The sequence below is a fragment of the Notechis scutatus genome, chromosome 1 (genome assembly GCF_049901735.1).
Source record: "Notechis scutatus isolate UNSWTSFEM ecotype Mainland chromosome 1, rNotScu1.2, whole genome shotgun sequence".
Classification (NCBI taxonomy): Eukaryota; Metazoa; Chordata; class Lepidosauria; order Squamata; family Elapidae; genus Notechis; species Notechis scutatus.
In genome coordinates, this window is record NC_142009.1 from 322,472,050 (window position 1) to 322,614,677 (window position 142,628).

The 142,628-nt window shown below is 41.2% G+C and overlaps 6 protein-coding genes, 1 long non-coding RNA gene and 1 other non-coding gene across 16 annotated transcripts; 4 read left to right on the forward strand and 4 right to left on the reverse strand.

The window, feature by feature from the left end:
* The first annotated feature begins 1,563 nt into the window (after positions 1 to 1,563).
* LOC113414159 (cytochrome P450 2H1-like) lies at positions 1,564 to 19,970 on the forward strand. 2 transcript variants are annotated; one of them, XM_087952490.1, is made up of 10 exons: positions 1,564 to 1,608; positions 3,037 to 3,256; positions 6,399 to 6,561; positions 12,749 to 12,895; positions 13,277 to 13,437; positions 13,683 to 13,859; positions 16,326 to 16,467; positions 17,615 to 17,802; positions 19,150 to 19,291; positions 19,569 to 19,970. In XM_087952490.1, exons 2-10 carry the CDS (start codon positions 3,065 to 3,067, stop codon positions 19,748 to 19,750), a joined length of 1,494 nt encoding a protein of 497 aa, XP_087808616.1. In that variant the 5' UTR covers positions 1,564 to 1,608; positions 3,037 to 3,064; the 3' UTR covers positions 19,751 to 19,970. The 2 variants fall into 2 exon arrangements, with proteins under 2 accessions (XP_087808616.1, XP_026526690.1); XM_026670905.2 differs by lacking the exon at positions 1,564 to 1,608 and having other exon boundaries at positions 1,823 to 3,256.
* Positions 19,971 to 23,093: 3,123 nt separating this feature from the next.
* DNAL4 (dynein axonemal light chain 4) lies at positions 23,094 to 29,209 on the forward strand. Of its 3 annotated transcripts, none has more exons than XM_026670907.2 (4): positions 23,094 to 23,190; positions 25,427 to 25,604; positions 26,603 to 26,686; positions 28,289 to 29,209. In XM_026670907.2, exons 2-4 carry the CDS (start codon positions 25,533 to 25,535, stop codon positions 28,451 to 28,453), a joined length of 321 nt encoding a protein of 106 aa, XP_026526692.1. In that variant the 5' UTR covers positions 23,094 to 23,190; positions 25,427 to 25,532; the 3' UTR covers positions 28,454 to 29,209. The 3 variants fall into 3 exon arrangements, with proteins under 3 accessions (XP_026526692.1, XP_026526691.1, XP_026526693.1); XM_026670906.2 differs by having other exon boundaries at positions 23,126 to 23,574; XM_026670908.2 differs by having other exon boundaries at positions 23,158 to 23,541.
* Positions 29,210 to 29,931: 722 nt separating this feature from the next.
* On the reverse strand, positions 29,932 to 34,390 carry LOC113414162 (uncharacterized). The gene is made up of 3 exons (XR_003371142.2): positions 34,124 to 34,390; positions 33,340 to 33,478; positions 29,932 to 31,162 (listed from the first exon to the last, which is right to left on the reverse strand). It is a non-coding gene; the product is annotated as an uncharacterized LOC113414162 (long non-coding RNA).
* LOC113414234 (small nucleolar RNA SNORA26) lies at positions 32,582 to 32,700 on the reverse strand. The gene has a single exon (XR_003371149.1). It is a non-coding gene; the product is annotated as a small nucleolar RNA SNORA26 (small nucleolar RNA).
* Positions 34,391 to 46,138: 11,748 nt separating the features above from the next.
* Positions 46,139 to 57,357, reverse strand: AP1M1 (adaptor related protein complex 1 subunit mu 1). The gene is made up of 12 exons (XM_026670909.2): positions 57,022 to 57,357; positions 55,459 to 55,615; positions 54,233 to 54,300; positions 53,923 to 54,053; positions 53,607 to 53,754; positions 52,318 to 52,444; positions 50,875 to 51,017; positions 50,406 to 50,477; positions 49,687 to 49,845; positions 49,216 to 49,341; positions 48,974 to 49,049; positions 46,139 to 48,242 (listed from the first exon to the last, which is right to left on the reverse strand). Exons 1-12 carry the CDS (start codon positions 57,061 to 57,063, stop codon positions 48,220 to 48,222), a joined length of 1,272 nt encoding a protein of 423 aa, XP_026526694.1. The 5' UTR covers positions 57,064 to 57,357; the 3' UTR covers positions 46,139 to 48,219.
* A 121-nt stretch (positions 57,358 to 57,478) lies between these two features.
* RAB8A (RAB8A, member RAS oncogene family) lies at positions 57,479 to 71,733 on the forward strand. The gene is made up of 8 exons (XM_026670911.2): positions 57,479 to 57,693; positions 58,762 to 58,822; positions 60,169 to 60,229; positions 60,950 to 61,027; positions 61,880 to 61,969; positions 63,156 to 63,221; positions 69,347 to 69,397; positions 71,128 to 71,733. Exons 1-8 carry the CDS (start codon positions 57,570 to 57,572, stop codon positions 71,218 to 71,220), a joined length of 624 nt encoding a protein of 207 aa, XP_026526696.1. The 5' UTR covers positions 57,479 to 57,569; the 3' UTR covers positions 71,221 to 71,733.
* Positions 71,734 to 73,801: 2,068 nt separating this feature from the next.
* Positions 73,802 to 78,226, forward strand: FAM32A (family with sequence similarity 32 member A). Its single transcript, XM_026670914.2, has 4 exons — positions 73,802 to 73,923; positions 74,824 to 74,968; positions 75,079 to 75,132; positions 77,259 to 78,226. The coding sequence occupies exons 1-4, from the start codon at positions 73,847 to 73,849 to the stop codon at positions 77,325 to 77,327; spliced, it is 345 nt and encodes a 114-aa protein (XP_026526699.1). The 5' UTR covers positions 73,802 to 73,846; the 3' UTR covers positions 77,328 to 78,226.
* A 2,380-nt stretch (positions 78,227 to 80,606) lies between these two features.
* TPM4 (tropomyosin 4) lies at positions 80,607 to 108,801 on the reverse strand. 6 transcript variants are annotated; one of them, XM_087952493.1, is made up of 9 exons: positions 108,043 to 108,801; positions 103,120 to 103,245; positions 94,979 to 95,112; positions 90,462 to 90,579; positions 89,582 to 89,652; positions 87,412 to 87,487; positions 84,589 to 84,651; positions 84,416 to 84,485; positions 80,607 to 81,854 (listed from the first exon to the last, which is right to left on the reverse strand). In XM_087952493.1, exons 1-9 carry the CDS (start codon positions 108,154 to 108,156, stop codon positions 81,772 to 81,774), a joined length of 855 nt encoding a protein of 284 aa, XP_087808619.1. In that variant the 5' UTR covers positions 108,157 to 108,801; the 3' UTR covers positions 80,607 to 81,771. The 6 variants fall into 6 exon arrangements, with proteins under 6 accessions (XP_087808619.1, XP_087808621.1, XP_087808622.1 ...); XM_087952495.1 differs by lacking the exons at positions 103,120 to 103,245; positions 108,043 to 108,801 and adding exons at positions 95,768 to 95,988; positions 96,406 to 96,522; XM_087952496.1 differs by lacking the exons at positions 103,120 to 103,245; positions 108,043 to 108,801 and adding exons at positions 95,656 to 95,988; positions 96,406 to 96,498.
* Positions 108,802 to 142,628: the final 33,827 nt, after the last annotated feature.

Consider the following 142,628-nt stretch of genomic DNA (forward strand, 5'->3'; position numbering starts at 1 on the left):
ATTCAAATGAATTATTATGTTCCACTCAATCCCTCCTGGATTAGTTTTGTGGACAAATGTTTATCCTTGGCAATTTTCTGTCAGGATAGTATGAAGGTTCTGACAGAAACAGCCGGTTTAGCAGCAACTCAGTGTTTGCAGTGGATTTATATATCCAAAAATATGTAATATTTTGCATAGAAATACTTCAATGTGGATGCAAGGGGGAAACTTTCAGTTTTCTATTATGAAGGTCTTGAAGCCAACGTGCCTATTAATCTAATCTGAGTTTTAATTTGCACAAGTGTAAAACCAGTTTTTCAGAGTGAGCTACATTTTTGCAGTAAAAGTTCATGCTACCTGAAGCTTAAAGCTCAAACCACAGGAGTCTGAGGCAGAGTAATTTCCAGAGCAACGGTGAAGGAAAGGTGAAATTCTTTACCAGAAAAAAAGTATGTCCCAGCAGACTTGAACAAATGAGAATGATTTTTTTTCTGTTTTTTCTCTTGTTCTTTTCCATTGGTACACCAACTTTACAGTTGATGCCTATTTCTAAGAAGTGGGGTAGATGCAGGGGTGGGATTCTACCAGTTCGCACCTATTCGCTAGAACCGGTTGTTAACATTCTAAGCAGTTTGGAGAACCGGTTGTTAGAAGAAATTACTGGCCTAATCCTGTAAGGAAGGCAGGAAGGAAACATTCTGGTGTGGCTTACAGAAACTGCCTCTCCGTTAACCCTTATTACATTCTTGGCAGGACTAGACTTCCTGTCTCAGGAACTTCTCTGGATTTTTCCCCCCCTCCTTTGCTGGTACTTTGCTAGTGTGGAGTCACCATTTAAAATTACAATGGCACTGAAAAAAGTGACATGACCATTTTTCACACTTATGACTGTTGCAGCATCTCCACCGTCATGAGAGGCCAGGGGAGGAGATGTGTGCCTCGATGTGAGTGATATTGAGTTGGCCACACCCATCCAGTCACATGACCACCAAGCCATGTCCACTCAGTCATATGACCACCAAGCCACGCCCACAGAACCGGTTGTTTAAAAATTTGAATCCCACCCTTGGGTAGATGTAGTCTTTGTTTAGTGGCTGCCTCATTTAGAAACCATTTGCAGTTATGAGAGTGGTGAAAAAAGTAACTTTATGACTAATTCTTGCATTTACAACCTTGGCAGGTTTGTAAAGCAAAGGAAAGCTGAAATGAGATTGTAAGGAATAGTTCCTGACTGACAGCCTGTCATTTGGTAACCATTCACAGTCAAGATAGCCACAGAACAGTTGCTTTGCAGCTTGTAAAGTACTCACAGGCATTATAAAGCAACTGTGGATCTCCTTCCATACACATGACTGCATTTTGGGCACTTGGCAACCTGTTCGTATTTACAATGGATTGCCAAGTGCCCTCTGAACATTTGCAAACTTCTCTGCCAGCTTCAGGAGAAGCTGGCAGGAAATGCTGCAAACCGAACAAAAATATTTGGGGTTTGTTTTCCCAACATGCCGAGAGATTTTCCCCTCTGCACCATGTAGGTAGGGGAAATCCTGTGCACTGGACAAACAGACCTCACATCTGGCAAGAATGTTAGCTAAGCCAAAGAGGAGAAGGACACTAGCAAAAGAGGTGGGTTCTAATGGGTCTAAGGCCTCGCATTCTGAAACATGGAAGTTCAGAGCCTTTCAGAATGCTGACTTTGCTAGCGTTTTTCTCTCCAGAGGAGAAAATGTTAGCAAGGACCATTGTTACCATGTAATTTGGAAAAAGAGGCTTCCAAACCATTACGAGAATGGAGCCAGTGTATAGGATGGAGCAAGATGATGCAAAGGTAAATGAACTTAGGCATGCTGGGGCAGGAAAAGATCAGTGGGCCTGGCCACCCACCGCCTCCCAATGGACAACAGGTTTTGGTATGCAAGTGGGCAACAGGCCTCTTACGGTCTCCCCCATTCCCCCGAGGCATCCCTGCACCGTTGCTTAACAACTGCAACAGAGCAAGCTCAGATTGTGATCGTTAAAGGAGGCTGTCACGTGGGAGTATCACTTAACCACAATGACAGCCAAAATTCCAAACTCAATCGTGGTCATACATCAAGGACTGCCTCTAGTCCTACGTTCACTGCTAGAGACCGCTTCAGTGAATAACTGAGTTGCCAGTCCCAGATGTGATCACTAAATGAGGATCGCGTGTATAATGATATACTAGATCCAAATAAACAGGAAAAATGTAATTCTTTGAAGAACCCTCCAAGCTGGTATTTCCATGCTCTCAATATATCCCTTTTACTTCATGTTGCAAATTGACTTGGCTTGTCCGTTGTTGTTTTTTTAATGACAGTCCTTGGAGGTTCTGCTCACACTTTTTAAAAAGGGTATTTCTCCAGTGCACCCCAATTCTCTTCACTTCTGTTTCTTGAAGAAGGTGTTGCTCATTTTGTAGCACTTGGACTCCAGACTATGAAATCACAATAACCATTAGATCATATATGATCCATTTAGAAGATAGTTCTCCCAACTTTCGAACAAGAAAAAAAAAGACCTCAAACCAAGTTCTTTGAATCTAGAGAAACACAATAGCTGCAGGAAATAACAGATCTTGGAAGTGTGTGAAAGCAAAATAAATGAGCAATGGGGTAGAACAGGGATGCATAAAGGCGAACCTATAAACCACTCATTTTAATGGAAGCAAGGTTTTGGGGGTTGTTATGCTTCCAGAAAGTCCAGTTGCCTTTTGGGGGGGAGAAATAGCACCTTTGGGACAACCATGACCTGGATGACTGAGAATCTCCATAGACATTTGTGCTTCCATATGTTCAGTGCCCTCATTTTTAAGAATACAGCAAATGTAACTTTTGTAGGAACTGCATGTATTTGCCTGAAGCTGTAGGATCAAACTGTACATAGTCAAAGCTTTCCTGACAAAAACAGGAAACTTCCAGATGACTCATGAGCTGGTAAAAGATTTAAGATGCATGTGCAACAGGATCTGTTTTACTTGAGTGTGTTTGGCTAACTTCATTCCGCTGGATTTCTACATCTTGGGTGATGAAGCAGATTTCAGTCAATTCTAAGACTTCAACTCATGCGTTGCGCGATGGAGCCTTTCGGACTTACAAGTATTCTCCTGCTCTTTGGGACCTGCCTTCTTTTCATGGCAATCCAGAGAAAGACTTCTGAAAGGAGGAGGAGGATGCCTCCTGGCCCTTTCCCTCTCCCGTTAATAGGAAACTTTCTGCAACTGGATACCAGGAATTTCCCCAGATCCATGGAGAAGGTAAACAAACACAATGGAAATCTGGCTGGCTGGCTGGCTGGCTGGCTGGCTTGCTGGCTTGCTTGCTTGCTTGCTTGCTTGCTTGCTTGCTTGTAAATCAAAATTTACAACCGCATACATTATGTTAATATTGGTTTTCTAATCTTACAATTGTGATATTGTATATATAATAAACCTATTCATTTCTCCTTCTTAACATATCTTCTAATAAGAATATAGTGATAGTATTAAGCCTATAATACTAGCCCTTCCAATTCAAGAAAGAATGCATTATAACTACAGCAAGGAACTAGAAGGTGTAAGGTTATCATGGCAGGTTCATAACCAATTCTGCCTCCTATTAAATGGAAGAAAATCCTGCTCAACTAAGATCAGGCAGCAATGCACCAAGAAGCTCAGACTGGGTATATTTTCTTTCCTGACTAATTTGGGAGTGTCATTTCAGAGAGAACCTGTGCTGTTGTTGTGGTCTCACGCAGTTGAGTGAAACCCAGAGAAGTAGGGCAAGGGGGGAGGGGGGAAATGAGAAGGAAGTCAATATAGAAGAAGGGGTGAGAGGAAAACGCCTCTGGAAGAAATTCCCAGGTATCGTTCTGACAGAGGCAATCTTCACTGTTCAGTCTCATGCGCACATAACAGTTGGAAAGGGGTGAGGCAAAGAACATTAGACGATAGTCTGACTTTGGAGCTTGCCTTTGGAAGCTGTCGGAGCTTCCTCGCAGGAGGCTTTCAAGAAGAGACTGGACTGCCGTTTGTCAGAAATGGTGTAGGGTCTCCTGCTTGGGCAGGGGGTTGGACTAGATGACCTACAAGGTCCCTTCCAACTCTTAATCTGGATGAAGCCCTGTCTGTTGCCTACATGTAGCACATAACAGACTGATCTCTAGCAATGTGGCTGGAGGAGAAAAGTTGCCCTTTTAGAAAGCTCCTGGAGTGACTTAAATGATTGCAGCAAATTAATAGTCCCTTCATACAATTTTGAAATCTAAAAAGACATGAGAAACAAGGAGAGAAACAAGTTGACTCGGGTACAGGTATAATTCTGCCTGTAACACAGGTGTGGAGAAAGTTTTTCAGTCAAGAGCTGCAAGACATAACATATTTGGGATCACTGGGTGGGTGATGGAAAAAAGCAGGGTTAGGAGACCAGAACCAAAACTACTGTATATAGGATTGTTCTGTTCCACCTGCATCCACAGATGAAACTTTGAGTAATATAGTTCAAATACTTTATGTAAACAAAACCGGAGTCAGAAGATTAATTGCTCTGTTAGCACAGTCCTTTGGCAATCCTCCTAGAATCTGTCCGGCAATTCTGTAAAGCTCACAACGCAGTAAATCAGACGCAAGTCTTTCCAAGGCAAGATTCACTTTGTTTTCCAGCAAATATTTCAAAGTCATGCGCTTCTTTATATCCTCTAAGAAAGGGCGTGTTAGTCTCATTAATTAATCCTTTGCTGGACGTCTCTTTTCTAATTGAGATTGACGTCTCAATCTTCTCCTAGTTCTGGCATCCAGCCAGCATCTGGCAGTTTCATCACAGCTGGAATCCTCTGATACACTTTCCTGATTAACAGTTAACACCTGAGGTGCAATCGGGGAGGGAGTTCCAGAAGAGGAGGACGCCTCTGAAACTTCTAATAAATCAGGTTCATCTCTCAGATTCAAGTCCTCCTCTTCCCCCAGACTCCTCTCAAGGTCGCTCAGCAATGCAGGCTCGAATCTCAATGCCAGATCTTCTTCCTCACTCGAGCCCACATCTGCTGACTGATCAGGTTCAAGTCTCGGAGTCACAACATAGGATACTATTTTATCTTTTGGATACAGTTATTTTCCTGATACCCTCTTCCTCTTGCTGATATCCTTCCTAAATTTCTGGGCTGATGGGAGTTTTTATCAGTCGGCCTAAATTAATCTCTTGTAGACCAAATTTGAAAGTTAGGACCAAAGGTTGGCCATCCTTGTTCTAATTGCCAGCTCTGACTATGTCAGGTTGAGGCCCGAATGAAATTACGACATATTCCCCAAGCAACAGTCCTGCTGTCTTTCCTCAGAGATAATGCTCGTGAAGGAGGAACATCTCCAGTTGAGTAGAAATTAGGGCAATGGCAGTTCAAAGTGCATCATAGTCCTACCAACTACTCCATAGGAGACAAATCATGGTAAGATTTATGATTCTGATCCTTTGGACCTCAAACACAGAGCATATCCTACCCCTATAAAGTAAAAAAAGTATTTTAAAAGATCAATAAATTCTTGTGACTGACCATAACTGTCAGTCACAAGTACTCCACTCCTCCAATCACTATAGAATTCCCTATGCTTCCAGGCTTGAAATTTTGAGCCTGGACAATCTGGAACTGCACCACCTGCGGTCCGATCTAAGCACAGTTCACAAAATTGTCTGCTATAACATCTTGCCTATCAACGTCTTCCTCAGCTTCAATCACAATAATACACGGGAAAACCTATACAAAGTCAAAGTAAACCGCTCCAAACTCAATTGCAGAACAACTTCAGCAACAGAGTGGTCAATGTCTGGAATGCCCTACCCAACTCCATTGTTACAGCCTCAAACACTCATAGCTTCAACCTCAAACTGACTACCATGGACTTCACCCCATTCTTAAGAAGTCCTTAAAGGGGGCATGCATAAGTGCACCAGTGTGCCTACCGTCCCTGTCCTACTGTCCCCATTTATCTGTATTTACTTCCTTTGTTCTTGTTTATGTTCATACCTGTACTTGTTACCTTGTACATGTTTGACAAACAAACAAATAATAATAAATAAATAAATAATAACTCTGATGGGAACTTGATCTTTTGAATCACACAGTACTTAGAACTTTAAAAATCCTACAAAATAAAGAGCAGGATGTGCTCTCTGTTGGTAGCCAAAAAAAGAGGTTGCCATATATCAGTCTACAGTCTACTAAAAATGATAAGTCTTGCTTGATCAATGTGACTGAAGAATTTATTAGCAGCCTTGTTTGAATAGCTCTCAAACAGGAGAAAGCTACTTGAGAAAATTCAAGAAAAGCTTTATGTGCATAATAGCCCCCAGTTCTTCAGAACACCCTTGGTCTTAACTATTGCTAAATGAAACTAAATCACAGCATAGCTTATGGTTTCTCCTCTACAGCTGAGTCAGAAATATGGACCGGTATTCACTATCTACTTGGGCTCTACACCAGCTGTGGTGCTTTATGGACATGACGTTGCGATGGAGGCCTTGGTTACACAAGGAGATGAGTTTACTGACAGAGGAGCATCTCCCATCCTTATGAAAACCACCAATGGAACAGGTTTGTTTGAAGGGGTTAATCGCAAAAGAGGCCAAGTCTACATAGGCATGACCAACTCTCCAGACAGAACAAAAGTAGATTTCGGAAAACAACTATTCTTGCCTCAGTGACTGATTTTTCAGCCACAACATTACACCCAACCTCAACAACGTGGGTAGGGAATCACTGTGCCCTCAGCTATTGTTGAACTTTGAATCCTAACTATTGGCTATGCTTTCTGGAATCACTAAGATTTATGATTTAGCAATTACCAAAATACTACGGGTCTCCCATCACTTAAAAAGAGATTGGACAAACATTTGTCTGAAATGGCATATAGGGATCCCTCAGTGGTGGAATTCATTTTTTTTTTACTACCGGTTCTGTGGGCGTGGCTTGCTGGGCATGGCAGGGGAAGGATACTGTAAAATCTCCAGTCAGAGGTGGTATTTGCCGGTTCTCTGAACTACTCAAAATTTCTACTACTGGTTCTCCAGAACTGGTCAGATCCTGCTGAATACCACCTCTGGGTTTCCTGCCTGAGCAGGGGGTTGGAGTAGAAGACCTCCAAGATCTGTTTTTCTGTTACTTCTTTAGAAATCACTCTCACTAGGAATCTCATAAACCCAGCTTTGTCCACTGGACTTCTCCAAGTCCTCCATGAATATAGACTAGACTAGACTAGACTAGACTAGACTAGACTAGACTAGAATAGAACAGAACAGAACAGAACAGAATAGAATAGAATAGAATAGAATAGAATAGAATAGAATAGAATAGAATAGAATAGAATAGAATAGAATAGAATTCTTTATTGGCCAAATATGATTGGACACACAAGGAATTTGTGGGGGAACTGATTGATCTTTAGAGTCATAGCATACTTCCTTTCTGAGATGGCTTAAATAGAAGTGTTCTAGATTTTTTTTCCACAACTCCTTGAAGCAGGTTGGGCTGAAAGAGAATGAAAGTGTCCACAGACACTTACTGAATTGGTCTAATAGGAACATGAACCTAAGTTTAATGTTTTAACATTACACTATTTATCTGTCCTAAAATGATAAGAGATGATAAGAGCCAAGGAAAACTAAATTTCAGGTGGAAGCACATATTCCATAAAAATGTGATCTCTTTTTATCAGTTAAAACCATTGTCTAATCCAGCAACTGGTTTGTAGAGAAGCAAATCAAACTTTCCAACCATTTGCCCATTCAAAACCTCCTTTATTGCTTGGTCTCCTGATTCTTTATCTACAAAGTTTATTAGGAGATTTAGGAGCAAAGAAAAGGAGAAAGATATACTAACCATACACATTACCTTAGTGAAAAGCAAGGAACAAAGACATATGGGCTGATCAGCTATTCCAGACTAAATGAGCATGTAAACATTAATTATGAGACAGGATATGGAGTTCAGGTCAAAGAATAGTAAGCCAAAGGGATAGTCATTTAATTTATTTTGTTGAGAGGATCAAACTTTTTTAGAGGGCAAAGGAGGTACTTCCTCTGGGTTCCTTGCATTGAGAAGTTCACTGAAGTCTAATTCTGTATTTGAAATGTTCAGATAGATGTTTTATTAAAAATAAAGGTAAAAAGGTTTCCACTGTCCAGTCATGTCTGACTTTAGGGGAGTGGTATCCACTCTGCTTCCTAGTCAAGGAAGGCAGTATTGTCCAAAGACACTTCGATGGTCATGTGACCGGCATAACTATATGCCAAGGTGCACAGAACATTGTTACCTTCCCACTGAAATGGTACCTATTTATCTATCATGATGGCCCAGTGGTTAGAATGCAGTACTGCAGGCTACTTCTGCTGACTGCCGGCTGCCAACAATTTGGCAGTTCAAATTTCACCAGCTGAAGTTTGACTCAACCTTTCATCCTTCTGAGGTCGGTAAAATGAGGACCCAGATTGTTGACGGTAATATGCTGACTCTGTAAACCACTTAGAATGGGCTGTAAAGCACTGTGAAGCAGTACATAAGTAAGTGCTATTGCTACTCGCATTTGTATGCTTTTGAACTGCTAAGTAGGCAGGAGTTGAGGCAAATAACAGGAGCTCAACCCTGTCGTGCGCCACTCAGGTTTTGAACTGCCTACCTTCAGGTCAACAAGCCCGTCATCTTAACCGCTAGGCCACCACGCCACCTTTATTCAAGACAGCAAAGCTATTCAGTTACAGCAGTGTTTTTCAATCCCAGAATTAAAGTTGCCAAATTGATAAAACCCTGACTTAAAATACCTCAGCAAACATCATTTCAAGTCTTCCACCTGCCCCCATCATTACTTGAATATTGATTTCAATACATAAAAAAGAAATGGAGAAAAGTTACATTAAATGGGACGTAATGAGAAAAATGTGTGGAGGGGGAAATCTTCCAAAGAACCTTCTCCCCCAGGTTTCTCAAGCCCTTAAAAAGACCCTGAAAGAAGTGGTAGGTGTAATTTAGCCTGTGTTGAAAACAGCTGAATGCTTGCTCTTCAATTGTACCTAGTTATTATCAACTACTTATCTGCACTGAATTCCTTTCTAAAGACTTTAAGAAATACACAATGACCTGGAAGGGATTTCAAAACAAAAGGGGATTAAAATATACATGAAAGAGCTGAAAACAAACAACCAGCAACCCTTCTCCAGTGAAAATGAGGCTAAGATGCAAAGAGGATTTTAACTCTGTTAAGCATTTAAACATTTAAACAGGACCTGAAGTTGGAATAGAAAAAATATTTTATGTCAGTTTTTTTAAAAAAATTAGTAAGTAGATGTACAACAGTTCATTTAGTGACTGTTCAAAGTCACAACGGCATTGGAAAAGAAGTGATTTATGACCATTTTTCACCCATCTGACTGTCGCAGTATCCCCATGGCCACACGAACAACATTCAGATGCCTAGCAACTGACTCATGGTTATGACAGTTGCACTGTACCAGGCAGTGGTGGGCTTCAAAAAAAATTACTACCGGTTCTGTGGGCATGGCTTGGTAGGCGTGGCTTGGTGGGCATGGCAGGGGAAGGACACTTCAAAATCTCCATTTCCACCCCACTCCAGGGGAAGGTTACTGCAAAACCCTCCCCACTCCACTAACCTGCTTTCCAGCTCTGTTCTCCTGTGCAGGGCAACAAAAGAAGACCCAGCCGATCAGCTGGGACTCGATGGGAGGCAGAGAATAGATGGGGGCAGGGCCAGTCAGAGGTGGTATTTGCTGGTTCTCTGAACTACTCAAAATTTCCACTACCAGTTCTCCAGGACTGGTCAGAACCTGCTGAATACCACCTCTGGTACCGCGGTTATGTGATCACCTTTTGTGAACTTCTCACAAGCCAAGACAATGGCGAAGCCAGATTCTCTTAACAACCGAATTACTAATTCAACAGCTGTGGCAAGAAAGGTCATAAAATGCAGCAAAACACACTTAATAACTGTCTCAGTTAAAAATGTTAGGCTCAACTGTGGTCATAAATCGAGAACTATCTCTACATCTGAAAGAATTCATCACTTATGCAAGACTTATCAAGGAAAATACTAGATGTTGCTCAGTTGGTCAAGTTTCTGATTAAAGAACTAAGTTAGTGCCTCTAGCATAAAAAAGATTGAAGAAGATAGTACGGATGTTAACATATTCCTGACTGATGTTGGAGATTGTAACAGGCAAAACAACCTCAATATTAGAGGCATGAGTGAAAAAGCTGAGATCACTAACATGATAAATCATGTAGTAACAAAACACAATGACCTCCTCCTCTTTATTTAAATAGGACATATAGTACTGTAGTACTTACACATAGCATTTCACATACTCTTACAGACACACTTTCAAAAGTAAAAATATCAAGACATTATAATTAAGTTTTCAAATGAATCTACCAGAGGCGATTTAAAAGGAAAATGTAAAAATGTACTTTGGTGGCATCAAGCCCCAATAGAAATCTCACATGTATCTTCTCAATATTCAGTGAGATGCTGGCAAGACTGTAAATCAAAGGGAACAGTCTTTCACTTTTACCTGGAATGTGATAAAGTATCAGACTTTCAGAGGAGTGTGTTTAAAGAAAGGTTACAAAAAAAAAAATCAATTCCGCCTGAAGCTAGATATGCTATATATATTTGATGGCCAGAATCAGAAACTGCAGAGTAAAAAAATATTATTATTATTATTATTATTATTATTATTATTATTATTATTATTATTATTATTATTATTATTATTATTATTATTATTATTATTATTTTAGCAACATATTAATCATTGCTGAACGATAGAAGCCAGTCTGGTGTAGTGATTAAGGCATCAGGGTACAAATTGGTAGACTATGAGGTCTAATCCTGCCATAGATCCAAAGATAGTTGGGGGACCTTGGGCCAGTCACACAACCTCAGCCATAGGAAGCAGGCAACGGCAAACCACTTCTGAAATCCTGTCAAGAAAACTACAGGGAATTATCCTGACAGTCACTGAGTCAAAGGTACCAACTCCCACCTCCACCAAATTAGAACTATGTGGATATTTCATTGGATGGATGACTTGAAAAGATATAATGATGAACCAATGGCATGCGTGCCAGAGGTGGCACGCAGAGCCCTCTCTGTGGGCATGTGAACCATCGCCCCAGCTCAGCTCCACCATGCATGCACACGTATGACTCCTGCTGACCAGCTGGTCTTTGGGTGTCTGCCACGCATGTGGGGGGGGCAGGGCACATGTGGGAGGTGCATGCGTGGGGGAACCCTTGCGCATGGATGGGGTGGGGCACAGTCTTGGGAGTGGGGCGCATGTGCAGGGATGCGCATGCATTGCGATGCATGTGGATGTGTGGGGCAGGATGCATGTGTGGGGCATATGCATGGGGGACGTGCACGCATTGCATTTTCGGGATGCGTACATGCATGTGTTGGGCACTCAGTGCCGAAAAGGTTAGCCATCACTGGTCTATAGTTTTACTTGAAAAAGTTCCTGGTAAAATATGGCAAACCACAGCATTGAATCATTGTTTTAGAACAAGGGTGTCCAACCCTGGCAACTTTAAGACTTGTAGATTCTACCAGTTCGCACCTATTCGCTAGAACCGGTTGTTAACATTCTAAGCAGTTTGGAGAACCGGTTGTTAGAAGAAATTACTGGCCTAATCCTGTAAGGAAGGCAGGAAGGAAACATTCTGGTGTTGCTTACAGAAACTGCCTCTCCGTTAACTCTTATTACATTCTTGGCAGGCCTAGACTTCCTGTCTCAGGAATGTCTCTAGAGTTTTTTTCCCCTCCTTTGCTGGTACTTTGCTTGTGTGGAGTGACCATTCAAAGTTACAGTGGCACTGAAAAAAGTGACTTATGACCATTTTTCACACTTACGATTGTTGCAGCATCTCCACAGTCATGAGAGGCCAGGCGAGGAGATGCATGCCTCGATGTGAGTGATATTGAGTTGGCCACACCCATCCAGTCACATGACCACCAAGCCATGCCCACTAAGCCACGCCCACAGAACCGGTTGTTAAAAATTTGAATCCCACCCCTGCAGTATTCCCCAGCCAGCATGGAAGAACTTCCGGGAGTGGCCTTCTGTGGCCTTCTGGGAATTCAAGTTCACCAGTCTTAAAATTGCCAAAGATGGACACACCTGTTTTAGAAGGTGGAATTTTATTCATTATGTATGTAAGAAAGAAGCCTCCTGGAAACATATTTTTATCAAATATTGTGGGGATGCTGAAATGTAATAGCAATGAAATGTAATATGTGAATTTTTGAAGTTCAAATAAACATCTAATTGGGGGGACAGATGAGGTGGTATATGTTTGATTTTTTGTTTGCTTATTTGTTTCTTTGAAAACCAAGCATAGTTCAGAAGAAAGAGCATTGGTTGGTAGTTACTGTATTTGCTAACCTGAAACAGCTTCCAGATTCAATATACAATTTGAAAAGGCTCAAATAGCAAAGGATAGGCAACACTGTCTGGTTGTTGGGTGATTAGAGAGAACACTGTTAGATCAGAGGGTCAGAAAGCTTAATTATTTCCATAGTATAACATTGTACATTGCATTGCCTCATATTTCTCCATCACAAACAATTGGATAAGCAGCACAATATTTTTTTCATTAGCATTATGAAAAATACACTTGTTGTGCAACGTATGTTAAGAAATCCAGAGACGGCCTTTTCACCGTTGTGAGCAATCTCTTCTTCCATTCATTTTCATTTCTTTGCTCTCTTCAGGAATTGGCTTCAGCAATGGAGAAACATGGAAACAAATCCGTCATTTTGCTGAGGCCACACTGGACATGTTGGGCATGGGCCAGAATATTGAGAAGAAAATCCAGAAAGAAGCTGGTTTCTTAGTGGAGAGACTGAAGAGCACAAACGGTGAGAATTCAATTCCTTGCTCAAACTGGTCTTCTCTAGCAAACCTGTTGAAGTAGACTTAAGAAGCAAAAGTTTAAAAAGTAAGGAAAAGGCTAGGAATACTTGGAAGCATTCCGAAAGGTATAATGGATGTATAAGAAAAAAGTACATCTACCCAGCAATGAAAAGTTAAGAGTTTGCTTTTTAGATTAGAGCAGAGATTTCCAACATTGGCAACTTTAAGACTTGTGGATTTCAGCTCCCAGAATTCTCCAGCCAGCCATGGGAATTGAAGTCACCAGGTCTTAAAAGTTGCCGAGGTTGGATATCCCTGGATTAGAGTGTAGTAGTCTAGGATGTTCATCCCTCCACCTTGGAAATATTATATTTGTCCATTGGCAGGAAGGACATTTGATCCCACCAGTTTCCTCAGCCAGACAACAACCAACATCTTATGCTCAATTTCCTTTGGAAAACGCTTTAATTATGAGGACAAAAATTTCCTGAGATTCCTTCACTTGTTGGATGAAAATGCCAGCCTTCAATCTAGCACAATGACAAAGGCAAGTATAGGAGGGGGGATCATGCAATGGAATTTCCATTCCAGATGTCAGGGGCATAACCCTGCAAATATTAGAAATGTGGAGAGAAAAAGAATTGGTATTTCTCCCCCCACTGTAAAAGAATTAATGCTGAAATGGCTGGCTGTGAACGTCTGGGAGTTGAACTCCACACTTTTTAAAGCTGCTGAGTGACAAACACCAGTCTAGCACATCATAATAACTCCCCCCCCCCCTTGTCTTCACAGCTGTACAATATTTTTCCAACAATCTTGGATTATCTGCCCGGATCTCATCAGAAGATATTTAAAAATACAGAGGAGTTAAAACAGTTTGTGTCAAGGCAGGTGGATGTGCACCAGAAGACCCTGCAGCCTGAGCATCCAAGAGATTTTATTGATGCCTTTCTTATCAAAATGGAGCAGGTAATGGGCATCAAAGGATCTCTGAGGCAAATCCTCAGGTCAAGCTTGTTTAATGGCTAAGGTAAACAGCCATGGTAGCAGGACGTCTGAAGGAGACAACACTCCATAAACACAGATCTTCATTCTCGATCTTATATTTTCCAGAGCATAGATGATGGAGGGAGAGCAGAGGTGTCTAACTAGTTTTGGTGTACTGGTATCGAAAATTTTGACTGGTGCGGAGAACCGGCAAATACTACCTCTGGCTGGCCCCACCCACCTGCTCCCACTCTTACCTCTCACCTCTCACCTCTCCTATTTTCTGTTTTTTATTAGCTCAGCTGATTCGCACAGCAGAGTGGATTGCTGCGCCTTAGCTGATCTAAAAAAACAGCACAGCTCACCATTGTTGATAAACAGGGCAGTTTCTAAGCCCTTTTTGTGCAAGCGAAATGCGTGTTTGGTGCGTGCGTGCATTAGGCATGCCTGCACAGCTCACCACGTTGATACAGAAGGCGGTTTTTGAGCCCTGCACATGCATGCGCGAAGCATGTATTTTAATGGATGATGGCAACAGATGACAGCATCTGATCTTTACTTTAAGATAAGTAGGATAAAGTAGGCTAAGTAGGAATGGACCTGAATAGAATTAGATGGGCACTAAGAAAGCTCAAAGCTGTTGATTAGACTAAGGAAAATTAAAAATCCCAGAAAAACCTAGTGACAAATACTGTAATATCTATATTGCAGAAGAGAATCATTCCCTTTGCATTATGTTGAGGCACAATGTAGAGGAGAGCAAAGAGTGGTAGGAAACCCCTTTCTTTTTCATCTTGTTCCTATCACTACTTCTGGATTGAAGAGGAGGAGGGAAGGGCAGTGTGTTTGGGCATGGTAGACAATACTAGTAGTCTTGGGTTGTAGGAATCTATTGGCTTTTTATAGTAAAAAAAGTGTGAGAAAGAAACCTAGAGTTTGGGAAGATAGCATCTCCATATGGGTCAGCTCTTCAGTGCTCAATTCCGGGCTGCACTTACAAACCCTTGCACCCTTTGTGTATCTTTTTATAATCACAAGAAAATCTCACTTACGTCTTTGCATAAATGCATAAATGGAAAAGTTATTGCATGTTATGTAAGGTTTTGAATATTGTTACAAGAAGGATTTGCAGTGGTTACACTGGCTCTATAGAACGGGCAGATTCTCGTTGGTGAGAACACTTGTCTCCTGGCCCTACAGCTCTCCCTCCTCCTTGGTGAAGCTCAGGTGTAAGGATACCTGGCCTTATGTCATCATGTTTGATTGACCCAGTGAAGACAGTAGTTTCAGGGAAGGACTCCACTAGGCTGGGATTTTGTAAACAGCACTTCATTTTAAAAAAAACTAAAGCCATAAACATACATTAAAGCCAATAGTTTGTTCAGTTTGCACTATTACATCATTATATAAATGACACAGCTTGTGTAATTCTTTATGTTTGTCACACCAATTGCACAACAATTAGATGTGGATGGTGTCACTTGCCCCTTTTGTTCCCCTCAACCCCCAACGCCCACAGGCTCAACTTCTGCCAAAGCTGTCCTCTTTCATCATTGCTCAGCTCTTTCCTAACCATTTTGGAGGAAAAGAGTAAAAAAGGAGAATTAAATACCCTTTCTGCATTTTTTTTTACGTGGGGAATAAGTGGAAGACAGGAAGCAATGGGTTAGGGTGGAATTTAATTGCCAGTGAAATAATAGCACTCAAGTGGAAAATGGGTTAAATATCACGTTCCCCACCACTTCTCTTTCCTGACCAATTGAGGAATGTTTGAGGCCAACACAAATGTTTAAAAGATTTGTTTTCAACTTTTTAAAAGTGTCAAGCAGGCCAGGGAAGGATGATGGTAATTTACCTTCAGTCTTCTTTCACCTCTATATCTAAAAGTTACAGGTATTATCTAACGAAAGTAGGTGGAGGAGAGTGTGTCCTTAGCCTCCAAAAGTGTCTCTAGAGATTACTAGACTGTTCTTGAATTACTAAGGATTGGTACTGCACAACTATTCTGCATGTGTTTCTTTAATCCTTTCCCTCATTTCCCGATTTCTTTGTTCTGAGTTTGTTATGTTTGGAACACCATATATCCAGCTGTTGATTAAAACATTCCAATCCTGTGAAGTACAACAACACCCTTGGATAAAGAGATGTAAGATGTGTACATAGGCACATAGAGATGGGACTCATATTGCATTAAGCCAATGTTTGCTTAAGCATAGTTTACTGAATAAATTACAATTCATACAACACATTGCCTTAAATTATGACTTACAAATCTCAATGGGTTCATACAACATTCTAAGCAAAAAAAAAAAAAAAGATATCATATATGTGGATGTGTGAATTCAGATTTTGTGTGATGGAAACCTATAAACTCATAAAGTAAGAGTTATTTTGTTTAAGAACAATACCGATCTAAATATTTGTCCTCTATCCCAACACTGTGTACAGGAGAGACAGAATAGCCATTCTGCCTTTGATCATCCCAGTTTGGTGAGAAGCACCTTAGACCTTTTCACTGGAGGAGCACAATCAACCAGCCTTGTCCTAAAGTATGGACTTCTGGTTCTCATGAAGTACCCCAAAGTACACGGTAAGATAATAATATTGGATTTGCCTATTTAAGCTTTATAGAGAAGTGTACCATCCATGGTGAAAACAAACGTAAACTCAAAAGGCCTACTTTTCTGTGTTTGCACTAAGGGATTTCTTTTGTTTTTGTTTTTTAAAATAAATATCATGTTGCCCTGAAAATACGACCTACCCGGAAAATAAGCCCCAGACTGTTTTATATGTATGCGCCTAATATAAGCTCCAAAATAAGCCCTAGTTAAGACCCCACCCACTCCATCCCACCGCCTGGTTGTATGAGGTGGCGCGAGATGCATGTGTAAAAATCAAACAAGGGCAGGGGTGGGGGGGTGGACCTGCCCCATGCACCCCGCACCCACATACCTTAGGACTGCCACAGCCAGGACTCCCGCACCCCGACACCTGTTGTGCTGCTGCCCGACTTCTTCTGTGGCCGCTCTGCATCCTGCTGTGAGTGGCAGCACCGGCATGATGAGCTACACAGCGTCTGGCCGCAAAAGTTGGGCAGCAGTGTGACAGGTGTTGGGGTATTGGAGGCCTGGCTGCGGTGGTCCTAACATAAGTGGGTAAGACATCCCCCCCAAAAAAAATAAGACCTGGTGCTTATTTTGGAGCCCAAAAGAAAATAAGACCGGGTCTTATTTTCAGGGAAATATGGTATACAAACATTGTATTAAAATGCCAAGTTAAAAAGAAACCAATGGCAAAAAGAAGTTGAAGAAAAACAGAGTAAAAATGTGAAGGTGTAAAACAGAACTATTGTTACTCATTCATTCACCATTCAATTTTGAATAGTTCTGCAGCAAATACAGGTAACATTTTGTCAGAATTTATTTAAACTTTGCAATCAATGATTAGTGATTGAAAACATTATACTTACATTTTATGTAATGGAGACACGGAGATCAAAATTCAGAAATAGCCTGATAAACAGGATTCCATACATACAGTATACTGATAAAAATTGTTTGAAAGCCAAGCAATACCATGGCATTTTATCTGTTAGATAAAGATTCCACTGTGAGATTCCAGTGTACCAGAATATTCTCAGGTGTTCTTAATATGGAGAACTATGCAGATGTCTTTGCTCAACTATGGAGCCAACTCTGCAGGGAAGTTTGTGTTACAATCCACATTTTTCTATCCAGAGAAAATTCTTCAAGAAATTGATTCCGTGATTGGCCCATCCCAAACACCCTGCATGGCAGATCTTGATAAGATGCCCTACACTGATGCTGTAATCCATGAAATTCATCGGTGCCTAGCTCTTGTGCCACTGAATGTGCCACGTGCTGTGATCAAGGATACTTTCTTCAGGCAGTATTTCATTCCCAAGGTGAGTCTAGCTGCTACATATAATCTGCAAGTAGAGATTTGGTACACATCTGCCATGTTCTCATTCTTTCTTAATTAGCAGGCACATTATACTTGTTAATTTGGCATAAAAGACTAAATGGATGAGAAATGCACCCATTTGATTTAAATTGCAGTATCAGTAAATTTAGCTTTTGGCTTGGTTTCACCTTTTTTTAAAAAATTACTTTGGGCATGTCATTTCAAAGCCAGACTCATCGCTCAAAACAAATTCACGAATGAAAGCGAATATGTGTCCCTGGATAATTGTTGCAGGATCCAATCTGGGTCAGTCACTGGGACTAGAGGTTTTATCTTCCAAGCTTTCAGACTAGTGCTGGAGCCCATCTTCAGGGAACTTCTCTCTAGCAGTCTAGCAGAACTGTGTGCTGTTCTGTATGTGGTATTTATAGTGCCTGTTGTATCTTTTTAAGATGTTGATTGGGATGTGCTGATGGCTGGCTTTTAAGTCACTAGCTGTCCTTTGCTCCTGCTGCCCAGTCAAGTACTTGATAGGCTGGTGGTAAATCAGCACTCCTGTTGACTGAAGTGGGGCCTGTTTCCCAGGCTTCAATCACAAATTGTGTCACTCTGCCATAGGGCATTATTTCACAGACTGGTAGATGCACTCCCAAAGGAATTCTGGGAGTTGCAGTCCCATATGTGTGATTTTAGATGAAGGAGGGCTGATTCTCAGTAAGAATTCCATGCGCTTGTAACAGAAATATTTAACACTATTGCTACATGAACTATTCACATCAGTGTAATACCTCACTATGGCTGCATCCAGTCCCAATGCATCACTAGGAATGGCTGGTGGGTTCCCTATGCTTATATCCACATAGTCCTTGCTACAGGATTCAAAATAAGCTTTTGAGGGCTGTAATTTCACAAAGGCTGGTAGTAACTACTTGGAAGAGAGCTGTTTCTATGGGATACCTAAAACACGAATCTCCAGCCTCTCATATTACATACCTGGAATTATCCTACTCATTCTTAGGCATCACAGCAATTCTACCCAGGACAATTTTATTTATCTCAGAATAATAACATTCCATCCTGGTATACACTATGCTGCTAGTTGAGCTGAAACTCCCACAATTCTTTCATGGGTCTGCTTATTAAGAATTCTGCTGGTTATAGTCAGGATTATTCTAGAATACATATCAAAGCATCAGTGATGTATATTATTTGTTTTAGAGGGGTATCAATCCCCAAATCAACTACTCCAGCACAAAGAGGGACGTATGTGCATTTCTGTCAGAATGTTTTTCTCTTTGTTTCTTGGAAAAGAATCTCTCCAACATTGAACTTGTCATTGTCTAACTAGGGAACTACTGTATTTCCGGCTCTGAAGTCCTCTTTGTATGACAGTAGAGAATTCCCTAACCCACAACAATTTGATGTTGGTCACTTCTTGGACAAAAAGGGAGCTCTGAGAAAGAGTGAATTCTTCATCCCTTTTTCGACAGGTATAGATATCCTAATTTTAGAGCTGAAATCAAGGTTAATGCTTATGGTTTTTCTAGATCAATTGTATATTTTATTCACATTTTTGAAAGCAGAAATAGAAAAATAGCTCCAAATGAATGTAGAAAGGATTATCTTAAATGTCAAAAATAGCTATTAAATGCCTGGGGCTTCCCCCTGTATTAAGTTTGTTATATCTGATATCCCCATTGTTGGACATTTTACTCTTTTAAGCAAGCTGCCACAAATCAATTACTCTCTCCTCATTTTTGCTTGCAGGCAAGCGGGGTTGTCTCGGTAAGAAATTAACAGACATCATGATATTTATCCTCCTGACAACTATTTTGCAGCATTTTACTCTGAAGCCATTGGGGGATCCTGGTGACCTTGATACATCACTAACAACTGGATTTCTGACAGTTGCTCCTAAATCCTACCAACTCAGTGTTGCCCCTCGTTAAACAAAATCACTCAACCAACCATATGGCTCCAAATACTGCAACTGTTTTCACGTCAGACCATGAAGTTCCTGATCCAGTATCTGACATAAAGTGCTTGACAGAAAAGCAATTTCTTTGAATGCTCCTGTATTTTTGTCATTTTTTTTAGTTGCCTCTTAAAGTGCACGGTATTCAAAAAAGTGAAGTACAAATGCCTAAATAAATTTTCTAAATATGAAAAGATTTGGAGCAAGTGATGGTTATAATAGATTTCTGAGTAAAGGACAAGACCAGAATTGGATCCAATTATTTAAGTTCTTATGTTCTTACAAAAAGAAGAGGCAGAAAAATCTTTTTCTTACTACATGTTCTTTCTTCTTTCTTTCTTTCTCTTTCCTTTCTTTCTTTCTTTCTTTTCCTTCCTTCCTTCCTTCCTCTATTTATTTCTCTATTTATTTGTTATTTGAATTTATATACCCACCCACTTGATATCTAAGAAAATAGTATAGGAACATAAGCAGGGTGCTTATATTATTTTTTGATACAAATTTTGCTTTGTTCCACAGATCAACATTTTAAATAAAATACTATTATAATCACACATATTCATAACAACGCACATACTCAGCTTTGCTTTTTTTTTTTTTTCCTCTCTTACAACAAATGTTGCAGCGCCTCATTGGTTTTATTTGATCTTGGGGTTGAACTAAGCAAGATTGACCCTAGTTAAGAGCTTAAAAGAGTGCTTATCAGAGAAACAATAATTCAAAAAATGGAAAAATAAAAAACCTAGAAGAAGCAAATGCCAAGTCATTTTATATGGTTGCCCAGAAAAAACATGGATGTGTCCGACTCAGTTCAAGGCAATCTTACTTTTTGGTAGAGAAAGCAACAGAACTTGCAAGGAAGATTCAGATGATTGAGGTAATGGTCAGATCTCAGATATGTCTAAGGCACAGATGACAGTAGGAGTGATGCCTACCCTCATATCAAATAAATCAATATGCCTTCAATTATTCCAAATTTGTTCAATAATTTTATTGCAACTAGTGAAATTGATATGATAATATGCTTCATACTTGTTTAACAGATTAACAGAGTTGGAAGGGTCCTTATAGGTCAATCTAGTCCAACCACCTGCCCAAGCAGGAGACCCTATACTATTTCTGACAGATGGCAGTCCAGTCTCTTCTTGAAAGCCTCCAGCGATGAAGTTCCAACTTCAGAGGGCAAGCTGTTCCACTGATTGATTGTTCTGTCAGAAAATTTCTCCTTATTTCTAGGTTGAATCTCTCCTTGATCAGTTTCCATCCATTATTCCTTCTCTGGCCTTCGGGTGCTTTAGAAAATAGGTTGACCGCTTCCTCTCTGTGATAGCCCCTCAAATATTGGAACACTGCTATCACGCCTCCCCTTGTCCTTGTCTTCACTAGACTAACCATGCCCAGTTCCTGCAACCGTTCCTCATATATTTTAGCCTCTAGCCCCTAATCATGTCTGCTGCCCTTCTCCGCACTATTTTTAGAATCTCAGCATCTTTTTTATAGTGTGACCAAAACTGGATGCAGTATTCTAGGTGTGGTCTTTGTTATCCAAAGACATTTCTGCAGTCATGTGGTCAGCCTGACATCACGGGGCACCGTTACTTCCCACTGAAGTGGTACCTGTTTATCTAGTCAAATTTCATGCTTCCAAACTGTTAGGTTGGCAGGAGCTGGGGTGAGCTCACCCCATCATGTGGTGCTTAGGTTTCGAACCTGACTTTCCACTGACAAGCCTAAAGTCTTAACCACTGAGCCACCACATTGCCCTTTTTGGATCCATCACCAACTCTGGTTCTAAGATTTTGATCTCAATTCATCTTGCTATTTTATGGATTGGATCTCCATTGGACTAAAGCACAGGTGTCGAACAAGCCACGTCATGTTATCATGTGATGTATCACAGTGTTTTTTCTCTTGGCGGAGCTGGGGTGGGTGTAGCCTGTGTGTGATACATCCAGCCCGTGGGCTGCCACTTTGACACCCCTGGACTAAAGCATCACTTAAAATAACAGCTTCTGAGGCTTCAGTCCACTTCACTTCTGTACAATAATATAATTATTTTGATAGACAGTTACAGCTGCCTGCCATATATTTACATCTAATATAATATAATATAATAATATAATATAATAAATATAATATAATAAATATAATATAATATAATATAATATAATATAATATAATATAATATAATATAATATAATATAATATAATATAATAATATAATAAATATAATATAATATAATATAATAAATATAATATAATATAATATAATAATATAATAATATAATATAATATAATAATATAATATAATATAATAATATAAACATAATAAACAGTATCACCAGCTCCTTCTGTCTCAACTTTCTGTAAGGTTTCAAAATTCATATACTTTTCCAAAGGCTTGTATAAATGATTGTTAACTGCTACATTGTCCAAGAAGTGCAAATTTAAAAGTACTGGGAGATTATCCAACATAACTTGCATATTCTACTATTCAAAATCTTCCACTGATCTACACACAAGACCATGTGCATACAGCTAACCAAAAGCTGTTTCAAAGATATTCAAAAAGTTGCTTCTCTACTTACATAATAGTGCTTTCCCCACTTTGTTTGAACTTTTACATTAATATAAAAGCAAAGCAAATATATGCAAGAATTTGGTCACATTTTCTTGAATCTTACAAATGACAAACCAGTGTATTTACGGTATGTTTTCCATTTATATGATCACAACATATTAACCCTTCTTCCTATTCCTTTTTAATTTTAATTCTTTTATTTTGCTTGAAAGTGACCCTTTAAATTTAAATCAATCTATTTAATTTAAAAAGATCCAGATCTCATTGATAACCAGATTGGTGTTACTCCCCTGATGAGATTTTTTTTTTCAATACCAATTCCAATTCCAAGAATAAAGTACATAATCACAGAATCCTCAGGCTGGAACGGACCTTGGAGGTCTTCTAGTTAGAACAAAATAATCTGTAGTTGGGGTTGTGTCTAGAAGGAGAGCACTCAATTAACTCACTTTGGGGAGAACAAAAGTTGTCCAGTGTGCTATCTATGTAATGCCGTAATTATATCTTCGCATGAAACTCTCCTCTAGTTTTCTACAGGATAAATTACGAAACAGAGAGAAACTTCTCTCCCTCTCAAACTTATTCTACTAATCTCCTTAGGCAAATTGTGGACACCTATCACTCCAAGTCCCAATAAAATTGTGGAGGTGATTTAGGTCCCCTCCGCATATAGGCAATACTTGCACCCTATCCGTGCTCTCCACCTTTTACCGCCGCCCAATGGCAAATTGGAAGGCGGGACTTCCGGCGCCGGTTGCTAAGACAAGCACGTTTCTTTCCTTAACAACGGCAAGAAGTCTGGCTTTGGGGGGCTCGGGGTCGAGGTGACGCAGGTGAGACGTACCGCCGAGTGCTCGTTTGGGGCTCCCGGCGTGGACGGAGCCGCTTCTCGCTTCCTCCTTGGACCGGGCGGCGTTCACCGGCCCCACGCCTTTCCTTTGGCGGGTCTGGTCCTCCCGAGAGTGCCGCCCGCCGCTGCTTTTAGCCGGGTCTTAGAGGACTCCTTTCTCCAGAGCGGCTGGGTGGGACTGTCCCACATTCCAGCCCGTGTATGATCCGCGGGCGGAGGCGAGCATCTGAGCGGGGCTCGGGAAGATGAAGCGGCTCGCCTGGGTTCTAAAAGAAGGCAGCCGAATCATTGTTTCAGCCGGCTCTGCGGTTCTTCCTCGCCGCTCCTTTCGGAGGTGCGTGAGAGGAAATTCGGATTTACACTTAAGGTATACAGGCATGCCTTCGGTTAGGTCTGGATCTGAAGAGGTGGTTTACTCTCCCGCCGGCCTTGAATTGTGGGGGAAAGAGGGGGGGGAATGAACCTTTGAGCATGTGCAGAGTGTCTGTTTGCCCCCACGAAATGAGTAGCTGGAGCCTAGCCCTTGCCTAGATAGAAAGCTTTCTGGGTCTGGAAATGTACTTTTTTTTAATGAATAAAATAGCAGGCCTTGTTATTTGATTATGGGTAGGAACTATAAGAAATAAAGAACTATAAGAGATAAGGAACTATTCTCCTTAGCAATGAAGTGGACCGCAGAATCTTATTTATTTTTTTCCTTAATATTTGACAAGTCATTCTATAAATGAAAGGGATCCAAAATCAAGTCACCCAAATGGATCTTTTGATTGTGCCTCAATAGGACATTGGATTGATTCTGATTCCATGTGATAGTCAGATCAAAAGTTACTACTATTTTTGTGTATCATCTGTATATCTAAATACACAGATGAGTCACCACCTCTAACCTCAGGCTATGGGTTTTCAAAAGAACAGAATGGTTGAAAGTTATTAACCCACAGTATAGTTTTTGCTACAATTGCCACTTGGTGAAACCGCGTTTCACTAATTTTGTGGGGAAACCACAGTGGGATAGTTTACTTGGAGGCTATGCAACCTTAATGTCTTAATGTCTCAAGATTATTGAAACAGTTGGCTTACAAAATAATTCAAAAACAACATAGCAAGAAAAGAATGATACAAAGATACAAGACAATATCTTTTATACAAAGATATGGCAACACAGTTTTACAGTTACAATATTTAAAAGATTTTTTAAATGTCCTAGTACCTCGAAAATCACTTTTCCTGTAAGACACAAAAAAATCTTAACATTAACAATTTTTTGATAGTAATGGAAGGTTATTTGCCTAAGATTCCAGCATTTGGATAGCAAGATGGTAATTCCTTCCAGTTTTTGACGTCTCTTAAATTTTGTTTTCCAAGGAGGCAGAGTTACTGTCTGCATTTTTGTATTTTGATTTATTTTACTATTCATCCTTTAGTAGTTGCTTCTTACAATTTGCAATGAAAGATTTTTCATTTGAAATGAAAAAATTTTTTTAAATGTATCATATGCCAAGTGTATGGAGTATCTACCGTGTGTTGCCTATAAACAGCATACCGAATGATGATATGTGATATTTTTAGAAGAAATGCAGCATGTTGATATGCTTCTAGTATCACCCAGTATTGTGCCCAGATGATAGACTAATTCTTACTTATCCACATCTTCCATTATTTTTTATGGAGCTACAGAATAATGTCTTGGTGATTTGGAAATTCATTATTTGAAACCGGCTTACACTGAAAGATACTAATGTTCCCTCTAAGACTAATGTCTCTTACTCTAAAGATAGCTGATTTATAGATTCTCCAGGAAGAGATTTTCTTCTTATACTACACTTTAAATGTTTAAAATATATGATTGCACCAGATTGACCAAGTCATTAGCTGTTAATTCCACTGGGGGGAAAAGAGAGCTAAGCTAGTTCCTTATCTGAAAGAGTAAAAAATGTATACATGACTTGCTGTTTCTGAAACTCTGACTCCCAATATGGAAATTAACAAGTGGCAATAATTTAGTCAAATAGATCATCACAGGCACCATAATTCAAGTTTTTCATTATTGTAACTATTTGAAGCCTGCTTATTTTAACAATATTAGAATAAAAAAACCTGTAGACAAATGTAATTGTCATTTAAATGACCGCTTATTTTTAATTCTCTTAAAAGGGTTTGCCTGTATTATATTCTAAATATTATGCTATATTGTTTTTTTCCTTTATTTTTCTATATAGCCAAAGGTATTTTTCCAAAACTGACCTGAATTCACATTGCTAGCCTATACGGGATTGGTTCCCTTCAAGATATTCTGCCCCCACTTGAAATCACAGTGGACAAACAATGGCAGACACCGGGGAGGGGAAAAAAGAAGAAGCAGATTATAAGAGACTTCACAGCTTTCCACTGATTAGGGTAAGGATGGAGGTGAAGAGAGATGATACATTCCCAATCAGGAAATACTGAAATTTGATGCTGTTTTTATATCTTAAATTTGCCACAAAATCTAACCAGAAGAGTGAGAGGAAGGACAACTACCGTAGTTGCCATAGTGACTGAAGAATTATTAGTTTATCTGTGAAAATCTGATTACTCAAGGTACACAGAGCACCCCTGATCAAAATGTGCATTTCTGACCCTCGTAGCTTAGTAAGCATCATCATCTTTCATGGCTCTTTTGTACGCTATCTAGCCATGTTTTCTATCGTGTATCTATGATGAAGAAATCTTTGCTATGGACCCAAGGAAGCTGATACTGCTTTGTGTTACATAATGCTTGCAAAGTTTTCTAATCAAGGAGAGTCTACTCTCCCCTCCATTTTTGAATGATGAAATGTGGCTCATTCGAAAGCTGGCCTAAGAGGATCATTCCAAGGTCTTAGGTAAGGTCAAAAATCAGGCTTAAGATTTTTGTATGCATGAAGATGGGAAAAAATTGGTGGTAACTACAACAGAGGAATGGCTGGTGAACATGATCAATATGCTTGAAATGGCTATTTGTTTGATTAAAGAGAAGACAGTATTGCATTTATTGGCGACTAGAAAACACTTAAGGATTTTTTGCATTAAAGACAAAAATGAGTGTTGACTCTTGCAGGCACTGGCTTGGCACAAATGGCTGCAGGAGAGAGGCTGTGAGAGTTTCTTCATTAACCATGACAAAGTGGCATGTGTGAAGCTTTCCCCCCTTGTGCGACATGTGTGAGAAAGGAGGGAGACAAGGATCACTGGGGAGAAAGTCTGTAGATTGCTATTCTTTGTGCTTAATTGTCTGTAATGAATAAAGGCAAATTTAGTGGGAGAGAATTGAATCCTTCTATTCATGTCTTAGCATCTGTTTATGATTTAATAGGCATTAACCAATCCTGACTTAATGCTGACCGAGATCCTCTATGTTTATAATTTTTCCCCAGCATTCAGACATGCCAGAAGAAATGCGAGTCGAGGCCATGGAATTATGTGTCACTGCATGTGAAAAATATGCCACCAACAATGAGGTACTGACACTAAAACCTGTATATCTACACCAGATATGCTTGAATTAATTTTTAACCACCTCTTCCTAAAAGGAAAGGTAATAGGAGAAGCAATAAATCTATGTTTTTATAGATTCTGATGCTATTTATATATATAAAAAGCAGTAATCATAGCTGGTATGAATGCCCTCTTTACCTCTGCCTTTGATGCCAAATCCCTTTCTATACTGAAATGATAATAGAGCATTTCCCCCCAACATGATCCTTTTATGTTAAAACTTAGCATTGCATAATATGATTATTGTTAACTCTGGTGATGTTTTTGTAACTGTCTCAGCAGTGTTGCATGAATGTAGCCCCCTCAGTTTGCACATAGTTGTTTCCGTTGGAGGAATTGGATTCAGTTCTTATTTAGGGCAGAAAAATGCCTGCTAAGTTCCATTCAAGCATCCAGGAAACTGTGTTCATCACGCAAGCGCTTTAGATTTTATTTATTTATATTTCCTATTTCTAAACCGACCATCTCCCTCAGAGATAGATAAACTGTGTTCCCAACCTATGTCACTCAGATGACATTGACTCCTACAGGCACTGGTTTAGCGCATATGGCTGCAGGAGAGAAGCTGTGGTGGTTTCTTCAATGATCAGGACAAAGCAGTACATGTGGGGCTTTCCCCGCCGGCACATTTGTGCAAGATGTCATTTAAGCAAGGTCAGGAAGAAAGTAGGAGTTTGTGTTCCTAATATTTCAACTGATGGAGCAAGTAGGATAAAAATATTTTGTTACTGTGTTAACTATTCTGGCAATAAGTACAGGTAGCCCTCGACTTACAGTCACAACTGAAACCAGAATTTCTCTTGCTAAGCAGGACAGTTGAGTCAGTCATGTCCAATTTCACCTTTTTTCTTTTTTGCCAGAGTTGTTAAGCCAATCACTGCAGTTGTTAAGTGAATCATGTGTTTGTTAAGTGGGTCCAGCTTCCCCTATTGACTTTGCTTGTCAGAAGCAGGCTGGGAAGGTAACAAATGATGATCACATGACACTAGGTTGTTGCAATTATCTTAAATGCATGCCAGTTAACAAGCATCTGAATTTTGATATGACCATGGGGGCGTTGCAATAATGAAATGAAGCTGAGGCATTTTTTCAATGCCATTTTAACTTTGAATGAAAGATTGTAAGTCCAGGACACCTGCATGCTAATGTACTCCTATCAACTGTTTTGTGAGTGATCAGGTATCAACACATATTTACCTGCAACTCAGGCTATTCCTTTGTGCAATCCTCAAAAAAAAAATCAAGTCAGATTTAGCTCCTGACTTCCTGAATAAGGACGTGGTTTTCATGGCAAGAGTACAGATGTGGCTTACTACTACCTTTTTAGAATGTTTTTGGATTTTTTTTCATCTAGATTACAGCCCTGTTCTTCCTGGATATCAAAGGCTATGGGCTGCTTAGCTTTGCTGCCCAACATTGCCCAGATGTATGCTACCTGCTGGAACAGTCCATACCTTTTGTTCTAGTAATTTTTTGTGAGATAAAAAGTACATTCCATTTTAGTAACTTGTTACTTTTTTTCCCCCTTTTGGTTTCTGTTCCCTTCCATGTCACTTTTCCTTCAGAGCGCTGCCAAGATGATCAAAGAGACAATGGACAAGAAATTTGGATCTTCCTGGCACGTAGTGATTGGGGAAGGGTTCGGCTTTGAAATCACCCATGAAGTGAAGAATTTGCTCTACATGTTCTTTGGAGGCAGCCTAGCAGTTTGTGTTTGGAAATGCTCCTGACACATTTTTCGCTGTTGAAGCTCATCACAAGCAGGATACTTTCCCCCCTAGACTTTTAATTGGTTTTGTACAATTTAAAGGGCAGCTTTATTTTTAATAACAAATAATATTGGGCTTTTTCTTATTTATATGCAAGTTTATGAGATATATTTAGTGTGTATCTGTAAATCTGTTCGAGCTACCTAATCCAGCTCATAAGTGTTTTGATTCTGATTTTACCAATGTGTCTTCTTGCTTAGAGGTGGGATTGTGCAAGAGCGATTGGGTTTATGAAGCCATACATTGGAGGTAGTGTGAGAATTTTAACCCAAGTTTGCTGCTACTTCTCCTTGCTATCCTTCCCACTTTCTGAGAGCAGACCCAAAAAGGCAGCTTTCGTTCTGCCTGGATGGCAGCTGCATGGTTGAGAAACCTAAGCCAGTGGATGGTTGCTGAAATGATTTTGCCTCACCACCTCACTACACCTAAAGAGCACTGATATAATTTGTGTAGCATATGATGCAGAAATAGAGATATTTTGCCTAGCATGGGGTGCGAATATCATGCCAATATGTTCAGAAACTGGTAATGGAAAGAATGGACCTGACCTGCCAGTTTCTTATACTTCTAAGTACAATTGTACTTCCATTTTGTAGGCTGATGCCATCAGAGGTGTTTGATTAATGGAATGATCCTAATTGTATTTTCTATATCCCTTATTAGAATTTGGAATGGAAAGGGGATTTACTTTTTGCAATAAAAACTTTTTTAAATGCATGACTCCTGAGATTCTAGAATTTTGTGTGCCCAGAAATGATGGGAGACCTGTATGTACCAGCTTTACAATAGGATAGGGGATCCTACTTGCAACATGACTGAATTCAGTGGTATCCTTGTTAATGCTTATGCCACAATATTGTGGGTCACCTCCAGCTTTCTTGAGAGCAATGAGCAGGATCGTATTCCTTAATTTTTAGTTTCCCTCTAGAGTTGATGGGCAATCCCAAAATGTGTCTTACTTAGCATATCCCAAATATGTGATATGCACTCATGAACTTCAAATCTCTGGTTAGCCTTAATGTCACATTGCACCATCCCATAAAATGGTTAACCACTACAGAATTATTCCACTGAAATGTAACAGGACAAATGGTTTATCCCTTCAGAAAAAGAAGCTTGCATACTTTTCCTTCTTTTACCCTAGTATCTGGCCAGCAAATTACGTACTATGCAACAAAACTGCTTCCCAGCACAAATTTTTGAACACAGTTGAATTGGAACCACTATCCAAGGATGTTCCCATTACCACATTAATGGTATTAGAATGTATCAACTAACCCATATGGCTGCATTTAAGCCATCCATCAGTTATCAAATAGCGGCCTTACTATCATATCATATGGCCTGATTAAACTGGATCCAGATAATCAACATCTTTCAAGTAAAACTAGAGTTAAGAGGTCATTGCCATCTTTGCCCCAAAATAGAATGTATGAGAGTAGAACTAGAGATTTGTTTATTTCAGAAAATCATACAGCTGTTCATCTTAACTGGGCAGCCAAGAAACAATGTGAACATTAATAAAAAGCAGTATAAAACTATACAGAATACATGATCCAAACTGGGTCAATCACCAGGACCAGATTAGTCTTCCAGGTTTAGAGACTCCTGATGGAGTCCATCCTCGGGGAACTTCCCTCTCACCAGAATGGGCTATTAGATGCATAGTATTTATGTGGTGCCTGGTTGTGTGTGGCATTGATTGTTGATTGGGGCATTAAATTGATTTTGTTTCCTTCTATTGCCAAGTCCTTGTTCTTCATCTAAGTGCCTAATAAGCTGATAAATTGGCACTCCTTTTGACTGACTAGGGATCCATTTCCCAGGCTTCAATAATTTCACTATTTTTGTACTGCTCAGCCAACAATCTTAATGGTATAAAATTCAATTTATGTCCTTGTTCATTGCAATGTGAGACTCCCAATGAGTTTGGATCTCCGTGTCTGACCACTCACTTATGTTCTTGCAATCTAGTAGTTAGCTTCCTCCCCATCTGCCCTACCAGAGGGGATCTGGTAGATTACATTGGAAATATCTCCCCCTTCAACTGATCTTTACAATGCATGATCTGTCCTCATATGGTAGCCTTTGGGCGGTGTGCAATGCCTGCTTGCATTCTACTGTTTGTGAAATGTTTTTGATGTATGGTAGTGTGCCATAAAGTTGGTCCTCTGCCTTCTTTCTTCTTCCCTGCACAGGAATCTTGTAATAAATGCTTGTGGATATCCATTTGTCATACAGAATACAGTTCATCCCTGCCCTCCAATCAATTTCTTTTGAAGCGAGGAGGAAAAATAAGCCATTTTCATTAGGTGCAATCCCTCCCAGACCAATTTTATCAGACAAAGGGGGGGAAGGTGAACAAAACATGGTGAGCATCTATTTTACATCTACATTTCTGAAATCTACAAGATGAAAAAACAAAACAGGACAAGCAGATGGCCAATATACCTGTATGATCTGCCCCAACAGTGGATCCAAGTCCATTTTATCTATGAATAAAATCCAGTATTTTTTCCTCGTAGCTCTAGGGCACAAGGCAAATACTCAGAAAAATTCATGGTCAAGTATGAAGTTGAAGCCAGATATTTTCAGGATAAATTAGACATCACAAGATTATTCTTCAGTGAAGTCAGCCACAAGTCACTTTACCAATATGGCGTTTTCTTTCTATGAAAAATTGGGGAAAAATAGATCATTCATGGTGCCAACAAGTGCATGCTACATCTGAAATAAACCTCATAACCCTTTGACATTGCCCCATGGAGGTACCTTATTTATTAGAACCAAGTTTAAAATAAGAGGGAAAGCCATCCAAAACCCAGAAGCCAAACATTAAGCAATAAACAATCATTTCTGTTCCTTGTTCCTAATTCCATCCCTGTTAATGTTCTGGAAATCCCACCAGACATGCTTATATCCTCAGGCCTGGAAATTGCAGGCCTGGATATTTTAAAATGATTGTCATTGTGGTTTATATTCATTTTCCCCTGTGCATGTGGTATCAGAATAGGAGAGTTGGAAGGGACCTCTGAGGTCTTCTAGTCCAACCCCCTGCCCAGGCAGGAAATCCTATACTATTTCAGACAAATGGTTGTCCAATCTCTTAAAAATCTCCAGTGTTGCAGTTCCACTGATTGTTCTGTCAGGAAATTTCTCCTTAGTTCTAAGTTGTTTCTCTCCTTGATGAGTTTCCACCCATTGCTTCTTGTCCTGCCCTCAGGTGCTTTGGAGAATAGACAGACCTCCTTTTCTTTGTGGCAGCCCCTTAGATATTGGGACACTTTATCATCCTTAGTCGTTCTTTTCATTAAACTAGACATACCCAATTTCTTCAGCAGTTCCCATTTTAGTCTCCAGTCCCCTAATCTTTATTGCTCTGCACTCTATCTATATCTAGAGTCTCAACATTTTTATACCATTGCAATAAGAAAAAATTATAATGTAGTTTTTATATCTCAATGATTGTTTTATATTTTTAATAATAGTTTTATACGTTTATTGTTTTACAATTATTGTATGGCCAGCCAGAGTCACTTTTTGTGAAATTGACAGCTGTATAAATTTCACAAATAAATCAGGATTTAAGATGTGTAACACCAGTTAGTAAACATATTTACTATTAATTTCTCAAGGGAACAATTTATTATTAGCACATTTCATCTTTATTTTGTACAATTTATTGCTGCAGAAATGATGCTCCTGTCTCCCATTTTCCCCATAATACCCAGTCTGTGAGATTGGATCAGCTAAGAGAATGAGCTCACACCAAACTGGCTCTTAATCTATAGAAATGCATAGTACTCTGGAATCTTTCAATTCTAGCAGAATATAAATAAGGAAAATATAAATACTTTTCATATATAATTCTATAGTGATACTTGATGAAATATCCAGGCATCTGGTTTAAAAGAAAATAACCTGCCAGTAAAAGGCTAATTTGCACTAAAAAAACTATGAACCATGAAGCAAACTACTCTAAAAGCCCAACTCACATTACAATGTGTAATAAAAAGTTCAAGTTGTTTCTCATAACAGCACTGGCTATTCTTGAATAACATGGTCTTCTAGCATAATACATTTACTAAGAATTGTTTCTCCCGACAGGATCCAGAGAAAAGTTTCACCCTCACCTCTGGGTTTAAGAGAGAATTTACTTTACCCCTCTATATTGGCCACTTAAAGCACCATCAGCCTTAAGAGGGCAAAGCTGAAAGGGGGAGATGAATTCCAGACATAGGTCCACCTCTAATTACAACTGACTGAAGTTGGTAATTCTGCAAGTGATAATTTTTTATCCATTGTTGTGGCAATGGATAAATTGTAGATTGGGTTTTTTTTCCAAATCTGAGATTGTGAGGTTTTTTAAAAGTATCCTTTCCAGATATGCTTTGAGATCTGGTGGAGGAAAGGAACCCATTCACCAGCTTCTCAATCAAGTCAACAAAAATCAAAATCTACAAGGAAATAAACAGAATAAGAATTAGAAGGGACCTTGGAGGTCCAATTGCCTGCTCAATATACCATTCCAGACATGTTGCTCAGTCTTTTCTTAAAAGCCTCCAATGATGAAGCATCCGCAACTTCTGAAGGCAAAATAAGGTGGAGCCATTCTCTTAAGAATTTAAAAGTAAAGAATCTTTCGATGAATCCAAAATAACACAAGCCAATGAATGGGATTATCAACAGTTTAAACCTAAATAGGTACTTTACTTTGAAATTGGATGCATCATGGAAAACAGTCTCCGAGGTGCCTGATAGCCAGAATGTGGCCAGCTTAATTAGGTATATAAACTGAACTAAAAGAAGTAATTTATCCACATGAAAAAGAGTGAAAGAAAATTTACCATTGTTTTCTAACAGAGGGAAGAGCTGCTGCTTCAGACACTACATTCCTCTCATTCAGCAGAATCACTTCTGCAAAAACCAACAATTTCATCACAGGCCATTTTTTGTAAGCAAACAAGTTATCCCTTGGGTCTGTGCCTAGAACAGAATAAAAAAAAAGAACCAACAAATGTTGATGTAAAGAGCTCAAAACAGTCAATTAATATAGTCACAGAGCAGGGGTCCCCAAATTTGGCAAGTTAAGACTTATGGACTTCAACTCCCAGAATTCTCCAGCTGGGTGTTGAAGTCCACAAGTCTTAAAGTTGCCAAATTTGGAGACCTCTGTCATAGACCTTAACCAGGCCTATCTGAACCTTTTTTTCGTGTAGTTGTTTGTGTGTGTTGGTTATAAAAAGCAAGTTCAGCTATAGTAAATTTTGTCACCTTAACCTCGTTTCTTGGTCATTTATGAAGAATTTATCGTAACAACTCAATAGCCGTACATCGAATGGCAGTTTCTACATAGGAATACAATCTAAGTTGAGTCTAATAACGAGGTATCCTTCCCGCCTGCCGTTGCCAATCCCGTAACAAAGCCCGGGATTTGCCCTTATAATATACATCCCGCGTGCCCAAAGCGTTGTTTCTCACGACAGGATCCGAAGGCGGAGACCCAACCCCGCCCCAGGTTTCGGTGAGAGCGCGCTCTACCCCCCTGTGTTGACCATCCTAAAGCACAGACTGCTTCGGAGGCGCGAAGTTTAAGGGGCCGAGAAAAGACGCGGGAGCTTCGACCCTTACCCTGCGCCCCTGCATATACCCTTCACGGGCAAGGCCTCCGGGCCTTCCCTTCGGCTGCTGGGCTTCCTGCGGGAGGGCCCGGCTTTCGTTCCCTTCGCCCGCCAGCTTCTTCTTGCGCCCCGCCATCTTCCCCGCCTCCCGCCGCGGCCTGATGCAAAGGAGCCGCAATTGCAAGAGACCCACGACGCCTCTCAGGCCGGGCGAGAAAAGAACGTGGGAGGCGCCCGCCGGGTTTATATAGCCCAACAAAGGCGATCCCGCGAGACTGCCCTGGCTGAGAAAGGGGCGCGCAAAGGCGGGGCAAGAGGAAAGAAAAAAAAAAAAGAGGGGGGGCGGGATGTGAAAACCACCCGCGCCGGTTTTGCCGCGGAAGTGGCTGTGGGGGCTTCATTGGTTCAGCAAACGGGCATCGTCTACGCAAACGAGAATATCTTATTAAAAAATAAATATATGATTGGAAGCAAGCGCATAAATGTTCTTCCACTCCGGTTTTGAGGAGGGACGGATGTTTGGTGTAATTTATTTTGAAATAATATTAACCTTTGAGCGGTTTTGCTTCAAGAGGGAAGGAAAAACTCCCCAGGATTTCCAGGTCATGGTTGTCCCAAAGGTGCTTTTCAAAAGACAACTGGACTTTTTGGGGGGTGGGGTGGGGGGTTCCGTTGAAAACGTTTCGCTTCTCATCCGAGCAGCTTTTTCAGTTCTGGCTTCTGAAGAAGTTTCTTGGATGAGAAGCGAAACATTTTCAAGGGGAAATAAAACCGAAGAAAGTCCAGTTGGGATCTGCAAGATGGATGGAACAAAGCTGAGAGGAAGGCGCTTGTTTGTGTGTATGTGTGTTGAGCACATACCTGCCACGCAGTCTTACTCCATTGTTTTCCTTCGAGAAGCAGAGAAATCTTTACAACTTTTATTTTTACCTTTGAACCAAACCTTTGATCTGGTCGATAGGAAGATTTAACCAGAGAAGTGACAAGATTTTACTGCAACATGTATCCTGAATCTTACAAATTACTTTGTAACTTGCATATAGTTTTGTAAGTTACAGTTCCACCCGTTGTATAAGATGCTTCATGGATTTAAGTAAAAAGCTTTAACCTAGGGTTCATAATTAATACTACTATATCACAAAGATATCTGGCCAACGATGAAATATTTGTTTTGTGTCTGGACACTAGTTTTTGCAAAAAAAAAAAAAAAAAGACTAAAGAGAATTTGGTGTTATAACCCTATACAATATGCAGTTCTATTTTCCTTTTAAAAGTTGTCTTTGATTACCGGTAGCTGCACCTTCTCTAACACTGTAGTATTCATCTGAACACAAAACATTTGTTATATATATATATGTGTGTGTGTGTGTTAAGTTTTCGTGGGTAATTACATGTATGGCATTCAGCTTTGTTCGGCTATTTTCCCACGTCATAGTAGTTGTGCTTTTAAAGTTGTAGCGACGTTTTGGCAGAATCTCATCTGCCATCATCAGGCTTCTGTATAGTGTTCATCTGTGAGTCAGGCTTTTACAGTGGTTTCAGATTTGAATTTGGGGCAGCCTATTGCTGTGCCAGAATGGTTTTTTCTTCATCCTGATTGGTTGAGAGTCTTGGTCTGTGTTTATTGGTCTTGGAGTTTGCTGTGTTCTGCTTGATTGGTGTTTCTAATATCTTCTGTCTGTTTTTTGGCTCTTTTTGTATCTTGATTGGCTGGCAACATTGTGTTACTTTATTGGAGGCCTTTAGTGCAGCTTGGCACTAGTTCCTAACCCAGTTAGGAAGCTGGGTTTCATCTGGGTGCCTGGTTGGGGTGTGTTTGAGCTGGAGGTATCAGGGGGGATCTGTTTGTGCCCAGGTGTTTGCCTGGCTTGTGGTGTGGAGATTTTTTTGTTTGTGAGTGCAGGCTTCCAAATGATTGACAGTCTGGTGGAGTCATCTCTTCTGTTCATGCTTTCTGGTCTTTTTTCAATCTCTATGGCTTCTCTGATGATTCTGTGGCTGGGATTTTCTATAGTGGCTAGGGTTTTGGTGCCATCGAAGTTGATTCTATGACCTGTGGCTTCCATGTGTTGGACTAGTGAGGAAGTGTGTTCCAGCTTTTTGACTGCATTTTTGTGTTCATCCAGGCAGGTACTTATTCTTCTATTGGTCTGTCCAATGTATGTGGCCGGGCATGATGCACAGGGGACTTCGTATATGCCTTGGTTTTCCAGGTCAATTTTATCTTTGGGGTTTCTGAGGATAGCTGCTATATATATATAGTGTAATTTGCAATCATTGATTCCATTTTCTGCATCAAGCACATTTGATATAATTTGCAAATCAGGAGTCATAGTGTTAAAAGGCTGGAAAATGCCTTTCTTCTGAGGATTCGGTTTTTTTTTCCAGCTGGGAGAACTCCAATGCAAGGATTCAGACAAACTGCTTGAGAGCTGAGTGTTTTATTTTTTCAGGAAGGCAAGAGACAGCAAGAAGTCTGCGTTCCCGGGCTAGCTAGCTAACTTTGAATGGTGAATTCCTAGTTCTTTATACCTTTTTCCTCCCTTGTGTGTGAATGTACGTTTAGTGTTTAATGTTTAGATATTAAAATCCTGTCAGAGTTTAATTTTCGCCGGAAGGCATACTTAGCAAGGTGTGGAAAATAACTCTGCGGGGCGGCTTGATTGCCTTATCGGTTCTTTCTTAATCAATTTTACCTTTAAAATGGGTTTTTCTATTTGTTTCCTAGCAATCTCCTGTCTGTTTCCTATGTAAATTATTCTGTGTCTTCTGTCTGTTTTGTTTTGCTGATTGGGCCTGTAAGGGTTTTCTTTTCCTTGTTTCCCTAGCTTTCTTAACTACTTGGCTTTTGTCTGGGGGCTCCTTTCAATACTTTTTATTAAATTTCTTTTCCTATGCAAGTTTGTTCTATGGCTGGCCTGATGTTCCCCTCGGGCTTTTCCTGCTTGAGTGTCACCACTGTCCTCGTGAAGTTCCCTTTCCACAATCCTTCCTTTTTTTTTTTTTTCTAAGGGGTGGTTTCTGATTGAATGTCTGGGTATACTTGGTATTCATGATCAATCTGTATCATCATCATGGCTGCCTGTCCCTTTTTAATTTTCTCCTTTTAGAGGGGATACAAGCCTTTAGGCAGCTGAGGCAGGGCGGTATGCACCGACAGAGGCAACACATGAGTGCTCCAAAGACACAAATATTGACTGTGGTTGTTATGAGGATTTTAAGCCAATGGAGATCCGGCATCCATGAGAAGAGCCATGAAAAGTCCAGGAATGATTGCTCCTGGCCAATATTTTGAGCTAGCTCTTTCAGGTGGTGGATGTCCCTTCCTACGAGTTCTGAGGTTTCGTTCAGATTGAAGCAACACATCCCTTTGAATGTTTCGCAGCCATAGTTATGCTCCAAGAGAAGGAAGTCTATTGCTGCCCTATTCTCCAGAGTGGCTTCTCTGACCTCCCTCAGTTCTCTGTTAAGGGCATCCAGGGCATGGGAGGTCGACTTCAAGCTTTTGCCAGGGTACATGCTAGTCTATTCAAATTTTTAGAATTTCGTACTGCCAATCCAGGTACCCCTACTAAGGATATTGCCAATGAGATGTATTCTGTTTTGTGGGAAGGGAGACTTTGGAATCACAGTCTGAGTCTAGGGTTTGGAGGGCTCTCCTGTGTCGTCTCTGTAAGGATGGCATAAGCATGGTTAACCTTCCCAAGGTGCAGGGGCCATTTGTGGCATTTGCAGGAAGGTATGAGTAGGCTTTTAAGCCACAAAGGAAAAACCATCCTGGTGGGAGCTTCAGGTAACTATATGAAAATGATATGGTTTCTGTATAGTTGCATTTTAGTTCTGTGTTGCTAAGACTGATGCATTCTGTGACCCTAGGTGAGCTGCACCCGGTGACATTAAAGCATCTCTCAGAGGTGGTTACTGCAGCAATGTGTAAGGTGTACATGGTGTGGTCCTTGGTTTTTGTAGAGTGGCCCCAGCTAAAAATGCTTTCAGTAGGAATCAGGAAGGTTTCTAAATGTGGTGTAGTTAATGATGTTATGTGGCCTAGTTGCTACTCCCATTAGGCATGTAGTTAAGATATCCTTGACTGATTTCCCTCCTGCTAGGCAAAAGTTAGTGGTGTTGAGTATTTCTTTTGCTAAATATTCCCATATGTTTCCTTTCTCTGGGATAAGTTTTGGTTCCAGGAACGCAGTTGCTTGTGTTACAAGTATTACAATTGTTACAGAAAATAATAATACATAGTATACATTGCATTTCATGTTTCCCATTGCTAGATTCCTTTTCTTCCCTCCTCCCCCACTTTTTTTTTTTTTTTGTACAATGTGAAAAAATAAAAAATAAAAAAAGGTATAGGTCAAGTATCAAAAATCATAAAAGTCTCTTCTTTGTTAAAAAGGGGAAAAAATGGATAAGGTAAAAAAAAATAGAGTGTTATAACTCAGCACCTGGGAGTCCAATTTTGTGTAATCCAATGATTGTCCTTGGTTCCTCAGAGTTGTTTGGTTCAATGGTGTTGAAGAATGCTGCAAGCGTCCATTGATCTGTGTCCGGATTTTTCTTGAGTTTGATGGGTGGGATTGGTTGTGGTGGGGTTTGGCTGTGGTCTATGACTGCTGGCTTTGCATGTGTCCAATGTATCCAAGAGTCTCAGTTCTGCGATCTTTATGGCAGTGTGAGTAGTCAGTAAAACTTGGTAAGGTCCTTTCCACCTGGGTTGTAGAGGTGAGGTTCTGGTGAAGAACTTGATCCACACCCAATCTCCTGGCTCATATGGATGCAGGGCTTCTTCCAGGGTAAGGTCTGTGTCAGTGCAGTCTGGGTCCAGATGGTCTGTAGTCTCTTTTGCAGGGCTGTAAGATAAGAAGAGAGAACCATATCCCCCTATCTAGGCAGAGGGAATGAGGATCGAGACCTTGTAAGGTATCAGGAGGCCGACCAAAAAGTATTTCAAAGGGGGAAATACCTATGTCCTGTCTCGGTCTAGTTCTGAGATAAAAGAGGGCAATTGGGAGCACTTGTGGCCAGGAGAGGTGTGTCTCCTGACAAAGTTTTCCCAGTATGGTTTTTATCTCCCTGTTAGCTCTTTCCACGGCCCCTGAGGAAGTGGGAGAATAGGGTACATGGAGGTTTTGAGTAATGCCTAGAGCCTGAAATATATGGGTGAGGACTTGTGCTATAAAATGTTTTCCCCTATCCATGTCCAGAATGGTGGGAACCCCAAACCTAGGCACAACATCCTTAAGGAGATGTCTGGCTGTTTCTAGGGCAGTCGCATGGCGGCATGGGAAGGCCTCTACCCAGTGAGTTAGTTGGTCCTTACAGACAAGAGCATATTGATACCCATTTGCCTTAGGTAGTTGTATATAATCCATTTGGATCTTTTCAAATGGTTTCTGTGCCCAGGGTCTTCCTCCTTCATGAATTGTTTTTCTGGAGGTGGTATTATTTGCTTGGCAGGTTTGGCATGTTGTGGCAATTCTGGTAGCCTCACTATAGGCTCCAGGTGCATACCATACCCTCCTGATGGCATCCACCATAGCTTGTGTGCCACAATGTCCCTTTGTATGTAATCTTTGGCAGATTAGCCTAAGGAGACGTCGTGGGGCTATAGGTCTGCCATCTGGGACTCTCCAAAATCCTTGGTCAAAAACTGCTGAAAATTTCTTTTCCCATTGTTCAGATTCCCTTTGTCTAGAAACTGTGTGTATGATATTTCTGGTTTTGTTGTTAAAGCTGGTGTGATAATGGTGTGAGGTAGAGGTTTGGTTGCCACCCATTTGGCTGTTGCATCTGCATATTGATTTCCTTTTGTTATTGTAGAGTCATCTGTTTGGTGGGCTTTACAATGGATGACTGCTAGTGCTTGAGGTAATTGGATGGCTTCTAACAGTTTGGCTACCAATGATGCATGTACTATTTGTTGTCCTGCTGAAGTTAAAAACCCCGTTGTTTCCATAGGGCTCGGTTGCATGGCAGACTCCAAAAGCATATTTGGAGTCTGTATAGATGTTGGTAGATTGGTTCCTAGCAGTTTCGCAAGCTTTCGTTAAAGCTATAAGCTCAGCGGCTTGGGCGCTGTGGGAAGGAGGAAGGAGAAGCCCAGATAATTTCTTGTAGTGAGACTACAGCTGCTCCTGTTACTCTTTGTTCTGGTGCATATAAGAGGAACCATCTGTGAAAAGTTCAATGTCGGGGTTTTGTAGTGGGGTATCTGTTAAATCAGAGCGGGTAGTTCAGCATCATGCACTAAATGGAGGCAATCATGGAGATTGCCTTCTTCCTGTTCTGTGGGAGCAGGGTAGCTGGGTTTAGAGTATTACATCTTTCAAAGGTAATGTGATCAGAGGTAAAAAGTTCAGCTTCATATTGAGCCAAACGCTGCTGAGTGAAGACTTGTGTCTGGTTCTTTAAGAGAATTGCAAAAACTTCATGGGGACTTTTAGCAATAGTGGATGTCCTAGCACCAAATCCTTAGATCGTTTCACCAGTTCGACTGTAGCTGCCACAGCTCTTAAGCAGGGGACAGCCCCTTGAGCTACTGGATCTAAGGTTACAGAATAATAAGCAACTGGTCGGTGTGTGTGTGTCCAAAAGGCTGTGTTAGAACGCCAGAAGCAACACCTAATTTTTCATGGATGAATAAGGTAAAAGGTTTCCTATAGTCAGGTAGCCCGAGTGCTGGGGCTGATGCCAGGGTTTGTTTCATGGTCTGAAGTGTTTTGTCCAGAGATTTGGACCATTCAATGGGGTCAGGCATGTTTTTGCCTGTTAATTGGATAAGTGGTCGGGCTAATTCTCCAAACGAGGGGATCCATGGGCGGCAGAAGCCCAGTACTCCCAGTAAGGCTCTAACTTGTCGCTTTGGTCTGGGGTGGTTTCATGGCTAAAATGGTTTCTACTCGATTAGGGGCCAGTCTTCTAATTCTTGGTGCAATAATGTAGCCCAGATATGTTATTTCTTGTTTTAAATATTGCAATTTGAGGAGAGGCTTTGTGCCCCCTCTCTGCCAGGGCTTGAAGTAAGTACAGGGTATCTGTTTTACATGCTAGCTCAGTTTGAGATGCCAGTAATAAATCATCAACATATTGGATTAAGGTAGACTGTTGTGGTAGGGAAATGGAGGAGAGGTCTGCCTTTAATATTTGTGAAAATAGGGTGGGGACTCAGTGTAGCCTTGTGGCAATCGAGTCCAAGTATATTGTTGGTCTTGCCAGGTAAAGGCAAATAGATATTGGGATGCAGGATCCACCGAATGCTAAAAAGGCAGAGCACAAATCGATGACAGAAAAATAGGTGGCTGAGGCTGGCACTTCAGTAATTATAGTTGATGGATTAGGTACTATGGGGCTCTTGGTATCACGTGATTATTTATGATCCTCAAATCGTGAACAAATCTAAAGATGGGATTTCCATCTTTATCTACTGTAGATTTCTTCACAGGAAAATGGGGGTGTTGCAGGGAGAGGTACATTTAATGAGAACTCCCTGCTGTAGGTATGCTTGGATTAATTTCTTTATGGGGAGAATTGCCTCTGCAGGATTTTGTATTGGGGCACGCATGGAGGTGGTCCTTTTTTTACTTGGATAGTAACTGGTGTTGCTCCTTTAAGTAGTCCCACTTCTGATGCGTCCCAGCCCCATAAGGAGGGTGGTAGGCTTTTAAATCCTCATGAAGCCCCGTGTTGCTGGTTATCAGCATGATTGTTTTGTGCGTGCCCTTTCCTGGGATTTCTAATTGCAGCCCTTGTTTGCCACATGTTATGGTAGCTCCCATTTTACAGAGGAGATCCCTTCCTAATAGGGATAGTGGTGACTGGGGCAAATAGTGAATGCATGGTCTATTGTGAAAGGTCCTAATTCTACTGGTATGTTGTGGGTAAATTCTACAGGGATTATTTTCCCCCGACTCCCATTATGTTATCCCGAGCCCTTCAGCCACTGAAGCTTTATATGGTGGTTCAGTAATTAATGAGGAGGTGGCTCCAGTATCAACTAAGCAATTGTATTTCTTTCCTCCTATAAGAATAGTAACAATGGGTTCCCCTTCTGGGCCATTTTTTAAAGGGATAGCTAGTCCATTAAAGGTAGCCATGAATTCAGTGCTTTCCTTATCATGCTCTAGTCAAGAAGGGGGTAAATCTTGTTCTCTCCTTTGCTCCCATTTATGTCTATTGTTATTGTTGATTGGAGGAAAGGGAGCGCTGGTGGTGTCTGATGACTGAAACTTTGTTGCTCAGTGTAATTAGCTGGATTATTGCTTGGCCTCGTGTTTCTAGGTGGTGGGTGATACCGGTTGCGGGGGGGTGTTGCCTGCATTGCCTGCTGAAATGCCCTTCCTGTCCGCACCTATAGCAATGCTGGCATCTGCTTTGTGACCACCCTGCTTTATCGCAATGCCAGCATTTTTTTGAATTATAGGAGTTCTAACAGACGGTTGTCTGGTATTATGTTGCATTACAGCAAACATTTTCAGGTCTTCCTGTCTTTCTATTCGTCTCTTTCTATCTTTCTCTTCCTCTTTCAACTTGTCTCTTTGGTCATAGACGGTTAGCAATCCTGCGCAACTCCGCTATGTCTAAGGTTAGCCAGTTAGAGACAAAACGGTGGAAATGTTCTTTAATATCTAAGGTGGACTGATCCACGAAGGCTGAAGCTAAAATCCTTTGGTCCTTCAGGCAGCTAAGGTCTAGATGGGCATATGTAATAGCTGCTTCTGTCAGGCGGACCCAAAAGCATCAGGGTTTTCTTTTTCTTTTGTGTGGTTTTTGGAATTCAGACCAGTTTAGGGGCTTTTGCCAATTTCCTCTAAGGCTTCTATTAAGTTATTTTTGCTCTTGTGTATTCATCCCAATGATTGGTATCATTGTAGTCCCAGTTAGGCGATGTACTGGCCATGCGATGCGGGCTGGGGCTGCCTGTCCTGGGATAGTTGGCAGTTTAGCGATTTGGTCTGTTTTCTCAAATAGTTTTAATAATTCATCTTTCGTTAGAAAGACTTGTAGCAGCTGGGTCATGTCATCCCAGGATGGGTTATGGCTGTTTATGATTGATTTCAGGGTTTGAATTACTGTTTGAGGATCAGCCCTGAAGGTTGGGGTATCTTTTTCCAGATGACTAGGTCAGAGGCAGAGAAGGGAGTGTGGGTAAAAACATATTCTAGTTGTCCCCTATTTCTGCCTGGCACTGGCTTGCTTAAAAGGGAGCCATAATCCGTGCCTCAGTTTTCCTTCCAGAGAATGGGTTTCATGTTTTTCTGATCTGTTCCTCAGTTAGGTCTTTTGTCCTAGCCATTTCAGCCCAGCAGTACCAATAGGGTATTTGGCTGGGTTTAATGCGTGTTCTAAGTGCTTTCAGGGTTTTATAATCTAAGGTACCGCTGTCAGGCCAAATTTGTCTTCCTGTGTCATCTCGCAACAAAGCCCATTTTTGCAAATTCTTTTTGCATCTTTTTTATTCATTCCAGGCAGGACAGGCACTAGCCTTTCGTCCCAAGCCTCAAGTAATTTATCTAAGGGGGTCTCTTGCATTGCCCTCGAGCTACAACTTCCCATTTTCCCTACCTGATGTGGGGATTACTTTGGTTTAGCCGGCTACCGCCGTCAGTTTTCAGACAAAAAGGGTCTGGAAAGGACTCCGGTTTCCCTACACACGGAGTACGGGCCCCTTTCTCTTAGGGAAACTCCGCCGTCAGTTTGAAGACCCCCTAAAAACGGGGGATCTTGGAGGACCGTCTGCCCCTAGCAGCACCGGTACGGGCCCCTCCTCACACTCCGCGTCAGTTTTCAGATCTCCCTTAAAGGTGGGGATCTGGAAGGACCTGCTCTGCTTTATAAGCTAAACTATTTCCAATTTGTTTACCAGCAGCCGTGCAGCCCCTTCTAACTGCACAGGGCTTTGCTTGGGGATACACTGGGACTATTTATTCTGCTTTCTATTTATTTCCCAACACCAGTTCCTTTCTCAGCCCACTTGGTTTTTCTTACGTCCTTCAGAAGGACTCACACTCCGTGATCACCCCTTGCGTTCCCAAATCCAGCCGGTCACGGCTTGTTGGAGCTAGCAGCTGGCTGGGGTGCGGCTGGCAATCACAGAGGAGGTGAGATCCCACTGTTTCCGCAGAGAAACCCACAATCACACACCGGGTACACTCACGCTTCCACTCCCCTCCCTAGAAAGAAAATTTGAAGCGGTACTCACCTGCTTTCAAGCAGCTGTTGAGCAAAAAAAAAAAGCCCAAGGACTCCCTTTACTACCCTTATGCCTTCCGGGCTGGGTCCGTGGATGTTGTCCCTGGACAAAGAAGGTCCACGCCGGCTGGGTTTGGATCCGCGGGCCCGGTCCGGTGGCAGGGTTGGCTGGAAAATCTTCGTGGTCGCCAATTGTTAAAAGGCTGGAAAATGCCTTTCTTCTGAGGATTCGGGTTTTTTCCAGCTGGGAGAACTCCAATGCAAGGATTCAGACAAACTGCTTGAGAGCTGAGTGTTTTATTTTTTTCAGGAAGGCAAGAGACAGCAAGAAGTCTGCGTTCCCGGGCTAGCTAGCTAACTTTGAATGGTGAATTCCTAGTTCTTTATACCTTTTTCCTCCCTTTGTGTGTGAATGTACGTTTAGTGTTTAATGTTTAGATATTAAAATCCTGTCAGAGTTTAATTTTCGCCGGAAGGCATACTTAGCAAGGTGTGGAAAATAACTCTGCGGGCGGCTTGATTGCCTTATCGGTTCTTTCTTAATCAATTTTACCTTTAAAATGGGTTTTTCTATTTGTTTCCTAGCAATCTCCTGTCTGTTTCCTATGTAAATTATTCTGTGTCTTCTGTCTGTTTTGTTTTGCTGATTGGGCCTGTAAGGGTTTTCTTTTCCTTGTTTCCCTAGCTTTCTTAACTACTTGGCTTTTGTCTGGGGGCTCCTTTCAATACTTTTTATTAAATTTCTTTTCCTATGCAAGTTTGTTCTATGGCTGGCCTGATGTTCCCCTCGGGCTTTTCCTGCTTGAGTGTCACCACTGTCCTCGTGAAGTTCCCTTTCCACAATAGGATCATGCTTCCCATCAAAATTGCTTTACATTTTCTCCCTGTTCCAAACTTAACAATTCCTTGCTAGTTTATCTTTGTTTATACCACATATGGCTCTCATTGTTGTAACAACCATTTCTGTAATAATTCTACTACTTTTCTTTCACTTCTTCCACATCCATTTTTTTGCCAAGGCCCTCATATGGTACCATTGAACAATGGTCTGTCCCACACTAAGAACTTCTCGTGACCCTTACATCCTTCATCTGTTTTATCACTCTTTCATCTTAACCATAGCCTTTATTTTGTCCCTTTTGGATGTGTTTTTAATATTGTTTTGAAATGTGTGTATCAAAAATGATTCAAACAAAACCAGACCATTTTCTAAGCAGATAGTCATCAGTCATTAAGTTCTCATAACATCACTTGCATTGAACCCAAAGGTGCTTTTTAAAAGGCAACTGGACTTTTAACTTTTTTTTTCATTGAAAATCGTTTCACTTCTCATCCAAGAATCTTCAGTTTTGAAAAACTAAAGAAGCTTCTTGGATGAGAAGGAAAACATCTTCAAAGAAAAAAAAAACCAGGAAAATCCAGTTGCTTTTTAAAAAGCATCTTTGGGACAACCATAACCTGGATAATTATGTAGCTCCATAAACACTTTTATTGAAGGTGGCTAGAATGTAGGACTGAAACCAAGTACAACACTCCACACACTGCTATGAAACAATCTCTAGGTGACAAGGGCTATCTCTACTTCAACTCCTGGTGACATGAGCACATTATTCTGCTTTCCTGGGGACAAGACAGATTGTTTTCTAGTACCATATTCTTCTTCCAGGCTTGCTTTACCACACAAAATTATTAAAAGTGAAAAAAACAATCCATGTTCCTCAGTTCCTTAGAGCAAGGGTGGATTAAATATGCACATTCTCATCTTAATTTCTTTTTCCCACCAGAAAATACCAAACCTAGATTCATGCAAAAGAAAACCAAGACGCTAAAATTCTGGTCATTTCATTTATTTAAAACAGACTTTTAGACAACAAATACAATGCCCTGGTTAAAGGCATAACGTTGACATTTCTGGCAGCTGGAGGGAACCGGTTAAATAATAGTAATGGTTTTAGATTCAACTTTGGCAAGTGAATCGATCTGTCCCTGACCAATGGTTATCTTGTGTATTTCTCAGGGATTCTGGGCCTTCCAGAGTTCTGAACTACAGTTTCCAACTTTCTCGGCAGTAGCATTTGCAGATGGGTCAGACTAATGAGTAGTGCTGTGGCATCACAATGCAAGCGGTGTCCCTTTTCTGTGAGCTTCATGACATCACACACAATACCCCAAAGGGTGGCACTTATGATCCTGCACTGAAATACCACTTTCATCATTCTGACAAAAACTGCAAACTACAGTGATTATTCCTCATAATTACCAACACTAAGACTGCTAGAAATTGTAATTTAGCAACTCCAGGAGAGCCCCATCACAAACATGGCCCTTTTAAGTGCAACTATGGGCAAAAATATACCTGTGAATAATTAAAGTGTACCACCAACCCATTACCGTTGCATTTGTTCAACTACCAAGTGATTTTTCACAGTTACAAGTAATCGGCTAGGGCTGTTTTTCCAGGAACTGATGGGTCTCGCTGCAGTTACCTAGGGCATCACATTCTCAGCTTCATGTTTATTGCTTCTCCCAATCCACTTTGTAAAAAGCAAGCACTTGAATGTAATCTTTGCAAGTATATCATGAAATCGAACCCCACAACTCTTTAGAAGAAGAAGAAAAAAAGCCAAATTGTGAGCAGAGATATGTTGCTGAAGAGCATATGTGATGTTTTGTGTTCTATCAGACGTGACCAACTGCCACTGAGCAGACCTCAAAGATGGATTACTCTAAGAAAGCAGCAAAATCTTTGACCTAAAGCCATTTGGGGGTGGGGGCACTTGCTTGTTCTGCTAGAGCAGCCTTTCCTGATATGTGATTGGAGCCAATTGAGAAAGGCTGCGTTGGAACTGCAAGGGGAAAAATAGGTAAGTGGCATTTCTGGGATTTCCAGTCCCCCGCAAAGGGGCTAGAGTAGAGGAGGCACTCACAAGACACTGTGCGTCTGTTTTACCATCTTGGGAGTTCTTATAGGAACTGCCGTGATTATGGCCTTGTTCTCACAATCACCAGATACAGCAGCACCTAGATGACTGTGCCATTTGAAAGCTAAGCAAGGGCTGGCAGAATGCTTCCCAAGCATGACCCTCTGTGCACAGAAACCATCCAAGGAATGAAGACAAAAAATAAAATAAAAACAGAACCTTTCTCAGCGGCAAAGTAAGTTTTCTATATACACATTGATTTTTCTTTACAGAGAAGCAGATCATCATACAAATTCCACAAAGAGACTTCAGTTGCATGTTGGTCATCTCAGTTGCTGCTTGAAAAAGATATACAGATAGGATGTTCTTCTCGGCTAGACGATTCAGAAGTTGACGGGGGGAGTGTCAGGCATCCATTGAGGCACACACCCTCGCCCTCACATAAGAACATCTCATGACACCAACTTCATGTTCTTTCTTAAACCGAACGCCATCAAGCAAATTGATGTTGTAAACTCTGCATCTGGGGAGTCCGTTGTCAATAATTAATTTGCAAAAACAACCCAGCAATGCAAACAAAACTGATTTCAAGATGTCACTGGAGTTTAACTAGCATTAAGACGCATCAGCGGGCAAATGGTTGGCAAGAGGAGCTCAGCTAATACTCACAAAACTTCAGAAAGGAGGACGAATAGTCCCCAATTTCTGAAGCAAAGAAATAAGACCAGCCAAGTTTTCCCCAAGATTGGCTCTTGGCTTGTTTCAAGGCAACAGCTACTCCTAACAAAAAACAACACTGAATGGGGCGTACAAGGAAAAAAAACATTCATGAGGTCTGCACTAAACACTGGTCCAAGTACAGCTGGATATGGGACACAGCCTGATTCCACTTCCAGCCAGCAAGACAACCTTGGCCCATACCTTCAAGCACCAAACATGTTTCTGACCAGGGATATTGGTTACTTTCTTGGCAACAGTAACTGAGTTGACGTTATTGTGTTCGAAGTTGATAATCTAGGATGAAAAGAAAATTGAATGAACTCGGTGATGAAGAGCTATGAAGCTATACACAGAGAGCCCTTCCATTCCATCTTTTTTAAACGTGTTCATTTGTTACCACTGCATCCAGCCTTTTTTCTATGGAAATGAAAGAGGCATGTGAAAAATTGCCTCTTGTTTCATCTTTACAACAGCAACAATTAGGGTAGACTGGGGAAAAGTGACTAGTCCAAAAAAAACCAGTGGATTGCCTGATCAAGCAAGAAACTGAAAATGGTTTCTCCATTGCTACTCCAAGTTTTAATCATCTACCCCTGACCTTACTTTTTCCCTGTTGTTTTTACATAGGATCATCTAATTCTAAAAACTATGCTCAGCTATATACTAACCATCCCATCCCTTAATTAATTGCGTAATTAATGTTGCTAGTTTTGGGGTAAGAACTGTCTAACACATATATTTCCATCTTCTATTTTAAATTTTAAGATGTATGGTATGCCTTGTTTTACTTATGAAACTTCTGGCACAAATAATCACATTCCTTATCCCAGGAGAAACACATGATAAGAGCTCTGGTTTCTTAACCAAATTCAGCCCCACCTAGACCTCATTCTTACTGCAAGCACATGGAAATCATCCATACAGCATGTGACACCCACCAGGTAAACCATTTGATATACCAGCCTCATTTTGTGGCTGCAAGGCCACTTGAAGGTATCTAATAAGCAAAGTGTCTTTTCACATACCTCCGTTCTGGGTAATGTAGCGGACCCAAGGCAATGCCTGGTAGCCACTCTTCTCAATTATTTTTAAATAACGAACCTGAAAAGGAACACAAGTAAAACTTCAACCTCCGTCTGAAGAAGTCCATTTGCTTCCCACATTCACAGGGGTGGGACAAAAGGAGAAGCATGAAGCATAGAGAGTGGACAAGATCACTAAAAGCCCATATAGGCTGGCAAGAGACCCAAAACGATAGCCTTCTTACCTGAATTCCAGATGTGGTGAAATATGGGATTTCAAACTTCACACTGATGGGAGGTTTCCCTTCTTTGTCCTCAGCTTCCACACTTGGGAGCCCAAAATGGGCCCTCATCAAGTACTCCTTCCCTCCCTGTAAGTTAGCAGAGAGTCGATTTTCATTTTATCCCACCTCTCAGAGCTTCTCGCGCCAAAGAGCTGAAGAATAACCATCCGTTCCACAAAATCTGTGCAATTCTATCCAGCGTGATAGACAATTCCATGGGATCAATGGAAGTGGACTAAACCTCAATGGGCAGGGCAAAATTCTTTTGAAATGAGCTAATGAAACAACTGCGCTGAACAGTTAGGTAGCTACAGAGTAAGAACCGTTCTACACAAAGTTCCTTTGGAAATAAAATGCATACAGCTTTTTTTTTTTTTTTTTTTTTACATAGTTGGCCTTCCTCCCAGAGATGTTCACAATCAATGAGCTTACTGGAAAAGACTTGATGGACCACACAATGGCACTGTTCTCAGGAACCCACTTGACATTCCCAACGGTGGTTTTGAACTTCGGCGAATCGGCATCATTGGGAACAGGAATGTGAATCTCCACATTATTCGCTGTAGATCTGCGCTTGAACTGACTCTTGGCCTAAAAGGATTTCAAAAATGGCTATAGAAAGTACAATCCCAAATAAACCGAGAAATTTGCAAAGTATAATTTCTAATGTCTTTCTCTCCACAAGTACTGTTCCAAAAGGCCTAGCTTAGGATAAGTTGTGCTTAGCTTGAATAAAGTGGTCATTATATTATTGGCTAAGAACCAGTCTTTTCCTGGCCTCTTTTTCAACAAAAAAGGCAAGGCTAGAAATATTGGACCTGTTCTTTCAATCACTTTATTAGATTTTGTTTTAAATGCACCATCGTAATTTAATGGTGCAAAGTGTGCTCCAAGGTCACACGCAGCCCGTGCTTGCTCACCTTTCCTTAACAACCATGTATTTTCAACACTTATTGTATGCTCAGTAGGGAAAGATAGCAAGGAATGGACATTGGAGACCTTTGAAATGGTTTTGAGATTTTACTGCGTGTGTAAACCTGGCCTCCGAGGTGCTTTAACAGCTGCTACTTTTTCGCTAGAACCTTTGGGAACAGAATTGCTTTGCACAATGGGCCATGAAGGGTCAAGAGAGTTTTCTGGATTCCACTTACCTTGATCATGTACTCTATGCGGCTGTGGGAATGCTTCTCTATAACTGACTCAATCCAGATTAGAGGCTTTACCTGCAGGTGATAAGATAAACTGCTATCGCATCACTGGCTCCCCAAGTGCCAGAAGATTCATCCGTTTCTCTTTTATTTCTAGAGAAAAGGGGAGCCCCCTACAGAGGACCCAAGACATCCATGGCTACCGAACTCACAGTGTGACTTGACTCTTGACTGGTCTACAAAGCCACCCAATGCTGTGGTACTTTCTTTCCGGGATTACTTCACCTTCATTACTATCATATACAGCAGCAATCCAACAAGCGGCAATTGATTGATTCCAGCCATTTCATTCACTGGGTATGTTACAGATATCATCTGTCCTGGTCTAAATGGAGAGTTAAAGCCACAAAAGAAAGAGCCAAAAAAAGGGGGGATGATTCTGTTTGTAACCCAAGATTTAAAACACACGTACATGGGTATTAAGGCGATAAGACATGAGCTCAAATTCTCCATCGGGTGGGATGAATGAAATAGTCCTATCGTTTTCAAAACGAGAGAGACGAACACACTGGTGGAATTTCACATCTTCCAGTTCCACAGATTTGCTCTTGCCGCCTGTCAGGGAGATAGAAGAGAAGGCCCAGGCTCAGAAAGGGAAACTATAGTAGTAGGTCTGTGCTGAGATCACCCTAGGCCAATTTCCTAAAGCAGGGGTCTCCGAACCTGGCAAACTTTTAAGACATGTGGACTTCAACTCCCAGAATTCCTCAGCCAGCTATACTTGGAACCAAGCCAAGTTTGGAGAGCCCTTCTCCTAAAGAATAGTAATCAATCCCCGCTATAAAAAGAGAAAGGAGAGGCATTACATCAATCAGGTGCAGAGAAGTACCCCTGTACAAGCCACATGCAGAAGACAGATACATCCCAGTAAAGGAGAGAATTTATAATCACTGCCCCTAGGTCTACTACTCTAAGCCAGGGGTTCTCATACTGGGACTGATGAGCCATTGGTTAGTCATGATCAACTTAGGAGCCGTAGTGGCGCAGTGGTTAGAAGGCAGTTCTGCAGGCTATTTCTGCTGACTGCCAGCAGTTCAGCAGTTCAATTCCTCCCGGCTCACTTTCCATCTTTCCAATGAGGACCCAGAATGTTGGGGGCAATATGCCTACTCTGTCAACTGCTTAGGGAGGGCTGTAAAGCACTGTGAAGTGCTACATAAGTCTAAGTGCTATTGCTATTAGAGGATGTTGGCAGTTTTGTTGAGCAAGCAAAGCAGGAGTGGTGTCAACTCACTCCTACTGTGCTTGGCAATGTCCTCAGGGAATTTCACCAGGCAAAGCAGAGAAAAGATCCCAGGCTGGTTTGGTGGGATGGCTCATTCAGTAGTATGTCGAAACCAAAACCACAGCAGCTTTATTTTATTTTACTCACAAATTAATTCATCATTTTAAGAGGTCATGATACTGCAAATTTTGAGAACCTCTCTCTTAAGTTTCATAATGAAGAAACTGACAGGAGGACAGCATTAAATTGGTTAAGACAAAATGTTTCTGAGACAATTCCAATTAGTACAGACGAGTTCAAAGGGATGATTTCGTAAGTACAAGGACTCTAGTAAGGACGTTGACTTTTTAATATGATGGGTTAATAGTCCACATGCAGCTCGGTAGCACCCTATTTGCAGCTTCCAGTCACCCTCCCAGCAATCCATGGCACAAACACAGCCGCAATTCAGCACTTTATAAAAAAAGGTTTAAAGGCCAAGATGGATGCCTTTAAGCCTTGCAACTTCTTGAAGCATTTGTGTCCTTCAAGTCCTCCCCACATGTAAAATTGTTCCAAATCAGGCTGCAAGGACAGGGAAGAAGAGAGGAAAATCAGGAGAGGCAACCCAGAAGAAGCAGACATACTCACGGCCAGTATTATCAAAGAGGACTTTGTCATTCAAGCCAAGGCGGAGCTCTGGCATTCCAGATAAGAAAACCCTCATTTTGATGGATCCAACAATTTCACTGCGCAGAACATTCCCGTTGGCACTAACCTGAAATTGAAGGGCAGGGAGGGGCGGGTCCACATTTCAAAATACTGAGAAACTCAAAGGCAAGACTAACAAGTGGTGATCTACATAAAGTGTTAACGCTCTAATCAAATCATGAGCCTCGAGCCAAAAGCGAAAGGAGTCCAGGAATGCTTTACGAGTTGACAATATGTTATAATAAATGTGACGTAAGTGAAGAATGCAAGACATCTGGGTTTTGCAACAGTACATATGAAATGGATCTAAAGGCCTCAGTTGATCATAAGTGATGAATTTTCATGCTAAATACTTCTAGCAAAGGAAAAGGCCAGAACTGCTGGAAGCGCTGTAGTGCTCCTACAAAATAGCTTCTTCTCCTAAAAGTGACCAGAATCTGTAGCACTCTTACTCTGAAGATGGAGTGGGTTTGTTTTTTACATCCCCATGCAGGAATACAGAAAGTAGTAAACATTTGCATCACACTCATGTAAGAAGCACTGAGGTGCTTCTGGGTTGGAAGGAATAGCCAGTGACATCACTCTTGTCCAGAGGATGCCCAGTTGGGTGCTCCTTTCTTGTCCCAGCAGGAGCTGGAATGAAGGACAGGCGTTCACTCTGCCCCATGGCAGCACATCAGACCAGGTCGCTCGCTTACTTCCAACCCAGAGTCCTAATCACCTGAGCCACTGTGCTCTTAGACAGTAAAAGTTTATATAAAGGAATAAATGGCCAGGATGATCATTTTTATTGGCGGTACTGATGCAAGGCCGGGTGGATTATCTGCCGTGAATGTAACTCAGTTACTTAGAAACTCAAAAAATGAGTCAAGTTCCTTTTATTTAAGATCTATTGATAAGCAAATAAAAGGAATTGACTTTTAAGTCTCTATATATCTGAGATTCTCTCTGTCCTTCTCTTACAACTTTTCAGTGTTTCATCCCACTAAAAAACACAATTATTAAAATTAAAGATATTGAAAGAATTTTGCTGGACTTTTCTGAAACTTGAACTCTAGGACAGTGATTAGAAATCAGCTCTTGTTTAAACACTGAGTGGTTCTGAGCTAGGAAAAGAAATTCCAAAGGTCTTGAAAAGTTGCTGACAAGGCCAAAACAGTAGAATAATAAATCTGTCTGGATACATTATTCAGTATTAATGATTTTAGGACTTGTAATCATAGACATACCAAAAGATTAACAGATTCTATGACATCCAGGAAGACTTCATTCTTTCGGTACTTGATTCCTTCAGAACGCCAAGACACAGCATTTGTAACAGTGGCAGGAGGACGTGGGGCTCCAGTTTCCAACTTGTGGCCTTCTTGTGTTATGTATCTATATCAACACAGGCAAGATGTTCAAAATAAGAGTATCTGCATATTTTAGTCCTACAGATTTATTTAAATTAGGATTACACCAACTAAATAAAGGACAGTTTCAGCCATCCTGAATTGTTAAATATACAGAAAATGTGAGTCTTTTAGTTCCAAGCCACATTCTTACTCTTGTAAAATTTTACTATCTGTGGTTTGAGGATATCCAAAGTCCATCAACTCATCTAGCAGTTCATAAATAATCACAAAATTATCCCGAATGCTTTCTTCTTCCAGTTCCTTGAAATATTCAGAAAAGACCTGAAATAAAAAGTTAAAAAGAAATACAATATGCCTATATGGTGAAATTCCAATTTCATTATCCAATTGTTTTTAAAATAAAAGTTGTTGATATAATCACAATTACTTCTCACTCTAGAGAATAAACCCCAAACGAAATCTCAGAATTTGATTCATAATAGAATCAATGCCACACTCACCTGAACTACCTTGTATAGAAATGAGAACACGAGAGAGACACAGGCATTCTTCTTTGAAGTGGCAACCACTGGGACAGCATGTTCAGGAGCTTATTCATATTTCCAAGCTATTCCTCTTTATATTTTATATTTTAGTAGTTTCTTTTTCTATGAACATCCTACTTAATTTCCTGCAAACTATTAACTTGTATCAAAAAAATATATAATACATATCCTAACTTTAGAAAACCAGAAATGCAATGATTCTAAACTTCACTAAAATAATGTCTTTCTAGGCAAAAATCAATGAAAGTACTGTATCTAGATTATGGGAAACAGGTTATTTTTTTGGACAGACCAATACTATGCCCAATTCTAGGCTCTGTGTTTTAAGAAAGATATTAATAAATTGAAATGAGTCTAAAGAAAGGCAAAAAAATATTAGGAGGCTCGATACCAGATGGATACCAGGCTAAACATATGGAACTGCATATGTTTAGCCTGGAGACAATTAAAATGATCTGAAAGCAATCTTTGACTATCTAAAAGATTATCACATAGGAAAATGTGTTTTTAAAGGAGAGGGTCAGTACTAGTGAACTCAAGAAAAAGAAAATTTGACATTAATATGAATTTCCTGCTTCTGTGCTTCATTTATATTTGACTGGCCACTGAAAAGTCTTACTGAACAGAGATCTTTAGAACTGCTTTTCATATTCTCTTCATAGCATGAAATGCTCAACAATAAAAGGCAGTCAACTTTGTTTCACTAGAACAGCAGTAAATTGATGGCAACCTACCAAGATGCAGCAATAGAGGATTTTCTGCCTGAGCAGGGTTTAAGTAGATCATTTTTGAAATCTCTTCCAATTCTGAAATTTAAAGGGTGTAATTGTTTTTCTTTTTCCCTGACCAGATTTAGTGAATTCAGACCTGATCAGCTGCTCTTCAATAACATTTAGACCTCCACTCAGTGTTTTTTTTAAGCCTGAGAGTATTTCTTAAGAGATAAATAATAAATAACAAGTAAAAAAGTTTCTGAGAACAAAGTGCAGATTAGCATGTGAATAATGAGGGAAACTGATTGCCTTTCTTTTGACTAATTTAGTTATTAAACTCGAGCCTTTTAAAAATTAAATCTGAAGTAAAAAGTTTAGCTAAAGAGATTCCTTAAAATGACTTTCTTCACTACCTGGAGTCCTAGATCAAGGTGTCAGCACATTAACCCTTATTTTGGCAAAAGATACAATATAAATTGTTGTGTTTAATCCACATGAAGCGAACACCTCCATGAGCCAGAATAGGTGAGAGCGTCCCTTCTTCTTCCTTCTCCATAAGTATAGGCATAAAATGTTCTACTTCTGACATATCCACATCTCCACGGTAATTTCTACAGATAAGAACCTAAAACAGTAGGGACACTATTAGCAGTTTTTGAAACAGTAAAATTTATGAACGTTGCCTCAGACAAGTTTGTATGTGCTACAAAAGAAACCACTTTTCGGTTAACAAGATACGGTACCAGAACCTCACTGATTATCGATACTAAACAACCCTCTAGCTTTAAATAATAACTGGTTTCTCACAACTGGTTTCAAGTAGGAAGTGTAACGGCTAGAAGCTCATTTACTTAGGCCACTAGTGATATGAATCTAAATTTAATCCCAGGGAAGGAGAAACAGATACTGTCCCTCCCAGCAATTCTCTTTTACAGAACAGCAAAATATAATTACATAAACAAGAATAATGTTAAATAGATTCAACTTGTGGCTTATTTCACTTTTCTTTCTTCTCTCAATAGTAGAGAAAATCAAAGATTCCTTTTAAAAAGATTTGTTTATATAATTACTTGTAAAAATTCAATTTCAATCAAACTGTGTTGTCTGGGTACAATTAGTTTTAAGAAATAATCAAAATGTTTACAATAATATTCATCACAATAATATTAATTCTATAATAATATTTTACTTATCTACCTTAAGAAATCTCCTTTATTACATTAGTCCTTTGTATAACTCCATATTTCTAAGTTCTGTTTTTATTATCTAACCATTGGTAAAACAAATATTCAGTTCCTTCTTTTTCCTTAATTGTAAGCGTTAATCTGTCCATTTCTGCATATTCTAATATTTTTTTGATTACACTGTCATCTGTCGGGATCTCTTCGCTTTTCCATTGTTGTGCAAATATAATTCTGGCAGCAGTTAGTACATGTAAATTCAAATATATATTCTTTTTATCATATTTCTGGTTTCAAATCTATATGCTGCTTTATCATTTTTTCCAACCAAGTTTCCAGTATTTTTTCGCTTTTGGGCATGTCCACCACATATGGTAATACCAACCAGGTGTCTGGTTGCACTTCCAACATTTAGGGGAACCGTCTTTAAACATTTTTTCCAATCTTGTTGGTGCAAAATGCCACCTTTAAAACATTTTATACAGATTTTCATTATATGCAGTTGACATATAAAAATCAATGATTCCTGATATTCAGTGCTGGAGTGCATTAAGGGACTTAGTGAGGGACAGATAGAACAATTAAAGAAATGTGGACATATGATTTTCTGGCATCGCTCCCCGTTTAAGTCCCTGAATATTCTATTTAAAATCAGAATTACCTTTCCACGTTTCTAGCAAAGCAAAAACTCAACACCTTACTTAGCTTCTCCTATTTATAATCCCCTTAACTTTTTTTAAATCGCAGAATAAAGCAGCTGCCTCTCTGAAAGCAGTTATTTACACTTTACAGCTGGTAGACTGCTCCTGCAGCTGGAAGTTTCGCGGAAGGCCCATCCCTCTTCACACACCTTGCCCTTGAGATCCAATACATAGACGGCGCTAGCCGACATGACGGCGGTCTTCCACCAGCCCGCACACGAGAAGCCCCGGCGACCCTGAATCCAGTGCTTCTCGGTACGCCCAAAAGCCTCGCGAGTTCACATCCGCTTGACTTGCACTTCCGTTGTAAAATTAAAAACGCCTGAAGATAGAGAATGAGTAGTGCCTAGAGCGGCATCTAGCCAACAAGAACGGTATAATTGACCCAGAATGCTTATACCGCTAAAATTCCCTACCTACAAGATATATCTCTATGATAACGAACGTAAACCCGTCCCAGCCAATGCTAGAGCCCGCCGGCTCGTGAGGGCATATTAGCCAATCGCAGACTGCCGCTGTAGTCAAGACCGTCTATTGACCAATGGGATTTTCAGTCCGATTTTTCCGGCTATAATCTAGAGGAGGGAGGACACCTGATGACGTTTCAGTCGCAGAGACCAATGAAATCCCACCGTTATGAAGATGGACAGCTTTGCTGGCCGGTGGCAAATCCCATAGAGCCGCCGGGTCGAAGAACATGGCGAAGACCTACGACTACCTCTTCAAGCTGCTGCTGATCGGCGATTCCGGCGTGGGCAAGACGTGCGCGCTCTTCCGCTTCAGCGAGGACGCCTTCAACGCCACTTTCATCTCCACAATCGGTGCGTCACCGCCTGGCGACGGGAGCATTCCGCCTACCGCCACTGTCGCTATGACAACTCCTCGCTCCCTCGCGACCTCAACCCCTTCCGGTCGGCGTTACCATGGAAACCGCCCCCTCCCATCTCCCGCCGCTCAGGAGAGGGGCGAGGGCGCGAAGTGGGCCGCTGTTCAGCTGTGGGCGCGGCGAAAGGCAGCGTCCCCTCAGAGACCCCGCGGGGAGATGAAGGGGAGGGAATTGAGTTTCGCGTGGACTGAACCAGCAGGCTGATCCGGGTTCACGTCCCCTCACCAACGGCCCAAATTCTCTTGAGTTCAGCTTTCTCAGGGGGATTGTGAGCGGGTGCTCAGATAGAAAGGCCTTCCGCACTGGTAATTTATCGAAGGGAACAAAATAAAAAAGTAGTAAATTATTTTTTTAAAGACTTATGGATAAAAGTCGAAGCCATTTTTCCAGGCAGAAAATGAATGAAAAACTGTAATCTACCTTTGTTGGTTTCAGAGGAAGGAGCGAAAGAGAAAGGAGTAGCAGTGAAAAATAAAACAAAAAAGCAAAACAGCGGTGGGATTATGATAGATACAATGCTAGATCAGATCAGAGAAATCCTGATTTCAAATCTTTGTTTATTAAATAGTCTCTCATCTCAACCTATCACAGAATAGGTGACAACATACTCAAACTGGGATTTGCTGCTGTCAGATGAGACTATGGCTTTATGAGATGAGTGAAGAAATTTTATGTGAGGGATGCCAAGTGGTGCTCCTTTTGATGGCTTTGCAGCATTCCTTAATAGTGGTTAAGCAACAATAGTGGAGCCCCTATTTTTAATTTTTTGCAGATGAGATATTGATCTACTACCCTGGGGTTTCTCTTAATTTTCGATGGTTATTTTCAGGACAAGTGGGTGAAGGAGTCATTCTGAGAAAGGGTAATATACGAAGGTATATGAATAACTAGAAATCTAAAGAAACTGCATTTGTCCATCATTCTCATCTGTAAAAAAGAACAATAGGATGCTCCGATTCCTTAAAAACTAACAAATGTTATATTTCTAAATCTTCTTTTGTAGGTATTGATTTCAAAATCAGGACGATTGAACTCGATGGCAAGAAAATTAAGCTGCAGATATGGTAGGGGACACCTCAGAGACGACCAATTTTGCTGAATTAAAACCTAACTTATAGATGTGGTGAGCCCACTACACAGTTGAAGAGCCCCATATTGGGGAAGATTGCTTTAGACCAGGGATGGTCTTCTTATGACATGTACCTGCTTCAAATCAAATGCCAAATGTTAGCTATTATTTTACATATAAGCTCAATATATATTATTAGAAAGTAAAAAAGAGGTAATTGCAGACTGGTCTGACCCTGCCGAGAAAAAGACAAAGGCAAATAAAAATACTAGGTACCTCATAGGATTGGAGCAATCTGACCCTTGTATTTAATTGATCTTGAGCCAGACATTGTTTCATAGTTGTGTCATCTTTATCATCAATATTTTACTGTATACTATCTTTTAAGACCATGGATCTAGACACAACTGAACAATCAAAAAGAATCCTGGATGAGCCAATGTGCTGTTTTATATAACAGGTAGTCCTCGACTTAACAATCACAATTGGGACCATAATTTGCATTGCATTGCAAAGCAAGCTGGTTGTTAAGTGAGTCATGACTGATTTAATGGCCTCTATGCCATGATGGTTAAACGAATCATCATGGTTGTTACATGAATCACTTGGTTGATAAATGAATCCAGGTTCTCCCATTAACTTCGCTTGTCGGAAGTTGGCTGAGAAACTTGCAAATGGCAAACGTGCGGCTTTGGGATGGTGCAACAGTCATAAATACATACCAGTTGCCAAGCATCCAAATTTTGATCGTATGACTGTAAGGACACTGCAATAGTCATAAATGCAAAGAACAGTCATAAGTAATTTTTGTAACATTGTTACAATTTTGAAAGGCCACTAAAATGGTCATAACTCCATTGTATGGTATTTGTACATAAGTCTACTTGTGCGATATTCCTATAGGCCCTATTGTCCATTAATTTACTGGTCCCCTTGTATTCATTCCACTTCTATGCCTAGAGAAATCTGCCACTTCATAGTACAGGGATCATAAGTAAGAAGAAAATTCAATGGCCCAAACGCTGTCACCCTTTCTCCTTGCCCTTCATCCTAAGAACACTGGAGCTGAGTGATAAGTGCTGATAAGGATGGAGCACAAAACTGTCTCCCACTTTCTGACATTAAGGTTGACTCAGCCTTCCATCCTTCCAAGGTTGGTAAAATGAGGACCCAGATTGTTAGGGGCAATATGTTGACTAAACTGCTTAGGGAGGGCTGTGAAGCACTAAAGCGGTATATAAGTCTAAGTGTTCTTGCTATTAAAGATTTATTAAATAGTGGTGTAATGTAAATGTAGTATTTATAAAGACCTTGAAACAACATTTTGTCTGATTCTTCTAGGGACACAGCTGGGCAAGAACGATTCCGGACAATCACAACTGCTTATTATAGAGGAGCAATGGTAAGTTCAATTCTCTATAGTACTGATGAGCATTAACACTGGATAGTCCCTCAAAGTCTCCTCCAATCTGTTAAGACAGTGGTTCTCAACCTTTTCTTTACCACGGACCCACTTTAAATACCTTTTGGGCCACAGACTATGGCCATGGACCCCCAAGACGTAACTCTAGATTTAAATTATAATATTTTTTCAAGTATAAGCAGATCCTCTATGCTGACATCCTGCCCCCTCCAGAGGCCCGCAGACCACAGGTAGAGAACCACTGTATTAAGATGTTCCTTCAGTAGGAATCTGGCTGTAGTTAATGTTAAAGCCTTTGTATCTATGCTTGCTGGGTGGTTTTTTTTTTGGTTGTTGTTGCTTATAGCTTTCCCTCCATCATTTCTAAATGCTTAAGAGTTCAACTTCCTTTTTCTTTCCTTACCATAGAGTCATTTCTTTCCTTTTTTATGTTTCAGCATTGATTTCCTAGTCTCTTTTGCATCAGATTTAAATCTCAGAGTTGAAATGTTTCCCACACAATTCTCATCTGCCTACCCTCCCTCACCCCCATCATCACTAGTCAGATCAGTCTCCTGCTTCTTTCTACCAAACTGTTCCTTGGAAAACCTTGCTCAGTGCTATCAGCTAAGTTGTATCAATTATCTCATTTACATTTATATTTTCAAATCCTTAAAAAATTAAAGAAGCATCAGTCCACTTTTCTGTCTCATTCTTTAGGGCATCATGCTGGTGTATGATATTACCAATGAAAAATCTTTTGAAAATATTCAGAACTGGGTCAGAAACATTGAAGAGGTATGTTTTCTCTATTAAAATGTATAAACCTCTTGGTTTTTTAAAATGTCAGATTTTGTGTTATTTCTCACAGGTACTTGCAGGGGGCAAATCCTGTATTTTGTCTCCTGATATCTGGGAAATATTAACACTTAAGTAGTAAAGTTTATACATGACAGCATATTCTTTAAGGGCTCTGCTTCTTTCATTGACAGATAAGAGGATTGATTAAAGCTAATGAGAAAATTTGTTGTCTTTCTAAGACCCCCAAGAGCAGTCATCGCTGTGGGTAGACAATCCTTCTAAATAGATTTTGGTGACTGATGACTTTCAAGAGTTGAGATTTTGGAGATATAATCCTAAGACATCTGAATATTGCCAGGTTGTTGAAAGCTAGATGGACATATTATCTTTCTTTCCTTTGGACAGCTTCCTATTTGTTCATAAACTGGTTGAAGCACTTTCTACCTAATGTCTTTTTGACTGCTGCAGAAATTTGCACAATGGAATTATTAATAATAATTAAATAAAATAAAAATAATTATTAATAATTTGCAGTCTAAATAAAATTCAGTTCTTATTTAGCATAGCACCACATTCTGTGAGAACTCAAGATCTGGTTGTGACAACATTCTCTGTAACTGGATTCCCTTTGTTACTTAGTGGCATGGATGAAATGGGTATATGAGACAAAGAGATGAACTAGTTGGCCTCTAAAATCTCTTATAACGTTAGGATTATATAAAATTTGATGGCAGAAAAGTTGTCTACACTGGCAATTCTTCCTTAAGCAATGAGAGAGGAATACTACATAACTGTCAACTATGTTGTGATAATCTGATAAATGAGCTGAAGATATTTTCTTTCTCCTAGCATGCATCTCCAGATGTAGAAAAAATGATCCTTGGAAATAAATGTGACATAACTGACAAGCGGAAGGTTTCCCGAGAGCAAGGTGAAAAGGTAAGATTGATCCTAGAATCTAGAAATTCAGAGGATCATATAAAAAGAAGTAAATAATCACCCAACTCTTGTACAGTTAGTCTTCAGTTTACAACCACAATTGATCCCAAAATTTCCATTGTTCAGCAAGACAGTTAAGTGATTTTTGTCCTATTTTGCAATCTTTCTTGCCACAGTTAAGTGAATCACTGCAGTTGTTACTGTAAGTTAGTAATATGTTAAGTGAATCTGACTTCCCCGTTCACTTTGCTTGTGAGAAGGTCACAAAAGGGGATCACGGGCTTCAGGACACTGCAATATAGGCCAGTTGCCAAGCGTCTGAATTTTGATCATGTGACCATGGGGATGCTGCAATGGTCTTAAGTGTGAAAAACTATCACTCAGAAACTTTAGATAGTCACTAAACAAATGGTTGTAAGTTGAGGACTACCTGTACTGTGGGTTTTGGATTTTGTTTACTTTGCTTCAAAGGAAATATTTCAGAAGTGGAAGAATAGATAATATAATTCAGGAGGTTTGGTATTTACCCTGAAGTTGTATTAGGTTAACAGAAAACAACAAAACATTAGAACAGCCATGCTGACAGTAAAAAGTCAAAATACAATTTATATTTAATCATGTATAAATCATCAGCCCTTGTGAAGACTCAAGAAAAGGCTCCAGAAAACTTCAGATATTTCATATAATTTATTTGAGTTAAAAATAAAATATTTTTGTTCTGTGACACAAAGTGAAAAGAAAAAGCTTCTTTCTCTGATACTCTTTGTTCTTAGTCTGGACATATGGGTGACCTAATTGGAGCACTTTGAGCATTTAGCCAAATACAGCATGTTGTGAGGCAGAAAAGAGCATTATGTTAATGCAGTTGGCCAACTTGGATGACTGTTTTTCTTTCTTAACCTTTGAGCCCTGAAAGGCCTTTGGCCTTTCTATGTTGTTAGAAATGTAGTTGTTGCTATAAATACAGAAGCAGTTTTTAGCTCTTGTGAAAGGCAGTTTGAAATTAAAAACAACAACCAGAAACTCACCTGTTTGACGGTACCTACTATGCCCACATGAGATTGTGTGTATAGCCTTTGTATTCCCATCATATTAGAATGTTTTGTTGTTTGATAGCAATAGAGAGGGAGACTTTCATGTTAAAATTCTGTTTCATATAATTAATCTGATATCTCTTTTTCTTCAGCTGGCTATCAGCTTTGGAATTAAATTCATGGAGACCAGTGCAAAGGCAAACATTAATGTAGATAATGTAAGTATTGACTCTTCAACTTATAAAACCACTGTTGTCCAAATGGCAAATGATTTATCTAATGTGTTATCCCAAATGTGATTTTGTAGGGATTTGGATTCCAATGCTAAGAAATGTCTTAGTGGCTTCCAATAGTTGGCGTCAAACTATCATATTAATATAGAAAGAGGGGAGTCATTTGGAATAATTGCATCAATTATATTTAATTTATATTGCGTTTGGTATTGTTTTTTAAAACCCACTGACCTCTTTACCATGGCCATACTAAAATTCTAGAGTATAGCTATCAGCCACTCAAAAGCCAAGTTTATGCCTGAAACAGTTTTACTCTTTGAACATTAAACTCCTATTCTTGTTCACTACAGCAGCCTCTTATAAAGCGTAGTGCTTGACCTCATTTATACATTCTATAAATTTAATCTCAAATATCTAGCAATCTTACTGCACGTTCTATGGTCAGCTAACAAAAGCAGCATAAAGGTAATCCTATCCAGATATGAGACTGCATAATTGACTTTGACTATGCCAATTGGGAATTCTGGCAGTTGTAGCTGTCATACATTCCAGGTGTTTATGGCCATATTCTTCTAGCTGTTGGCATATGAATGAATTGCCAAATGTTTTCTGTGTCCTTCCTCATTTGGAATAATTTGTATTTAATTTTGGTTTTCTTTATATAAAGAAAACAGTTCAAAAGCAATGTGGGATGCAGCTTGTAGCAGTGAAGCATTTTTCAGTCATGCACTTTGTTAGGTATAACATTGATACCAAATATGGTTTGGGTGAATAAATATATAAAACTTAGATATCATGGTTTAAGTGCTTATCACTTTAAGCACAATGCTGCAGGCAATTAGCCGATTAAGGGTGCAGTTAGAAGTTACAATATAAGGAAGCATTAGAAGCTGGAAAGCTTACTGCGACTAACTGTGTCTTACTGCGACTAACTGTGTCTTACTGTGACTAACTGTGATTACTGACTGTGAGTGCCTGTGACTGAACTGTTCTTGTTTGCTACTGTTTGCTGATTTACTGCGTAATTCTACTGTTCTACTGTTTGAACTTCTTGCTGAATAACCAGCGTTTGTTCCTCTGGAGAGAGGCACCGGAGGAGGAGAAGATATCTTTATCGGCTGATAAAGATATTGCAAGGACTCTTAACTTGGACTATACTAGTAAGTCTTACTGGATGGAAATACTGTGAATGACTTAATGGACTGAATGACAATGCTTTAAACTCTAAATGGATTAAAAACTATTTAAACTACAAAGAAGTGTTTGTGTTCAGTGTGTGTATACTCTGGGGCCCTTCCACTCTCGTTTGGCTGCCTGGCTTGACTATTGCTGCAATACTCTGCTAGGGGTTAATCCCCAAACACTAACATTGGTTATGGGCCCAGCAGCATAGTCTAACTAACCAGGATATAGCAGAGAGAGTTGGTGTGAGTTGCACATTACTGTAAAAACAAACTGTTTTAATTAGTTTAAAATAGTCAAAATATCTGAAGAGTAATGGCACAAGTAAATTTGTCACAACTGTCCATGATATCCAGGCTGGATGGAACAAACTATGTTTCATGGTCAATGAAATGTAGTTTACTTCTACGCAGAGAAGGTTTGTGGGACATTATAGCAAACCCACCAGATGTGAGTAGCTGGGATCCTGCTGATGATGATGATAACGAAAAGTTACAAGACTTTAAACTGAAGAATGAGCAGGCTTTATGCATCATAGGACTGACTCTCTGTGATCAGCAGCTTGTCCATATTCGTGGAGAAGAAAATGCTGCAAACTGCTGGGAGAACCTCAGGAAGATTTATGTTCGGGACAGTGTGGGAGCACATATAAATCTTACACGGAAGCTTTTTCGAACGCATCTTCAGAGGAATGGAGATATGTTAGTTCATTTAAACTGTATGAAGAGCATTTTTCAAGATTTGCAAGAAAAAGAGCTTATATTTAATGAACTGCAACAAGTCTACATAATATTATCTTCATTAGATCAAAGCTATGATGACTATGTGACTTCGTTAGAGGTATTGCCAAAAGAAAGCCTCTCATTAACCGACATAACAGGCAGGCTACTAGAAGAAGCCAGAAGAAGGCGTGAGCGTGACGAGCTGAGAGAAGATAAGAAAGAAGAGAAATTATCTTCAAAGCTTGAAAGAAACCAGCAAAGCAAATTACAGCACCCGGAAGAAGAGAATTTATCTTCGACGGCATACACAATTAAAAAGTGTTTTAATTGTGGAGGCAGAGGACATTTGGCAAGATTTTGCAAAAAGAGAAAAAGCCAGAATATAAAAAAGCCAAAGAAAGCATTTGAACTAGCCACGTTTAGCAACTCTGATGTGAAGAATGATATATGGGTGGTTGACAGTGGCGCATCCCACTGCATCACAAGAGATAAGACAAAATTTATAAAAATGTCTACAAGCTCTCAACATATATCTCTTGCAAACGGCTGGAATCTTAAAGCGAAAGGAGAAGGTCTTGCACATTGTCCGTGCATAAACCAGGATATAAAAATGTTGTATGTACCGCAACTAAAGTTTAATTTGCTTTCAGTAAGGGTATTAGATAAATTAGGTTATGTAATTACTTTTAAAGATAATAATTGCATAATTGAAAAAGATAACAAAAGGGTAACTGCAGCTTTAAATGGAACATTATATGTCTTAGATAATAGTAAGAAAGGGGAGGCACATACTGTATTTAATAATATAAAACCTCATAATGAATGTATCCATTTATTGCATAGGCGTTTGGGGCATGTAAATTTTAAAATGCTAAAACGTACAGTTGAGTTATCTGAAGGAATAAGGTTAAAACCTTGTGATAAATATTTGCGTTGTAATGTTTGCTGTGAAGATAAGAGCAAAGTATTGCCTGCAAATAGGCTAAATGGTTTCAAAACAAAAGAACCTTTAGAAGTGGTATTTGCAGACATCATAGGTCCAAAGAAACCCAGTATGGGGGTGCTAGATATATACTGAGCATTATGGACCATTATTCTAGATATGGGTTTTGCTATTTAATTAAAAGCAAAACTGAAACATATCAACATTTTTTCAATTGGCTTAGGTTTGCTGAAAGAAAGTCTAAACGACAACTGATAACCCTGGTGACAGATAATGGTACGGAATTTATTAATAACAAATTCCAGAACAGACTTAAGATAGCTGGAATAGAGCATAAGAAGTCTGCTCCATACAGGCCAGAACATAACGCTTTATTGAAAGAAGAGGCCAAACACTACAGGCAATGGTTAGAACAATGTTAAATGATTCTGGGTTACCTGATTCTTTGTGGGGAGGCTACAATGTGTGCTAATAACATATTGAACAACGTTGTTAATACAACAACAGGTGAAATACCCTTCACCAGGTGGCATGGCAGGAAACCTGACCTAAGTTACCTGCACACATTTGGTGCACCAGCATGGGTGCATATTCCTGCACAACTCAGAAAAAAAGGGCAACATAGAGCTAAAAGATTTTTCTTCGTTGGTTATCAGGCAAACCATAGGGCATATAGATTTTGGGAGAAAGGCACATCTAAAGTGTTATGTAGTGCTAGTGCCCAATTTCTAGAACATGAAGGATGGGAGAAATTAGAACAGGATGCCAATAAAGATGTAGTTATTGAATCCTATAGAAATCCCATTAGTTATCCCTGTAACTTTAAAAATAAAGTAAAGAGACAAATACAGGATGAAATAGTGCCCATAAAGGAAGAAACAGATTCAATAGCTGAACAGAATGAGGAAGATGAACAGGTAGTAGTTCAACAAAGTCCTCCTGTAAGCCCTGTAATTCCCAGAAGAACTACACGTGTATCTAGACCGCCTGATAGGTACCAGGCTAACACAGTGTGCCAGATTAATCAAGTTCCTAATTCTGTTGAAGAAATTAAAAAGTATCCTACTAAGGAAAAAGAAAGATGGTATGCAGCAATGAATAAGGAACTGAATTCATTAAGAGATATGAAAGTGTATGAGAATGCCAAATTACCTGTAGGTAAGAAGTCCATTGGCTGCAAATGGATTTTTAAGGTAAAAACAGATAAAGATGGTAATTTAATCCATAAGGCAAGGTTAGTAGCCCAAGGTTTTAGGCAGAATGCCAATGACTACGATGAGGTGTTTGCACCTAGTCTTAAGGCAGCAACCTTGAGGGCAGCTTTAGTGTGGGCAGCTAGTAAAAACTATATAGTTAACCATCTAGATGTGGAAACTGCTTACTTGCACGCCCCATTAAAACATACTATTTATATGAAAAACCTGTTGGTATTAAAAGTGAAAATAAGGATAATAATGATTGTTGGTTGTTAAAGAAAAAGCCTCTATGGTCTTAAACAATCAGGCTATGAATGGAACCAGTATATTGTAAAAGAACTAAACAATATAGGATTTAAAGCTGGTTTAGCCGATCCATGTTTGTTTAAGAGGGAGACAAATGGGAAAGTATCATTATTATTACTATTCACAGATGACATTGCATTGATTACTGAAACTAATGATGAAGCAAATAAAATAATAGCATCATTAGGAAAGAGAATAAAGATCAAGCAATTAGGGGAGATAAAGAAGTATCTCGGTGTGAATATAAAGAAAACACGGAAAGGTTTTAAGATATCTCAGGAAGATAAGATAAGCAAATTGCTAAAAGATTACAAGATGGAGCTTTGTAAGCCAGCTAAGACTCCAATGAGTCAGGAGTTTAGCAACACTGATGAACAAAGCCCGGAGTTTGATAAGGTGATTTATCAATCTTTAATTGGTAGTTTGAGTTATATTAGTAATTGGTCTAGACCAGATATATCGTACTGCGTGAATCAGTTGGCTAGATTCAATTCTGCACCATGTGAAAGACACTGGATTGCAGCTAAGAGGATATTAAGATATCTTAAAAAGACAATGAATTATTCATTGTATTTAGAACCAAAGGGTGATTTAATTCTGAGTGCTTATGCAGATGCTAGCTTTGCATCAGAAAGAGACACTAGAAAGTCGACTTCAGGAACAGCCATAATGCTGGGTAAGACATTAATAGGCTGGAAGTCAATAAGACAACAGCATATAAGTTTGTCTACTATGGAGGCAGAATTCTCCTGTTTATCACTGTTATGTACAGAATTAATAATGTATAAACAAATGTTAATTGATATAGGTATAACTGTGGATTATCCTATAATTATACATGAAGATAATCAGGCAGCAATTCAAATGGCCACAAATATTGGAGTAAAAACAAGGAGCAAGCATACAGATCTAAGATACCTAAACGTGAGACAATCTGTAAGAAGTAAGATGATTCAGCTAGAGTACTGTATGTCGGAGGACAATTTAGCTGATAATTTTACTAAAGCCCAAGGTGCCAGTAAGCACCAGGAGAGTTGTGAAAAATATGGGGTTAGATTGTAAGGTATTATATATTTATTTCACCCAAAAGGGAGTATGTTAGGTATAACATTGATACCAAATATGGTTTGGGTGAATAAATATATAAACTTAGATATCATGGTTTAAGTGCTTATCACTTTAAGCACAATGCTGCAGGCAATTAGCCGATTAAGGGTGCAGTTAGAAGTTACAATATAAGGAAGCATTAGAAGCTGGAAAGCTTACTGCGACTAACTGTGTCTTACTGCGACTAACTGTGTCTTACTGTGACTAACTGTGATTACTGACTGTGAGTGCCTGTGACTGAACTGTTCTTGTTTGCTACTGTTTGCTGATTTACTGCGTAATTCTACTGTTCTACTGTTTGAACTTCTTGCTGAATAACCAGCGTTTGTTCCTCTGGAGAGAGGCACCGGAGGAGGAGAAGATATCTTTATCGGCTGATAAAGATATTGCAAGGACTCTTAACTTGGACTATACTAGTGAGTCTTACTGGATGGAAATACTGTGAATGACTTAATGGACTGAATGACAATGCTTTAAACTCTAAATGGATTAAAAACTATTTAAACTACAAAGAAGTGTTTGTGTTCAGTGTGTGTATACTCTGGGGCCCTTCCACTCTCGTTTGGCTGCCTGGCTTGACTACTGCTGCAATACTCTGCTAGGGGTTAATCCCCAAACACTAACACACTTTTGTATTTCTTGTTTTCATTTTAGGCATTTTTTACGCTTGCCAGAGACATCAAAGCAAAAATTGACAAGAAACTGGTAAGCACCTTCATTATCATAGAGTTCCTTTGGGGAAAGACTATGAACTGTGGCAAATATTCTCTTTCATGGATATGAAGACATTCCCTGATTGTCCGACTCATTGATTGGATTCACACATCACTCTAAGTGGTTTATTTTGTTCAGATTTAGTATACTGTGAGAACCCAGTCATTGTGGTTTTGTAAATCATGCTTAACCATGGCATCATATTTACAACAAGATCAGTAAGCAAAGTTGCCCTCTCCATCCTGTTCTTAGAAAGCAAAGGTGCTGTTGAACATTGAACGGAAGCTATGAGTGAATTCTTTGCCTTGAACAGTAAAAAGCTTACATGCACATGGATGTGTATAATATTTTGTGCGAGCAATATGGTTTTCTAGCACTGCAGGCAGGAAGGTTATTATAAGTATAATGCATTTGTTGTTTTTTACAGTATTTATTGACCACTCAAATTATACAATCTGGATAGTGTAGAAAACAGGAATAATTAAAATTAACGTAGGATTGCATGACCAGTAAAATGCTCAGAATTTTCAACCCGAACCATTGAAAAAGAAAGTGCCTTCTGGAACATCAGAAAAGGAGGGACCATGTATACTTCTGGGTCAATGAGTTCTGCAGTGCAGGGTCAACAGCTACTACCATTGAAGAGGAAGGGTGGACTTTCTATACCCAGGCCATGACAAAGTTTCATCCATCTGTGCAGCCAGTGCTATTTGTGCTCCCCGCTATACAGCCTGAATCAAGACAATACAGCTGATCTTCTTCTAGACTCTATTATAGCTAACTTTTCCCAAGAAGAAGAGGTTGAAGAGGAGCTGAAAGCTGTCAAATATAACCGAGCAAAAGTTGGCCACTTCAAGAGAGGGCACACTATCACCTCTTTCAAGGCAAGCAGCATTCTGCTCTCTCTCAAAGAGGCATTGACCACTGCTTAGCTCCAGTTGCACATACCTGGTCATTAGCACAAGAGAGCAAGAAGCAGAACAGATCAAGCCTACAGGTAATAAGGCTCAGAGTAAAAGTACCACACCCATTTTAGGGTTCCACAAACTCAATAGAATTCCAGGTTATTTTGCATGGCAATTGCCAATCTGTTTGTAAGGCTAACCCCCAAATATGCTTTGAAACAATCAGATCCTCAAGCTCTCTTCCCCGCCCTTCTCCTTACAACTACTTTAAAACCTAAAATCCAGGAAGGCCAATCAATAGGATCGCATCCCTGTTAATGCCCAACCACATCTCAGCCATGTACACAATGTACAGCTGTCCCTTCTCTTGTAGTGGCCTATCCAGGGCAAACCCTAATACTTGCGGGGAGAGAGACTTTACTATCAGACAATACCTAGGGATCATATAAAACGAGAGCTCATAATTGGGAGTTCTGAATCTTCAGATTCCAAGAGAGGTACAGAAACAGTGTGTCTTTCACTTTGTTTTCTTTATTCAACTGATTTCATAATTACTGTATATAATTATCCTATATGCTGTACATGATTTTGCTGCTCTGGATATTCTGTTGCATAGCATTACTGGCAGCTTAATATTACTTACATGTTCCAACAGTATTCCAGTATTACTTCATCAGTTTTGGCTAGTTCTGCTTGCATAACTGGTATAGCAATAATATAATGGAGCTTCCACTCTATTCTGCTAGTGGATTTTAAGTTTAAGACTGACTTTTCAATTTCCTAGTAACTGAATCTTGCCATTCTTTACCTTTCTAGGAAGGCAATAGCCCTCAGGGCAATAGCCCAGGAATGAAGATCAGCCCAAATCAGCCAAAGAAAAGCAGTTTTTTCCGATGTGCTCTTCTGTGAGGGGCACAGCCTTAACATGAGGTGCTGTTCAACCTTTCTGGACTTGCCCATTTCCATGGGCTTTTTTTCCTCTCTGGATCTGATCCTACACCCGTCTAATGCAATGGGACAAAGTGGCTCCTTTTCATAATCAACTCTTCTGCGAGAGAGAAGCATTAATTCCATCACTGCTCCTGATAAATGTGGGGCATGTAGATCAAGAAATCAGATACCGGACATTTTGAAACAGGCTTTTCTTTTTCTCTCGGGAGATGACTGCTATCATGGCTAATAGAAAAAGTGATGATCAGCATAATTCTAAATGATTTTCCTCTGCCTTCCCAATCTATGAAGGAGTATAGGGTGTAGCCTGTAAGACAGAATGAAGCACTGACATTTGTAGCGGATTACTCACCCTCCCTCTTGGAATCAGGAAAAACAAAATTAGTCTGTTCTTGGCACTCATTCTAGACACTCCCATAATAGAAATTGCACAATGTCTCAAAATAAAAGTAAATTATTTTTTTAGAGAAATCTGTGTATTCTTACATATACAGGTCAAATTCCTTTCCTCTTGTGCTTCCTTCTTGGTGTAGGAGATTGATGCAGGGAGAGTATTATTTGACTGATTAGATAAATGTTTGATTTTGAACTGTGAGCTACAAGTCCTTGTGATCGTATAAAGGTTCCCAGCAGGTTAGACAACATCAGTCCACTTAGCTTACTGCACCTTGGTCTGACTGTGCTAATCTTGCAGTTCTTTGGCATTAGACTCTTGTCTGACTTACAAATAGCTGCTTTCTCCTTTGAGAAAGTTACTTGGGTTCAGCCTTTTCTATAGGATTTTCTGAAATTCCCAAGCAAAAATCAAACTTACTATTGACCCTGTGAACATATATTGCCACAATAGAAAACTGATTTTGTAACTTCTTCAGTGTACTCAGGATTCCAGTATAACTTCTGTATCTCTGGAAGACTCACTTAAATGTTGGAATCTATCTATTTACAAGAGTTTATTATTAAAGGGCAGTTTAGGCTCCATGACAAAAAACTATTTTATCTGGGCCAGGGTTGCTTCCTATGCTTTCTCCACGCAGCTCTGTGTGGCAGTACCAAAGCAATAGATATGGAAGTTACTTAATGAAACTTGTACTTCCTTCTTCAAGATTACCGGAATAGATTTCCAGAACTTTTTAAATCCATCCATTAAATGAATAGTAAGTTATCAAAATATGATCCTGATTTCTGACAATGCCCAAATGTGGGGAAAACTGGACCAAAGATAATCGATGTTTTTTGAGAGAGAGATAAAGCCAAGAATGAATCCATTTCCTTCTGTGAAGGACAAAGATACGAATTGTACTAAAGATTCAGCATTCTGTCCCAATAATTCTGATTAAAAAATAGCAAATAAAATTATCTCCATTACCTAGGAGTATTTCCAGTTGCAATCCTTAAAATAATATTCTGGGTTGTGTGCTGATTAAGAGGTTTGCACACCTATTTTAGGACAGATCAGCCCACTGTGTGCTCCATTTTTCATTTATTTAATGTGTTTTTATAACATTTATATATCACTGATTATTCATCAATGAGGGGAGGGCATTGTACAATACTTAAAGCCACCAGTGTAGCTATTAGTCTTTTCACTGACTTGGTTATATGTATTGTGAGAACCAAGCCATGAAATATTTGTTTCACCAGCATCACAACTTTGCCACTAAATGAAGTCACCAATAAATGTGAGAGTGATCTGGCCCCACAACATCTTGTCACTCCACTGATTGGTGGAATTGATTTGCTTGATCTGGCTAGCCAGGCGGGTGTTGCCTTCCTCATCATGCCTTCCCAAAGCTGTGTGCTTGATGGAAGAGATGACCGTCCCAGATAGGAACGCCCTCAGTGTTTGGTGAAGTTCAACCTTTTTTCCAAAGCACCTGAAGGCCAGGCAAGAAATAATGGATGGAAACTGATGGAAAATAATGGATGAAACCTGGAAATAAGGAGAAATTTTCTGACAGTGAGAATACTCAACCAATGGAACCGCTTGCCTTCAGAAGTTGTAGGAGCTTCGTTACTGGAAGCTTTCAACTGGCCTGCCATCTGTCAGAAATGGTGTGGTAGAGCAAGGGTCTTCAAACTTGGCAAGTTTAAGACTTGTGGACTTCAACTCCCAGAATTCCTGAGCTAACATGACTGGAGGAGGAATTCTGGGAGTTGAAATCCACAAGTCTTAAAGCTGTCAAGTTTGAAGACGCCTGGTGTAGAGTCTCCTGCTTGGCCGTGGGGGACGGGTTGAACTAGGTGACCTACAAAGTTCCTTCCAACTCTGTTAATCTACCTAACTCTAAGCATCTCAGGTAAAACATCCCCTCTGATTTCGCTCGCAGCTCCAGCGCGTTTCCCTTTTGCTTCCCTTAACGTCCAAACAGCAAAACCTTCTGTGACTCATTCCTGGAGCCGCTCTAGCATTTAATTCTCTATGGATAAAGGCAGCCGTTCGCCGGTTTTAGGGATCCGCCCGTGTACGCATTCCGAAGTTTCTTGTTGCTTGGTTCCTTTAACCCGGAAATACTTTCGCAGCCTTGTCCACACAGCCCCCGAGAGAGAGGAAAGGGAATCGTCGATGCGCTGAAAGAAACGGAGGATGTCGGAGTACGAAGCTGTCCAGCGAAGCGCTCTTCGTATAAAGGGGGGCACCGACGGCGGGTCTGCGGGGAAACGGTGAGGGGAGCCTCCCAAGGCAGAAATTGGATAGGGGGCCGCGTAGACGCTGGCTTTGTTTTTCATAATCCTACGCTCGCCCCACTCTTTTGGGGAGGCGGGTCTTCTTTTGCTGTTAGCCGAAAGGGAAATAATAAAATCTTAATTTCTAGCTTTGGTCTTCTGTCAGGAAGCCCTAACAATTTCAATTCAATGTGAGGGATGTGTGTTTGTGTTTATTTTCATAGTCATAAACTGTACACTGAAGATTTAATTTCGTTGTACGAGGTGCAGTGACACTAAACTAAACAACTAAACTAAACTAAACTAATAACAACAGAGTCCTCACGACCAACACTGCAAGAGAAGGATAGAAGGAGGAGTGATTAATTTGGCTGTTGCTGCTGCAGCAAAAGCCCTTCATCAGCTATGGCAGGGATCCCCAAACTTGACAACTTTTAACATAGCTGGCTGGAGAATTCTGGGGGTTGAAGTCCAAAAGTCTTAAAATTGCCAAGTTTGGAGACCTCTCAGCTATGGGAAAGCAAGGCGAGGCTGTCTCGAAAAGAAACTTAAGGCCCACTATTGGAAAGGATTGGTCTTGCAATAGTCACCCACACATTAAAAGGGCAGAGAGGCGAGGCCTTTGGGAAGTTGGTATGGTTTATAGGCTGAAAATGCTTCATTCCACTCCCCAAAATTAAGAAGTGGAGCTATAATTCACGATTAGCAAAGTGTTTTAAATTCCTCATTTCTGCTGTAAAGACCAGGTTATCCTCAGGCTTGTGCCAGTGTTCCAATTTGCCCTTTTCTCTAACAAGAAAATATAATAAAAGGGCATGAAAATGTAGAAAGATGGTATTTTTTTTCTATCATGCTTTGTCAAAGCATTTTTACTTTATCTGAATGGTCTCTTTTTAGAAAGAAGAAGAAAGATAAAGAAAGAAGCAAGATTGTAGACCAGATTGTGAGCAGCAAGAAGCAGGAGGAAGAAGAGGAGAAGAAGCGGGCTCTAGACAAACGTACTCCAGCACAGTTGGCCTATGAAAAAATGCAGGAAAAGCGGGTTGGTATCTAAGAGAGAAAGAGGCCACTACAGAGAGTTTGGGTTAAAGGGAAACAAAAATCTTCCTTGACAAAATGACAATAACCTATAACACCTTTTTTATTTTATAGCAAATAGAACGAATCTTGAAAAAAGCATCCAAAACCCACAAGCAGAGAGTAGAGGTAAGTTCTTGCTTTGGGAGCTACATCTTCTTGCATAATGGCAAACTCTTATTATGGCTTAGCATGCTGTATCACCCAACCTAAGATGCTTTTAAGGAGGAGAAAATATGGATGAGAATTTTCCTCTGTGGATAGATGTAGACTTAAAATGTTAACTCTTATACTGCAAATTGCTATTAAACCTAAGCTATTTGCAAAAGAAGATTAATCAATTTCTCCCCTCAATCTTCCTCACATCCTTCTGTATTATAGAACAGCCTGAGTGATTTTTCTGGTAGGCTGTTCTTTCTTAGTCATTAGAGAAAACACAGAACATAAGAAAGACCTTTGAGATCACATCCAATGCAACGTACAATCTAGTGCAGCATTAGACTACAGCATTCCTAAAAGATGGCTATTTAATCTTTGTTTAAACATCTCTAGATAAAAAGAATCCTCGTTTGGCAATCTGTCCCATTATTTATATTTTATATTTTTATTTTTTCACTGCTCATCTCCCTCAAGAGAGGAGCTCTGAGTTGTGTACAATATATTGAACAGCTTTTACTATTAGGAACTGATGTCCAATTAATGTCTGCTTTAAAATGAAATAATTTATAAACCCATCATTTCTTGACTTCTGGAACAAAACTGAAGTCTGTCCCACCGTAAGAGTTTGACGACTCTTTATAGATGTTTTAAGAATGCACATCTTCAGCCCTCTTTACCCTTCTGGTAAAGATCTAGGTAAACAATCAGTTCAAGGTAATTTATCTAGGTAAACAATTCCTTTGTTTTCAACCTTCTGGAAAATGAATGTCAGAAAAATACTGAATAATCTTGGGCACTTTGCAGTTTTGGTTATATGGAGCATGGACAAGTTGAATATCCCATGTTTTTCTTCCCTGAAAGTTTTCTAATCTGGTTGATGAAGGCATTATTTGAATTTTCTGTTATTTATAGCACACTCCCATAAAAATATCATAGTTTTCCTTGTATTTTTACCCAGTGCTGTTGTCTGGAACCATGTGCTCAGTTAGCTGGATCTCTAAACAGATGTGCACTTTCATTTAATACCATTACTCCTCCATCCATTTTGTCTGATGTATTTCTTTTGAAATATATTTATTTAATATAATTTGTATTTACTACAATTTGACTCATAGTTTCATCATCTAAATCCACAATCATTAAAACAATTCAAAACAAGCAATAAAAATCACACAAATAAAAACTGGCAAGAGCTACCACTGCTCCACCACTGTCCTCCACTTGCAACTGTTTAACAATGGTTCAGAAATATGACAGCCTGGATAAGTAATTTCTGTCCCATCCTCAAAGATACAACTATGACACCATCCAGCAGAGACATGATCACAATGCAGGGATTTGGCAACCAGCTCACATTTACTATATTTGCAATGTGTTGCAGTCACGGATCTTCCCAGCTGGCTTCCGACAGTCAATTGGGGAAGCCATAACGACCAATTTGTTTAACAACAGTGGTAAAATGTTAATTAAATTTGGTTTGGTCACATGGTGACTCATTTAATGATCCATCACTTAGGGACTGAAATTCCTGTCCCAATTGTGATTAAGTCAAGAACCACCTGTATCCCCTTTTCCTCCTTGAACTCTCAGCAGAAGAGCAGTCCTTAACCACCTTCCAAATATTCAAGAAAGGCCCAACCTAATTTTGCAAGAGGTGGCAGACAAGTTGTTCAGTAGAGTTGGGGCAAACATCAATTCTCAATCCCTTCATTTCATGCCAAGTAAGGTGGGATCCTCAGTGTAGTTTAATGAGACATATAACTTCTGTAATTACATGTTCATCATTGGGTGTCTGTTGGATCTCTCCCAGGGCCAGTTTACACATAGCATCAGTGCTATTTTCTGAGCTCTTTTCATTACTTCCAAATGTGTATCCTTGTGATTAGGCTGTTAGAAAAATTATGTCTAATATATTTAAAGTTTCTTATTTTGGATTAATTTAGATTGAATACATACAAGCTAGATTCATTGAAATCGGAGGGATTTTATGTACTCACGAAGAAATTTATTCAAATAGATCTTTGCTGAATCTGGATATTTGTACTCTGTAAAGTAATGAGTTCTTGCTTCTGACTAATATTCTTTTTCTTTCCTAGGATTTTAATAGACACTTGGATACTCTGACTGAGCATTATGACATCCCCAAAGTCAGCTGGACTAAATGAGCACCTTTTTCATCAACATTTCCTTCTGATATCTTTTGTTTCTGAAATAAGCAGGCGTGTTGAGCTGCAACTCATTTGGCAGAATTGCTGTTTTCTTGTAACTTCCTTTTCTTGATCAAACTTGCTTTTAAAGAGACACATGGCACCCATTACTTTGCGTAACTGGCAGTTAGCTGTTTAAGTTATTTCTGCTTTATTGTTGCACATTTAAAGACAAATTAATCCTTGGCTAATTATAGACAAGATCAGGCACGTACAAAACTTAGGATATATGCAGTCTGTTGCTGAAAAGCAGCTCAAGGACAATTTAAATGCTTAGGGTGGGAGAATTACTCTATGTACCGTTTTCTGATTGCTGCATTGTAAAAGTATGCAATAAATATATACAAAGGGAATAATCACATCAGCCAAAGCATTCATCCAGCATATTTCCATCATTTCTCAACACTCTGATCTGGCTTTACTGTCTCCTTGGTATACAATATCAACAATTCCTAAGAAATATTATTTGTAGAAGACAATTCTAATGACTCCCAGCTTCATCTACTGGAAGGACCACTGCATTCTCCACTGTGATTTACTTATGAAAATGTTTAAATAAACTGCAGTAATTAAAAAACACATATCTTGATTAAAAGTAAAGAGCGAGCTTATACCATATTGAAAGTTGAACACCACTGCAAAAAAGTGATATTGAAACTAAATGAGTTGACTAAAACCAGCAATATTGTTTTAATTCTTACCCACTTAAAGCCTGCTCCCATGTACGGGACAACAGGATAATCATTTTGGCTTTGTAGCACCAATGTTTAATTTTAAACCTAAAATCCAGAAAGGGACAAAAATGAAATGTAATGTAAACCCAAATTATATCTCAGTAAATCTATGTACTATTGTGATCTTGTAGTTTTTGTGAACTGTTACAATCTTGTTAACGTTTTATCTTCCTTCAGTTGGTTTTCCTTTAGTTGGTTTGTTGATCCTGTGTAGGGTTTTCCTCTTAAGGCAGGGGTCCCCAACCACCAGTCCGCGGACCGGTACCGGTCCGCGGAACAAGTCCTACCGGGCCACTGGCTTGCTGGGCGCCGCCATCTTTTTTTGATGAAAAAGTGCTTCCGGTGAGCTTTTCCGGGTAGAAAGCTCACCGGAAGCACTTTTTCATCAAAAAAAGATGGCGGCGCCCAGCTAATGCCAGTACCGGGCCGCGCCATAAAAAAGGTTGGGGATACTGGGCCGCGGCGTAAAAAAGGTTGGGGATCACTGTCTTAAGGTGTAGAAGTGTGTTAGGGTGGTGCACCATTTAGGACAGTGGTGGCTAACCTTTTTGGGCTCCTGTGCCAAAAATTGTGTGCGCCCTTGTGTGCCAGCACCCAGAAGGCAATGCCTGCCCCCATGCCCCCTGCGCATGTGCGCACAATCTCCCCACACACACACCTTTCCTGCACTATGCCTCCTAGCTGATTTTCGGCCCATTTGAGGCCTTTTTCGTCCTCCCAGAGGCTTGAGGAAAACTTCTGCAGGCCGAAAAATGGGCCCGTTTCATCACTTCCAGTATTACCAGAAATACAGGAAGTGATGACAGGCCTATTTTTCAGCTTACATAGGCTTTCCTCAAGCCTCTGGGAGGCTGAAAAAGGCCTAAACAGGCCGAAAATCAGCTGTGAGGCACGCACATGCACAGTGAGTTAAGTTTGCCTGCGGCTCACGTGCTGGCACAAATGGCTCTGTGTGCCACCTGTGGCACATGTGCCATAGGTTCGCCATCATGGATTTAGGGTCTGCAAGAATATGATAGTTATACCCATCTGTAATACTTTAAAGCAGCCATTCCTTCTCCTAAGAAAAGACACACTTTTGTGTGTTGCATTCTCACTTCTACAGTGTCCAAGTACTGCAGTCTTACACCATGCATTAAATGCAGTGTGAAAAAACTTTGGACGAATCTGAAAGTTGTCAGTCTGATTTTCAAATTTCTTGTCTACTGCCTTGTCCCCACTCAGTGTCTTGTGCTAAGAAAGTTCTAATTTTGTGCATTTTACTTAAAGTCTAATCCTTTCAGTAGTTTGAGTTGGGTCACAGTTACACATATCCAATTATCTGATGGTGGTCCTGGATTGTTGGGTTTTCTACTGTGAGCAAATGGACAGGACAAATTAAAACATGCAATAATAGATATTCTAATTGAGATTTCCGTGTGGGGAGATTCACTATTCTAAAAGGTGCAACTTGAGAGTAGCCCAGAATTGTTATTGCAGCAGAAAAGGCCTTTTTGCTGTTTGAGTTACCAGGCACCTCTTGTAAACTTGGACATTGCCTCTAAAACAACATTCTTTCATTAGTCTTCAACTTACAATCATTCATTTAGTGACTGTTCAAAGTTACAATAGCACTGAAAAAAATGATTTGTGACTGTTTTACACAAGACCAGTACACTGGTACAGCATCCCCATAATCCCCATGATCAGAATTGAGGTGCTTGGCAATTGGTTCATATTTATGATACCTACAGTATCCCGGGAGGAGGGGGGGTGTCATGTGATCACCTTTTGCAACCTTCTCACAAGCAAAGTCAATGGGGAAGCCAGGTTCCTTTAACAGCCATGTTACTAAACAGCTGTGGCCAGAAAGTTCGTAAAATGGGGCAAGTCACTTAACTGTCTTGCTGAGCAACAGAAAATTTGTGCTCAGTTGTTGTAAGTCAAGGACTACCTGTAGCATCTTCAATATGTTCACACATTCTCTATAGTTCTGCTATTGTGGAGCAAAGATTATGCCAGTCACTACAAAATGGTTCTGCCAGTTACTACCATGTTTTCCCGAAAATAAGACCTAACTGGAAATAAGCCCTAGCATGATTTTTCAGGATGCTTGTAATATAAGCCCTCTGTCGGGGTTCTGACGATTGCCCTAATCATTCCTATGCCTGTTTCCGAGTTGCCACCCTACCCCCAAAATAAGTCCCAGTTAAGATCATCAGCCAGTTAGTACCGTATTTCCCTGAAAATAAGATCTAACCTGAAAATAAGCCCTAATGTGTCTTTTGGAGCAACATACTATAAAACTGGGTCTGATTTTGGGGGAAACAGTACCTGGAGCCACACACATTTTAAATATGCCCTTTGCAGCTTCAATACAAGGTGCTAAATTTAGCCACTGGAGCCATAAAAAAACCAAGCTCAAAAACCAGCTACTGAACACACCATTTCATGCTCTTCCTCTCCCATTCACGTTCTGTTCAGCAGCTGAAACCACACACCAGAGATAATTTTTCTCTTCCCGTTTATCAACACAGCTTTCATCATCAGCTGTCATTTTTGTATTTATTTAAGAATGCCACAATCAAGGAATATGTACTTTAAAAAAATTATTATTAGATCAAAAATCATGTTACAGGATTCTCTTACAGGAGCCAGAAAGTTTTAATACAGATTGGTTTGGGCAATTTTTCCCCACCTTGTAAAATTGAATAAATACAGAAGTAAAAAAAAAAAAAAAACACAAGCAACTCTTTTCCGATCAGAGCACAAGGAAGTAGACCAACAGGAAAATGTGGGGTTTTTTTTCCCCCTGCATCTGAAATCTTCAAGGAGATGAACCAAAAAGGACATTATTTAGAGCATTGGTCGAAACTAGAAAAAACAGTTGTAGCCTTTCTAATTAAGGCACCCACCGTGGAATCCAGTGCTATGAAAATTAAAGCCCATTTGTCCAAGAAAACAATCCAGCCATGCCCTGCCCCTTACTGTGCCCCTCTTCCCTATCTGCTCTGGAGGAGATTTGGAGGGCATTTGCAAGGATTAGGGTGGGGAGAGAACTCACTCTATTTCCAGTTGTACTGATAGAAATATGTTTCCAGCCTTGAACTGCCTCTAAGGAATGTGCAGGCTACTTTATTATTTTTCGTTACATTTTTGCAAGGAAATTTCCCTTGTTCACAGTAACACCCAGGAATCTAAGGCAGAAAAGATTCTCTGGCACTGCGTAAAAGAAACCAAGGACATGAGGCTACCACAGAAGATCCATCCAGATCCACACACAAGGCAAATGTATTTTGTGCTGCAAACCGCCATGAAAAGCACCCTAACTGACAAAAAGCAATTTTCTGCAGAACACCTATGGACTGTGTGTTTCCAGTACTGGATGGGCCTAGCACCTTGGAAGGATCCACGTACAAAAAAACAAAAAGGATTAAAAAAACAACTTTTCCAGTTTCACAATGTGCTTGTCATATAGAACAGGGTAAGAACAGAAGCCTACGTTCGGTTTGTGCCTAAAGCCTTAATATTTCAAAGTGGGGGAGAAAAGAATTGGTCCCATATTTGCTCTTTTGCAGAATGTGAAAGAAAAAGAAAAGAAAAGTGGGTTCAGAAAAAGAAGCTGCCAATCCAAACATGACTGTCAGGGTTTTCTTGACCTTCAAAGTCTGGGTGCCTTCCCCACAGACTTATATGCTGCCCAGTTCACAGAGGGTTTGATCCAACGTTCGGTGCAGAGTCAAATTCTCTTCTTTCGCTAGGGCAACTTTTTCTGGTGAGAATGGGAAAAAATATTAAGAAAAGAAAAAAACAATTTCAAAAGAATAGGACGGGTTCTGAATTCACACTCTAATTCATGTTCCAATTTTAGTTGCCTCTGTTTAAAAACTGCCCAGGGATGGGATTTGACTGGATTGGCTGAACCCCTTGCTCCGAAAACCAGCTGGCAGCGAACCAGTTCACTGCAACTATCACGTGGGCCCGCCCCTGCGCTTTACCTACCTATATCTTCTCAGCTGATTAGTGCGGCACAGTGGATTACCGCTTCTTAGCTGTGTTATTTGAGTGCTGTGCACATGGGCATAGCGCGCGATCAACAAACCAGTTGTTAAACCTTGAAAATCCCACCCCTGAAACAGCCATGTTCCTTCAATTACATCAGGGGTGTCCAACCTTGGCAACTTTAAGACTTGTGGACTTCAACTCCCAGAATTCCTCAGCCAGCTTTGGGAGTTGAAGTCCACAAGTCTTAAAGTTGCCAAGGTTGGACACCCCTGAATTACATCTTTCCCTGTGATCTTATATTATTCTTGTGCCCGATACATTCATCCCAAAGGGCCGGCTGAAGGAGCGAAACCTGTTCTGGGATGGTGAGATTTAAGTAAGAAACACCCAGGAAGTCTGACAAACTGAGGAGCAAAGGTGCCACAACCCTTTATTACCGGAACTGAATTAGTGAAAGGTTTAAGTCAGCAAGAGTCACAGTTGTAGCTGTGTTCAAAGGTCATCAAAGCTCAACCCACTGCTCAAAGGAGGAACTAGCTGGAGATAAGATTTTATACTCCTAAAAAAGGAAAACTCCAGACTGAATTTCCCACAAAATGGCCTGATTCAGTGATGGGATTCTACCAATTTCCCTACCGGTTCGGTGATCGCGCACTTTGCACGTGCACGCACACCTAACATTGCACGTGTGCACAGCTTTTCACATACCAGCCGAGGCTCTGCAGTGCCAATCAGATGAGAGGATAAAGAACAGAAAAGCGCAAGGGGCGGGTGGGAGACCAATCCTGCGTTTCTTTTCTTTCTCCTCTCAGCTGATCATTGGAGCTTTTTTTAAACTACCAGAAGCAATTTTTGTTACCGATTTGGCTGAACCGGCCTGAACTGGTAGCATTTCACCACTGGTCTGATTTCATTGGGTTAGGGAAGGGGTCCCCAAACTTGACAACTTTAAGACTGGCATAGCTGGCTGGAAAATTCTGGGAATTGAAGTCCACAAGCCTTAAAGTTGCCAAGTTTGGAGGCTTCTGGGTTAGGGTGATTTCCAGATCCAAATGGAAAATGAAAATTTTATTTTCAGGAGAGTTATAGAAATAATCTCCAACTCTATACTGTTCTGTTGAATCAGTGTTCAAGCTAAAGTGAAAGAGACTGTCGTTTTATACAGGAAACAAAGAACAAATGCCTTGTACATCATAAACGGCAAGTGAGAAAAGATTCCTGAAATATATATATATATATATATATTTAATTGAAGTGCAATTTTTACAGAAAAAGACTTGTGAAAGCACACAGAGAAAAAGGAAAGCAGAAGCTGCTTAGCAAAAAACTCCAAGCAGGATAGAAAGCCCCACTGTATTTATCTACTACAAGGAAGTCATATCATTGAGTGCGTGGTCCAATTCCTCACTGATGGCCTTGTATTTCAACTTTTGAGCATACAGCTCATCTGCAGGGCAAAGTGTGGCGAGAGAGGCAGGATGAAATGCCGAAATAGCAGGCGCATAGGCAAGTTCAGAGATGTTGCCACAGAGCAAGGAGAGGTGAAAGAGAAAAAGAAAGGGAAAGAAATGAATGTTAAAACACAGAAATGCAAGATGAACATGAAAAAGTAACAGAAAGTTTGGAATGTTGGAAAGATTAAACATTCAATTTTCAGAGCATGAAGAACATTTTAAATTTCAGCTGCTTACACTGGCCTGTTATAATTGCCCTGGATTTGACTGGACCCCAAAGAAGGTTGTTTCAAGCATAAAACATTTCCAAGTAATCAAATCAGGATATTTCAAATTTGGGACAGCTGTTTTGACCTTGGAAGGCACTTTGCCTTCAAAACAATTCTAATTCAAAACATTTTGCACTCCCCTATTCAGTATTATATATGCTACTTTGAGCTCTTAAATCTTTCATTAAATTATTGCAATATTTTTTAAAACTCCAAATGCTATGCAAATTGCAAAGAATGAGCTTTGTTCACCTGAAGACCAACCTATCAAATTAATGACAAAAATGAAAAATGTTCCATCTTAATTATTCTTATCCTCAGGTGCTGTATTACATTGCACCAAGATACTGAGCAAGACTGCCATAAAACGCTCTAGGGCAGGAAAAAGCCTTCTAGAACAGGGGTCTCCAACCTTGGCAACGTTAAGACTTATGGACTTCAACTCCCAGAGTTGAAGCTGGCGAAGGTGGCTGAGGAATTCTGGGAGTTAAAGTTGCCAAGATTGGAGACCCCTGCTCTAGATGCCAATTCACAGAAATGTAATGATGCAAAAAGTATCCCATTAAAAGTTTTCCACACCAAGCTTCAAAAGCTTTATCCCATACCTTCCAAATCATCAATGCTCTTTTCCAGTTTAGCAACTGTTCTCTCTGCAAACTCAGCTCGTGTTTCAGCCTAAGAACAGACAAATAAAGCAATGAAAAGGTTGTACTACGGATCCGACGTCACTTTTCCTCCTTCCATCTCTTAAGCCCAGAAGATCACTGGCCTCACTCACCTCCTTCAGCTTGTCAGTCAGAAGTTTGATCTCCTCTTCATACTTGTCCTCTTTTTCAGAATACTATGGAAACAAGGTTAACATCAATCATTTTGTTTGTAAGAGGAGGGGAGGAGAGTTCCGGGGGAAAAAGGAACTGAAACCATCTCATTTCTTAATTATTTATATATTAGACTTCCTCTAGGATGAAGTCCAGGGACACCAACTCCCTCTTTTACTGAGACCCAAGGGCCACCCATAATATAGGCCAGTGGTGGCTAATGTTTTGGGCTCCTGTGCCAAAAATTGTGCGCGTACTTTCATGCTCATACTTGTGTGCCAGCACCTGGAAGGCAATGCGTGTGCCCCCCACGTCCCCTACGCATGCGCACACAATCCCCAACCACCCTCACCCCACCCCTTACCTGCACTGCGCCTCACAGATGATTTTCGGCCGGTTTGAGGACTTTTTCGGCCTCCCAAAGGCTTGAGGAGGGCTTCTGCAGGCTTCTACAAGCTTTGTAGGCCGAAATCTAGCCCCGTTTTCTCACTTCCTGTTTTTCTGAAAAAAAATGGAAGTGACGAAACAGGGCTAGATTTCAGCCTACAAAGCCTGTAGAAGCTTGGAGAAGCCTTCCTCAAGCCTTTGGGAGGCCGAAAAAGTCCTCAAACCGGCCGAAAATAAGCTGTGAGGCGCACACATGTGCAGTGAGGTAAGTTTTCCTGCAGCTTGTGTGCCGGCACAAATGGCTCTGCGTGTCACACGTGCCACAGGTTCGCCATCACAGTTATAGGCTCACTAAATGTCAGCAACATTATTTAAAGGTGAAGAAGCAAAACAGAAGCATTAAATCATTACTAAAAACACCTCATGTATTTATGATGGTTGCAGTGTCCGGGGGGGGGGGGGTTGTCATGTAATCACCTTTTGCAACCTTCTGACAAGCAAAGTCAATGCGGAAGCCGGATTCACTGAACAATCATCTTACTAACTTAACAACTGCAATGATTCAGTTAACCGCTGTGGCAATAAAGATTGTAAGATGGGGGCAAAATCACTTAACAACTGTCTTGCTCAGCAATGGACATTTTGGGCTCGGCTGTGGTTGTAGCACCCTCAGAGCATCCCCCCCAAAGCAATTAAACCAGCAATTAAACCACATGGCCCACGGGAACCCTCCCTGCCCACTCACTCCTTACCCAGCAAACTTGCCTGCTAAATTGCTATTTTTCCTTTTTCTGACCATCAGCTGTTCTCTGTGCCTCTAGCTAGGAAGCAGGGAATGGTTGGATTTCTTGCTTTCTAGCTAGTCTTTAGATCTTCGGCTCTGCTTTTAAGCACAGCTGAACCTCCCTTAGGACTGAAGGTTCTATTATTCAGTGCAGACTTACGGCAAGCAAATTTTATGTGACAGACTGAGCTAGCCGATGGCAGATAGATAGATCACTTCAGCAACTCAATCTGCCTGCCTGCTTTGCCTGATTTTGGGTAAAAGTTGCTCTTTTTTTTATAAAAAATTCAATATTTATATAAATATTTATAATATTTACATACAAGCCATGCCCAGCCAGTCACATGACCACTAAACCACACCCACAAATTCAGCCATGCTCACAGAACCGGTTTAGCGGTCCCTGGGATTTAAAAGTATGAGTTTGGTGGTCCCTGAGGTCCAAAAGGTTGGTGACCCCTGGACTAGAAGACCTTCAAGATCCCTTCCAACTCTGTTATTCTGACCACATAGCTAGATTTTCTTCATGACTACCTATCCCTAACCTAGCTTTCATTCTTCAATAGTGCATCCCTCATCACAGTAACTGAGTACATTCTTAATCAGCAGAGAAGATAAACCCCCAAGCTACCAAAGTGGAATATTGTTGTGGTTTGAGCTGGCAGTAGAGTTAGATGAGTCAGAGGAGATGGAGGGGATGCCAGGGTTACTATCAGGGCCTGTGAAAGGCTCTGAGGAGCAGAAGGTCTCAGAGCCAGATGCAGAGTAGGGCCCACCTACTCACACCCAGGCAGATATAGCTGTTTTCATATAGCTGAGCTGAGCAAGGGGGGAGGAACAGCTGGGGCCTGTCCCAGATGCGTGTATGCGCAGAGAAGTGTGGAGAGGAGAGCAACTGAGAACTGAGGGCTAGCTATCCAGGAAAAGAAGATGTTAACAAGCCCCTCCCTGGCTGGGATATAAAGAGGGATTGTCAGAGACAACCATTCATGCTCCAGAAGAGTTTCCTCTGGCGGATTCCTTGCCTGGATTTCCTTGCCACTATCCAGGTTGGTCAGGACTCTTTGTGTTGGGATTGAAGTGCTAATTGAGTCTCCCTGAGGGGGAACTCAGAGATTGCTACAGCTTGCAAATCACCTAAGGATGTGTGCCCTGGAGCTCTGTCAGTGAAGACCATGTATTCCTGCCTTTCTAGATAAAAAGGGTTTTCTCTTCTTTTTATTAGGTTTTATTTATTTTATTTATTGAGGTTGTTGAATGGGGTTCGTGAAAGCTGGGTCAGAACGAATATAGGGGGAAGGGAAATCACCTCAGTGGTTCATTATAAGAGCAGAGCCCTATCCATCCCATCTATGCTTGAACCAGTGGTGGGATACAAATGTTTTTACTACCAGTTCTGTGGGTGTGGCTTGATGGGTGTGGCAGGGGGAGGATATGGTAAAATCTCTGGTCAGAGGTGGTATTTGCCGGTTCTCCGAACTACTCAAAATTTCTGCTACCGCTTCTCCAGAACTGGTCAGAACCTGATGAATACCACCTCTGGCTTGAACCTTTAAAACAAAACAAAACTGAAATTCAATTCCTGACCCTTAAAAGGTTAGGGACCACCAACCTTCTCTGATTGAGCTTCAAGGGATTTCAGGTTGTTGGTGACATTCTTGAGTTCTTCCTCCAGGTCACTGCATTTCCTACGCAAAGCAATATAAATCATCCGCTATCAGCTCCCGGTCTTCTATTCGTTAAATGAAAACATCATTGCCCTCAGAAGTTTCAAGAACCTCTTTACTGACCCACTGTTTCACCTATTTTGTAATTTATTTATATCCAGCATTCTTACATGTAAAAATCTCAAGAAGACAACCCATAATGAAAACATAAAACATTTTCAAAATATGAGGTGTGAGGAAAATTAAAATCATTCCCATACAACAGCAAACCACCCCCCACCGCCAGTCCTGAGGGGAAAAAATGTGATTTCAGCATGCATTAAAAGAAGATTTGCTTTCAGAAGTTAGAGATTATCTTAAATATAAGAACCATGGTGGCGCAGTGGTTGGAATGCAGTACTGCAGGCGGACTTTGCCCACAGTTTGGAGTTTGATCCTGATGGGACTGAAGGTTGACTCAGTCTTCTATCCTTCCAAGGTCCATGAAATGATAACCCAGATCGACTCTGTAAACTGCTTAGAGAGGACTATAAAGCACTATGAAGTGGTATATAACTCTAAGCGCTATTGCTACTATCTGGAACCAGTCCGGATTGGGATGTTTTGGGAGTAGAATCAACATCAATCATTCTGATGGGAGAATGGAAGAGGGGGATCTCCCTGCAACCCTGGACAGCATTAAACATGAGAATCTCCTGGATTGGGCCTTTGAGGCTGTAATGGGAGACATTATGATAGTGATTCTACTCTAAAAAGTCAGTTACAGTACTCACACTGGGGGAAGAACTGTGTTTATATAGGTGTGAAACAGTATTCTGCAGTACTGTTTCACACCTATATAAAATAGCCGGTACATTATTAGGGGATTTGAAGCTAAAAGACACTGGAATGTAATCTGCCCATCTGGTGATTGACACACCGCCTGTTGAAAGATCTTCACAGGGTGGAAGGTATGACTGCCCTTCTCTGTGGTACCCCCACTTTACAGAAGTCTCTACTAAGGATAGTAGCGGCCTACAAATTTTTTAACAACTGGTTCTCTGGCTGGGTAGGCGTGGCTGGTTGGTCATATGACTGGGTGGGTGATGTAACTCATCACACCCAGCCCCGCCTCCTGGCCACTCGCCTCAAAGGAACAATTAGGATTCAGCCGGTTGGTGCTAATTCCATCACTGGCTGGCCCCACACATTTGGGGGCTATTTTCAGGGCATTTTGGGGCTGCTTTCAGTCTGTTTTTCAGGCCAATTTTGGCTGGAAAAACAGCCTGAAAATAACCCTGAAAACGGCCTGAAAACAGCCCAGAAAACAGGCCATTTTGGGGACTGTTTTTGGCTGGAAAAACAGCCTGAAAATGGCCTGAAAAACAGTTTGAAAACAGCCCGAAAAACAGGCGGTGGTCCAATTTGCCAGTTCCCCGAACCATGCAGAATCGGAACAAGGAATTCAGGTGAACCCGTCCGAACCTGCAGCAGCCCACCTCTGACTAAGGAAATACGTCCAGCCCTCCTTTTGTGAGTACTCCTTATGGAAGTCAAGGCTGTATTGTTTCAAGAATCCATTATCTCTTACTAAGTCTTGTATGGAGGTGTTCATTTTCTGGAATTAATTTGGAGATTATTATGATTTTTTTTCCTACTGCTGCATGCTGCCAGGGTTCTTCAGGGATGGGTGGGTTAGGAGTGCAGAAAGAGAGAGACTCCGACAACAATTCAAGGCTCTCTAGTATAGTTACACACATCCAAGACCATCCTCACGCACCATAGGTGGCTCGATGAGGACAAACAAGCTGAAGAACAACCAAGTAAACCAATAGTTCCACAGAGAGATGACTGTCAAGTCTGGTAATGTTCTGAATAGAGCTCAAAACAGGCACATAAACAGCTGAGAGGCACAATCGACTTGTATCCAACAGCCTTAATTATTAGCTGCGATGCTCCACATGGAGTTTCCCTTGAAAAGTGGCCCAGAAATTACAGCTACTGCAAAGTGCCTAGAGAACACGGGTTGGGAAAGATGATTCTGGATGCTCTCCAGCACTTTTTAGAAGTTACTTTGCAGGTAACTAATGAGTTTCTTGCTTTAATCAGATTTCTGACAAGCAATGATCAACTCACAGTTCAGACACCTCAGCTCGTTCTTCAGCTCTTTCCAGTTCTCCCTCCAGAATGACAAGCTTACGGGCAACCTGGAGAAAGTTAAAAAAAAAAAGTCACTGGGTGCCCCAAACAATATAGTTCCAACATAAAGCACCTATTACGGTCAACATCTGCACTCCTCTACACTCCCCAAATAGCGAACTGGTATTTAAATAAGATTGTCACTCCCTTGGAACATTATGGAGTCCAGCTGCAGTGATGAAACACTGATCCCCCTGATATTTTCTCAGTGATTCTGAGTGACAAATAATGCTTCTATCAGAGCTGTTCTCATGCTTTCACTTGAAATGTTAAGTTCTAGATTTGCAACATAGACTGGAGCACATTCCAAAGAGAACACGCAAATCAGGCTCACGAGAAGCACAGAAATTCAATCAAAATAAAATTAAGATTCAGGGCATCGTGGAGACTCACCTTGTTCATTATAACTACCTTTGAAACCTCAGCTCAGGCTCTTAGGAAACTACCTAATCCCTGCCCACTTTGTGACTTGTCTAGCCAAGTTTTATCTCTTACTCCAGATCTTTCGAGCAGAGCAAGGATTTCCCAGACATGCTGCCAGAGGCAGTTTTAAACTGGAGGAACTAAGCCCAGGGCCTCCTGCAGAAAAAAAACCAGGAGCTTCAACTCTGGGCTGCGATTCCACCAAAATAGACTGGAAGACATAGGGTGACAAATGACATTTTGAGTTTGCAGTCTTTTCCTTGTTTCTTTAGGGCAACTGTGCTTGCCAGCTTTTAAATAAGTTCAAACTGTCAGCATGACAGATGCCCAGGAACGTGTTCCTGCCCCAAACTGTTCCCAGATGTTTCCCTCTCTCTCAGGATAACTGCCTCACCTCCTCATATTTGCGGTCAGCTTCTTCAGCAATGTGCTTGGCTTCCTTCAGCTGCATCTCTTGAATCTCCATTTTCTCCTCATCCTTCATAGCTCTGTTTTCAATGACCTTCATACCTCTGTAGAAGGAGACGAAAGTATACTTTTAAACCCTTTGGGAAAGTTGTCTACATATATTATTTGTGTCTTGGTGGGATCCATTTTTGGAGGATTTATCATGACCAATGAGGCAGCAGAGTCCTGCATGGACAGCAACTTTCACATCTGTTCAACAACTGGAAAAATGTGGCCGATCTTGCTGTGCAAAGCGTATTTCATAATTATGTGCATGATAGAACTTAATCCTGCCTAGTCTTTCCACACTGCAAACCTTCTAGGAATGGGTTCCTGAATCTCTACATCCATCTATGCTTTATTATTATATGTTGTGTTTGTTTTTTTTAGACTTTTCTAGTTAAATCAGCATTCACGTGCATAATACCTCTGCCATCTACTATTGTGCTCATTTGTCTTTATATTTATACAGTACTTTTTATGGCTATGTATAAATCAACTTAATGTTTACTTTGAATTCTAGGAGTTGAAGTTCACATTTCCTCCTTGAGCAGGGGGTTGGACTAAAAGACCTCCAAGCTCCCTTCCAACTCAATTATTCTCTTACATATCAGCACAGCACAACATCAGGAAAAGCGTAGTAGATCAATAAATTTTACAATAACCACTAAGAGCAGCTTAGTTTTTTTTTTCTTAGTATCTTTTTAAGCACAAAGCAATTTATAGTAGCAATATTATTTTTTGGGATTATATTTCATAGTTTTTTGACTCATCAATTGACAGTAAAATATTTGCTCAACAAAACATGATTAGGCTGTTGGATTGTGCTCCGAGCGTGGCAATTTGGTTGCAAATGTTTCGTCACCATTCGAGGAGACATCATCAGTGCGTTTTGAGTTATGTTCGTCTTTGGGAACACAGGCCTTTAGACAAGCACAACTCAAACGCACTAACAATGTCTCCTCAAATGGTGACGAAACGTTTGCAATCAAGTTGCCAATCTCAGAGTCAAATCAACAGCCTAACTACCAACCTGAGCTACTAATATTCAAACACATTTCAAAACATGATTATTACAATTCTAGTGGCTGTTAATATATAGTCACCATTGTGATATAATTTCTAGTTATCTATTTTTTATTTTTTCCAAAAACAAAATGAAAAGGGACCAGAACTTTGTTTATCTGTCTTTCTGCCAGCAAGTTATTTGTCTGAAAACTGAGCAGAACAGGACTAATTTAGAGTTTGGAAAAGAAGCTGGCCAATAGAAAACTAAGTCTGAAAACTAGGTAGGTCAGGCTGGGATCTGGAAAAAAAAAATCCTCTATCATTTTCCCCACTGCATCTCAATGAGAAAGACAAGGGGATAAAATTTAGTATTATTGTCACTTGCTCCATTGTAAGCCCTTCCTATCACATTGCCCAGAGGAGAATGTATACAAACCACATGGTGTTTCCCAATGCACCCATACAGATTAACAGATACACCACAGAACAAAAAGGAAGACTTCAAAGAGCCATGGTCAGCATGCTTTCCTTACGTCGTTAATAATTCTTGGTAGCTGTATTATTAGAGCACCGTTTTACAACCTCAGCAGCTTTAAGATCTGTGGAACTTTAACTCCTGTTTGCTGGAGAATTCTGGGAGTTGAAATCCAGCCATATTAAAGGTGCTGAAGTTGAGACATACTTAAGTAGATGATATCAATGGCTAATCTCCTGCAATCTATATCTGAGGGACAACCTTTCCCTAAAGACATCTATCTATTCTACCAGGGCAGTTAGGGTGGGCAGGGTACCCGCCCCCCTTCCCCTAAATATTGATTTCTGATGGGAGCTAGGAAGTGTGTCTTTTCAGTGGCAGTTCCTGCCCTATGCAACACCTTTCTCCCTGAAGGCCTCTACCCTCCTAGACTTTTGTAAAGCTTTAAAGACCTGGCTTTTCCCCTCAGGCATTGGGAGATGATTGAAGGTTGACTTGGTGCCAGGTTTTCATTGTTTGTATCCATTTAGTTTTATAGCTTTAACAATGACTTTATATATTGTTTTATCTTTTTATTGGGAGCTGCCCACAGCTGGTTAGAATATGGGCAGCTGCATAAATGTTTTAACTAAACAAAATTCCTCACCTTGTGAAAACTTCTTAAACAAGGTACAGTCCTCAACTTACAGCCACAATTGAGCCCAACATTTCTGTCGCCAAGAGAGACAGCTCTTAAGTGAATTTTGCCCTATTTTACGAACTTTCTTGCCACGGTTGTTAAGTGAATCAGGCAATTGTTAAGTTAGCAACATAGTTGTTGAGTGAAACTTGATTCCCCATGGTCAGAATATCACAAAAGGGAATCACATGACCCCACGGACACTGCAACCATCATAAATATAAGACAGTTGTCAAGCATCTGAATTTTGATCGCATGATCATAGGGATACTGCAACGGTTGTAACTGTGGAAAAAGTCCTAAAGCACTTTTTCAGTGCTGCTGTAACTTCAGATGGTCACTAAATGAACTGTTGTGAGGACTACCTTTACCCCCAGATCTGTGAAAAATGTCTGCTGCCCTCTTCCACCACCAATCAATATCTAAAAATACTGAGAGTAACCATCAAAGAAAGCCACATGCACTGAACAGTGTAAAGACCTTTGTTCTTGTTCCTTTCTCAGCTCTCTTGTCAGGACTTGTCAGGACTTTTTTTAAAAAGATGTTTTAGCTGACTCACTTTAAGACCAAGAATACAGATTTGCTAAACCAGGAACAAAGCTGATAATGTAGCTGATTAAGGTAGCTTAGTATACAAACGTCTCTAAGCTCTGATTTCCTTTTACAAAGAAGTAATTCACCGATTATTTCATTAAGCTGCCTTATTGTTAAGTCATTTTTATTAGGCTGCTTTGGATTCTTTGAACTTCTGTGAACACATTATCTTCTTGATTTAGATCACAAATTTTATTTTTACCATTTAAAGCTAAAGTCGACCAAATTTTCATGGTACACATTTTTTCTCATGGCTATGAAGGCAGTGGTCAGCAATGGCTGTTAGTCTCAAAATTAATGCTTTTCCAGACTTTTGGGAAAAGAACATTCTAATATTTAAATTTTGGGGAGATATCACATGGCTGATAATTAGCAATTTGTCATTATATTTTAACAGGACAAAGTATTGGGGGGCGGGGCGGGCACATGCAAATTTCAACTCATGGATGGCCAATCTGTAATTTAAGCCTCCTAGTAAGAGAAAGCAAAACAGGCTAATAATGCCCGGGGTGGAAATGATCAGATGTCTGTCTTTATCCATGTAACTTTTTTCTTCCGTTCAATCATGTCCGGCTCTCAAAGTTTCCAAGGACAAATCCTTGTAGTTTTCTCTTGGCGAGGTTCTTCAGAAGTGGTCTGCCATTGCCTCCATCGTAAGGCAGGGAGAAGTGACCAGCCCAAGATCATCCAGCTAGTATTGAGCCTAAGGCAGAACTGGAATTCTCCTAGACTGTCTCCTGGTTTCTCCTGCCTTGTGCCTTAACCACTACACCAAACTGGCTCTCAATCTGACTTTAAATCAAGGGGGAAAGGTTGTAAAATGAATAATAACCTGATCCTGAACATGTCAAGGCACATCTAACTTTACACTGTTTGCCACAGTATTCTTTGTCCCTTATTTTTTTTACAAAATACCGTATTTGTAGGAAGGCTGGGAGCACAAACGGGCAATATATACAGGCAGTCCTCAACGTACGACAATGGAACTCAACATTTATGTTGTTAAGGGAGAAATTCGGTGAGTTTTGCCCCCATTTTACGATTTTTCTCTGCCCCTTTATTTATGTGAATCACCACAGGTCTTAACATGGTTGTGAAGTGAATCTGGCTTCCCCGTTGATTTTGCTTGTCAGACGGTCGCAAAAGGGGGAAATCACACAATTCCGGGACAACTGCAACCGTCATAAATGTGAGTTGGTTGTCAGGCATCCGAATGTAAATCACCGTGACTGTGGGAATGCTGCAATGGTCGTAAGTGTGAAAAATAGTCCTTAGTCAACTTTTTAAAGTACCATTATAACTTTGGTCACTACATGAACTATTGTTGAGGACTCCCTGTATATTCCTTTGATTACATGAACTTTAAATTCACGGTTCTTTACTGAAATAAGGCAGCGCTGATCTGAACTGATTATCTAAAGCAGGGGTCTCCAACCTTGGCAACTTTAAGCCTTGGCGGACTTCAACCCCCAGAATTCCCCAGGCAGCTTTGCTGCCTGGGGAATTCTGGGAGTTGAAGTCCGCCAAGGCTTAAAGTTGCCAAGGTTGGAGACCCCTATCTAAAGGGGTTAGAATGAGGACCAAGAGTTTTAGAACCTGGGATTGACAAAGAATTAGCTGTACTCTGGAAGCCTGGAAGAAGAGCTGCTGCCAAAGATCAGACTAAGCACTTCCTCAGCCATGCAGCCCAGATCCAGCCCTACAATACCTCTCGCTCTCATCAGCTGCTTTCTCTGCCTCCTCCAGTTTTTGCAGAGCTGTGGCCAGGCGCTCTTGGGCGCGATCCAACTCTTCTTCCACCAGCTGGATCCGCCGATTGAGAGCAGCCACCTCTCCTTCAGCCTAGACAAGAGAGAAATCCTCCATTACTAACAGGCCAGAACCTCAGCGAAGGGAACTGAAGTGACATAAAACTGCAGGAAAAGAAAAAAAAAAGCCCTTTGGTTGGGGGAGGGGGGATGAAAAAAAGAAAAGAATTGCCAGCCTCCCCATCCCTCTCAAAATTCAACTTCTGAAAGACTCTAAGGCAGAGGTCTCCAAACTTGGCAACTTTAAGACTTGTGGACTTCAACTCCCAGAATTCTCCAGCCAGCTGGAGATAGCTATGCTGGCTGGAGAATTCTGGGAGTTGAAGTCCACAAGTCTTAAAGTTGCCAAGTTTGGGGACCCCTGCTCTAAGGCAAGGGTCTTCAAACTTGGCAAGTTTAAGACTTGTGGACTTCAACTCCCAGAATTCCCGAGCTAACATGACTGGAGAAGGAATTCTGGGAGTTGAAGTCCACAAGTCTTACAGCTGTCAAGTTTGAAGACCCCTGCTCTAAAGGCCTCCTGAGAGCAACTTCTGGGCAGGTTCGACACTCAAAGACAGTTAAAAGCCAGTCCTACCTTGCAAGCACAGAAAGAATCATTAATGGACGTTGAAAGAGGAGAAGGACAGCGAAGATCAGAGAAGGAGAGGAAGATCTTTTCCCCTTCCTGGCGTATAAGCTCAGTCTACCTTAGGTCCATCGGATCTGGGCCAATGTTCCACCTGGAGATTCAAGGAACTGTCAAGAGGCTGGGAAGAGCCGCCTCTCCATAAAGCCACTATGGAACTGAAAAGTTAAGACCGGATCAGACGAAGATGAAGAAGGAAAGGCGGAGGAGGAAGAAGGGCGGAGGGACCCACGTAGAGATTTTTAGCTTGGTGTTTTTTTTGTTTTCCATTAGCTGGGCTTCCTACAGTTTGGAAAGAGGGAAGATGAGAGAGGAAAAGGGAGAGACCACGTTGGAGAGCCCTTCCAGGCAAGCTGTCCAACTCATTGTCTTCGGAGGTCCCCCCCCAAAATCCGTCGGCATTTAAGGCCGCCCCATCCGAGAGGGCGATGGAAGGGAAACAGGAGGGTGGGGGCAGATCTGGGTGCGCTCCGACCATTCATTGCAAAGCCGCTCCGCTCCGAGAGCTTCCTTCCCCTCACCCCCACCCACCCCCGCCACCATCCAGGCGAAATCTTGAATTAATTTTAGCGGGAGCCGGGAAGCCAGCCAGGGCGACGCTTCCTGCCGTTCGGGCGGCGGGCGCCCCGCCTCGCCGGCAGAGATCGGGGGAGTGCAAAACGCCCGGAGGAAAGGAAGGGGAAGAGTCTCGTAGCATACATAGCGCTGTGGGGCAGCAGACCCCGCGCGATGCAGGAGAAAGGGGGAAGAAAGAGGCGGCGGTGCCGCCCTGGCAGACGTGGAAGGCAAAGCGGTAGCCGGGCTGGCTCCACCCTCGTCTGCCCGTCCTCCAGCCTTGCCTTATACGGGCAAAAGGCATATCAGGCGGCGGCGGCGGCGGTCTGGCCGGGTTGGGATGTGAGGAAGAGAGGAAGGCAGGCGAGGCGAGGAAGCGGAGGAGGAGAGGCAGAGCCAGAGGGAGCGCGGGGGCCCCCGGCAAGGGAGGCCGCCCCGTCCGAGGCTTTTTGTTTTTCTCCCCCCCAGCCCCGCCGTCGATGCTCACTTTCTCGCGCAGCTCCCGCTCCTGATCGCGCTGGCGTTGCAAGACTTGGGCGCGGTCCTCGGCCTCGTCGGCTTCTTGCTGCAATGCCTGGATCTTGCGCTTCACCGCCTCCAGCGATCCTGTAGTGGCTGCCATCCTATAGCTTGCGGTGCTGGGTCGAGACGGATCCGGTCCCAAAAGAAGGGGCTGCGGAGAGCTACACGTGGGCCGCGGTGGCAGCGGCGGCGGCGGCAAGGATGCGGCTCCGGTGCTGGCGGGAGGAAAGCAGCTGGGGAGGGGTCTTGACGTCATCAACCGCTGGAGGGCGGGGCCGTGACGTGGCCACCGCTGGCCCCAGCCAAGGCGAACCCGCTCTGCAGCCCTTTCGGGAGAGCGAGGTGGGGGCGGGAAAAACGGCTTGGGCGGCTCCTGGCATCCTTTGTTGGCCCGATCCTTTGGCGAGGCTTCGAGACGTCTGCTGAGTGGCAGCAATAAAAGGCGGCGCAGGCTGCCCCACCTGGACGTGCTGGGAGGGACTTTGGTGCCGGCTGGGAATTTTGGGAATAGGCGAGATTGGAGACGGGATCATGGCGCTTTGTCTGCCTCAGCGCCGTTAAGTCTAGCGAGAGTTCCCGCGCTCGGCCGGTGGCTCGTTCAAAGCCCGACTGCGAAAGAAAACCCGAGTTTCTGCACCAACCGAGGGCGCGTTCATACATTCCAACTCTCTATGAAAGAGGTCTCCAAACTTGGCCACTTTAAGACTTGTGGACTTCAACTCCCAGAGTCCACAAGTCTTAAAGTGGCCAAGTTTGGGGACCCCTGCTCCATAATGTAGATATGATGAGATCAGGGAACTATGTGGTGGTCGAACTAACTCCAAGCAAGTTTTCTACAAGCCCCTGGTGTGGCAGGGTACGATGCCTCGGGAGCAAATCAAGATCAGACTAATTGGGAGATCAGATTCCCTTGGAAAGGCAGCCATAGCTTGTGCTTAGCATAACCTGCTTCAACTGGTTCCTTTGAATACACAGTGAAGCATAAATCAACCAAATAGTCTAGATGTTAATAACACGTTAAATTGCAAAAGAAAAGGAAGCTTAGTGGGTGCACAAATACGCCTACTAGGAAGTTTGTGACAACTGATTAAGCAAATGTGAACACAGCCCTAATTGGAAGCTGTAGAGCTGGCTCTGGGATCACCTTCCTAAATTCCTTAATCTCACGGCACATGGACAAGCTCAACCAGAGTTTCAACTGGGAAATAGCACCCGAGACCAAGCTAAATCCACAGAGGTTATGAAAATTCAGGAAGTTTGTATTTCAGACAAATTAACCATCACATAAACTACCTTTACATACTTCAAAATAAACAATACAAAAGTTAAGGAAACCAAAAGACCGGAATACATTCTCTTCTGTAGCCAACACCCGGATAAGCAGGGATTAACCCCAAGCAAACATCAAACAGAAAATAATATGTTAATCAAGAAACTACCAAGTAGCAAACTACACCCTCACCAACATTAGGGCAAGCTACTTCATATAAAGAGGAAACTCCACACCCTTTTACATGGATGAGGTTACCTTGTTGGGTAAAGATTCACCTGCAAGCAAATAACCAGAGAGCCCAAGGACGCCACTGTTCAACCCTGAGCTATAAGTGTTCTGTTGTAGTGGCATCTTCCTTTTGTCCCTCACTTAGTGGCACTATGCTCCTGTGCTGAGGGAATGTTCACCTTAGAAGTTACTCGTAAAGGTTGGTTCAATACATCCTGGTCAAAAAAGCAATTGTGGATTTTTGCTCCCACAAATACGGAGCCTTCAAAGGGTCCTGCTCTGTGTGACTAGAAAAAGTGAGAGGGTGGGACCAAGGCAGGGATCCTTGTATAGCAAAGAAAGCATGGAAGAGTAGACCTCCTCCCACCGACTCAGTGTGGCTAAATAGATTTTTTCCGCTTTGGTCTACATATGCAGAATTCAGATAACAGATAATCAGAGTTGGAAGGGACCTTGTAGGTCACCTAGATTCTAGTCCAACTCCCTGCCCAAGTGGGAGACCCTATACCATTTCTGACAGATGGCAGTCCAATCTCTTCTTGAAGGTCTCAAGTGATGGTGCTCCCACAACTTCCGAGGGCAAGCTGTTCCAGTGGTTGATTGTTCTCACTTTCAGAAAGTTTCGCCTTATTTCCAGGTTAAATCTGTCCTTGTTCAGTTTCCATCCATTATTCCTTGTCTGGCCTTCGGGTGCTTTAGAAAATAGCTTGACCCCTTCGTCTCTGTGGCAGCCCCTCAAATATTGGAAGACTGCTATCATGTCTCCCCATGTCTCCTTCTCTTTACTAGACTAGCCAAGCCCAGTTCCTGCAACCATTCGTTGTATGTTTTAGTCTCCAGTCCTCTAATCATCCTGGTTGCTCTTCTCTGTACTTTTTCTAGAGTCTCAACATTTTTTTTATAATGTGGTGAGCAAAACTGGATGCAGTACTCTAGGTGTGGTCTTACTAAGGCTTTATACAGTGGTATTAGTACCTCCCTTGATCTTTATTGTATCCCTCTGTTAATACAACTTAGGATTGCATTAGCTTTTTTGGCTGCTGCTGCACACTGCTGGCTCATATTTAGCTGGTTGTCCACTAAGACTCCAAGATCCCTCTCACAGCTACTGCTATTGAGCCTGGTTTCACCCAGTCTATATGTGTCCATTTGGTCTAATGCAGGGATTCCCCAACTCCTGGGCCACGGACCACTAACGGGCTGTGATCCTTTCAGAACCAGGCCATGGAAGTGGTGGGTGAGCGCACCTCCCCTTGCTCAAGTGACCACATGCGCATGCACTTGCCCATCGCACACCTGAGACCATCCCCTCTCACCCCCCACCCCCGCAAAGCTGAAAAGGTTGGGGAAGTCTGGTCTAGTGGTTAAGGCAGCAGGCTAGAAAGTGGGAATCTAAATTCTAGTCCTGCCTTAACCATGAAAGCCAGCTCAATGACTTTGGGCCTCTTTCTTTCTTTCCTTCCTTCCTTCCTTCCTTCCTTCCTTCCTTCCTTCCTTCCTTCCTTCCTTCTTTCTTTCTTTCTTTCTTTCTTTCTTTCTTTCTTTCTTTCTTTCTTTCTTTCTTTTTCTTTCTTTCTCCTCCCCCGCCTCCCTCCTCCTTCTTCTTTTCTTCTTCTTCTTCTTCTTCTTCTTCTTCTTCTTCTTCTTCTTCTTCTTCTTCTTCTTCTTCTTCTTCTTCTTCTTCTTCTTCTCCTCTCCTCCTCCTCCTCCTCCTCCTCCTCCTCCTCCTCCTCTCCTCCTCCTCCTCCTCCTCCTCCTCCTCTTCTCTTCTCCCTTCTCCTTCTCTCTCCCCCCCTCTCTAACTCACCTCACAGAGTTGTTATTGTAGAGAAACTATGAGGAGGAAGGTGTGTTGGATAGGTTTGACATCTTGAGTTATTTGTAAAAATAATAAGGCTAGGGTACAAATAAATCTTGTACATATTTTGTAGAACACTTGAAATGAAGAGGCAGTCTTCAGCTCAGACTGAATAAATTTTAGGAGAAAGCAGGAAGCAACTTTTACTTCCCAATTATTGTAACTGGCTGGGTTTTTCTACACAAATTCCTGCTATCAGAAAAATCTTTTTCCCCCCTCTTCCTCTTTCCTCCCTATCTTTTCTTCCTTCCAGGTTTTTTCTTTACAATGTATGCCAAGGGCAGGGATCATTTGGCTTGTATGATTGTTGAAACAGTTCCAAGAACCTTTAGACTGAGGAGGAAAGTGCAAATACTTTAAAGCAACAGTTAAGCTCACAAATTACAGTTGCAGTTTCGGTGGACAAGGCAGCAACACTATATAAATGGATAGAGCTGAGATTTCCAGGGTGGTTTTAAATGGAGAAACTTGTTTCCTCTCCATGCTAAAACTTTCCAGTAGTTCACACATCAGTTTTGATCGTTCGGCTCCAAGTGGTAAGAGGTCACACTTTCCTTTTGCAACAGTTTTTTTTTCCCCCTGTAAAATTTCAACAGTGCATTTGCAAGGAGTTACAAAAAGAAGCAGCTTGGTAGAGAATATATGTACCTCAAAAGTTGAACTGTGGATGTCCTTAGTACTCTCTGAGCTTGGCTGTTTTCTTGCATTACCAAACTAGGTAACATCATCAATGCAGCAAACTCAGAAAGCACCAAAGACCCTCACAGGAAGAAGTTTGGAACAGACCATTTGGTTATACGTGTTTTGAAATAAATTGGACAATAAGCCATTTTAGAGTGTGGACCTTAGAAGGATAGTGGGTACATCTATGAGTTTCGTTGCTTTTGAAGTGAAGTGCTTGCACAAGAGCAGGGGGAAGAATTAGGAGGTCCTGGTGCCCTCTGAGCTTAGAGATCTTCCAATTATGTGACTAGACAACATCATCAATATGACTGAGTATGGGTAATGAAATGTCTGCAAGCAAATAATGAAGCTCATTGGACACCAGAAACTCCATGGCTCTATATCAATCTATTAACTTTTATTGTAAGGCGTACTAATCTATTTCTTTACCATGTCTTTTTATCTAACCATTGATAAAATAAATCCCATATCATGTAAAATTGTTTATCCTGTTGTTCTCTAATTTCAAATGTCAATTTACTCATTTCGGCACAGTCCATGATTTTCTTAATAATTTCCTCCTGCATAGGTATTTTTTCATTTTTCCAATTCTTAGCAAATACAATTCTAGCCGCTGTTAAAACATTTACAATCAAATATTTCAATTCATTACAATATATTTCCGGTATAATTCCCAATAAAAATATCTCAGGTTTAAAGTCTATGTGTTGTTTTGTCATTTTTTCCAACCATGTGTGGATTATAGTCCAATATCTTTTTGCATCCGAGCATGTCCACCACATATGGTAATATGAACCAGGTATCTGGTGACATTTCCAACATTTATTTAACCATTGGATGAATGTATAAGATTAAATCATAATGAAAATTAGAATATCTCGTATAAAATGATGGAAAAATAGTTTAGTCAAATGAATGTTTAATAATTGATATTACATAAGCACAAGCTAGATTGATAAGGTGAGAATTTATATAACTTGTGAGTAATGGTAAAAAAAAGGATAGCACAAAAGATTGTAACCAACTGACAAACTGTATGTATATAATTGAAAGAGGGTTTTATATTTTTATGTTTTGTTTGTATGTTTGTTGTAAAAAATAAAAACTTTGTTTAAAAAAAAAAACTCCATGGCTCAACCCTGAGTTATATACTCTTTTCTATTGGAAGGGTGGAATGTGTGCACTTCTCAAGCTAGTGGTAATATGTTGTTGTACCAATAATATGCTCTGGCTGATGCAATTCTGGTCTAGTTAAGATAGTTCAATTTGCTATAAATTTTGTATCCCTTCTCTCTGCCTTATTAGAGCCTTAACAATGTCTTCCTTCGGCCTCAAGTTTTGGGAGAATTACCATTACATACTCATTCAACGAGGGACACAGTGGCTCAGTGGCTAAGATGCTGAGCTTGTCGATCAGAAAGGTCGGCAGTTTGGCGGTTTGAATCCCTAGCACCGTGTAACAGAGTGAGCTCCCGTTACCTGTTCCAGCTTCTGCCAACCTAGCAGTTCAAAAGCACACAAATATACAAGTAGAAAAATAGGGACCACTTTGGTGGGAAGGTAACAGTGTTCTGTGTGCCTTCGGTGTTTAGTCATGCCGGCCACATGACCATGGAGACGTCTTCGGACAGTGCTGGCTCTTTGGCTTTGTAATGGAAATGAGCACTGCCCCCTAGAGCCGGAAATGACTAGCACGTATGTGCGAGGGGAACCTTTACCTTTACTCATTCAACGATCATTCTGTAATCAATGTTACAATGGCACTGAATGAGGGATATTTACAACAGGTCCTCATAGTTGTGATCATCCCTGCGGTCATGTGATCATGATTTGGATGCTCACAATTATCACATCACAATATCCTGCAGCTATGTGACTGCCATCTGCAACGTTCACTGCCAGCTTCTGACAAGGAAAGTCAGTGGGGAAGCCAGCGGGAGGTAGCAAAGGGCTTTATGATTTAACGACAGCAACCAGAATTGCTGCCGCTATGCAGCACTGTCTTGTGATGCCATGCTTTATAATCATATCACTTAGTGACAGATTACCATTGTTAAGCAAGGACTACCTGTGTTCTGGCTTCATTATACAAGTACCTTACAGTTTGCATTATGGGAATAGGATTGGTAATAGTTGCCACCTATTATTAAATTGCTTTTGATATAATCAGGTTCAGGTTCTTGGAAGCTTTATCCATTGTCGCCTATCCATTTCTTCTACCTCATTGAGTCCCCCAACTCTCTTTCCCCCCCAAAACCCTCCCCAGAAATCCCCATGAAAAGTCTATACATACATCTGTAGCTTTCTTCTCAGCTTGTTCCAATTTCTCCTGGGCATCCTTGAGAGCTTCAGAGTACTTATCCAGCTCATCTTCTGTTCCTTTCAACTTCTTCTGCAAAGCCATCAGCTCATCCTCCACCTACCCAGAGATCAAAGTTAGCCATTAGGACAGTGTTTTTCAACTTTCTAACACCCTGCTGGCTGGGAAATTCCGGGAGTTGAACTCCGCACATCTTCAAGTTGCCCAAGGAGGAAAAACCCACCATTTAGCAGATACGGCTTAGTAGTTACCTGCTATCTTTTCTGTGTGTGGCTAATTCTTCACCTCTTTCAATTCATTTTGTGGTCCTTTTAAGGAAGATTTTCCTTAGATTTCTTTACTGTGTGTCAGATTTAAAAGCCCAGACATCTGATCTTTCTGTATAGATTTCATATCAGGAGCCTAGGTTCTTTTAAGAATGCTCAAAAAAAGGTATTATTTTCATTAATGTCACTAATGTCAATGCTTAGTTTTTGCTGTGGGGACTCTTAACATTCATTTATTAGTAGTGGTCAGGATCCTTTTGCATGTGTGAACATTAGTTCTCTTCAACAGCAAGCCTGGTATGTATGGGGCAGATTATGTCTCCCCATGCTGGGGATTTGTTGAAAACACGTGTCTAACCCACCATAGCTATTTTATATAACAAATGTGGCAAACCCATTGCACAGTTTATTCCTTTCCCTTTAGTATTAAACCGACTACGGGCCACACAGCTTATGGATTGTAATTTTAAAGTTAGACCATGTATAATTGACAGGCTGGATTTTATCATAGGTTTTAATTGTTATTTATTATTTTATACTAGAATTTTTAATTGTATATTTACCGAGTGTTTTTATTTGTTCTGGCCTCTGGTCTACGCCTATAATAATAATAAACTGAACTGCCTCCCCATGAAAATTAATACACAGTTTACATGGGAAAAAGATGTGTTTCAGGTGCAATCTTCAGGTATCTTCTTACCTTTGCTTGTCATTGTTTCTAAAATAACAAAATTTCTTTCTAGTTCCAATCCCAGGATCCCCCTTTTGCTCAGCAACAGCTCCAAACAATGGGAAAGAGCTGGCAAAATTAAAACTGTGTTTTTATAATAGCCATCAGCTATTGAGAAAATATTGCAGATGATGATTTTGATGTTTATTTATTTATTTATTATGTATTTGATTTTTCAATTGCTTACAAGATAATAGGTATAAGTATAAACATAGTTATACATACATGAAATGGATACATATAAGAAAAATAAAAAGAAACAATAGGACAGGGACGGTAGGCACATTGGTATGCTTACACACGCCCCTACAGACCTCTTAGGAAAGAGGTGAGGTCAATAGTAGACAGTCTAAGGTTAAAGTTTTTGGGGTTTGGGGAAAAAACCCACAGAGTCAGGTAGAACAGGGGTCCGCAACCACCGGTCCGCGGACCGGTACCAGTCCGTGGAACAAGTCCTACCGGGCGCTGGTTTGCTGGCGCCGCCATCTTTTTGATGAAAAAGTGCTTCCGGTGAGCTTTTCGGGTAGAAAGCTCACCAGAAGCACTTTTTCATCAAAAAGAGCGGCGCCATATATCCAGTACGGGCGCGCCATAAAAAGGTTGTGGATACCGGGCGCGGCATAAGAAAGGTTGGGGATCACTGAGGTAGAATATTCCAGACATTGACCACTCTGTTGCTGAAGTCGTATTTCCTGCAATCAAGTTTGGTGCGGTTAACCTTGAGTTTGTATCTATTGTGTGCTCTTGTATTGTCATGGTTGAAGCTGAAGTATTCATTGACAGGTAGGACATTGCAATGTATGATTTTATATACTATGCTTAGATCGGACCGAAGGCGGCGTAGTTCTAGGTTTTCTAGGTCTAGAGTTTCAAGTCTGGTGGCATAAGGTATTCTACAATGAGTAGAGGAGTGGAGAAGTCTCCTTGTGAAATATTTCTGGACTTTCTCAACTGTGTTAATATCAAATACGTAATGTGGGTTCCAGACTGATGAGCTGTATTCAAGTATTGGTCCAGCAAATGTTAGATTCATTCATTAAGCTAGTCATAATGTAGTTTGGTTTAAGGTTAGTATAGTGTGTAGAACCCAACCACTATCATTTATTGAACGATAGATAATTATCTGGTGTGCAGACAATGCTAACCAGCAGATGAATTCACATTCTAAGACAAAACTGCATTATAGTTTAATATTTTTAGCAGTTGCACACATACCTTCATACAAATGCAACATGCTAATCCAAATCCAAGTAAATGACATCATAGATGGGAATTGATTTGGATTAGCATATTGTATGCATAATCCCACACATTTATTATGTTATTTGTAAAGTAACCCCTAACCAGTTTGTACCCTAGGATCTTGCATGAAATTAGCTGTTTTTGGACTGTAAACCATGATGAGCCTATTTAAGCATGGTTTATTCTGTAGGCCAGGGGCCCCCAAATTTAGCAACTTTAAGACTTGTGGACTTCAACTCCCAGAGTTCCAGCAAAGCTGGCTGAGGATCTCTGGGAGCTGAAGTCCACAAGTCTTAAAATTGCCAAGTTTGGAGAGCTCTGCTGTAGGCCATAGTTAATCAAACAATAGCTTCATTAGTTCAAAGTGAGACTTGATTTGGCTACTTACAGGGTCATTTTTTTCCAAGCCGTTCCTTTAGAATGAGCGGCCAAAATATGCTCCTTTCTTATCTTAATGGCCCTCGCTCTCCTTCCACTTTCCCATATAAATCCATATTGCTTCCTGAAAGCAGCTATTTATATCGTGTTGAGTATGCCCTGAGTGTCAGTTTGTCCCTCTACTGAAGAGAATTTCTGTTATCTAGTGGCTGGCTGGTGATAATGTGTTGGCTTCTGAGTGCTGAGAAAGAATGCTTTGTACTCTGCTCTGTCTTCTGAATTGCTAGGAAAATTTGACCCTAGATGAATGCAAAAAAGTGCCCCTCACTGAACCAGTTCAGGTTTGGGGCTGATGCCATCCTCAAAATGCTACTTAAGTGTTCTTATAATATTTTGGTCAGGTTTATTTAGGAGACTTCAGATTCCAACAAAGCGAAAAGGTTTTCTCTCATCAGCTTCCGTTCTAGAAATGTGTCCAGTCCCTACTTTTCCCAAGACTGCTCCAGCAATGAAGAAGGAAGCAAAGTGGACACTGGGTACCTTAAAGATATATATCACCCTTTTTCAAAAGTGATCAAACATTGAAGCACATTATTAGCTAGGTTCATACATTGCTCTAAGCCAGGGGTCTTCAAACTTGACAGCTTTAAGGCTTGTGGACTTCAACCTCCAGAATTCCTGAGCTAACATGACTGGAGGAGGAATTCTGGAAGTTGAAGTCCACAAGCCTTAAAGCTGTCAAGTTTGAAGACCCCTGCTCTCTAAGCCATAGGGCAAGGTTTGTGAGTAAGCCAGAATGGCTGAGATCTTGCCACATACTAAGTGACAAATCATGGTGTTCAGCCCACAATCCAGAATAAAACAAACAACGATAGCTGCTTGTGCAATAGGTGAACTTCTGCATTGCCCAAATCAGAAAAGGGGAGATGGAAGAACGTCTGAAGCCCATTCTTGGACATGGAGATGTTCCCTACCTAGTGGAGCCTGTATCTGTATGCTGTGCATAGGAATAATTTTGTGAGAAGTGGTTTGCCTGGCCAGAACCCATTTGTGCCAGCTGTATCCATTTCAATAGGAAAACATATAGCAGGCTTGAATCCATGTCTAGTTCTCTAAATTCATAGCAGTTCATTTGGCTCAAGAAGCTACACAGAGCCGATAGCTGCATCAGAGTTGGAAAGGAAACAACAGCTTCACCCTAGCAACATTTTAGTTGCATTGTAGAGAGAAAGTAACACAGCCCCCACCAGCCATGCTAGAATCCTGGCCCCAAAGGTCAATATTAAACCCAGATAGTGGGCAATCTGTGCTCTCCCTTTGTTACAGAAGTTACAAATAAGCACTTCTTAATCCTCCTTCCATCATATCAGCCATGACCTCATCCATTCTCACAGAAAATATGAGACAGCTGTTCACTCTCCCTTCAGTCCTTTCAGACAGTTTGCTTAGGGAAACTCAGGGTGGGGTGAGTAGAGTAAGCGGGATGTTTCGAAATAATTCCCTATTCCAGAGGAAATACATTATACCTAAAAATTAAAAATTGTAACAGTGTTTGTCTAATTTCCAAGAACAATCTGGTGTTGATGAACACAAAGAATGACTTTATCTCTGCCTGAAACTTCATGAGGGTGCAGCACACCCCTCACATTTATCTGAGTGCAAGCCCCACTTATAAAGGGAAATCTGCCTCAGCTCAGCCTTGAGTCTCTAGCATGGAAATGACACAATTGAACAAGCCTTGCTTTTGAAAAATAAAAAAATGTCAGAGTTCAAAGGGACCTTGTAGTTCTTCTAATCCAACCCTTACTCATACGCAGGAAGCCCTATATACCATTTCAGACCAATAATTGTCAAAATCTCTTCTTTAAAACCTCCAAAATTGGAGTAGTCGCAACTTCTGGAGGCAAGTTGTTCCACTGATTAATTGTTCTAACTGTCAGGAAATTTCTCCTTAGTTCTAAGTTGCTTCTCTCCTTAATTAGTTTCCATGCATTGCTTCTTGTTCGGCTTAGAGGTGTTTTGGAGAATAGGTTGACTCCCTTCTTTGTGGCAGCCCCTTAGATTTTGGAAGATAGCTATCATATCCCGCCCGAGTTCATCTTTGCATTAAACTACACATAATCAAATGGAAAAGCTCTATAAGGAAGACCAAGTATTTACTCCAGGAACTGTACCTCAACCAATACATACAACTCTTGCAACACCTAGCCCATTCAAGAAGCATGCACGAATTCTCTGCAAGCAATGAACCCTCGTCCACATCACATGCAGACCATTCACCTGTTTGCACTTGTCCTCAGCGGCTTTCTTGTCAGCCTCAGCCTGTTCTGCTCGGTCGATGGCATTCTCCTTGTCCAGTTTCAGCATCTGCATCTTCTTCTTGATGGCTTCCATCTTTGCAGCTTGAAGTAAAGGTGGCTTCAGGTGCTTTTATGTAGAAGAGAGAAGGTAAAAGCTAGCCTTCAGTTGCAGGCTGCGTGGAGAGAAATGGGCACGTCAGCAAGTGAAGATAAAGTTCTCTTGAGAGCCTTCTGGCGGTGGTAGGCTACAGCTCTGATTGTGGCTCCCTCTTCTTTCACAGGCAACCTTTCTAAGAGATAAGTTGGAACCCAGTCAGTCCTGGCATCTTCAACACTCAGGGATCACCATATTTGGGCCTCAGCTTCTTTAAAGAAAGAAAAGCACTGTTTCCATTTTTAACCTTCCAGGAGGAGCAAAAGAGAATGCAGGGGCTGGAGAGAAAACTTGTCCACCATTGTCAAGCAGTTAAAAGAAAGATTGGGTTCAGGGAAGCAACTTAACTTTCTAGAAATCCAGAGTAGGCACTCCGGGTCAAGGATGAGACAAATTCATCCTTCTAGGATGACAGCTTTGTGGTCAGTTTTCCTAGTATGATTTGATTGCTTAGTGTACCCTATGACTATTATTAAGTGTTGTACCTGATGATTCTGGACTCTTGACGAATGTATCTTTTCTTTTATGTACACTGAGAGCATTTGCACCAAGACAAATTCCTTGTGTGTCCAATCACACTTGGCCAATAAAGAATTCTATTCTATTCTATTGAATAGATTCCTGTGCATAGGCAGGAGCAATAAAAGTCAGGACAGACTTTGTACCCAAAATAAAAAGAGAGCCAGGTTGGTGTAATGATTAAAGTGCTGGACCAGGACCATGTCTTCAGCATGGAAGATCATTAGATGATTTTGCGTCAGCCACTTTCTCAGAGGAATTTTATTATGGGGAAAAACAAAAGGAGGAATTATTAGGTACGCCTCCTTAAATTCCTTAATAAAATAAAAGCCAGCAGGGCTCCAAAAAATAATAATGGTTCTAGCTTCTTCCATGGGTGGCTACTTCAGGGATTCAATCTAGTGCAACCTCTTCTTAAAAATTTCTGGTAGCCAGAAAACTCCTTGTTTTGTATGAATCATGGCATGGCACACATCTGAAACATCCACCAATGATGTGGGTGTTACGACATACATCAGAAGGGATGGGTCTTGTATTACAAGCTTGCAGCTATCATTTTGACACTTTTTACTCTCCTTCCTCCCAGGAGACCCTTCTTGTGGATCCCAGTTCCAAATGAGTGGTGGGTCAGGTCAAGATAAAACTGAATTACATTTAAATCTAATTACAGGGAGTCCTTAACTTATGACTAGTTGCTTTTCGAAGCTACGATAACCCCCCCCCCCCCCAAAAGCTACTTACAATCTGGTTTCAAACTTCCAATGTTAGCCCTCATCCCCCAATCACATCACCGCATTTTGGGTGCTTGGCAAACAGCCCACCTGTTGCAAGTCTCTGCATTCACACGACTGCAATTTACAACGGTTTTGCTGGAAACTGGTGTTTACTTCTGATTTCTAGCATAACCACCCAGTAACAACAAACTGGATTCACTTAATAATTGTGGCATTTGTTTAATGATTGAAGCATTCGCTTAACAATTGCCACAAGAAACATTGTCACTGTGATGACTTGCTTTATGACCATCATGACTTACAACGGTTATGGTCATAACTCAAGGACTACCGGTAAAAGCAAATAAAATTGGTTCAATTACTTTAAAGGCCTGCACATCAGTCGCGGGATTCAAAATTTTTTACTATTGGTTCTGTGTGGGCGTGGCTTGATGGGCATGGCATGGGAAGATTACTGCAAAATCCCTATTCCTTCCCACCCCACAAACCTGCATTCCAGCTCTGTTTTCCTGTGCAGGGCAACAAAAGAAGACCCAGCCGATCAGCAGAGAATAGATGGGGGTGGGGCCAGTCAAAGGTGGTTTTTGCCGGTTCTCCAAACTACTCAAAATTTCCACTACCGGTTCTCCAGAACTGGTCAGAACCAGCTGAATACCACCTCTGCTGCACATAATACATATTTGCAGGGGTCACATTCAAAATAACACATGGTCAGCAGCTTTCTACCGCCTCGTATTTATGTCTGGGGGATTTCAAGGGGCATTGCTAGCAGCCTTCTAGAAATATAACTACTGCCAACTAAAATGAGTTGCTAAAATTATCCCTTTTCATATAATTATGGCAGCTGCTGTTTTCGAAAAAAGCAAAAAAGGAAGTGGTTGATTCCTCTTAGTATGTCAGGCGGGTGAGTTTTCCATGTGTGTCCTAAGATAATGAAATGTATGATAAATCATTGGCTGTTATTGGAATTGAAAATGTTAATCTGCTGTGTTTTTAATCTATGTTATCAGAATTATTGTTCTGTTCTTTGAAAATTATTACAGCCTCATTTGGACCACCGGGTTTGTTTGTTTGTTTTGAGTTTAGCATTGATTCTGCTGCATATTAGCGTCTGGCCTTAAAGGAGTCCTCAGATGATCCACAACTGGTACCAGAATTTCTAAGCAAGGTGTTTGTTAACAGAGTGATACCCAATGTTATGAGCTCTTTTGACACCGTTGTTAAGCCAGTCATTGAAGTTGTTAAATGAATTTATGCAGTCATTAAGGAAATCTGGCTTCTTTTTGCTTGTCGAAAGCCAGCTGGGAAAGGTCGCAAAGGACAAACATGTGACACAGAAGAATGCAACATAAGCGCACCAACGTGCGTACCGTCCCTGTCCTATTGTTTCTTTTATTTTTCTTATATGTGTCCATGTATTCATAACTAGGTTTATACTTATACCTATTATCTTGTAAGCAATTGACAAATCAAATCGAATAAATCAATCAATAAATAAACTGTTGTAAAAACATGTTGATTGCCAAGTGCCTGAATTTTGATCATGTAGCTTTGAGAATGCTTTGACAAGAACCGGTCATAAGTCATATTTTTCAGTGCCATCCTAGTTTTGAATGGCCGCTGAATGAATGGTTTTAAGTCGAGGATTATTTAGGTCACAGGTGTCAAACTCAATTTCATTGAAGGGTTGTGTTTGACCTCATGGGTGGGGTGTGTGGTCAGTGTGGGCATGGCCAGCATGATGTCACTCATGTCGTGGGGGTACCTGTGGTGGCCCGAGCACTCTGCCAGCAAAAACGGGCTCCGTAGCTCTGTTTCTGGCTGGGACAACCTCCTGCAACCCTCTGCCAGCAAAAACGGAGCTTGGAAGGGCCACGTGCTGGCAGAGGCACTGCAGGCCGGTCCTTCGCTGTTTCCAGGGTAGCCCCACAGGCCAGACCTGAGCACTCTGTGGGCCAGATCTGCAGTGGTGGTATTCTACGGTTCGGCCCAGTTCTGCCAAGCCAGTAGCAGCGGTGAGCAGCGGAGACTGAATCGGTTCTCTCGGCTGCCCTGCTGTTGGGCCCACCTGCCCACCTGAGCTCCCATACTCACCTTTATCCGCTGAATTTGAAGTGCAGCTGCTTTGCACGGCACAGAAGAGTGCTGCGCAGCAGCTGCTGAAGCGACCGGGATCATGCAGGCTTGCAGGAGGTGAGTTAGAATGCCTCTACACCTGCGCAAACACCTTTGCACCTGTGCAAAGTGCGTGTTTGGTGCGCGTGTGCACGCAATGTGTGTGCACAAGCCCCACCCACCGAACTGGTGGTTCAAATATTTGAATCCCACCACTGCAGTTCTGGCCCACGAGCCTTGAGTTTGACACCCCTGATCTAGGCATTTCATTATACGGTTCAGTTTCTAAGGACCCCTGTATAGCACACACATCTGCAGTCACATCTTAAAGCTCTGACTTGCCTCTCCCCATTTTGTATTAAGCTCTGTAAAAAAAAAAAAAAAGGAAGTATGTATTGATTGTATCTGTAATAATGTAGGGAAAAAAGATCCTTCCTGCTGACAGTAAGACTTTATCATGGGAATTTTCATTCCATCATGCGTCACCATTTCTGCAAATAATGGAGAATAGTTGGCACGAATTGCAAACCAGAATTAGTCCAGGGAAAATTAGATAACACTTTTAAAAAAATGCTCTTGAGTGTAAGAAGCTCAAATGCTTGCTGAGTTCTGAAACGGGCCAAATTTTAAGGTGTCTCTTTTAGGAAACCAGTTCTTTGGGGGTAAGGGGAAAATTGTAGGAAACTGGCATATAAATGAGAAATCGTCCTACAAATGAATTCATTTCCAGTTGCTCCAAATAACTTTACTGTCCCAAAATCCATCTTGCTATTATGGGATTTCTGAAGCAGCCTTTGCCAGTCCGTTGTGTCCACAACAGATACCGCTGGGCCAGACAACACAAGTGGAATTCTGCTTGGAAACTCCGTGGAAATTAGATCCATCCCACAGGAACTGATGAGACCCTCGTCCATAACCTTGTATGGCAAACATTGAGCGGTGTAGAGTGAAAGACAAAGCTTTGCCCGACAAGGCAGTGACAGGCAAAGACAAGAACCAGAGGCAGATTTGGCAGCCTGTGAGTGAGACAGAGTTGTTGGTTATTAGAATCTAGGTATGAACCTATCTTGTAGGCTAGTCTTTTGGTGTCTTTCAGTTACGTGAGGACCACAACTTTCAAAGATCCCCAGCTTTCACGACCTATTTCTAGGAGTGGCAATCCTTCCCAAAACATCCAAAGCAAAGCAACGGAGGGAAACTAATCAAGGAGAGAACCAACTTAGAAATTAGAAATTTCCTGACAGTGAGAACAATTAATCAGTGGAATGATTTGCCTTCAGAAGTGGCGGGTGGGTGCTACAACACTGGAGGTTTTTAAGAAGAGATTGGATAGCCGTTTGTCTGAAATGGTATAGGCTCTCCTGCATGAACAGGGGGTTAGGCTAGAAGATCTCCCAAGGTCCCTTCCAACTCTGTTATTCTTTTTACTCTGTTATTGAAAGTATCCCAGAATGTAGAATGTGAGTCTAGGCCAGCTCAAGGAAATGTTGAAGGTGGAGGACAGTAGATCCTGCCAGTCACAGTTAATGAACATTTTTTTAAAAAAATACTTGGAATACAGGCCTTTTTAAAAGTTGAAATTTGGTACGTGTGTGTGTTCAAACGGCAGTTTTTGGGTCATCTATGATAGCATAATCTCTGGCATAGAATTGCAAATATGGCCTACCTGAAGGGCAGCCACTTGGTGAATGAGTCTTCATTTTCAAAGAGACAAGTTATATGATTTCTCAGGTTGGGGAAAGCCAATTATAGTTAGGGCTCAGAGAGTTTCTTTTCTTTCCCTCATGTTTCCCATTTGCAACATAAGGCCAATGCAAATTTATAAACATTTTTACTCTGGCCCTGTAGTTAAAAACATATGATCTACTCATAAATATCCATGAGCAGCCAATAAGTATCCTGGAGGGCTCTGGAGAGACGGTCTACTATTATTATTATTATTATTATTATTATTATTATTATTATTATTATTATTATTATTATTATTAAGAGCGTGCATAAGTGCACCGTCGTGCCTCCCGTCCCTGTCTTATTGTCCCCATTTAATCGTACCTGTTTTCTGTATTCTTACTCATGTTTATGCTTATACCTATTATTTTGTAAGCGATTGACAAATCAAATAAATAAATTATTTTGTTAGGCTACTTTTAAGGCAGCCCTGAAAACTCTGAGCTTATACTGTTGATCCCAGTCTTACTGTATCTCACAGGTTGCCATGCATATGCTCCATAAGCAGCTCAAAGAGGTTTACAGTACTTAATTTACTTGCCCCTACCCCTCCCTCTCTCCTCGTCCTTCTCTCGCTTCAGGTGTTGAAGGAGGTACAAGGAGTTCTGGTTCTTGCATTTCTGACAGCCTCAACCACCAATGTTATTTGATGTCATTGTGGCATGTCTTTGATTTCTCTCCATCTTCTTCTGGGTCTGCCCACCATATTTTACCTACCCACCATGTTTTAATCCTCATTTTTCAAGTTGCCTTCCTTGCTGCATCAGAACCATATTTTCTATTGTTGTTTCCACAGGCAAACCCACATCTTTTTTTCCCCAGGACTGATCATTTCCTGATAACACCTTCATTCTATCGCTAAACTGGAATCTAAGGGAGAAAATAAACCTACACCAAGGGTGACACACTCAATTTTATTGAGGGCTGCATCAGGGCTGTGGTTGACCTTGGTGTGTGCGTGTGTGTGTGTGTGTGTGTGACTAGGCGGTGTGGCCAGCTTGACCACCACTCACTGGGCGTAGTTGACTGGATGGGCATGGCCAACTGGGTGGGCATGGCTAACTTGACGCCACTCCTCAAACTATTGGCATGTTTCCTCTTTGCATTGGGTGGACTGGGCCGAAGCCATGCTGGCCCGATGTTTGCTCTTCGCTTTGGGTAGACTGGACTGAAATGACATGGGCCGGCTCCTTTCATTTTCCAGGACGGTCCCAAAGGCCAGATCTAACCACATTGCGGGCTGGATTCAGCCCGCAGGCCTTGACTGTATATCCCACATATCCCATCTTATCTTGGGGCCAGGCTATTTCAAGGGTCTCCTGTTACATCCACCTGGTCCACCAGAGCTGAAAGGCAGGGCATGTTACAAGTCTCATCAGTTAGGAATATCTGGTGGGACCATGAAAAAGGGCCTCCTTGGTGATAGCCCCTTCTTTAATGGAAAATAATTGTCCCCAAGGTACAGTTGATCTCACTCTGTTGCTTTTCCAAAAGTCCTAAAGCATGGTTTTGCCAGCAGGCCTGGGGACCATGAATGGAACTGGTCAAGTGGCTGGTTTGTTTGTGTTGTTGCTGTCCTAGCGGTGGTGTGGGTTTTTTTAATGGGTTTTTTTATTATACAGTATGTGTGTGTTTTTTTAATGTTGTGAGCATCCAGTCCCCTGTGTGTGAGTTTGGTGGCTATATAAATGTATTAAACAATAACAAAATAAATGCCTCAGTAGAGAGGAATAAGGTTTCATTAGATGAGCAACTTAAATAGTTAGAAGAACCATCTCTGACTCAGATTATTTCCATTTCCATCACTCGTCATTTCAGCTGTATTTCTGTATTTAGTTATTTGTGTCCTGCCCTTATTACTTTTACAAATAACTCAAGGCGGAAAACATACCCAGCACACCTGCTCCTCTTGTTTTCCCCACAGCAACAACCCTGTGAGGCGGGTTGAGAAAGAGGGACTTTCCCAAAGTCACCCTACTGGCTTTCTTAGTTAAGGCGGGACTTGAACTCACAGTCTCTAGCTTTCTGGCTTGGTGCCTTAACCACTAGACCAAATGCTCTCATATGTAACCTAAAGAACAACATTTTCATTATTAATGCAGTTACGAATTGAACAATGAATCTGTGAGTTTGATACACCTCCACACATCCTACTCACTAGTTGCACAATCAATAGTGGACACTCAATTAGATTCATTCCCCACATTGGCCAGATGCTTAATATCGCAAGGATCCACATCAATCAACTTTTTATCTGTTGCTTGTGAATTCTTACAACAGGGGGAGCCCACGAGCTAAAAACATTGCTTGTAATGTAAATATTACTTGAAAATGTTAATTCTTATTACAGAGGAAACATGAATATCAGCTTATTGGTAGTGTTGGGGTGGGGGAGAGTAACCAACCTGAGATTTGCTAAGCTTTAAACTCAGCTAAAGTCACGTGGTGACTCAGTGGCTAAGACGCTGAGCTTGTCGATCAGAAAGGTCGGCTGTTTGAATCCCTAGCACCATGTAACGGAGTGAGCTCCCGTTACTTGTCCCACCTTCTGCCAACCTAGCCATTTGAAATCATGTAAAAGTGCAAGTAGAAAAATAGGGACCACTTTGGTGCGAAGTGTTGGAAGAAATATCCTTCTGGGTTCAGTTCTAAGTCGGAAAAAAACAACCCTAGAAACATGGAGGCTGTTTGGAAAGATGGTTTAATGGTGGACAGGACCACGTGGCTTGGAGCTCCAAAGTGAAAAGGACAATCACATGCTTCAAAATGTTGGGTGAAGGAAAAGAAGGGAAAAGGCTAAGATGCTGAGAGTCCCTTAGTTATATACCCTCTGTTGGGCCACACCTTAGTGTTTCTTGTTCCTGTGTAAGAAATGTATCTCAGGGGCCGGGTTCTTAGCTAACTTTGTAGGCTTTGTCTGGACCACATGGCTTCACATGAGTGCTGGCTGATGCAATCTTCCTAGGCCAGGTGGTGAGATGAGTAGAGGCCTTTGTTATGTAGAATACTCTGGCCTAGGCCTTAATGGCCCGCCCATTAAGAAAGGTGGGGGGTGAGCTTCTGCTTCTGAGGTGAGTTTTTGCTTCTGAGTTTCTACTCTTTTTAGAGGAAATATTCTGCCTTTTTAATATTTCCTAGGATATTTCATTTTTCTAGGAGAGGGGTTGGGTACTAAGGTAACAGTGTTCCATGTGCCTTCGGCATTTAGTCATGCTGACTACATGACCACGGAGACATCTTTGGACAGTGCTGGCTCTTCAGCTTTCGAACAGAGATGAGCACCGCCCCCTAGAGCCAGAAACGATTAGCACGTATGTGCAAAGAGAACATTTACCTTTACCTTTAAACTCAGCTAAATAAGAGAGCTCCAGTTGAATAAAGTTGTGCACCTCTGATTTGTAATTGTGTTAATTACCAAGGCATGGAGTTTGGTTTTAAGTACTGTCTGTGTAATGTAAAATTATCGTTGGTTGTTCGGATACTGCTGATTCGTGGTCTGGTTTATTTGAATGGTTGGTTGTTATTGAAACGTCCAATTTCTTGTGAGCAACCACAATCCGACGATAACATTTAAAATGAACAAACAGGCACCCCCACTATGCAACAACAAAAAACACAACCCATCTGCTCACAAGAAATCGGACCACGTCTCAGTAACAACAACCAGCCATTCAAACAGATCGAAACCACACCATAACTCAGCAGTAACCGAACAAAGAACATTAATTTACATCACACAAATGGTACTTAAAACCACAGACCATACCTCGGTAACAACAGCCAACCAATCAAACAGCCTGAAGTCAGACCATGATTCAGAAGTAGCTGAACAAACAACATCCACACTCATTTGCATCACATAAAAAGGTATTTAAAAGCCAGGGCTTTGACAATGAGCACAACTCAAAGCACACTGACAATTGTTAGGAATATAAGTCACCTAACAGGTATTTGGGTTAGAAATATATATAAACCAGGATAAACATTTTAGTACTATATCTTTAAGGGAATGCAAGAGCATGCAATTGGGTGTGGTTTCTCAAACAGCCATAAGATGGAGCCAGAAACCTGGGTTGTTTAGTCTTAGTCTCAGAAGCGAGTGTGAGAGTATCTCTGTTTCCTTCTGTTGGAAAGTATTGCCGTTGCTCCATTTCTTCTAATTGACTGATATTACTGAATTTAATGTAAGTCTGATACTGAACTGTTTTTGACACTGGACTTTGATATTTGGATTATCCCTGGATGAAAACTGATTTTACCTGTGAATGACTTTTGGACTAATTATCTTGAACTTTGCTTAAACTGTCTGGAAGTAAAAACCTACATTTACTGTACAGTGTATCTGTGTGCTCTGTGTGTATTATTCCAACACTACTCTCTATACGTCTCCCTGTATGCACTCATTCTCCTAATGGGGAATTACCTCAACAACAATGTCTCCTCGAATGATGAGGAAACATTTGCAACCAAATTGCCAAGCTCAGAGCTCAGACCAACAGCCTAAAGGACAAGTTGTAAGTTACAGATACAGATTAAGAGAGTTGGAAGGGACCTAGTAGGTCATCTAGTCCAACCCCCTGCCCAAGCAGGAGACCCTACACCATTTCTGACAAATGGCAGTCCAGCCTCTTCTTGAAAGTCTCAAGCGATGGCGCCCCCACAACTTCCGAGGGCAAGCTGTTCCATTGGTTGATTGTTCTCACTGTCAGAAAGTTTCTCCTTATTTCCAGGTTAAATCTCTCCTTGTTCAGTTTCCATCCATTATTTTTTGTCTGGCCTTTGGGTGCTTTAGAAAACAGCTTGATCCCCTTCCCTCTGTGGAAACCCCTCAAATATTGGAACAGTGCTATCATGTCTCCCCTAGTTGAGTTGTTGAGGACTTATCTGTACATATGTCGTTGCAGCTAATCCCTCACAGAACAGACCCTCTGTTAAAATTCTACAACCAATCTCCCTTATTCTAGAAATAAATAAATAAATAAATAAATAAATAAATAAATAAATAAATAACCACTCCAAGCCCAGTTATTTGCTCTGCATTTATGGCTTTCTGTGCTCTAGAATTTGTCTTGGATGTCCTTTTTGCAATCTTGAGAAGGCAGGTTCTTAAATGCTTGAATGTTGAAGCTAACAAAAGTCACCAGGGAGTATCTTGCATTATCAGGAGTTCCTCCTATAAAAATAAAAACCATATAGACAGACACAAAAATCAGAGCCGCTTGCAGTGAAAACTGTGTTCAACTTTTGATATCCCATTGGCCAATAGAGGGCAGCAGAGACAACCACTTAAAATGGAATACAGTTAAAAAAATTTCCTTTTAAAGTTCAGATGACTTCCTACTTTTTTTAAAAAAAGTTTTTTTAAAACCAAATCAAGTAGTTACATAAATCCAATATACTGTATATACACATAGAGAAAAAGACCAAAAAGAAAAAATATATAGAAAATAACAAAGGGATCTAAATGCAGTGTGGATAGACAGGTCACAACGGGTGTCAAACTTGCAGTGTCACATTGCCATCACAATAAATGTCCTTTTCCTACAAAAAAAAAAAAAAAGAGTTATAAATCCTGTCATGTGACCATAGGACTCTGCAAATGGCTGTAAATGTGGGTCAGTTGCCAAGAGTCCAAAATTCAATCACAAGACTGCGGATGAGGCGGCCATCAGAAATTTGAATCCATGTCGCAAGTGCCTTTCGGGGCAGGGCATCAGAATTTTGAATGATCACTAAGAGACCAGTCGTAAGTCGAGAACTACCTGTCCATATGAACATTTTCAGGTGACTTTCTAATGACTTCATGGACACCCAGTCCATGCAATTATCTGGGCAAAGACAAAGGGATATTTATTTATTTATTTATTTATTTACTTATTTACCTTCCTTCATCCTGGGATGTTTTTTTCTCATTTTCCTGTCCAGTATTTAACGGGCTCCCCAATGATAACTTTGTTTCCCAGCCCCATCGGCCACTTGCTGAGACACCAGATGGCCTAAATCCTGCCCTACCATTAGGCTAAAACTGGATTAGTTGCTTTAAGATTGGAAGACCGGATTTGGTTATGAATTTTGGATTGTGGCTTAATGCGTTTATTTTATACTGCTGGGTTACTGCAGCCCTGAGCTGATCAGAGTCCTGCCGTTTGCTGTTCTGATCTATTTGCATGAGTTCCCCCGTGTTGTTTTAAGGATTTGAGGATTTCTTTTGAAAAAGCAGGTTGCAAACATGGAAAACAAAACAAATATAGCTTGATGCCATTAGGAGAGCAGAGTGCTTTGAAATCTGCAAGATCCTACAAGCTTGATCGCTTTCATGGCCTCAGGTTCAATTTGTGATAAAAGCCTGGTCAGAGAATAGTTTGGCTGATTTAATCCAGATTGTGAGGGCAACAGATTTGCAGCTTCTCAGGGACATTTGCCCCAAATATCGATACAAAATAAAGGAACTTTATCAACAGGTCGGCATTGCAATTTATTTCTTAAGCAAATATCAGTTAGAAAACCCTTTCCTTGCATCCCTGTTTTTCTTCCTTGGGTTATTTTCTAATCTTGTATGAATCAGCTATTTCATCTTACAAATGTTATCTGTATCCTTTTCACCATGGACCCTGTTATCAAGCTGAACTTTGGTGTTGCATGTAAAGAGAGTTAGCATTTATCTGGCACTTTGGGGGACAGTGAAAAGAAAATTTGATTTCATCTTCAGGATCCATCCCAAACTGATTCTGCCTTTGTCCTCCTCAGGAAAATCAGGGCATTTCCCAATACATATTAACCTAAATTTGCAACAATTCAATCCAAGTCTATATCAGCAAAATACAGGATGAACATCAACCCAATACAAATGCATAAACAGGAGATAAGCAATTAGCTAAGCAGAAAGCTTTTTCTACAAAAGTTCTTGTTCTTGTTTTGGTGCAATTATGCGAAGTTCCTGGGGGACATTTTCAAAAGACTGAACCGCACCCAAGAAGAAACTTTTTCTTAGTAATTGTTCAAAGAGTGGGAAAATCTAAAGCACATCTTCAGAGGACAGAGTGAAGTGTTTGAGGTGGGTTGAGGAAATACAAACTAATGTTATTCTTTAAATTGCTCACAACACTTTGCCCCTGCAAGGAATGTTGTTGACAATGCCTCAGGAGCAGGAAATTGAATCTGCATGTATTTTATACCCACAAGAAACAATCAATGGAAACTAAGCAAGGAGAGAAGCAACCTAGAACTAAGAAATAAGGTAAAATAACAGAGTTGGAAGGGACCTTGGAGGTCTTCTAGTCCAACCTCCAGCTTAGACAGAAACCCCTGTACCATTTCAGACAAATGGTTATCCAATCTCTTCTTAAAAACTTCCAATGCTGGAGCATTTACAACTTCTGGAGGCAAGTTGTTCCACTGATTTTGTCTTAATTGTCTTAATTTCTCCTTAGTTAATTTCTCCTTAGTTCTAAGTTGCTTCTCTCCTTGATTAGTTTCCTCCCATTGCTTCTTGTTCTGTCCTCAGGTGCTTTGGAGAATAGCTTGACTCCCTCATCTTTGTGGCAGCCCCTGAGATATTAGAATACTGCTATCATGTCAGCCCTTTTCATCAAACTAGACATGCCCAATGTTATATATTTGCATACTTGAAATACTGCCTTGTGATTGGTCCGTCAATACTGCTTTCTGATTGGTCCGTCAATACACCCTTTGGATTGGTCCATCTGACGGCAGGAAATTCAAGGAGCCGTCATTGGCCGTGAGCCATGAGCAGCCGCTATAAAAGAGGCTGCCGCGGCTCCGGTTTTTGAGTTTTGCAAGAGACTAATAAAAGAGCTGAAAGTCACACTGGTCTTGAGTCGATCTTTTCCCACGACCTAACACTGGCGACGAAGGTGGGATTCTGAGACGAAGGAGACCAGTTGAGCACATGGCAACAAGAACCGAGCAAGGACGAAATGGCCGGCACCAACTCGCCACCCGCACCGTTCAACCCAGCGACGGAGGACTGGGACTCTTACATTGACCGATTCCTCATGTTCCTCGAGAGCAACGAGTTACAGGGGATAACCGAGAATAGGAAGAGAGCCGTGTTCCTGACCCACTGTGGGCCCACAGTCTTCAAGATGGCCAAAGCGTTGGCAAAACCCCAAGACGTAAAGCAGATGGCGTGGCCCGATTTGGACAGAATACTGCGAACCCATTACGCGCCAACCGTCTCCAGCCTCATCCAGAGGCACGAATTCTACAAGCAAGACCAGAGAGAAGGTGAGAGCATAGGAGATTTCATTGCGGTTCTAAGGAATATTGGGGGAGCATGCGACTTCCTCAATATGGACGAGGCCATGCGGGATCGCGTGGGCCTCGGACTCAGAGATCTCACCTTACAGGGCCTGACCAGACCCAACATCACGGTAACCGAAGCTATCGCAGAGGCCACCACAGCTGAAGCAGCGCAGAAATCCGCAGCCACCATGCGGAAAATGAATGGAGCAATCCAGGAGGCTCTAAAGGACCCCAGCACAGCCCGAGATGAGAAGCCAGAGGGGACGCAAAAGACCACTGCGACCACACACCACGAGGACATCGAATCTCTGTCCGAAACCGACAAGGAGGAAGAAGAGATCAACAGACTCCAGTCGGAAAAAAGCAGACGAGACCGCAGAGAACGGAAATCAGAATTCCGTTGTGCCGGGTGCGGAGGGGACCACCCACGATCCAAGTGCTGTTTCCTCGACGCCGTTTGCAGGCACTGCGAGAGATGGTGGCACATAGCTAGGGTCTGTCGGAACAAAAACAGCTACAGCCCTAGATGAAGAGGCAGCTCCCACCCACCCCCCAAACGAGAGAGAGGCAGACAGGGAGCCGTTGGAGCCAAGAAAACAGAAGTAAGCGGTTCAACGAAAAGGAAGAAACACACCAAACAATCATCATTGGCCATTCGAGTGCAACCGATGCCAGAAAGGTGCACGTACAAGTCACCATCGAAGGCCGACCATGCGAAATGGAGGTGGATTCCGGTTCATACCTGTCCATGGTATCGTGGAACACAATAAAGAACCTGATACCAGGTATGTAGAAAAAAGAACTAGAAAAACAAAGACTAACGCTGAAAGACTACCAAGGGAACTGGATTCCCGTAGTCGGACTTGGACACTTCCAAGTAAAATTCAGAAAACACACGGCAATCCTGCCATTGACAATAGTAGACCGGGATCGCCCCAGCCTACTGTGACTCGAATGGTTCGCGCCCCTGGGAATCGGAGTGACCGGGATCAACAGCGTCACCGAGACGGACTGGGAGGAGAGCCTGATGAGGGATTTCCAGGACGTCTTCGATGGAAAACTGGGCAAGTACCGAGGGTCCCCTATATCATTTAATTTAAATCCTAACATAGCACCAATCAGGCTAACGGCAAGGCGAGTCCCTTTCGCATTAAAACCGAAAATCGATGAGCAATTGGATAAACTCATCACGCAAGGGGTATTGGAACCAACAGACCACGCACGGTGGGAAACCCCAATTGTGACTCCCATTAAGCCAGATGGGTCCATGCGCATCTGTGGGGACTATAAGGTCACCCTCAACCATGCGCTACAACAAAGCGCATACCCCGTCCCGGTGGTACAACACCTCTTACATTTGTTGGGGGGAGGAAAAGTTTTCGCGAAGCTCGACCTTGCACAAGCATACCAGCAATTGCCAGTTGACCCAGAACCAGCAGAGGCACAGACAATTGTGACTCACCGGGGGGCGTTCAAATGTAAAAGACTGCAATTTGGAGTTAGCGTGGCCCCAGGCATCTTCCAAAACTTGATGGAGCGCCTTCTGCAAGGAATCAAGGGGGTGGTCCCTTATTTCGATGACGTATTGGTATCCGCCAGGGACAAAAAACAACTGGAAGGCTGGCTGAGGGAAGTCTTACAAAGATTTAAAGAGGCGGGACTCAAAGTTAAAAGAGAGAAATGCCAGCTAGCCACAAATCAGGTTGAATTCTTGGGATACCTCATAGATAAAGAAGGGATCCACCCCACTGAGAAGAAAATCAGGGGGATCAAAGAAGCGCCCAGACCCCAAAATAAAACGGACTTACAAGCATTTTTGGGACTTATTAACTTTTATAATGTCTTTTTGCCGCAGAAGGCAACGACGGCGGATTACTGGATAAGAAAGCTACCTGGACCTGGGGGCAACGAGAGGAAGCCGCATTCCAGGGAGTCAAAGACTTACTGACATCCGAATCTGTGCTAATGCAATACAGCGAAACCCTGCCACTAACAGTAACCTGCGACGCATCACCGTTCGGTGTCAGGGCCATACTCATGCACACTTTACCCGATGGGAGAGAAGCACCAATTGCGTTCTACTCCAAAACACTATCCAAGGCAGAAAGGAATTACAGCCAACTGGACAGGGAAGCGCTAGCCGTAATAATCGGAGTCAAACGATTCCATGAATACCTCTATGGCAGGACCTTTTCACTGATCACAGACCATAAGCCGCTCCTAGGAATACTTGCAGGAAACAAGGCCACCCCCAACATCCTGTCACCATGAATGACGAGATGGTCAGACTTCCTTGCAGCATACAGTTACAATTTAATCCACCGGCCAGGGAAGACCATATCACACGCTGACGCCCTGAGCCGTTGCCCCCTACCTGAATTGAAAGACGACCCGGCACCAACCACATCCGTTCTACAAATTGAGACATTACCGAACCTACCCATAACCGCATCAGACATCACGAAAGAAACCGCAAGAGACAAAAAGCTGGCGCAGATTTTGAACTGGGTAGGTAAAGGGTGGCCGGAAACCGATAATGACGAGACTTTTAAGCCATTCCGTAACCGACAAACTGAACTCTCGATTTTGAAGGGATGTGTACTATGGGGGGATCGGGTTATCATACCGGAAATACTAAAGGAAAAAGTACTGTATATATTGCATGAAGGACACCTGGATATCGTAAGAATGAAATCCCTGGCCAGGAGTTACGTATGGTGGCCAGGGATGGATAAGGATATTGGGACATGGGTGGAAACATGCACACAATGCCAATAATCCAGACCTACCGTCCCTCCCGCACCTGTCCTCGACTGGGAAACACCAAGGGGCCCCTGGTCGAGGATACACATAGATTTCTCAGGTCCCACAAAAGGACACACATTTTTGATAATAGTAGACGCTTACTCAAATTGGCTGGAGGTAAGCATCATGCACTCCACGACGACAGAAGCCGTAATCAGACAGCTAAGGAAATTGTTCGCAACGCATGGGTTACCGGATCTATTGGTCTCAGACAATGGGCCGCAGTTCACAGCGTTGTCATTTGAAAGGTTCCTTGCCGAACAGGGCATAAGGCATGCCCTAACAGCACCGGGTCGGTCGGCTACAAACGGACGGGTGGAACACATGGTTCGGTATACCAAAGAGACACTAGATAAATTAGACACAGGTGACATACAGGAGAAAATCTATAAACTGCTAACTATACAGCATATCACACCAAACACAACGACTAATAAAAGCCCAGCAGAACTATTGATGGGCAGAAAATTAAGGTCACACCTAGATAGATTACATCCCACATACAGCCCCGAAAAATGGACAGACTCCTCCAGTAAATACCGCACATTTGGAACAGGGGACCTGGTCTACACAAAAAACCTAACGGGGAACCCACTTTGGATACCAGCAGAAATAACCCAAATAACAGGACCCCGATCATGCAGAGTAGAGACAGAGGACGGAAGAAACTGGAGGAGATACATAGACCAACTGAGATTAAGAACACTAACGAGAAACGCTAACAACCCTACGGGCGAAGGGGAAGATCAGGCACACACACAGGAACCACACCAAACATTAAATGATAATAATAACCAAACCAGAGAGGGGGGAGACCCCTCAAACACAAATGAAAAGGGAGGGGGAGACCCTCCACAAACACGAGAAAAAACGAAACAAAGCCTAACAACAACTCACCAACCAACACCACCAGTAGCCCCGGTAAGAAACCACAGTTACTTACCTGCAGACGACTTCGGAAGAAGGGAGCAGGCAGCGGGAAGCCAACACGAAGCCACTCCTGGAGGGAGCAGCCGAGCTGACTCAACCAGCCCGGGTAGACCAAGCGGGAGCGGCAGAGCCGACTCAACCAGCCCAGGTAGACCGGGCGGGAGCGGCATGGCTGACTCACCCTTCCAGGAGGTTCCATGGAGGACGGGAGAAACAGCGATCCCGTCCGAACCGGCCGAAGACAACACCGCAACTGATTTGCGCAGGTCAAGTAGGAACCATAGAAGCCCCGCCTACTTACGTGACTACGTAACATAGGTTGGACTAAACCAAGTGGGGAGGGGTGTTATATATTTGCATACTTGAAATACTGCCTTGTGATTGGTCCGTCAATACTGCTTTCTGATTGGTCCGTCAATACACCCTTTGATTGGGCCGTAATACTATCTTTGGATTGGTCCGTCTGAAGGCGGGAAATTCAAGGAGCCATCATTGGCCGCGAGCAGCCGCTATAAAAGAGGCTGCTGCGGCTCCGGTTTTTGAGTTTTGCAAGAGACTAATAAAAGAGCTGAAAGTCACACTGGTCTCTAGTCGATCTTTTCCCGCGACCTAACACCCAATTCCAGCAACCATTCTTTATATGTTTTAGCCCCCAGTCCCCTAATCATCATCATCTTTGTTGCTCTTCTCTGCACTCTTTCTAGAATCTTTACACCGTGGCGACCAAAACTGGATGCAGCATTCCAAATGTGGCCTTACCAAGGCATTATAAAGTGGTATTAACACTTCGCGTGATCTTGATTCTATCCCTCTGTTTATGCAGCCTAGAACTGTGTTGGCTTTTTTTGGCAGTTGCTGCACACTACTGGCTCATATTTAAATGATTGTCCACTAGGACTCCAAGATCTTACTATTATTGAATGAGGTACCACATATACTATACCTGTGCATTTTGTTTTTCTTGCCTAAATGTAGGAGAACTTTCCTAATGATGAGAACAATTAACCCGTGGAATGAGTCTCCTTCATAATTTTTTTAAAAACAATTTTATTGGTTTTTAAATACAAACAAAAACAAACAAAACATAAAAACATCCAGCTTTCTTTCATAAATATACAAGCAGTGTGTCAGTTGGTTTACCAATTTTTTGTGCATCCATTTCGTAGTCTCAATTACAGTTACATTGCATAATAACTCATATTATCAATCAAAGATTAAATACCCTAGTATCACTATTGAACAATCATTTGACTATAATTTTATTCATTCATACTTTGCGAGATAACTATAATTTACTTAGTTTCTTTTATAACAATTCATATAGTCCTAACAAATCTATCCTAAAAAGGTTTTATGAATATGATATCAAAAAAAGAAATATATCTTAATATATTCATTATTTTCTAGAATTCTAGATATTCTATTATTGTATTTTATTATCTAACCATTGATAAAAAAGGTCCCAAATTTTATAAAATTGTTTATCCTCTTGTTCTCTAATTTCAAATGTCAATCTACTCATTTCAGCACATTCCAATATTTTCTTAATGATTTCCTCCTGCAATGGTATTTTCTCATTTTTCCAATTTTTAGCAAATACAATCCTAGCCGCTGTTAATACATTTACAATCAGGTATTTCAAATCTTTACTATATGTATCAGGTAAAGTTCCCAATAAAAAAATCTCTGGTTTCAAGTCTATGTGTTTCTTTGTCATTTTTTCCAGCCACATGCGAATTTTAGTCCAATATTTTCTAGCGTCCTCACAAGTCCACCACATATGGTAATATGAGCCAGGTATCTGATGACATTTCCAACATTTTTCGGATTTATTCTTGAACACTCTTGCTATTCTTGTCGGGGGGAAATGCCACCTGTAAAACATCTTATACAAATTTTCTTTATAAGCTGTTGACATTGTCATTTTATAATTTTGAGACCACAATTTTTGCCATTTCTCTAAATCAATCCCATATCCAAAATTCTTCCCCCAAGCAATCATAGTTTCTTTAACTTGTTCTTCCTCTAGTTTAATTTCCAATAAATAACCATATAGTTTTTAAATCACCCTTTCATCAGTACCTGTCAAGATCTTATCTAAATCAGTCAGTTTATCATAGAATCCTTCTGTTTTAAAATCTTCATCATACCTTGAATGTATTTGCACATATGAAAACCAATTCATCTTTATAACTTGTTCCTCTAAATTTTGCATCGATTTAAGTTCACCCTTTTCATCCAATATTTCCCCATATCTAACTGTTTGTTCCTTCTTGTACATTATAGGATAGGAAAATGCTTCAATAGTCGATAACCAAACTGGAATTTTCAAATAACATTATCTTTTAATCTTCTCCCAATTTAACCACAAAGACTCCCGTATATGATGTCTTCTAAAATAACCCTGTGTTTTAGTTCCCTTATACCATAGAAAAGCATGCCAGCCCAGCAACAAGTCATGTCCTTCTAGTGTCAACAATCTAGTCTTTCTTAATGTTATCCACTCCTTAACCCATATCAAATTTGCAGCTTGATAGTACAACTCCCAATTAGGCAAACCGAATCCTCCTCTAATTCTAGCATCTTGTAAAAGTTTTAACTTTATTCTCGCTTTCTTGCTTTGCCATATATACTTTAACACACTTTTATTTAAATCTTCAAAATAGTCTTTTCCAAGCCTAATTGGTATTGTTTGAAATAAGTATAAGATTCTGGGTAGGATATTCATCTTGATTGTTGAGATTCTCCCTATTAATGACAATTGTAGATTTTCCCATTTCATCAAATCTAGCGCTATCTGCTGTTTAAGTTTAATGTAATTATTCTCTTTTAATGTACTACATCTTGGTGTCAAATGTATCCCCAAATACTTAACCTTATTCGTGACTTGAATTTTCAATAGGTCTGCCAGTTCTTCTCTTTGTCTTAGTAGCATATTCTTTGTCAAAATCTTTGTTTTATCTTTGTTTATTTTCAAACCAGCCACCTCACCATATGTCTCTATCTTTTCCAATAATTTTGGAGCTGTTTCTAAAGGGTCTTCCAAAATAAAGACCAAATCATCCACGAAGGCTGAGTCTCCTTCATAAATTGTGGGTGTTACATCACTGGAGGCTTTTAAGAAGAGATTAGACAATTATTTGTCTGAATGGTATAGGGCAGGGGTCCCCAACCACCGGTCCGCGGACCGGTACCAGTCCGCGGAACAAGTCCTACCGGGCCGCTGGTTGCTGGGCGCCGCCATCTTTTTTTGATGAAAAAGTGCTTCCGGTGAGCTTTTCCGGGTAGAAAGCTCACCAGAAGCACTTTTTCATCAAAAAAGCCATTTCTACCCGGAAAAGCTCACCGGAAGCGCTGGCGCCGCCATCTTTTTTGATGAAAAAGTGCTTCCGGTGAGGTCACTGGAAGCACTTTTTCATCAAAAAAAGATGGCGGCGCCCAGCTGATGCCAGTACCGGGCCGCGGCGCCCAGCTGATGCCGGTACCGGGCCGCGGCATAAAAAAGGTTGGGGATCACTGGTATAGGGTTTCCTGCCTGAGCAGTGAGTTGGACTAGAAGAGCTCCAAAATCTCTTCCAAATCTGGTATTCTGTTAAATACACATTTAACATGGTTTAAGTATCCATATATGACATTTCCCACAGAACCTAGTATAACTAGGTTTTGCATACTGCAATGAAGTGTAATTCATGGTTTACAAATTGCAATACTTGTGCTGACTCCTACTGTACTTTAATATTATTGTTTAACCAATCACAGTTCCCCTGATTCACGTGAAATCTCAAATTTGTTTGGGTTAACACAAAATGCTAAATCACAAACCATATTATGACTGACCATGTTTTGCGAGACCGGCAATGCTGCACGGCACGTAAGCAGGGAGGGGTGGTTTAGGTAGGAAGAGGAGAAGGAGAAGAGGTTATAGTAAAACAACAATAAATAACCTACTTCAAAAAGCCAAGTAAACAATGACGACAACAACACAGCCCTTTTTATTTTAAAGAATAGCGATATTATACTTTGCAGCTAAAATTAAAAGCAAATTTAATCATACACTCATGGAACGGTTCCAACTGAGTGAACCACAGCCTATCAAATGCCAAATATAGAATCAAAGCGCCTTTCCCCACTTCTGAATTAGTCTTCCCCCTCCATCCTTGACTCAGCAAAAAGACTGGCAGGTGTAAACTGTGCAATTCCCACAGCCAATCACTATCCTGTCTCTATTGCCGCTATTTCTCATAGCTACAGTTGGCTGGATGTATTTTACACACCTTGAGCTTGTGCTGAATGATGTTGTAATAAGTGGGAAAACATTATTTTAGCAAAAGTACAGCTAAGGACAATTCAGTGATCTCACTCGTGGACTGACTGTCATGGAGGAGTGTTGCTGGGATATGTTTGTTCCATGTTTACATGCAAGAGGGATGTTTATAAAGAGCCATTGTTCTTTATTCAATGTTCTCAGTACAGGAATCCAAGTTAAAACACTGATAACTTCTATCTAGGTATTATCTGAATACAATCTGTAAAAGGAAACCCATAGAGTATTTATGGAGGAGAATATTTGTAGCTCAGGGTTGAACTGTGAGGTCCTGAACTGTGGAACCCTTGGTGCTCCCTGGTTGTTTTCTTGCAGACATTTCATTACCCAACTAGGTAACATCATAAGTGCACTCGTGATATTACTAGTCTAATAATGAAATGTCTTCAAGAAAACAACCAAGCTCAGAGACCACCAAAGATCTCATCATAGTGTAATATTCTCCAATCCCCTCTCTCCTCTGCCATCAACAACACTTGTCTGGGTATGTATGGGTCACCTATGTATATTAGATTATGGGTCACCTTTGTTGCTTGTATCCTAACAATTTTTATTGACTGTTTCCTAGTATGATTTGATTGCTTATTGATACCCTAAGATTATTAAGTAATGTACCTTATGATTCTTGATTCTTGACCAATGTATCTTTTCTTTTATGAACACTGAGAGCATATGCACCAAGACAAATTCCTTGTGTCCAATCACACTTGTGTCCAATCACACTTGGCCAATAAAGAATTCTATCTTTTATCCATCTGCTGGACTAAACTGTAATGTAGAAAAACTTATGCAACAATAAATTGGTCTTTATTTACCAACTACATAAGACTGTTCATTACTAAATATTTACGACCCCTGAGCTCAATCTGCCCCATCATAGCATTCAGCTGCCATAAAAGAAAATATCACTCCCACTTGTATTCAATATTATATTCACATAAGGGCTGCTGTAGCCTTATTGCCCTATATTCCAGGACGGATTTCAAAAAGGCAGCTGCTGTCCAAGGCCACACAGATCTAAGCCTAAGATCTGTTGGTTAATCTTGGTTGCATCCTTCTTTTGTCTTGATTTCTCACTTGCAGACCTGGCTGGAACCATAATGAGATTAGGCAACAAACTTCAGAAAAGATAAAGAAAATAGCAGGCAATCTTACATCCAGTCACATGGAAGCGCCAATGGAGACCAGCTTCTAAGCAATAACTTTTTTTACCTGCTTTTAGGGGGAAAGAATGATCTGATGCGAAGTAGACCCTGTTAATCACTGTTTTTAAAAAACAATGCGTCAACTATAAGGTATCCCAAAATTCTGTAACTGAGGGATTCTGGGAGTTGAAGTCCACACACAAATTTGAAGAACACTGTTGTAGAGAGACGCCAATGGCATCTCTTAAAGTCTGAGCATTGCTCTCATGGAGCTGGTAAGATGTTTGCCTTAGGCCACTTAAGGTTGAGCAAGATTAAAGGGAAGCAAGTTATCAATCATAGGATGTCACTACTACTGTTTGCTACTTCACAGAGAGGGAGAGGGAGAGAAAAAGAAAGAGAAGAGAGGTCCAGGAACTGGAAAGAGGAAGAGACCACTGTTTGGTTCAAAGCCATAAAACACTTTGCTGCAATATTGCTTTAGAGCAAGAATTCCCTTGTCATGAGCCAAGCATTCTGCTCAAGAGAACCGCTTCCCTCCCCTGTGGCAATGAGTCCTATAGGCTGTGCGATTGCAATTGTCCAAACTCCGGGAGGTCACAAAAGGTGACCTCTCTGGTGCTTGTGCTGGCAACTGAAGTATCCCTCACTGCTGTCCTTTGCGCTATCAACAGGAAACATCTTTAGCAGGCCAGGAAGTAGCTCTTTGTCATTGGCCAGGAATGAAAACATGACGGGATTCACTCATCCTATCAGGGCAGAGATATTTTAGGAGCTGTATATAAAGGGGGAAAGAGCCATGGAGAATGAAGAGAGAGGGCTGTTGGGTTGTGCTGATGCTTAGGGAAATAGCACTGCAACGAAACATTGCACGGGTTCTCCATCATGCACAGGCCTTGAGAAAGCATGTTAGGCATAGTCAGGGTATTCCACAGCAGTGAGTAAATATAACTGATTTTCAGCAACAATATGTCACCCACGGTTTGCTGAGTCAAGATTTCCTACCAACCCTTTTACTTTAGCTGCACGCAGAGAATAGAGATTATTTAAAGGCAAAGAAAAGACATACCAGCTAAGTGTATAACCGGCTAGGAGCTAACAGATTGTTTATATGTGTTTTTAGAAAGTTACTAAAAACAAGAATTCTGTGAAATAAATTATGCATATGCACAACAGGGTTTCTGCATCTGAAAAATGATAAGCTTTCAAAAACAGCTAGATCTGTTCTCTCTCCCATGGTAAGGCTGCTGTTTTACGCACTGTAAAAAAAAATCCCTTTTCTATTTGAGTGTTCTAAAAAGTTAGCTGTTCAAAAAGGTTGTCTGTGTAAAGCAGATGCCTTATAAAACTATTGATGTCCCTCTGGTATGTTGGAAGAATGATTTACATTTCTATTAATGGCATCTGATAAGTAATCCTTTTTTAAAAAAAAAATCTGCTTCTGGTTCTGCTCTGTACAGGCCCTATATACTGCTATAGAATCTGTCTTGATTTTCTGGGTGTTTTGAGATTTTGATGAAAACAAAATGAATACCAGGCAAGCCCTGTTTCATTTGACCTTGGCACACATCACTCAAGCAGGGTTGCGCCACAGCATTAGTCTGAAAAGATTGTACCCATTTGTGCTGCTATCTTAGATATCAGTGGTGGGAACTGTAGCACATGCGGTTAAAAGTCAGAAACAGCTCCTAGATTCTGAGAAGACAATACTCTCATACGCCTATTGATGCAAACACCTCCTTTTTGGGAGGTTAAATGGTTTTTAATTTTCTTTCTTTTTTTTTAAAGTCCCCCTTATCTTCTCCCGTTATCAAGATGGGAGTGATAACAATCCTTCATGTTATGGCTTTAGTCAGTTGAGTTACAGTAAATGGTGCTGCCGTGCCAGGACTTCCTATCTATACTAGGGTTCTGCCTCCAGGACTTTAATATTCATCTTCAGCTATTTTTTAAAAAAATAATCTTTTTACTTAAACAGTGTTTAAGTCGAATATATGTGTGTCTTCAAAAGGATAGACCTAGTTCAGAAAATAGGAAACTTATATGATTTCTCAAATTAAGCATTAATTCTGCGACCAATACTTGCAGAAGAATTCAAGAGCCTGACAACTATTCACCATCTCTCTCTCTCTCTCACACACACACACACACACACACCATATTTTTAAAATAACACCTTTGTTCTTGCTTTTAAATTAGGTTTAAACATCAAGGGTGAATTTGATGAAGCTGATTACGTAGCAACTGAAAAAAAATTGTTTTCCTCTGTTACCAATCAGTTACTGAAACCCAGGGCTAACCTACATTTCCTGCTTGCGTTAGTTTGAGAATGGGGCCCCTAACCGTTTCAGGAGGGGAAGAAAGGATATCTTCCCCCATGGCTGCCGGGAAGGTGACCTCCGTCCAGATTTCCTTGCTCTGCATCAGAAGAAATGTTTGCAAGTAGGGTGGCCCAGTTTGCCAGTTCTGTGTGTCATGCCACCTTCTATAAAAAATGCCGTGATTCAGCTGGCTGGTGTGTGTGTTGTAGCAGGCCCCAATCTCACTCCTAGGCCCTGCTCTGTGCCTTTAACCAGCCATGTTGTGATGGGTTGCCTGCTGTAAAAAGGTGGATCTCCTCCCTCGCCCTTCTCTAGTTCACTACAGGTTAGTCCTCGACTTACGACCACAATTCAGCCCCAGGTTTCTGTTGCTTAGCGAGACGTTTGTGAAGAGAGTTTTCACCCCATTTTATCACCTTTCTTGCCTCAGTTGTTAAGTGAATCACTGCAGTTATTAAGTTGATTCACTGCAGCAGCCACAAAAGCTAATGCAATCCTAAGTTGCATTAACAGAGGGATACAATCGAGATCAAGTGAGGTACTAATACCACTCTATAAAAGCCTTAGTAAGACCACACCTAGAGTACTGCATCCAGTTTTGTTCACCACATTATAAAAGAGAGGTTGAGACTCTAGAAAAAGCAGAGCAACCAGGATGATTAGGGGACTGGAGACTAAAACATATGAAGAACGGTTACAGGAACTGGATTTGACTAGTCTAGTGAAGAGAAGGACCAGGGGAGACATGATAGCAGTCTTCCAGTATCTGAGGGGTTGCCACACAGGGAGGAAGGGGTCAAGCTATTTTCTAAAGCACCTGAAGGCCAGACAAGGAACAATAGATGGAAACTGAACAAGGAGAGATTCAACCTAGAAATAAGGAGAAACTTTCTGACAGTGAGAACAATCAACCAATGGAACAGCTTTGCCTTCGGAAGTTGTGAGAGCGCCATCACTTGAGACCTTCAAGAAGAGATTGGACTGCCATTTGTCAGAAATGGTATAGGGTCTCCTGCTTGGGCAGCGGGTTGGACTAGATGACCTACAAGGTCCCTTTCCAACTCTGATTATCTGTTATCTGCAGTTGATGCGTTAGTAACCTGGTTGTTAAATGAATCTGGCTTCCCCATTGCTTGCCTGAAGGTCGCAAAAGGGGATCACATGACCTGGAGACTGAGCAACGGTCCTAAATAGGAACCAGTTGCCATGTCTCTGAATTTTGAATCACATGACCATGGGGATACTGCAAAGGTCGTAACTGTGAAAAATGGTCATAAGTCACCTTTTTCAGTGCCATTGTAACTTTGGATAATCACTAAATGAACTGTTATGTACCTGTACTAAAATGTTGCGATATTGCTGTTTGTTTCGTTGTTTTTAGAAAATAAATGCAGCATTTAAAAAAAAAACGGCGAAATTGGCAAATACTTTTGCCACTTTTCATTCTAGGCCAAAAGACAAGAAGTAATAGTACAGGTAATCCTCGACTTACGACCACAATTGAGTCCCAAATTTCTGTTGCTCAGTGAGACAGTTGATAAGTGGCCTTTGCCCCATTTTACGACCTTTCTTGCCACAATTGTTAAACGAATCACAGCAGCTATTAAGTTAGTAACATGATTATTAAATGAATCTGGAATCAATGAATTCCATTGAATTTGCTTGTCAGAAGGTCGCAAAAGAGCATCGCATGGCCCCGGGACACTGCAACCGTCATAAATATGAGTCAGTTGCCAAATGCCTGAATGTTGATAACCTGACTGGGGGATGCTACAATGGTCATAAGTGTGAAAAACGGTCATAAGTCACTTTTTTTCAGTGCTGTTGTAACTTTGAATGGTCAATAAATGAAAGGTTGTAAGTCCGAGGATTACCTGTAGTTATTTTTTCACCATTTCTCCAAAGTGCTGCTGCTAGAAGGAACACAGCCGGTTCTTGCTTTCCTGGCATGGATGGGAAAGGAAAGAAATGGGGAATCCACCAATTTGGAACCATGTTAACCATAATCCAGACAGAACACTATAGTGAGCAATGTGGAAGAAAGAGTTGAAATCCAGAAAAAGATTTTTTGAGGTGATTTTATTTCTAAACATTTTGTACATGGGAGGCTAGTAGAAAAGTGATTAAATACCAAGAGTATTTGTGTGATTTGGCAGCTTTTGAGTGGAAAGTAGTGCCGCTTTCGGAAAAACATAAGCCAGTGAGAAACACAGCTTGCCGTTTTTCAGTTTCATATTTGAATTAAATCATGCTGCTCATCTTCAGCAGGAATTCTAGAAATTCTGTTCTGAAGTTGCTGATCTCCCTTCTTTGGCTTGGCTCCTTTTGGTTTTAAATTGTCCATCAACCAGACAAAATGGACAGGACAATGCCACCCAGGAAAATGAGGTGGGATTTTCCCCCCATTCTTGATTTTTTTCTTTTTAATTTCATGCACGCTAAAAATAGGCATACAGTACAAAAATATTTAAAATGCTGAAGATGTCTTAGGATATTTTGTTGGTGTGATTATTTTAAGATTTGTGGACTACAGCTCCCAGAATTCCCCAACCAGCATGCTGTCTGGGATATTTTGGAAGTTGTAGTCCACACTTGTTAAAGTCCTTATAGTTGAGAAACCTTGCTATGTAGTTTTATACTAATCTTCTGTAGGCCAGCCTGATCTCTCCACATTCCTGTTTTATAGAAAAGAATTCTTTATTGGCCAAGGGTGATTAGACACACAAAGAATTTGTCTCCGGTACAGTAGCTCTCAGTGCAAAGCAACAGAATAATACACACAAAGCATAGAATCATCATCATCGTAGTAATAATAGTAATAAGCAGCAGGGGAGTAAAAATAGATAATAGGAAAGATAAGTGAGGATATTTACAGCCATACTACACAGGTATATTAGACAGCACTGTGAGAATTAGTGTTCAGCGGAAGAATTAGGAGCTCAGCAGAAGAATTAAGCATTCAGCACCATGTATTTTTATATTACATGCATTGTTCTTTATTCTTTTCGCTTCTCTCTTCTTCGTGATCCACCCACTCTTCCTTCACTTATTCTTTTTGCTGTTTCATTCTAATTCACCTTGTCTTTTACAACCAAATCATTACAGTATACATCTTTCATATTTTTATTTAATCTGCATGCTTCATTCTGAGCTCCACCTCTTATTGTTTTAGCTTCTTGTTTAGTTTTATTTCTTCTGATCCATACAAAGCTCATTAGCAAATAGACTTGGCAGGCACAGATTTATTTATAATACACTTCATCATTGCACCCAGCTATCCTTTTATATGTTAGCTTAAAACAGTGACTCAACATCCTGACCCTGGACGACAGTCATTCAGCAAGTTGCACTATTTCCCCCCAAAACTCATTCTTGGTTCTTCTGTTATCATAATTCACTGGAGCATAATACAAAGTGTCGGCAACCCATGGCTTTCTACTTTCACATACACCTACAACAATTTAGATGACACAGATTTGTACTTTTGACACAACTGTGTTCTTTTCATTCATAAATAAACCTACCGGTATGCCACATTATTTCATGTATGTATCCTTCAACTTGTCATGGGGAGAAGGGATACACGGAGTCCTTGAGTTACAACCGCAATTGAACTCAAAATTTATGTTGCTGAGCGAGACATTTGTCAAGTGAGTTTTGCCCTTCTTGCCACAGTTGTTAAATTCCAAGTCACAATCTCCTATATGCCGTGGTCATCACCAGATGGGCCCACAGATATTATCGCTGATTGCAGTTTTGGTCAATAAAGACATTTATATAATATTTGCTAGGATAATTTATAAACCATAGATCTCTAGTCTAGAAACTACTTTGCAAATGTTGCTTGCATGCCACCAATTAAGAGATAGACTCGGTATAGGCCAGGGGTGTCCAACCTTGGCAACTTTAAGCTTTGCTGGCTGAGGAATTCTGGGAGTTGTAGTCCACAAGTCTTAAAGTTGCCAAGGTTGGACACCCCTGGTATAGGCATTCAAGGAGGTGAAAAAAAATATGTGAAAGAGCCAACCCCTACTTTTTTCACTACAGATTCTTCAAATTTCACTTGGCTTGAATTTCAGGAGCTGCAGTCTCTGAAGAGCGTAAAGTTGGAAAAAGTTGGATTTTTTTTTTAAACCCATCAAATCTGGAGGGAAATATATGAACAAAAACACATTCAGCTTTGGAAATCCGTGCTTCTGCCTTTCTGCATAGCAGAACTGCAATATCTGTGATCTACATAGTGCAACCGCTGCTTTACAGTGAGTTCAGAAAGCAAAGGGAAAAATAAAAAATAAAATAAAAACCCAAGCTGAAGCCAAGTCATTTTTTTGCTCTGGGCACGTGGCTTCAGTTCCAAAACCACTCAACAGCCTCGCTAGAAAACTGCGGCTCTCCACCAACTATCTGAGGTTTACTGATACAACTGTTATGTTAATAACAAGTTTTTAAAAGGACAAACCACTGAAAGTAATGCACCAGCCCTGCCAGCGTGTGGCCCAACTGAATCTCAAACCGTAGGCAACATCGGGTTTCTGAACCCTGAGAAAAAGGCCAAGCCTGGGAGCACAGGAAGGACACTGTACTCACCCTGTGAAGTACATGTTGTATCCCAAAGCTCTGTTACTTTAGCACCCCTCCTTTTTCTTGTACTTGTTAAAGAATGACTGAAGCCCTAGCTGACACCAACACAATAATTTCCTCCACTGCCCCCACGATGATGCACTTCTAGCCGCATGGCCGACAGGCACTACTGATCCCATGGGGATGAACAGATGTTTCTGTGATAAATCATGCTAGTACACAGAGAGAGAGAAATAAAAAACACGTGCAAAGTTGCTGATGGAAAACGTTAGGGCCTGCTCCCTTGTTACAGGAAGTCCTCACTTTATAACCATAACTGAGTCTGGCCATGATGGCCCTTAAGTTGTAATGGCCGTAAAAGCAAGTCACCACGTGACTGGATCTTTTTGAATGATCTTTTTTGTGGCGGTCATTAAGCGAATGCCCATTGTTTTCACTATGGGCCTCTTTTGTTTTTTTTGTTTTTGCAGGAAATTCCAGTTTCCAGCAAAACTGTAGGTCATGTGACCATGGGGCCCTGCAAATGCAAACCAGTTGCTGAGGCCCCAAAATTTGGCCATGTCCTGTTCCAGTCCACGAGCACAGGCATGCCGGACAGAGTTAGATGTGTTTATCAGTTAAGGGTGGGATACGACAGGTTTAACTACCGGTTCGGGATTTACGAGCTTCCCTGCACGCTGTGAGCCGCGCGCCTGTAAATCGTCATCAGCATGCTATGTGCAGAGAAGCAGCCTTTGAAACAGCCCTCTTTTCCTGCTTTTTAAACTGCGGCTGTGCCTCGTTCGGCAGCTGAAGTTGAAAAATCAGGAAATAAAGATCAGGTAACAGCCCGAGTGGGCAGGTGGGCAAAAACATCAACAAACATAGAACCGGTTCTATTTCTGCTGCTCTTCAGAGCTACCGGTTCTACAGAGGAGGACAGAACCGGTAGAAACCCACCCCTGTTATCAGTACAACTAGCCCCAGTCATTCCCCTGGCCCCACCATGTTTGTAAAACATCCTTAGAGCTCTCTCAAGGCAGCTAGGCAAAGTTCCCTCAAAGTTCTCAGGCCAACCGTAGCAAAGTTCAAAAACCCCATGCAAGGCCAGGTGCCATTCCTTCTGCTCCAAGGGTTGTAAGGAAGGGGGAGGGGAGCCAAGGCAGCAAGGCTAGAGGCAGCATGACAGCCAGGCAAGACAAAGGCACAACAATGGCAGGACCAAGGGTTGACGAAGACAACAGCAACAGCACAGGATTCAAGACACGACAAAGCAGGACGAGGCCTTCAGGGCACACACCCAAGCTGGATTTCAGATGGTTGTCTCCGACACCGACCAAGTTTTAATGCCTGCTTAAATAGGCACCGCCGAGTGTGCCTCATTGAGAAGGGCAAGGCTGCCTTCTCACGAGCAGCCTCACTGATCTCCACTGCACCTCTCTCTGCTTAGCCCTGTGCCTGGTAGAGGCACCGACTTCTCCTTGTCCACATTGGTTGAAGCTACGTCTCCTCCTTAGTCTGCACAGCCAGCTATTCATCTGATGGCTCTAACCCAGTTGTTTTCAGTGCCTCCTGAGCTGTTTCGTCTTGAACATCTCTCTCGACCATTCCCAACTTTTTCTCTGCTTGGGTTTTTTTTTTTTTTTTGGCAGGGTGTATGTTTCATCATAATTTTGCTAAGTGACCGGTCAAAAGTTGAGGACTTCCCATATTCTGCCAGCAAGAGCCATCTGTTTCTTATAGTTATATGGCTGAGCTGAAATTCAAGTTCTTTCAAAACTCCTGTTCCCACCAAATCTCCTCTTGAACCTCTCTAAGGCAGGAGCAGGCAACCATGGCAACTTTTACAATCTGTGGACTTCAACTCCCAGAATTCCGGAGTGCTGGCTTCTGGGAGTTGGAGTCCACAGGTTGCCTACCCCTGCTCTAAGGGCAAACTCTTCTTGTTTGATTTGCCTTTGCCCCAAATCTGTTGAATCAATTCATCCTCTGCAGAACCCCTCCCCCTTCATCCAGGGAAGGGCTAAATACAGGGCAGGGGCCTGATAAACCTCTTGACTCAGTTGTTAATTAGAGCAAAGTTCTGTGCAAGATGATTCATTAATATGTTAAGTGAGATTCCCAGGGAAACTCAGACATACAGTAATTGCTACCTTAATTTCTTTTTCAACGTTAACTTTTGCTACTCTAAACTGTATTACATCCAATCTAAGGGCAAAATATTATTTATCATATTTAGAGACTGCTCATCTCCCCATAGAGCAATTGAGTATACAAATAGACATAAAAACATAAAACTATATATAAATATTAAAACAAAAACAGTGAAAACAAGAGTAAAGTTTCAGATTTTAGAAAGGCAGGGGAGAAGCACCAGGTAATATCCAGCAACACTGATGTGTGCTTCTCAAAAATATGCTGTATGTGCTTATAATTCTAGGCTCTCATCCCCGGAGAGACTGTTTAAATAACATTTAGATTTTTAAAGAGAATTCTGAATCAAATGGCCTCTTTTTCCTTCTCAGCTTGCACAAGGAAGAGGTCTCTTCTCCCACAGGTGAGAACATTTTCAGCATGAATGAAGTCATTTGATAATTAGATACTTTTTCAAACTACCAATGGATAAATTTTCATAATTCCCACAGATGTAAATTGGGATATGATCAGTCGTGGGATTCAAAACTTTTTACTACCTGTTCTATGAGCATGGTTTGGTGGGCTTGGCTTGGCTTGATGGGTGTGGCTTAGTGGGCATTGCAGGGGATGGATACTCTAAAATCTCCATTGCCAACCCACTCCAGGGGAAGGTTACTGCAAAATCCCCATTCCCTCTCCACTCCAGAGGAAAGATATTGCAAAACCCCCATTCCCTCCCCACTCCTGGGGGAAGATTACTGCAAAATCCCATTCCCTCCCTACCCCACTAACCTGATTTTCAGCTCCTGTGCAGGGGAACAAAAGAAGACCCAGCCGATCAGCTGGGTCTCAGGAGGTAGATAATGGATGGGGGCAGAGCCAGTCAGAGGTGGTATTTGCCAGTTCTCCGAACTACTCAAAATTTCCGCAACCGGTTCTCCAGAACTGCTCAGAACGTGCTACCTCAGAATACCACCTCTGGATGTCCCAATTATACAACCAATCACTTCTGATATGTTGCAATACCCATTCTGAATTATTTCTCATAAAACTAGATAGAAGGCCTGGGGCTCTTTCTGTGTCCCCCAGAACCACTATCTGCTGAATAAATATCAGGTATGAACAAACAGAACCATACATGTAGAATTCAAACTAGCTACTTTATTTCCCAAGTGTGCTTTTTCAAAAGGCAACAGGACTTTCTTTGTTTTTTCTTGAAGATGTTTCACTTCTCATCCAAGGAGCTTCTTCAGTTCTGAACTTAAGAGGTTTCTTGGATGAAAACTGAAGAAGTTCCTTGGATGAGAAGTGAAACATCTTCAAGAAAAAAGAAAGAAAGTCCGGTTGCCTTTTGAAAAAGCACCTTTGGGACAACCATGATTGAATCTCCATATACATCTCCATCTTCATTTAGCTCCTTTATTGTTCTCTGCCTATAGTGCAGGAATCTCCCCAGACTGGCAGCTTTTGCCTGCAAAAGACTAAATACAGTTCAAAGGCATTCAGCGAAGGGGGTGGTTCAGATCTTTCTCTCTTGTATTTATCTTGGGAGTCCATGCTAATTGCCCACTTGAGCCTTCCTCCTCACTGGGACAGTTGCTCTCCAATGGTAGATCAGTCTTCTCTAATCTCATCCCTCCTAATAGATCTGCTTGGGATTTATGAGAACAGTTCCCGATTAGAGTAGGCTGGCTTGCTTTGCTTTCCAAGCCACAATTTTGACTGTTCAAAAGATCAGCAGAAAATATTTTCCAGACGCTTTTCTTTACATTAAAACGATTTGTTTTTAACAAATGTTAAGGAGCAAAGTCTAGGCCAGAAGGAGGCTTTCTGGCAGAGAGCAAAGTTGGCAATCTTTTCTTTTCCATTCGTTTTCCAGAGCTGCTTTTCTACTCTGCCAAAATTCTTGCAAATTATACAGCAGGTTCCTCCCCTTGTACAAACCAACAGAAATATCCCAGATCTATTCCAAATCACTGCTCAGTTTCCAAAACATGTGAGTAGGCTCCCACTTGCTAAGCCAGCCTGAACAGAGAAGAGTAGGCTATTAGTCTCCAAACATCTTATAAACTTGGCTGAGTGAGCAATCTTCTTCTCTTATCACAAAAATCCCCTTGAACATGTTGTTGGGTTCTTATTTTTTGTTTTTTTCACAGAAGAGGAAAATACATTGTGTACCTTTTGATCTGGATGGCATGTTTTCTTCTGCCAGCTACATTCCTGGCATTTATCAGGTGAACTCCAACCAAGCACATGACATATGTTGTTTTTTTTAAATTGAATTGAATACTTTAATTGGCCAAGTGTGATTAGACACACAAGGAATTTGTCTCTGGTGCAGAAGCTCTGCGTGTACATGCAAAGCAACAGGATGATGATGATGATGATGATGATACCAGAAAGAGGGAGGGGAGTAACAAAGATATTAAGAAAAATAAATATTAATACTACAACCATACTGTGTGGGTAAATACACCGAGATATTAGATAGCTCTGTGAGAATTAGGTGTTCAGCAGAAATGATGGCACAAGGGAAAAACTCTCCCTGTGTATACTTATTTTGGTCTGCAATGCCCTGCAGCGCAATCCGAGGGGAGGAGTTGAAACAGTTTATGTTAGATTGTGGGCTGATTGAAGAGACAGAGTTTGATCTTCAAGCTCTTTATTGTAACAGCAAAAACCCAGCGACAGTCTGTCTGACAACTTGCCCTTTTATAGGGAGCTGTCAGATGGCTTAACCAATCAGAATAAACTATTTTTCCCGCCTTGATGGCAGACCAGAGTAAAGCCTTGGTTCCTCGGCTTCACTCCTTCATTTGATATTCAAGAG

What these genes read in the sequence shown, in the direction of transcription:
- FAM32A (XM_026670914.2), top strand. Translation starts at nt 73,847, where the DNA reads ATGTCGGAGTACGAAGCTGTCCAGCGAAGCGCTCTTCGTATAAAGGGG. An exon ending in GGCGGGTCTGCGGGGAAACG is followed by an intron (nt 73,924 to 74,823) that starts GTGAGGGGAGCC and finishes GTCTCTTTTTAG; the next exon opens with AAAGAAGAAGAAAGATAAAG. An exon ending in AAAAAATGCAGGAAAAGCGG is followed by an intron (nt 74,969 to 75,078) that starts GTTGGTATCTAA and finishes TTTATTTTATAG; the next exon opens with CAAATAGAACGAATCTTGAA.
- DNAL4 (XM_026670907.2), top strand. Translation starts at nt 25,533, where the DNA reads ATGGCAGACACCGGGGAGGGGAAAAAAGAAGAAGCAGATTATAAGAGA. An exon ending in ACAGCTTTCCACTGATTAGG is followed by an intron (nt 25,605 to 26,602) that starts GTAAGGATGGAG and finishes ATTTTTCCCCAG; the next exon opens with CATTCAGACATGCCAGAAGA. An exon ending in AATATGCCACCAACAATGAG is followed by an intron (nt 26,687 to 28,288) that starts GTACTGACACTA and finishes CTTTTCCTTCAG; the next exon opens with AGCGCTGCCAAGATGATCAA.
- LOC113414159 (XM_087952490.1), top strand. Translation starts at nt 3,065, where the DNA reads ATGCGTTGCGCGATGGAGCCTTTCGGACTTACAAGTATTCTCCTGCTC. An exon ending in GAAAACCACCAATGGAACAG is followed by an intron (nt 6,562 to 12,748) that starts GTTTGTTTGAAG and finishes TGCTCTCTTCAG; the next exon opens with GAATTGGCTTCAGCAATGGA. An exon ending in GGCAGTATTTCATTCCCAAG is followed by an intron (nt 17,803 to 19,149) that starts GTGAGTCTAGCT and finishes TTGTCTAACTAG; the next exon opens with GGAACTACTGTATTTCCGGC.
- AP1M1 (XM_026670909.2), bottom strand. Translation starts at nt 57,063, where the DNA reads ATGTCGGCTAGCGCCGTCTATGTATTGGATCTCAAGGGCAAG. An exon ending in TAGAATCTGTTAATCTTTTG is followed by an intron (nt 52,445 to 53,606) that starts GTATGTCTATGA and finishes CTTCAATTTCAG; the next exon opens with GTTAGTGCCAACGGGAATGT. An exon ending in CCTCTTTGATAATACTGGCC is followed by an intron (nt 51,018 to 52,317) that starts GTGAGTATGTCT and finishes TCTCCCTGACAG; the next exon opens with GCGGCAAGAGCAAATCTGTG.
- TPM4 (XM_087952491.1), bottom strand. Translation starts at nt 97,039, where the DNA reads ATGACGTCAAGACCCCTCCCCAGCTGCTTTCCTCCCGCCAGCACCGGA. An exon ending in CTGACCGCAAATATGAGGAG is followed by an intron (nt 89,653 to 90,461) that starts GTGAGGCAGTTA and finishes AACTTTCTCCAG; the next exon opens with GTTGCCCGTAAGCTTGTCAT. An exon ending in CGAGCTGAGGTGTCTGAACT is followed by an intron (nt 87,488 to 89,581) that starts GTGAGTTGATCA and finishes TGCTTTGCGTAG; the next exon opens with GAAATGCAGTGACCTGGAGG.
- RAB8A (XM_026670911.2), top strand. Translation starts at nt 57,570, where the DNA reads ATGGCGAAGACCTACGACTACCTCTTCAAGCTGCTGCTGATCGGCGAT. An exon ending in GGGTCAGAAACATTGAAGAG is followed by an intron (nt 61,028 to 61,879) that starts GTATGTTTTCTC and finishes TCTTTCTCCTAG; the next exon opens with CATGCATCTCCAGATGTAGA. An exon ending in CAAACATTAATGTAGATAAT is followed by an intron (nt 63,222 to 69,346) that starts GTAAGTATTGAC and finishes TTTTCATTTTAG; the next exon opens with GCATTTTTTACGCTTGCCAG.